This window comes from Quercus lobata, chromosome 7 (assembly GCF_001633185.2).
Source record: "Quercus lobata isolate SW786 chromosome 7, ValleyOak3.0 Primary Assembly, whole genome shotgun sequence".
In the NCBI taxonomy this organism is placed as follows: domain Eukaryota; kingdom Viridiplantae; phylum Streptophyta; class Magnoliopsida; order Fagales; family Fagaceae; genus Quercus; species Quercus lobata.
In genome coordinates, this window is record NC_044910.1 from 9,706,838 (window position 1) to 9,851,016 (window position 144,179).

General features: G+C 34.4%; 6 protein-coding genes across 15 annotated transcripts; 5 read left to right on the forward strand and 1 right to left on the reverse strand.

The window, feature by feature from the left end:
• Window positions 1-26,984: 26,984 nt before the first annotated feature.
• On the forward strand, window positions 26,985-39,811 carry LOC115952293. 7 transcript variants are annotated; one of them, XM_031069397.1, is made up of 4 exons: window positions 27,925-28,053; window positions 28,085-28,090; window positions 30,196-30,320; window positions 30,447-32,056. In XM_031069397.1, exons 1-4 carry the CDS (start codon window positions 28,032-28,034, stop codon window positions 31,899-31,901), a joined length of 1,608 nt encoding a protein of 535 aa, XP_030925257.1. In that variant the 5' UTR covers window positions 27,925-28,031; the 3' UTR covers window positions 31,902-32,056. The 7 variants fall into 7 exon arrangements, 2 of the variants coding, with proteins under 2 accessions (XP_030925257.1, XP_030925258.1); XR_004083333.1 differs by lacking the exons at window positions 27,925-28,053; window positions 28,085-28,090; window positions 30,196-30,320; window positions 30,447-32,056 and adding exons at window positions 26,985-27,057; window positions 36,193-36,317; window positions 36,446-37,405; XR_004083330.1 differs by lacking the exons at window positions 30,196-30,320; window positions 30,447-32,056 and adding exons at window positions 36,193-36,317; window positions 39,663-39,811 and having other exon boundaries at window positions 27,925-28,090.
• Window positions 39,812-64,018: 24,207 nt separating this feature from the next.
• LOC115953116 (N-acylneuraminate-9-phosphatase) lies at window positions 64,019-69,813 on the forward strand. Its single transcript, XM_031070622.1, has 6 exons — window positions 64,019-64,459; window positions 65,321-65,427; window positions 67,569-67,677; window positions 67,772-67,933; window positions 68,242-68,415; window positions 69,611-69,813. The coding sequence occupies exons 1-6, from the start codon at window positions 64,199-64,201 to the stop codon at window positions 69,638-69,640; spliced, it is 843 nt and encodes a 280-aa protein (XP_030926482.1). The 5' UTR covers window positions 64,019-64,198; the 3' UTR covers window positions 69,641-69,813.
• Window positions 69,814-76,003: 6,190 nt separating this feature from the next.
• On the forward strand, window positions 76,004-77,629 carry LOC115951543 (zinc finger BED domain-containing protein RICESLEEPER 2-like). Its single transcript, XM_031068725.1, has 3 exons — window positions 76,004-77,169; window positions 77,241-77,452; window positions 77,556-77,629. Exons 1-3 carry the CDS (start codon window positions 76,004-76,006, stop codon window positions 77,627-77,629), a joined length of 1,452 nt encoding a protein of 483 aa, XP_030924585.1.
• Window positions 77,630-81,295: 3,666 nt separating this feature from the next.
• LOC115952368 (kinesin-like protein KIN-7O) lies at window positions 81,296-108,504 on the forward strand. Of its 2 annotated transcripts, none has more exons than XM_031069524.1 (33): window positions 81,296-81,498; window positions 81,595-81,684; window positions 81,922-82,040; window positions 82,655-82,768; window positions 82,859-82,940; window positions 83,352-83,419; window positions 83,498-83,572; window positions 83,689-83,834; window positions 83,911-84,013; window positions 85,557-85,637; window positions 85,816-85,884; window positions 85,992-86,051; window positions 86,126-86,287; window positions 88,207-88,263; window positions 90,767-91,015; window positions 91,087-91,152; window positions 91,335-91,520; window positions 91,597-91,701; window positions 92,754-92,840; window positions 92,971-93,120; window positions 98,325-98,441; window positions 98,531-98,617; window positions 98,694-98,897; window positions 98,988-99,176; window positions 99,790-99,996; window positions 100,133-100,222; window positions 100,321-100,461; window positions 103,940-104,037; window positions 106,097-106,175; window positions 106,275-106,439; window positions 106,585-106,704; window positions 106,785-106,856; window positions 108,075-108,504. In XM_031069524.1, exons 1-33 carry the CDS (start codon window positions 81,375-81,377, stop codon window positions 108,300-108,302), a joined length of 3,990 nt encoding a protein of 1,329 aa, XP_030925384.1. In that variant the 5' UTR covers window positions 81,296-81,374; the 3' UTR covers window positions 108,303-108,504. The 2 variants fall into 2 exon arrangements, with proteins under 2 accessions (XP_030925384.1, XP_030925385.1); XM_031069525.1 differs by having other exon boundaries at window positions 98,328-98,441.
• A 1,197-nt stretch (window positions 108,505-109,701) lies between these two features.
• On the reverse strand, window positions 109,702-113,652 carry LOC115952369 (ribosomal RNA small subunit methyltransferase NEP1-like). The gene is made up of 7 exons (XM_031069526.1): window positions 113,290-113,652; window positions 112,712-112,804; window positions 112,234-112,378; window positions 111,993-112,103; window positions 111,831-111,913; window positions 111,671-111,728; window positions 109,702-110,006 (listed from the first exon to the last, which is right to left on the reverse strand). The coding sequence occupies exons 1-7, from the start codon at window positions 113,569-113,571 to the stop codon at window positions 109,927-109,929; spliced, it is 852 nt and encodes a 283-aa protein (XP_030925386.1). The 5' UTR covers window positions 113,572-113,652; the 3' UTR covers window positions 109,702-109,926.
• Window positions 113,653-130,361: 16,709 nt separating this feature from the next.
• LOC115954250 (ribosome biogenesis protein ENP2-like) lies at window positions 130,362-132,659 on the forward strand. Of its 3 annotated transcripts, none has more exons than XM_031072165.1 (4): window positions 130,362-130,620; window positions 131,461-131,559; window positions 131,687-131,778; window positions 132,157-132,659. In XM_031072165.1, the coding sequence occupies exons 1-4, from the start codon at window positions 130,497-130,499 to the stop codon at window positions 132,157-132,159; spliced, it is 318 nt and encodes a 105-aa protein (XP_030928025.1). In that variant the 5' UTR covers window positions 130,362-130,496; the 3' UTR covers window positions 132,160-132,659. The 3 variants fall into 3 exon arrangements, with proteins under 3 accessions (XP_030928025.1, XP_030928024.1, XP_030928023.1); XM_031072164.1 differs by having other exon boundaries at window positions 132,208-132,659; XM_031072163.1 differs by having other exon boundaries at window positions 131,687-132,659.
• Window positions 132,660-144,179: the final 11,520 nt, after the last annotated feature.

A 144,179-nucleotide genomic window follows, 5' to 3' on the forward strand; every position in this document is an offset into this window, starting at 1 on the left:
ATTTAGATACCAGAAGATATTTACTATTCTTTTTTTGAGTACTAATGTATGATTGTATATGCTGAAATATAATTGAAGGGCATCATATTACATTAGGTTATCTGTCTCATACACACCTCTTTATGTATCAACCATCCTATTTTATGACCCCTAAAACAAGACAGATTCTTGATGAGAACATAGTATATATGCAAGCACAATTATAACAAAAACAAAGAAGCAGTTGTACTGATTTATTTTTTTTAGTCATTGTTCCCTGCATAAAGACTAGCAATGCTTCAATTCAAGAACGGAAGAAAAACATAATGTACATTGGCAATGCTTGGCATACGTTCTTGCAATTCAGAAGTCAGGAAGTCATCCCAGAAAATGTGCTTCTCAACAAAGGATGACTTGTAGTGATAACATGGAATAGATGTAAAAACTAGAAGCTTTAATCGCATAATTTTAGAACATTTGGAAGCCCATGACTAGAGCCTGATAAAAAATTCAATCATGAGACAGGTTGCATCCCCGATACCATTAATTCAATCGGGAGCATTGTAATCCCTTCTAGTTTACATAAAGAAAGGAGTTATTGACCTATAGAACAACATATTGTGATTTAATTGTGCTTTATATTCTTTAAAAAATGCCATCAAACACTATTGTGGGGCCAGAGAATTTGTGATCCCGGCCCACTTTGCATTAGAGCCTCCAAGGCCCACGCCGAGGAGAGGTGTTGCCAAGGACATGCAACGGAAATCCAAATGGCCTAGAGATATAGCCGAGGACGATTCTGTTCTCGGCATCCCAAAGCACTCCTAGAGGAAAGAGCGAATACGGTATAGGAATGGTTCAAGGAAAAGCTAAACACCTCTGCATTGATGAGGAAATGACCCCTGAACAGTGTGGCGACAAAGGACAAGGGAAAGGTTGCCATTATTGCAATTAAGTACTCTGCGTCTGACAAAGTAATGCTTTTCAGTTTTTACAACCACCCCCAACCACTTTGGGTATGGGCTGATAGGACAAGTATCAGCCCTAGAAAGCTGAACCTACACGTGGACGTTGGAGGGAGGGTAAAGGCTATCATAAAAGGAGAAGGAAGCAAGCCAGAATGAGTGGTGGGGACCATGGCTAAGAACCAGAGCCTCCCAGGCCGTGCCGAGGAGAAAGTCTTCTTGGACAAACTCAGTTCACCTCTGGGCAATCACCACGAACACCATGATTGACTACTGCCCAATAACCAAGGCCTAGCCTTTAGCCCACTCTCTACAAATTTTATTGTTTGGACCTTTAACGTTCGAACCCAATACACCAATTTGGGGTCGTTACAAATTGAGTCCTTACAATTGGCGCCGTTTGTGGGAAGGCTTGTGCGTTTACACAGGCAGCAGTTAGTCATGGTGGGATCAAGCCCTTGTCAACAAGGGTCCCCCAAAAGAAATAGTTTTGGTAGTGGGGCAAGCTATGCGAAAGCCTCTTCATCATTTCCAGCAGCACGCGGTTGTTGACCTAACTCAGCTCCCACTCAGGGCTACCCTTCGAAGTGCCAGTGGCACGGGCAGTTCTAGGGGCTTCCAACATCAAGTCAATGCCCCACACCTTTGTCAAGGCACTAACCCTCGAGTCATTCAGAAAAACTACAAGTTTTGGACAGAACCAAAGTCTTGCATGGTCCTCGAACTCAAACCTATGGGGAAACCAACTACTTTAAGAAAAACTACAAGTTTTGGACAGAACCAAGGTCTTGCATGGTCCTCGGACTCAAACCTATGGGGAAACTAATCACTAGAAAATGGCTTAAGTCCTAGACAGAATGGAAATCCCGTGCGATCCTCGGATCCCCAGCTCTAAGGAAACTAACACAACCGAGGGTTTAGACCTGATACAGTCATACCTCGGTCCTCAGGCCGGATGCCAAAAACAAGTTAAGGCTATGAATGTTGTCAGGAACGTGGCAAAGCACCTAGTGCCCGGCGACCCTCTTGGATAGTTCATTTTAGGTTACCCATCCTCGGATGATCACCCCATATGCAATATAGAGCATTCAACTATTATCTCGGTTAGTCGCATATGGTTAACCTACTTCAAGTCGGCATTATGGTGTCTGTCAGTTTTAATAAGTTCAAAGTGATAGATTTTTGTTAACAAGGGTTTCGGCCCTAAGTATTGTTCAAAAGAAAAGGACACCAGTACATCCATTCACAAAGTAATTATTGTAGAAAAGAAAGAACACGCAAAATGGGATAAAGTCATCTTTTATTAGACAAAGAAGTAGTACAGCGTACAATAAGGGGCTTAAATAAGCCTATACCAGAAGCTAACTACAGAAGCAAAAAGAAAAACAAAAAAAAAAAAAATACAGGGGAACGATAAATCCTTCAATTTTGCTCTAGCAGCGACTAAGCACGTCAGGATGGCACCAGTGATGGAAGAGAAGAAGAAGCAAAGGCACCTGGGTGGCACCAGTGATGGAAGAGAAGAAGAAGTGGAGGCACCTAGGTGGCACCAGTGATGGAAGCACTGGCGGAGCCAGCATGGGGCGAGGGGGGGCAATTGCCCCCCCCCCCCGACTTTGTAAAAAAATTCCCCAAACTACTAGTTTTGTAGGGGGGGCATTACATTGCTTATTTAAGGTGCTTGACACTTTGACCCACCCTTTTGACATGAAAAAGAGAAAAGCTAGTCCACTCCACCCTTAAAGAAGCAAATTGGAAAGTAAGGAAAAAAGTTTCCCCGAAAAGCTAAAGTAAAAAAAAAAAAAAAAATGATAAAAATATAAATAAGTGCTGTATTTAAAATATTTTTATAACAAATTATATATGTAAGATGTAATTGGTTTTAATTTGAACTTACTACTAAAATTAGCTTCTTTTTTTTTTTTGAGAAACCGTTAAAAAAATGTTATATACATAGCATATCCTTTATTTTTTACCTATTACATTATTCATGGCGTTTGTCTTTCTTATTCATATATCATAAATGACTTGTCCCATAAAGAAACAGTGAAATGCCATTTAATATATATATATTTTTTAACAATATGCAACATTTACTTTTTATTAAATTTGTTTACAATTGTTTATTTATTTTGTTACTATAATCGATTAATGTATTTTTTTTTAATACTATCTTTTAATCTTGCCCCCCCTAAACTAAAATTCTGGCTCCGCCACTGGATGGAAGAGAGGAAGAATCAGGGATGCCTAATCCCCGTACCAGCTCTAACTGCAATCGAGCAAGTATCATATTAGCAGCAATCGAGTGAGAGCGGATGGTACCGACGATGAGAAACCTCAGTGCTGTTGCACCAAAAATCTGATGCGACCTCCACCTGCTTCGGATTTTGGCTGAAGGAAGAAGAGGCTCCTTTCTTGCCTTATCAAGGGGAAGAAGTGTCTCGAGTCTTTGTCTCCCTTGCCCTGATCGGGCCATCTTGAGTCTCGGAGAAACCCAATGCTTCTGGAGAGGGTGTGGTCCATTTGCCCTCATCCTGGACTTGACCATATCACTCCCTAGGGCTTAGTCACACTAATAGTGGGGACTTTGAGCACAACTGGAGGGTTAGGGATTTGAAAAGCTTAAAGGGTCTGTACATACAGGAAATGACCTCCCACCATGCCTCTTATATGGAGGGCAAGCCTGGCGGCATTTAATCTATACAAATCTCCAAGAAAAACTACAAACGAGATAAGTCCCGCTTAATTCCCAAAGCAGTCTTCAACTGTTGGATTTGCGTCGCCTCGAAAAGAGACCTTATTAAAGGCGCACCTCGTGTACCGAAACGATAGGAGCACGGCGTGGGTAAACCAAAAGAATGTCTCACAACTAGGGACGTGTCCCAGGCAAACGACGAGGCTCCGGCATTGATGAAAGACAAGTCTTGGCAAACCATGACATAGGCCCGACGTCATCAAAACCCTCTTCTCCGTCCGAGGAGCCGGACAGCAGGATTTTGAGAGGCTATTGTGGGGCCAGAGAATTTGTGATCCCGGCCCACTTTGCATTAGAGCCTCCAAGGCCCACGCCGAGGAGAGGCGTTGCCGAGGACATGCAACGAAAGTCCAAATGGCTTGGAGATATAGCTGAGGACGATTCTGTTCTCGGCATCCCAAAGCGCTCCTAGAGGAAAGGGTGAATACGGTATAGGAGTGGTTCAAGGAAAAGCTAAACACCTCCGCATTGATGGGAAAAGGACCCCTGAACAGTGTGGCGACAAAGGACAAGGGAAAGGTTGTCATTATTGCAATTAAGTACTCTACGCCTGACAAAGCAATGCTTTTCAGTTTTTACAACCACCCCCAACCACTTTAGGTATGGGCTGATAGGACAAGTATTAGCCCTAGAAAGCTGAACCTACACGTGGACGTTGGAGGGAGGGTAAAGGCTATTATAAAAGGAGAAGGAAGCAAGCCAGAATGAGAGGCGGGGACCATGGCCAAGAACCAGAGCCTCCCAGGTCGTGCCGAGGAGAAAGTCTTCTTGGACAAACTCAGTTCACCTCTGGGCAATCACCACGAACACCATAACTAACTACTGTCCAATAACCAAGGCCTAGCCTTTAGCCCACTCTCTACAAATTTTATTGTTTGGGCCTTTAACGTTCGAACCTAATACACAAATTTGGGGTCGTTATAAATTGAGTCCTTACAACTATAATTAATACACTAGAAAGATGGGATGCTTCAGCCTTTCATTTGACTATAGGTGGACTGGTGGAAAAGATTTTATTAGAACTTACTGGAAAGAAATCTGACTTTACTAGATTTCCTATTACTTCTGAATTTTAGGAGCTAGCTCTTTTTAAAAATAACCAGGTGTTACTCTTGTATTTACTGAGCTGCTTACCTTTATTTGTGTTAATTATTTATTATTCATATTTGTAGTTGCAATTAAATTGATAATGTAAATGCACTTTTGGTCCTTACATTGCAATTAAATTGATAACGTAAATGCACTTTTGGTCCTTACATTTTGGGCAATTTCTTGGTTTGGTCCCTAAACTGATTTTGCTCTTAGGTCAGTCCTTGATTTTTTAAAATCATTTTTAAAATAGTCCCTGCCATCAACCTAGTAACAGAAAAATCTGAGGTGGCAAACGAAGTGCATAGATGGCATGTTAGATGCCGATATGACAAATAAAATAATATTAAAAAATATCACGTCAACATCCATGTCAACATTTTAATGACAAGTCAGCATTTTAATTAATAAAAAAATTAAAATAATTTTTAAAAAAATTAAGCTGAAAAAATTCAAAATCAAAAACAAAAAAAGAAAAACTTTTTCAGATCCTCTCTTTCTCTGTGTTTGTGTCTGTATCTTTCTTCTTTTCTTTTCCTTTTCTTTTTTTTTTTTTTTTCTGATCCTCTCTTTCTCTGTCTCTTGGTGCGTATTTGTGTTTGTATCTCTCTTTTTCTTCTTTCTTTGTTCAAGCTTTCAATCCCTCTCTCTCTCTTCATCTTTGACATTTCTCTCGCTTTAAACCCGACTCTCCAATCTCTGGGTTTTTCAAGTTTTCCGTGGGGTGGTCGGTAATGGAGGTGGAGATTGGTGGTCGGGGTGGAAATCAGTAATCCATGGGCCTTGGATTATGGGTTTGGTTGGAGATGGAGATGGAGATGGGTGGGTTTGGTTGGAGAGGCTAGGTTTTTCTGGGTTTCAGTGGGGGTGGGCCGTGGCCGTGGAGATCGGTGTGGCCGTGAAGGTTGGTGTGGGTCTTGGATTTGTGTTTACAGGTTTGGTTGGAGGTGGGGTTTTTCTGGGTTTCTGTAGGGGTGGGTGGTTGGTAATGGAGGTGGAGATTGGTGTGGCCATGGAGATCGTGTGGCCATGTTTGTGTTTCAGAGATGGAGATGTCTCGGTGAGTTTGGTTTCGTGTTTGTGTTTTTTTTTTTTTTTTTTGATGTGGATTTGTATATTTATTTCTTGGATTTATTGGGTTTGATTTACTAGAGGTTTATGGGTTTGATTTCTTGGATTTATTGGGTTTGATTTACTGGATGTTTATGGGTTTGATTTCTCAGATTTATTCGGTGGTTTATGAGTTTGATTTGTTGGATTTATTAGGTTTGATTTGCTGGAAGTTTATGGGTTTGATTTCTTTGGATTTATTGGGTTTGATTTGGGGAAGAACATGAAGCATGATGTTCATGTCCTGGGGAAGAAGACGAACAATGTTCTTCTGAAATATAATGAAAAGCAAAAAAATAAAAATTAAAAAATTAAAAATTAAAAATTAAAAATTAAGGTGTTTTAAAAAAATTTATTTCTTTATTTGTTTTTTAATTTTCTGAGATGGCTTTTTTATTTATTAAAATGTTGACATGGATGCTGATGTGGTATTTATTAATGTTATTTTATTAGCCACATTAGCATTTAACATGCCACCTATGCACTCAATTTGCCATCTCAGAATTTTCTGTTACTGTGTTGACGGCAGGGACCATTTTATAAACGATTTTAAAAAAATCAAGGACTGACCTAAGAGCAAAATCAGTTTAGGGACCAAATCAAGAAATGACCCAAAATGTAGGGACCAAAAGTTCATTTACGCCTACATTGATTTGTTTGATGTGATTTCATGGATTTTCTTTGCTAACGATGGAAGAGATATGTCCATTCAACAAAAAAGTGGACAGCTTTTCAAGATACTTTGGCGAAGGAAATGTTTGAGGAATATCAATCTCGGCATCATTGTGTTATTTGAGACTTTATATTTATATTTATATATGTGTAATTTTCTTATTTTGAACTATTTAATTTGTCTCTCTTGATATATAACTTTTTAGTTACTATGAACTTTAGAATAATTTTTTAGTTTGAGATTTTGAATGTTGTGAAGAAATCCAGTCTAGTTGATATAAAAATTTTAGTTGTCAATAATTGGCAAGATATTTTTTTAGTTGTCTATTACTAATATATTTGGTCATTATGATCAATGACCTCATGTATTTATTAAAAATGTTAGCACTAAAATTAAAATATAGAAGGATTAAGAAAAATAATAATTAAAAAATATATTTTATTGATCTTAAATCCAAATCCAAATCCAAATCCAAATTTAGGTATTCAAAGAATGAAATTTCAAATTCTTCTTTGTTTAAAAAGACCCAAACAAGGAATTTTAAAATTAAGGGATTTCAAATCAAAGCATTTTAAAACAATAGATTTCAAATCCAAATCCAAATGTTGCCATCCAAACACAACCTTGGTGTATGGAAATGATTGTGTATTATAATTTGGATGGAAGTAACATGGATGCAGAATAGACATGGCAATACAGGTCAAAATTTTTTTACCCGACCCGAAAAATACCTGACCCGAACCCGATTTTTTTGACCCAAAGCAAAAACGGGTTGACTCGTGACCCAACCCGTTAAAAAAAATATTTAAACTACGTCATGATACTAAATGCATAAAGCATAAAGTATCAAAACTAATAGTCAACATATTATAGATATAAAGTTATAAACAAGTTAAGACATGACATGAGTGAATGCCTATTTGAGCTTTTTCTTTTTTGCTGAAGACTATTTCATCACAACCAATAAGAGCTCACAAATCACGGACATGAGTGACATGAGAGACAAGACAGCACAAGGCTCAAGGCTGTCAAGACAACCATTAAAAAAAAAAAAAAAAAAATCTCATTCAATAGAATCAATTCTAGTTGTAGACAGTGATAAGTTTTGTCCAAGGTCAAAAAATGGTAATAAATTACAGGAATTAGCTCCTTCCTTTTGAACAGATACTTTAAATGTTTTGTTGACTTGGCTTAAGTGGGTGCATGTTATTCATGCACTATTCCAAGCTTTTATAGTATAGACAATTAGCTAACTTTAGATTTTTTTTTTTTTTTTGTCTAAAATAAAAATAAATAAATAAATAAAAAAGAAAGCTAACATTGGATTTACTTCGGTATAATAATTGCAAACATAATTGTCAAAACGTGAATCATGTCGTGAATCGATTTTTTATTTTTTTGTATCATATATAATAAGAATCACAAACTCTTAATAAAAACTAGCATCATCATACACGCTCTGCATGTGCGATGAGCCTCTTTTTTTTTTTTTTTTGAGTTTAAATTAATTTTTCAATTTGAATTTATCTATTGTTAGTGAATTTACACATGAAGAAATTTTTAAGAAACTAAAATTTAGAATTTGAAATGGAGTAAACTGCTGGTATAGTGTTTGCTAATTTTTAGGAAAAAATGCATCAAACGTATGTGAGATATATTTATAGAGAGTGTGCTAATTTTTAGGAAAAAAAGTTTCTTTGGTAGTTTATTTTGTTTTTGAATTTTGTTGAAAAACTCATTTTAAAGCATATGTTCACATATCGTACGATACATATGATTTTACGATATGATAGGATTTATACGATATGTACATTGTATCATACAAATCATAAGTACTTCAAATACGAAACTTTTTACATATAATACGATATGTATTGCGTATCATACGATATTAACAACTATGATTGCACGTTTAATTACCATTTAGATGTTTTATCCTACGAATCATAAGTACTTCAAATACGAAACTTTTTACATACAATACGATATGTATTGCGTATCGTACGATATTGACAACTATGATTGCACGTTTAATTACCATTTAGATGTTTTATCCAACGGAAAAAAAAATAAAAATAAAAATAAAATAAATAAAAAATAAAAAATAAAAATAAAAATAAAAATTAGAGGATGTAAAAAAAAATGAAAAAGGTTAAAAGTTAAAAAACTAAGGCAAAACTACAATATTAATCCCTAAAGTTTACCTTGTGAGCACAATTAGTCCCTTAAGTTTTAAGTAAGCGTTATTGGTCCCTTAAGTTTAAAAAATGAGCAATGTTAGTATTTTTCTTAACTGTCGTTAGTGTTAATGCCTATGTGGCTAACGGTACATTGATGTGGCATCTTTTTAATTGATGTGGCATTTATTTTTTTTCTTTTTTTTAATATTGGTCTTTTTGTTTAGTGGTAGCGTTAATTCCTTTTTCTCATCACCGATATCACTTCAAGCTCTAATCTTCGGTCACCTGCACTTAGACTAGCACCAGAGAGAAAAAGGAGATGATGACAATAATGAAGAAGTAATGGGTTTCTTAGAAGCCAATGAATAGTGGCCATTACGAATTACAAAGAATTTTTCTGTTCGTCCATAAAAAAATCTGCCTTCACCTGCACACCAGGCTACAAAAAACTTTGTTCCTTTTTTTTAATCTGTGCTCCTCCTTTGCTCACAATCTATCACCCCAAAAGATCTAAATCTTAATAATAAAATAAAAGAGTTTCATGCTTCAAAAAACCATAAAAACATCCAAAAGAAAGAATATTAACAAGTTGTTACTTTGCTATCTTACTTGTTTTGTTTGTTTTAAGATCTATCTTTTTTTGAAGATGTAAACTTGTAATTATATGCATTTTGACAGTGAACTATTAACATTGAAGACTTTTTCCATCTTGAATTTATGACTATAAATAATTTTTGTCATGTTCAAAACGGTCAAAATTGGAAGGATATTAACAAGTGGCATTAAGTGCAATTCATTTGCTTAATTGATTTTATTCATTTGCTTAATTGATTTTATTCATTCTCTCTAAACAGGTTGTCATTGATTTGTTTTTGTAATTATAAAAAAATAATAATAATAATAACTTGTTTGAAAAATACGGGTCGACCCGACCAAACCCACAACCCGATTGACCCGTTTAAAAGTGACCCATTTTGACCTGTTTGACCCGCCAACCTGATTGACCCGACCAACCCATTTTGCCACGTCTAATGTAGAACAATGTTAGTGATTTGGTGGCATGAGCAAGGCCTTTGCACTTGGTGGATCTTGAGCTTTTCAAAATTGTTGATGAAATTAATCAAGTTTCAAATGCTTTTGAAATACATCCAAAGAATGTATGTGCAGAGAATTCTACTAGCCTGCACTTCTCTTCTTAACATCAGCAAGGCACACAGAATGAATTAGTTACATGCATTGATAACTGACCTCAGTCATCCTAAACATATAATCAATATGTGATGAAATGCAATAAATGAAGTGGCAATTGTACACGTACATTTGGTTGGGATTAATACCATTAGCCAAGCACTTGTTTCAATGTGTCTAACTTTGTTATTACACCAACACATGGACATCTAAGGCAACTCATAGAGATTGTCTTAGATGCAGCATCGTCACCATTTTTCTCAATCTTCATACCTAAGTACCGAGGTTATAAGTTATGCCCAATTTATCAACATCACCTCCAGCTGGGAGTAGGTTGAGCTCCAGAATTTTACTCATGACCTTCAACAATGGGTTCTATTAGATATAAATGATCGGACTACCGAGGTTATAAGTTATGCCCAATTTATCAACATCACCTCCAGCTGGGAGTAGGTTGAGCTCCAGAATTTTACTCATGACCTTCAACAATGGGTTCTATTAGATATAAATGATCGGACTACCGAGGTTATAAGTTATGCCCAATTTATCAACATCCCCTCCAGTAGAGGTGTCAATATTCGACCCAACCCGCGAACACGACACTAACCCGACACGGGTTTTTTCGGGTTAGGGTTGGGCCTTAATGGATTTGGGTCATAAACAGATCAACCCGAAAGTGACACGATAAAAAACGTGTCATAAGTAGGTCAACTCGCGTAACCCACAATAGACATGTTTGACACGCCAATTTATTTGTGTCAATTCGAAATGACCCACTTAACTCAACCCATTTAACTTATATAACAAATAAATATTTATTTTATTTTAGATTTTTCAAATACCTTTTATATCCAACATATATTTTAAATTTAAAAAGAAAAGTGAGTAATTACAAAAATTTACAAGGGATATAATTGAAAATTGAAACTTTACAAACCCTAGAACTACTAATACTTTTTTTTTTTTGGCATAATCGTGGTCATAGTCAGGATTAGTTCACTGTTTGCTCAAATTTTTTCAATATTGATACTTAGCATTTGGCGAGTTCCAAGGATATTATATTTTTGTTGAACTATGTTATTTTATTTTTGTTATTTTGAATTTGGGTTGAAGTGTATGCACTTCTTTTGGAGTATAAAAAACTTATTTCTAGATGAATGTTATATTTTTGTTGAACTATATTATTTTGAATGTGGGTTGAAGACTTGATGTGTATGCACTACTTTTTGAGATGTAAAAAAAATAATTACTAGATGGATGTTATATTTAATATTATGCAAGTTGAAATGGGTTGTGTTACATTCGTGTCAACCCAACACGACTCATTTATTAAGCGTGTCAAATGGGCTGGGTCAGGTCAACCCGCCTTATTAACAGGTCGGGTTAGGGTTGAAGGATCATGACACGATTACTAAATGGGTCGGGTTAGAGTTGAGCCATTTAGTCGAATACCCCTACCTCAACACGACACGAACCAGACACGCTAACCTAAATTGACACCCCTACCCTCCAACTGGGAGTAGGTTAAGCTCCAGAATTTTACTCATGACCTTCAACAATGGGTTCTATTAGATATAAATGATCGGACCCTTGTTAAGGGTACTACAACCAATATTAACTGAGAGAATCTTACACATAGCTACAGTAATAATAACTTTAAGAGGCTCTATTATGTGAGCTTCTTCTTATCTTTCAATTCTTGGTTACTTATACCAAAAAAAAAAAAAAAAAAAAAAAAAAAAAAAAAAAGATTTATTCTTGGCTTTTGTAAAGATTATTAATAATTTTTTTAAACTCTATTTTGGAAAATAATTGGTCTTAAAACTCATTTGAAACTGTAGGAACTTAAAACCTTCAGCAGATAAATTTCAAGGACCAAAAATGTATTTTGACCTTTTTTATAATTTTCCTTTTAGATAAAATAATATATTTTGATAGTGTTAAAGTAAAACCCTTGTTAGGGCCAAAAAAGTGTCAAAGTAGTTTATGATAAGCATAACATCATTTCTTATAGCCAAACATTTTTTATTATATCCTTTAAATCTAACCACATGAAGATGTCTACTATAAACTATAGTGCGAATTTTGCCTACACTAAAAATCAACCAATATCTTAACTGATGATAATAAAGAATAATCATCATTAAGAGGGTGTCATGAATTCAAATCTTATTGAATATTTATTATATAGGAAAAAAAGAATTATAAGAAAGTCTTGAAGAGCTTGAAGACTCATCCTAATCTTTAAGGAAGAGATCGACCATCCCAGGTTATTTTACTCTATTAAAAAAGTGTTTTTCTCTGCGCAACCTATTTGTAGCCTAATCACAAAAAAAGGTAAATTATATATTCGAAAAAATATTAATTCATGGGTTTAAACTATGTCATGATAATTTTAACAAATTAATCCGCACAGTGAGGCTTAAAAGTTACATGTGTTTGTTATTGTTAACTTCTTTAGTCGCATACTCCAATATTATCTTAAGGTAGCAAAATCAAATTTATTTAGCTCACTGTGGGTGATAAGATTTTAGGAACTCTAAAAGATGATACTGCCTTTAGAATTTATATTTGAAATGATCCTAATTAATCATGAACACCCTTTAAAAGTTTCAAAATTCTACAATTTTAACAAGATTCTCTGGTGCACCCTACAACTCTTTAAATATAACATTCTGACCAATAAACTGTTTGATTTCATTACCTTGTTATCTCTCTTGGTTTACAAGATATCAAGATGATTAGGTGTAAATAATTATCTCATCATAAAATGTTTAAAATTATATGTAAACCATGAGTTTATGGATCATATAGTAAATCATTTTTTATTAATACAAAATTTGACATGCATATTAAGAACAAAAAGTATAAATTAGCTAACGAAGAGACTCTCAAAATGCTAGTATATTAAAAAAGTTATTGAAGGTTGTAACATCACAAAGTGTTACACCATATATAAGCACAAGCAATATTTGGGTCATTAGATATGAATGTTTCCATAGAGTGAGATTGTCGTTGTAACCAATGCACAAAACTCCCACTTTTGCTGGATCTAGACCGAAAGAGATCATAGTAAGCAACTTTACACCTAAATTTCATATAGTGAGATTGTCTAATTTAATTTTCAACAGCTTATGTTAAATTTAATTTAATTTTCAACAGCTTATGTTAAATTTCATATAGTGAGATTGTCTAATTCAATCTTCAACAGCTTATGTTACTACTGGCATTGTTGACGAAGATGGTTGTGAAAGGTCACACGATCATGATCAAAAGGAGCACATTTGTGGGCATCTATTAGGATTGGACTTCAACACAACAACAGGTGATCTTTATGTTGATAATGCATATATGTGCCTTCTTTTAATGGGCCCAAACGATTGCAAACTTACGCATGACTTTTTCTTTTTAATCCAACTTAACTACCAAATAGACTCACCTAAAAAAAATTTAAAAATAAAATAAATTTAATTAAAAAAAAAAAAAAGCACACACACACACAAAAACACACAAACTTAAACCTTAACCAAAAATAACCCAGGGGATTGACCGAGTTGGTTGGGCACTCAATCTCAAGGTACTTGTACAAGGTTCGACTGGGTGTGCTCCCTACTTCAAGCCCAGCTACCTGCACTTTGAAAAAATTCTTTGGGCCAGCAATTTACCCCACTATAGGTTCACCTGTCGCGACCAATGATTTGTCTTTGGTTGAAAGTTTTGAGGATACACTATGAAAAAAGAAAACAAACAAACAAACAAAACCTTAACCAAACAAATGGTAGAATGCACGGTGCTACGCTGACATTAATTTACGGGGGATGATTGTGCATTTTTGTAGGCGGTAAATAGTTAAAAGGGGCTAAAGTGTCATTTCATTAAATTTTGTAGCTACGCAAGTATCTTAAGAGCATTCGCATAAGCTACTGTATAATGTAAATCTGCTTGATAGTGTGCCTATTTAGGGACTAAATTGACTTTAACAGGAATTAAATTGTTCGACTTTGAAAAGTTTTTGACATAGTTAACATTATCTTGAAATTGTATCTTGGAATATATTTACACGTACGTAAGTGTAAACTTCACTTTTGCCTAGGATAAGGATAACTTTCCCTTTCTTTACATAAGCCTATGGGTGAGTTTGGTTCAGATTTTTAAAACTGGGCTTTTTGAAAAAGTGAAGTTTTCAAAAAGTGCATTATGAAAAAGTTCTTTTTTAAAAAGTTGAGTGTTTGGTAAAAATTGTTAAAAAATGCTTTTTGAAAAAGTTAAGTGTTTAGCTAGCACTTATAAAAGCGGCGGTTTGAGTGATAAATTATCAAAAATGACAATGTATATATAAAGTATTGTGAAAATACTTTTTAAAAAATTATTCTAAAAAGAACTTTCAAAGTTTCTTAAAAAAAAAAAAATTCTCACCAATATTAACTAATAATAACCTACCACTTAAAATTTATTGTGAAAATATTGTGGTAGAATTTCTCAATTTTAATTTCTCATTCTTTATTTTATTTTTCCCTTATTTTTTTACTTTTTTTTTCCATCCATATTTCCTTCTTTTTTCTTTTTTTTTCCCCCTCTTTTTTTCTCCTCCACACACATACCCTTCTCTTTTTTTCTTTTTTCTTTTTTCCTTTTTTTTTTTCCTTCTTTCCCCTTTTTCCCTACCACTTCCTCCAGAACATTCCAATTACCTTTTTTTTGTTCCTTCTTTCCCCTTTTTCCCTACCAGTTCCTCCAAAACATTCCAGTTGCCACAAAGCTCCTTTTTTTTTTCCCCCTTCTTCCTTTCTCTCTTTTCTCTTACCACTTCATTTGCAAGTTTCTTTCCCTCTATCCCATCAAAACACACAAACTTAAAGGTCACACACACCACACCATTTGATTCTCATCAAACGAAGATAGAGGGGGAAATCCAAAAGGGAGGAATGGATCAGATCAGTGCTTGATCTCTGCCTTCACCACCTCCTGTCTTCCTCCCCACCGTTGCTTGATCTCTTCCCCACTGCCAACAACATGCAGTAGAAATGGGTTAGATCATTTTTTTTTTTTTTTTGGTTCTAATTTCATTATTAGGTTCCTTTGTAAAATTGTGTTATAAACAAAGGGATAAGAGGAATGAGGAATCTGGCGTGAGAACATCTTCTGATGCATCAAAGGGTAAATTTAGATTTTTAGTAAAATGTGAAGGGTAATTTGGTAATTGCCCATGCATGTCCAATGGATATAAATCAACACGCACGGGCTTTTTCCAAAATGCACCTCTGAGCTCCTTTATGGCATTGCACATTCTCTTCACAAACCCAAAATGCAACTTTTTCCAAAAAGTTGCGTTTTATACCTAACCAAACAGGCTTTGTGGTTCAGCTTTCTTCAAAACAAGCTTTTTAGGTTGGGAAAGTTGAAACAAACAGGCACTAAATCTGCTTCAGATAGATAGATACCAAATGGAAACACCAACAATGATGGCTGCTATCTTGAGTCGGCTACCTGTGAAACCCTTATTGCAATTCAGATGCGTTTCCAAATGCTATAACTCCATCATCGCCACCTCTGATTTCATTACCAAACACTTCAAACACAACCTAGAAGTCAAATCATTAATATCTGACAACAATAATAATGATCATCTACTATGTAAGGCACGGTCAGTGCCCACTTCACCCAGGGACCAAGACTTTTTATGTACGAAATATTAGCAGCGATCACACATTGACTGAGGTTTCCAAGTTGAGAATCCCAGTTTCTAATGCCAACATTGTTGGCATCATCATAGGCTTATTCTGAATGTTGGCATCATCATAGGCTTATTCTGCCTCACTTTTCAAGGACTTATTATGCATAAACCTAATCCTAATGATGGAAAAAATGGTCTCACTTGGGTTTTCGAAATATATCTGTGGAACCCAAACATCAAAAAGTTTAAGATATTTGAGGCTTTCTGTTGTGGATTTGGGTATTATCATATTCAAAACAATGACTTTGACTTCAAGGTTTTGAGATTTGGTCGTTCTGTTAGACAAAACCCGTCGCTGCTGGGGGATTATAAGGGACTTGACTTCCAAGTTTACACTTTGAGGACCAATTCGTGAAAACAGTTGGTGTCATTTATGGCCTGTTTGGAAGTTTAAAAATGGAGGGAAAGTAAAGTAAAGGGAGGGAGAGTAATTCATTTACCTTGTTTGGAAGTTTTTTAAGGAAGGTGGGGGAGGGGTTTCAATTACCTCTAACCCCTCATTTTTAATTCCACAAATTGGAGAGATTTGGAGGGAGAGTAAAGTAGATAAATTATTGACCAATTGAATTTCCCAATTTATCCTTTCTAAATTAACAAAATTACAAACCTATATAAATAATCTTTGATTATTTAAAAATAAATTCTTCAATATTTGACAGGATATTTTCTCCGAGAAAGTAACACTTTACCTAGAAACAAGCAGTAATTAACGAAGTCGTTGTTAATAGTACAGAAAAACAACCACAACCACATCATTCACATTTGACAATTAAGAGGAAAATGGATCAGAAAAGAGAAAATGAAAACCTAGAGCGGCGGATCGAATCATCTTCTAGAACTCCTCGAAGTTGACATTTCCATCGCCATCAGAATCGATGGATCAAATCATCTAATGGCAATCTTCGACGAAGCATTTCATGCCCAAGCGGTTGAGGATGAGGTGGAGCTCGGAGGTGGAGATGAGGCCATTCTAGTCCTGATCGTAGAGCTTGAATGCGTCGCAGAGCTCAGAGGCTCCGCCATCTTCAGAGCTAGAGCGGCAGAAGGTGGCGAACTCGGTCAGAGAAAATATGTCTCTTTTTTTTCTCGAGAAAATTATGTTTGAAAAAAATTTTCTCGACCCGCACTTTCTTGAAAACAAATGCTTACGAGAGAAAAGTTTATTTGAGTTCATTGGTTAACACACACAACAGTTTGGTAAATTATAAAACTGTCCTATTAGTAGTTGCCACGTAAGCGAGAAGACTTAACACATAGCAAAATAAGTATTGAAGACAACGTGAATCCAAATGTTGCAAATGGAAATCATCGGAAATTGGGAATTAAATTAACCATTTTACTGTTGCAAATGGAATAATTTATGCAAAGTGAATCCAGATGTTGATTAACCAAAAAAAAAATCCAGATGTTGAAAAATGTTGATTCAAAGTTTTATATAATTTTGTCACTAAGAGAATATATTGAATATTTGGATTCCAATTTTTCAAAATTTTAAAAAAGCAGAAAAAATTATCTAATAAAAAATCAGAAAAAATATTTAATCATAGACCAATGTTGATTATTTAATTCACATCAAAAAAAAAAATTATCAAAAAAAATATTGCATGCTATAGTCATAATTATTTAATCTAACAAATTAATCATAGACCAATGTTGCAAGTCCATTTTCAAATAGGGGTAAATTTGTCTATTTAAATCATTTCCTCTTCTTTCCATTTTAATTTTTAAAACATCCAAACAAGAGAAAGGGCTCATTACTCCCTTCTCTCTTACTAATTTTAAAAACATCCAAACAAGGTGGAGGATAACTATTTCCCTCTACTCTCCTCCCCTCTACTCCCTCTCTAAACTTCCAAACAGGCAATTAATGGGTCTAGAGGGCCTGTTGCTAGGATTGATGAATCACCTTGTTTTTTTTTTAATGGAGCTTTGCACTTTATAGCATATTCTCATCACCACAAATTCATTTTGTCCTTTGATCTCCATGATGAGAGTTTCCGGGAGATAATATTGCCACAGAATTACTCAAATGGATTATTTTTTAAGTTTGAATGACTTGCAGTATTAAAGGGACTGGATTTGATTGCTTTTGAAATTTTTGAAAATGATTATATTGAAGTTGGAGGTATATTGATTGAGAAGTGCCACATATGGGTGATGGGGGTTTATGGTGATGTTAACTCTTAGACTCCAAACATTGTAGATTTGAAGGATGTTGAGAACTTCTTTGGCTACACGAGTAGTGGTGAACTTGTGATTGCGAAATCATCTTCTCCTCATGATCTCATTTTATTTGTCGCTAAGGCTTTTTTTGGGATTTCATAAATGAATGGAATGGAATGGAATGATCATAAGGAAATGGGAAGGAATGAAATAGAATGGAATGTATTTAAATAAGGGAAAGAAATTGAAAAGAATGGAACGGAATGGAATTAAGTAACCTTGATTTTATGTTTTAAAATAAAGGAATGGAAATGAATGAAAATGAATGGAATGTAAGTAATCTTGTTTGGGAATAACATGGAGGGAATGGAATGGAATCATTTTATAACAATATTACTATTAGACCCCTATTTTAAAATAAAAAGTTGAATATATAGGGGTATTTTGGGAGTTTTAGTAAAAATTCATTAAATTTAATTTCATTACCTTCCATTCCTGCCAATTTTGGGGGAGAATGAAAATTTGAGATTTTAAGGAAATAGAGAGGAATAAGTGTTCCCTCTTACCTATTCTATTCTCTCCCACTTAAACTCTCAAATAAGGGAATGAACTTTCCATTTCCTCCATTAAAACTCCCAAACAAGGGAAGGGAAAAATATTATAAAATTGTTCTTTTCATTCCTTTCCATTCTTTTCCATTCCTGTAGGGAATTAATTCGAAATTCCAAACCTGTGAGAGACAAAAAAATAGAGAAAACACACGTAAAAAAAAACAATCACACGCATAAAACAGTATTTACACAGTTCGGCAATTTGCCTACGTCCACGGAGTCACAGGGATTTCACTGTTATCAGGGAAAAATAAAGTGTGGCAATATAATGGTTTCAATCTCTCAAGAATGACAACAATACAAAACCCTAATCACCAAAAACGGTTTTTACATCCTGCACGCAAAATTCACAATGGGCTTCAAAACGGGCCAAAAAAATTTCCCGGCTCCAGCTTGGGCCTGTCGGCCCAAGCCTCCTCTCCATGGACTAAACCTCAAAAAATCTCCCGTTAAAAAACCACGCAACATTATTCAGGTCAGGTCATCAACCGGATCAAACATAACTAGGCTCTACAAAGCCCAACAATTCTCTCCTCCCAAACGAGATCTAAGAGTCTAGATGAGAAAAGTATTGGTATTGGAGATCTTGCACCGCAGATTTACACAGCTAATCTCATGGGGAGCTTAGTTTTATTCAATGAGTGTAATTGACAGGTCAGTTGTTCTATTTGGTGAAGCTGTTGGGAAGTTTTTGTATCTATGTTATTGCCGTGTTTTCTTTCCTTTGCTGTAGACATGAACGTATTGCTTTTATGTAGAAGTACAAAATCACTTTAAAGGTTGTCCATTGTGACTTTTTTTTGTTAACTAACTTGCAGTTCTCATTCTAGTAATGGTCATTTCATATTGAGAAACATATCTAGCCATCATACTGTTATGTCTTTGATCATAACATAATGATTATTGGGTTTGGAATCAACTTAACAATTGAAATCTGATCCCTAGGAAACAAAAGAAAGTTAGTGACCCATGCTTGTTATTCTATCTAACCCTCTCCTCCCATTGTCCTGACTTTCTAACACCATATTCTCTCTAACCTGACCTTCTAACAGTATACTCTCTTTTTGTGATAGCTTCCTGTTGTTATTCCCTATGCTTGCTGATCTGAAAGATGATTTAAGTAAAGAGATTTGTTAGCTACCCATATATGATTTGCTAGTTCGTTCTTCTGTAAGAAAACTGTATGTGATTTGGGTCCTCTCATATTTAGCTTCTCTACCCAAGTAGGAAAAATGGTGCAAGGTGATATTTCCTAGCTACCCATGTATGATTTGCTTGTTGGTTCATACAGCTGAATTTTAAGGGGGTACCAAATTGAAAGTGATCCCAAAATGGTACTTTCATATGAATCAATATAGACCATAGAGTACACAACAGTCTAACATGGGGGTAATGCGCTATAGCCTCTTTGTGGGAGCCTTTTAAATTCATTTTGCTACCTAGTGGGAGACTCTGCTAATATTCATACATTCTGTTCTTAGAGTGAGAGGAGAGCTACCATTCTGACAAATGGGCACTGAAGAAATAAGTGATCAATCGTCAAGTCTCCAATTCCCTGTTGCAAAAGGCACAGTTCTTTTGGGGAAGTGTGATAGATCAATTAATGAGTTCTTTCCTGACTGGCATAGAGTTTTTCACAAATTTCCAAATAAAATTGTTACTTTGTAAGGGATTTTATGTTTCCAAAGGCATTGCCAATGGAATTCAGCAGAATTCTGGGTTGCACCCTGCCTCTCTCTCTCTTGTGTTTGTATCAATTTATAAGCTTGTCCCATTGTGTATTCTCCTGTTCAACAATATGGCCAAATCAATTGATCTTCTTCATGTGTGATTGAATGAACATTTTGCAGAATGTCCAAGACTGTGTTTCTATCATAGAGTTGGATTAACCTTCCTTCATTCCATCTGTTTGTTTCCATTTGGTGTTGACCAATGAGCATGATTTAGCAAAATGTTCTACACATTGCCCACTTGCCAAACATCCTCAATGACAGAGTTCCCCTCCTATTGAGGATGATTTTCCATGATTCCATCCCCATGAAGCGGATGACTGCACCTTAGAATTAAACAGTGGGGAATTGCTAGATACTTAGCTTGATAAGTTTGTGCCAGAAGTGAATTTAAGTATAAACCATGTCTTAAATTGGTTTTTCATACTTGTTTGCTTAAGGGTAGCACACTTCTTGGAAATTGCTTCTTGAAATTTAATTGTGTAAGTCACTCATTGGAATCTTCGTTCTCTCTCCAGTTTATGGATTGTTTAGTTTGGTGGAAAAAGGACAATGGAAAATGAAGGAAGGAAAATGGGAGTTTTCCCTTGTTTGGTGTGATGGAAATTGGGGCGGGTGGAGTTTTCAAAAAGAAACACTCTTTTTTTTTTTTTTTGATGGGAAAGAAACACTCTTTAAGTGTAGTATTGATTGGGATTAAAACTTAAGTGCAATTCTTTATTTGTTGTACCTTAGATTCTCCAATTGAATTCAACAATATGGTTGTATTGATCAACAAATCACATGGTCAAATTTAATTGTTTTTAGAAAAATGGTAAATTTTTAGTACATTTTCTTATGTGTAGTACATTAGGTTCCCCGATTAAATTTAATGCAACTATGTGTTTTTGAATTAATTTTTTTTAGAAAAGATAACATTGTTTGGGTTTTATTAATCAAAGCAATCATGTATTTGAATTTAAGTGAGGAAACCTAACATATTGCACCTAAGGAGTTGTACCTAAATTTTGCCCTTAAAAAAGATAGCAATGTTTTTTACTACATTCATCAATATAAGTTTATACAACCATGTGACTTTCAATTGAAGAAATTAAAGTATAACAGTTCAAGAATTATATGGTTGGCTGGGTTTCTTTAGAATTTTTGGTGTTGTTGTGAGCTGAATTAGGTGTATGATAATTGTTCAAAGAAAATTTATGGGTTTGTTCAAAGAAACTTTCTGTGGTTGGCTGGTTTGCTATTGTTGTGAGCCGAATTGGTTGGTTTTTTTTTTTTTTTTTTTTTTTTTTTGCGAAAACACTCTTTGGTTCAAGAATTATATGGTTGGCTGGGTTTCTTTAGAATTTTTGGTGTTGTTGTGAGCTGAATTAGGTGTATGATAATTGTTCAAAGAAAATTTATGGGTTTGTTCAAAGAAACTTTCTGTGGTTGGCTGGTTTGCTATTGTTGTGAACCGAATTGGTTGGGTTTTTCTTTTTCTTTTTTTCTTTTTTTTTTTTTTCGAAAACACTCTTTTGGTCCCTACATTTTAAGGTCACAGTCAATTTGATTTCTATATTTTCATAGCAATCAATTTAGTCTATATTATTTTTAACTTAGAGTCTTTTTGGTCCCTACTTTTGACTCACTAATAAAAAATGTCTATGTGGCTAATGGTGTGCTTTGTTAACATACACGTGGCAAAATATATACATATATATATATATATAAAAATCAAATAATTAACATTTAAAAGATCACATAAGCATTTCAATAACAATAGAAAAAGCCATGTTAGACCAAAAACTAACCTAGAAAAATTAATTTAAAAAAAAATAAAGAAAATGATTTTTTTAATAAAAAATCTTCAATTTCTTTAATTTTCTTGTGCATTCTTGCACTTTCCTAGCTACCAAACATAGTCAATAATACGCCAATCTATAAATCCCTACCAAAATAAAATCCCCATCTTCTAGGAATCACCTCTCTCTCTCTGACCGAACCCCGACCTCCATGGCATTTTCCTTCATTTCTCACCGGGAAGCTCTCTCAACAAACCTCTCTCTCTCTCACTCTAAAGTTCTCTCTATCTCACTTTCTCTTATGCTCTCACTCACACAACCCAAACCTCTAATCGGGCCTCCATAGCCGATCTAGCAAGCTCGCACCACTACCATCTCCAATGATCATTTCGTTCCTTTGCCCTTCCTCACTCTAGCCTTAACTCTCTATCTATTTCAGCTAAACATTCTACTCTCTCTCTCTCTCTCTCTCTCTCTCTCTCTCTCTCTCAAACTGGTGTCTAGAGGAACATCTATGTCACGTGGCTCAAGATATGTGAAATGGAGGTTGTCAAGGTTTCAGATCAAAGAGTGTGAAATGGAGGTTGTCAAGGTTTCTAATTTGTGTAACTAGGCAACAAGTTATTTGTGAATAGAGGAATTTATTTTATGGGTTGCGATTTTGTGATGTCTGTGTTTGATCGCTGAGAACTTGTTCTTGATTGGGGGTTTGATCGGGTTCTTTTTGTGTGTTTGGTTTTGTAAGGGGTTGGTTGGGATTTTGTAAATAATTTATGGTATGAGTTGCTAATCTGTAATGTTTGTAAGGGATTTTATTTTGGTTGGGATTTTCAGATTGGTGTTGTTGGTTGTGTTTGGCAGCTAAGAAAGTGCAAGAATACACAAGAAAATTAAAGAAATTGAGGATTATAAAAAAAAAAATTGTTTTCTTTTTTTTAAATTAATTTTTCCATATTATTTTTTGGTCTGACATGGTTTTTTCTGTTTTTATTGAAATGCTTACGTGGCCTTTTAAATGTAAATTATTTGATTATATATATATATATATATATTTGTCATGTGTATGACAACAAAGTACACCATTAACCATGTAGGTATTTTCCGTTAGTGAGTTAATTATAAGGAGTCAATTGATTTTAAGTTGACAATAACAGGGATCAAATTGACTGCTATAAAAATGTAAGTATCAAATTGACCATGACCCCAAAATGTATGGAACAAAATAGTGTTTTTGCCCCCCCCCCCCTTTTTTATGTGTTTTGTTTCCAAAGAAAATTTATGGGTTCATTGATAATGAGATTTTTGGATTTGCTAATTTTCTAGGTTTGTTGATCATCTGTATTTGTAAAATTTATGGGATTTGCTGAATTTTGGTATGGACCAAAATGGTGTTTTCGCCCTTTTTTTTCTGTATGTGTTTTATTTCCAAAGAAACTTTATGGGTTTGTTGATAATGAGATTTTTGGATTTGCTAATTTTCTAGGTTTGTTAATCTTCTGTATTTGTAAAATTTATGGGATTTGCTGGATTTTGGTATGAATTGGTTTGTTAGAGTGTCAAGAACATTGCAAAGAAAATGTTGTGAATCTGTGATAATTTTTATTTTTATTTATATAAGTTTTTTTATATTTAGATAATTATTTTAATTTTTAAAATTATTTAAGTGATATGTTGCAACTAATTGACATGGCACTTTTTCATTGGATGAAATATACTCAGGTGACAATTTGACTTGGCATTTAACGAACATGTAAGCAAAAATAGATGGAAGGGCTACTAATGCAAATAGAGGAAAACTTTAAGGTGTAAATTCAAATTCTAAAAATTCAGATGTAAAATCTAAAAATTCTCAAACTTTAGAAGTGTATTTTACAATTTACCCAAAATATTTTTAAAAAGTGATGTCGCTATTTTTAAAATTTAGACACGTTAGTATCTCATTTAATATTTTAATATTAAACATGCCAACAATGCAAACTGTTTACCGCCTAAAAAATTTTCTATTAGTGAATTAAGAGTAGGGATCAAATTGACTGTAAGTTGAAAATAACATAAACCAAATTGTTTGCTATCAAAATATAGGGATCAAATTGAATTTGAGTCCAAAATATAAGGACTAAAATGATATTTTTGCCTTAATTTTTTCAAGTTTTTTTTTGGCTGGCATGGATTTTTCTTTTTCACTAAAATGCTTGTGTGGTTTTTTTAATGTTTAATCATTTGATTTTATATTATTATTTTAGCCATGTGTGCACCAATAATGTAAATCATTTGTCACGTAAGTATATTTTGTTAGGAAGGGATCAAATTGATTGCAAGTTAAAAATAACAAGGACCAAATTGAATGCTACTAATATGTAAAGATCGAATTGACTATGACACTAAAATATAGGGACCAAAATGATATTTTTGCCTAAAATAATAACAACTAACTATTACAAAAAAAACGTCTAAATGGTTTTTTAGTGATTAGTAACACATTAGTGGTAAAATTTGTAATATCTTTGTATCACTCAAAATAAAATAATAAAACATAAACAAGGAAATCCAACTTTGTGCAATAAGCACTGCCCTTTTAAAAAACCCAAGGTGGCCATGACTCCCCCCTTAGCATTTCTAGTGATTCAATGCATGTTAAGAACAAAAGGAACAAGTAATTTGATTGTGAAATTTTCAAATTTTTAGTTTTTTTAGAATCAAAATTTTAATTTATTAAGTGATATAATATTGTTGAAAGCTATTATAGGTGTTGAGAAATTATAATATAAGCAACTAATCAATTTTGCTTATTAGAGGCTCTAGATATTATTAATAACATTTGACATGATTAAGTACACTAAATATATTTTCTCAAAAAAAGTTTCACCAAGTATAACATTCAAGTTTGAAGTTTGGAATAATCAGTTTTTTTATAAATTATTGAGTAGAATTTATGCAAAGATAAAGAAGTGATTAAATTACAAAAATTATAATATCCAAGTTTGGAATAATCAAACTTTTAAAAGGATTGAGTAGAATTTAGGCAAAGATAAAGAATTGATTAAGTTGCTCAGACTATATCATTCAAGTTTGGAATAATCTTTGAGTAGAATCAATGCAAACTTGCAAAGATAAAGAAGTCAGTTTCTTTAAAGTATCTTTGCCTTTACATTGTTTTTTAGTTTCTTGGTTATTAAGAAAGAATATATAAAGAGGTGGCAAGAATTACAGACCATAATTTCTTCTTCTTTTTACAACCTTCTTTCCTTTTCTTTTCTACGACAATCTAAAGTTTATATTTTTCAAAAACAGAGAAAATGGAAAGGGGAAACCAAAAATAAAAAACGAAAAACAAGGGCCTGTTTGGTACGTATGTTTAAACATCAGTTTTCAATTTTTTTGGAAATACGTGTAAGTGAAAAAGTGTATAAAAATACTTGTAATGTTGTTTAAAAACTGAAAACATGTGTTTAAACACATGTATCAAACGGGCCCCAAGCTTCTAGTACTAAATTATTACTCCTAACAAAGTCATAACACTTATAAATCAAAAGCATTAAATGTACTAAATGTTCAAGTTACAAATTAATTACAGTTACTAATCTACTTTTCTAAAAGAAATTAGTTAAATTAATTAAACTGCATATTTAGTATCTAACCTTTATGCTATTTGTCAATTTTGTCTCTAACCTTTCAAATGTGTCAATTGGAAAAATCTTATCCAAACAATTTGAACAAACTATTAGACTTTAGAAACTATTGTTAAAAAAATATTCTAATAAATTCAACTTTTAAAGATGTATAAAACCCAAAACTCAATTACTAGCTACACTATCAATCACCAAGAAAATTTTGTGACAAAAAAGTAAAACCTTTTAGACCAAAGTCACAATGTTCATTAAACCCAAATTTATTCTCCATCAGCCTCTTGCAGACCGCAACTTCTCCAATGCTATATGATCCTGCACCAACTCCAAACACTTTTAATACACCTTCAACTCCTTAATCTTTTGTTCCCTCCTCCAACTCCCATAGAATCGCTAGTCTTCACTCACTTAACTCTCGTCCCTCACTGTTCTCTTTGGACAAATTTGAGGTGCCTTGAAACAATTGAAAACTGAGTAATTAGGGATTTTGATCCCAAATCTCCCTTGCTTGCACGTGAGTGAGTTTTTGAGTTATTAAAGTTCTTTGTTTTTTTAATTTAATGCTGACATGCAGAAAATGTTTCAGTCTATGTGGCATCAAATAATATTTTATTTGGATCATTAGTCACATAAGCATTTTTTATCTTTCGCTTAATGGAATGGACCATTTTGACACAATAGTAAACAGTTAAAGAGTAAATGACACATTTAAAAGGTTAGAAATCAAATATGTGATTTATCTATATCTTTATCAACATTTATACATTAATAAATATAAAAGATAATAAAATAAATTGAATTAGTTAAGTCATATAAGTAAAGCTAGGGACATTAAATTTTCACAACACATCCTAATATAGTCACACAAATAATTAATGCAATATGATACAATATATGATGCTTCTTGTAGGTGTTGAATATATGTCATTGGCATTGATGTATGATAACTTTGATTCTCAAAAAAAAAAAAATTACTATCTTATCACCAAGAGCCGTGTAACTCAATTGGCACATCTTGCCATTTTAGTGTTTCTAACGTAAACATTCAATGTTCAATTTCCCCTTCCCTATTATAACTATTGAAGTATAAATAATACTTAAAAATACTATCTTATCACTATTTTTTTTTAAGCAGCCATTTGTGTTCTAGTGAACCCTAGGAACATAAGAGATAGAATTTCATGCATGTGTAACCAAGATAGAGATGTGTAAAGAATAGTAAAAGAAAAAGATAAGACAAAAGAGAAAGATAAGTATATATATCTAAGCAAGTAAGCATCAATTCCTTGTCTAATTGCTTCTATTCTTTCTTTTGTGTTGGAGAATGTTTTATGCCAAAGACATAATAATCCTATATATAGAAGAAGTTATAGATGAGTTCCACATGAACTTATCTTTGAAAAAATTAAAATTAAGACAAACTTGGAAGTTTTCCTAGGTGTGTTTTGAAGTCAAAATTGAATTATTCTTATGGTAAGTAATGATGGTTGCTTTTGCAAATTTGTTTATACTTACGTGTTTTTCTATTACTTTTCATAAATAGTAAGTTGATTTACTTGCTTAAATTTTGTTATATATGTTAAATGCAGTACAATTTTAGGCTTATTTATTACTTGAATTAATAGTATATTTTTGTGAGATATATTATAAATGATGCTATGGATACAATAAAAAGCCACAACACATGAAAATATTTTGGATGCCCCAAGCATTTATGTAGTTTTGTCCAAGGGAGTAATAATGGTGGATTGGTTGGTGGTATTAAAACTATAATGTTGGAACTTTTATCGTGCAAGTATAATGTCTTTTTTTAGTACGTGAATTAATATGTCAGTAACCTATTACTTGGGAGTTCGAGCTCCTGCATTTACCTAGTCAAAAAAAAAAGTATAATGTCTTTTTTTATTATTATATATATAGAATTAATGTCTTACTATCATTTATTCCTAGTTTTTTATGCCCCTTATCTTTAATTCCATAATTTTATATTGGAGTGTGAGACCACCAAAATCAAAATGAGAGGTTATTATGTTGAACTTTTAAATGGAGACCCGAATCAAATTCAAATCCTTAGTTGTCTATCTTTTAATTAAAAAAATACCCTTTGGATTAGAGTATTAATAGCAAATACCAAAAAAAACCTACCGTTTCTATATAAAAAATTTCAAACATGCTCTTATCAAAAAAAAAAAAAAAATTCAAACATGCTAGCAATGTTCCAACTTTAAAATGTTACAGCCAAATGTTATAATATTTAGTATTATTTTATTTTATTTTATACCTCTCTTTTCCATTTTTCTCTCTCATTCGGCTGCTCTCCTTCTACTCTCTCTTCTATTTTCTCTTTTCTCTCTCAGACACCTCTCATCTCTCTCCTCCCTTTCTCAGACATCTCTCCTTTCTCTTGTCCCCCTCTGATGGGGTGGCTGTGATTCCTGAGGAGTCCGATGGTGGTGGGGGATCGTGGTGGTGCTAGTTGTTGTGGCGGTGGATCGCGGTGGCTGGGGTCCGTAAATCCTCCATTTTTTTTTTCCTTTTGAGCTCTCCCTCTCTTCGTTTTTCAGCCAAACACCTCATTTAAATTCATTTTCGCACCGATTAAACCAGAATATCTTCATTTTCGGTTGATATTTGGTGGTAGTTGTTGAACTGCCGGTGGTGGGCAGGGCTATGGGTTTGTTCAGGTTTGATTTATGGGTTGTGGGTGATGGCTATGGTCTGGCTCTGCTGGGCTGATTTTCTATTGATTTGTGTTTGATTTATTTGGCAACTTTGGTTTGATAATGGATTTGGTTTGGCTATTTTGGGTTTGATGTTTGATTTGTGTTTAATGTTGGATTTGTGCTTGATCTGTTGGGTTTTGAGAAGAAAAAATGTTGAATCAGGGAGAGAGTATGTGAAATCTGAAATGAATGAAAAAGGTTTTTTATTTTTTTTTGTTTTGTGTATTATTTTAATGAGGTGTTAATATTATTTTAATTAAAATAGAACATCTATTAAAAAAAAATGAAGTAAATTTTGGTGGGTTTAAAATTTTGGTTTAGCACCGCGGATGATAGTGTAAGAGCATTAGCATTGGAAAATGCTAATGCTATATGTAAGGTATATTTAGCATTTTAAGTTTTAAAACATGCTACATCCCGGAATGCTAAAGACAACTATGCTAAATTTTTTACAATACTTGCTACAGTGCAATTCTATCTTTAGAATTGCACTGTAGCAGTATTCTAAAAATAATAATACTATTTTAATCATATTTTCCCCCGAAATTTTCTCTCTCCCTCATTATTTCTGTTATCTTCTCTCTCTCTCCCTTTCTCTCTTTCTCATCTACTCTCTCCTCTCTTCAGAACCGAACATCTTCCTCCTCCCACCATCAACATAACACATCACAGTGGAGGAAACGTTGATCTGGGTTGATCAACGATGGAGGAAACGTTGATCAACGCGGCGGCAGTGGCGGCGGTTTCTGGGTTTTGATGTCTGGGTTTGGGTTGATCTGGGTTTTTTTTTTTTTTTTTTTTTTTTTTCCTGTTGTGATCGGGGTGATCGGCGGTGTTGGGTTTTTGTTGGTGGGATTTTGGTGTCTGATTTGGGTTGATCAACGCGGCGGTGTTTGGGTTTTGATCGGTTTGATCTGGGTTTTTTTTTTTTTTTTTCCTGTTGTGATCGGGGTTGATCGGCGGTGTTGGGGGTTTGTTCCGGTGGATTTTGGTGTCTGGGTTTGGGTTGATCAACGCGGCGGTGTTTGGGTTTTGATCGGGTTTGATCTGGGTTTTTTTTTTTTTTTTTTGTTGTGATCGGGTTGATCGGCGGTGTTTGGGTTTTGTTCCGGTGGGATTTTGGTGGTTGATTTGGGTTGATCAAGCGGCGGTGTCTGGGTTTTGATTGGGTTGATCTGGTTTTTTTTTTTTTTTTTTTTTTCCTGTGTGATTGAGGTTGATCGGCGGTGTTTGGGTTTTTGTCGGTGGGATTTTGGTGTCTGGGTTGGGTTGATCAACGCGGTGGTGTCTGGGTTTTGATCGATCGATCTGGGTTTTTTTTTTTTTTTTTTTTTTTTTTTTTTTCTTGTTGTGATTGGGGTTGATCGGGGGTGGTGGTGTGGTGATTGATGATGGTGGAGCCGTAGAGGTGGAGGTGTGGTGTGGTGTGGTGGTGGTGGTGTGGTGATTGGTGATGGTGGAGCCGTTGGAATTTGGAAAGAAGTGACGGTTGGAAAGTAGCAGTAGAGAAAGATTAAAAAATAATATTTTAATAAGAATAGAGTTTTGGGATGTGAAGGTATTGTAAAATAAAATGGTATAATGATAAAATGAGTTTTTAGAATGGTAAAATAGGATAGCATTAGCATTTTCCAATGCTAATGCTCTAAGCATTTTATTTTATTTTTTAAATTGGTGTCCTAAACAATCAATTTTCGGTATAAAAGGATGAGCCATACTCCATTATGATTTGATGATTTTTATAGAAACCTAAATGCGTCTGGTGAGACTGAGAGAAGCAAAAAGAATGCAAAACTTGAGATTCAAATTGAGAGAGTGAGAAAGAGTAATAGTGAGTGTGAAGAGAGGGAAATAAGAGATTTGACGGTTGCTATCTCTCCTGCAACAGTGACGAGTTTCTTCGAGGGCTCCCTGTACGGTTTGGAAGCCGGTGGAAGCTGCTCCAGTGGCGACTTAAACCAAGATAAAGATGATTCTAACACTGAGAGTGGGAATGCATCTATTTTGAGTAGTGTAAGCTTATCTCTCTCTCTCTGTATGTTTGTTTTGCTCTGTGATATAGATTTGGATTCAGTATGGGTAGCACCCAGCCCTGTTCTATTAAGTTCTTATTTTTTAACCAAATTGAATGTTGTCTAGAGGATGGCGCTTCAACACTTTTCTCATCCGCAGCATCCGTTGGTCTTTAATGCAAACGAGAGAAGTGGAATTTCTTGTCAGGGGTGTTGGGAACCAGTATGGGGTCCTAGCTATAGTTGTATAACATGCAAAAATTCCTATCATCATAAATCATGTGCAGAACTTCCCCTTGAGTTGCACCATCCCTTGCACCCAAATCATCCTCTTATTCTCCAACCGATTACTCTTGGCGATGAAGAATATAATAAATGCATAGACTGCAATGAATTTCGTTTCCAATACATTTATCATTGTTCCGATTGCAACTTCAGTATTCACAGCGGATGTTCTTCTTTCCCACTCACCACCAAATCTGCAGTCCACAAGGACCACGACCACTCATTGACCCGCATTTGGAAGCTAATGAAGTTTACATGCGACTTTTGTGGCAAAGAAGGCAATCTGCCCTTTCTTTGTGTCCCATGCAATTTTGGTATACATACAAGTTGTGCTGCTTGCCTACCCACAGTCGAAGTTACACGTCACAAGCACCCTCTCCAGCTCACCCATTCTTCAGAAACCCATCAATCTAATTCTCGAATTTGTCTACTCTGTGTTGAAAAAGTAGACACACATTGGGTTTACTATTGCTCAATATGCGATTTTATTGCCCACCTCCGTTGTAGTATGAACCCCAGAAATAAGGCGTACAAAAAACTGGAGGAACTTGTAGAGGAGCAGCTCCATCTATCTGTTGTCTCAACAACTTATGAAGTCAAAAAATTCACTATGGGGGAGGATGGAGCCAAAATTGCCACAGAAATCAAACACTTTAGTCACAAGCATGATTTACAGCTTACTGACGAGGTTCCGAATAACATAAAATGCAACGGGTGCGTACGAGACATTTTCTCTCCATTTTATTGTTGTGCTCAATGTAACTTCTTTCTTCATAAATCTTGTGTAGAATTACCCAAATTAAAACAACACCCACTTCATCGACACCCACTGACCCTCAATTATGAGAGCTATTCTTTTGGTTGTGGTTTTTGTGGCCAACTGTGCAATGGCTTACGCTACAGTTGTCAATTATGCAACTATGATCTCAATGTTCAATGTAGTTTGATCTCAGACACCCTTACTCATGCCTGTCATGAGCATCGTCTTTACCTCTCCAACACAAACACTAAACAGGAGTGTAGTAGTTGTGGTGAGTATCGATACCGAGTATTCCGTTGTGCCACTTGTGAATTTGTTCTAGACTTCCGATGTGCTGCACTACCACAAACCGCATGGTACAACCAACATGAACATCCCTTCACACTCTATTGTAAACCTGAAGATGACTCGGGTGAATACTACTGTGATATTTGTGAAGAAGAACGAGATCCCAAGCAATGGTTCTATTACTGTGCAGATTGCAATTTTCCTGCTCATCTTGAATGTATTCTTGGGGAAGAACCAAATGTCAAGTAACACATATAATGACCACCATTTGGAAGGTACTACACATTAATTTGATTGTCACCCACAAACAATTACTATCATTGAAGAAATAAAGACTCCCGTCAATGCCAAAAATGATCTATCAATTTGCGCACTATAATTTCAACGTTCATTGTAATTGTTTATAAAAGATAAATGTTGTCTTGTTTGTATATTTATCATTTAGGTTGAGCCTTTAGTTCTTTTCCCTTTTTTTTTCTTTTTTCTTTTTTTGATGTTTATTAGTTCTTTATTGTTGAATCAATTTTTTTATAAATTATTGAGTAGAATTTATGCAAAGATAAAGAAGTGATTAAATTCCACAAAATATAATATCCAAGTTTGGAATAATCAAAATTTTATAATGATTGTGTAGAATTCATGCAAAGATAAAGAATTGAGTAAGTTACTCAAACTATAACATTCAATTTTGGAATAATCTATTGTTTTAAAATGGTTGAGCAGAATCAATGCAAACTTGCAAAGATAAAGAAGTCAGTTTCTTTAAAGTATCTTTGCCTTTACATTGTTTTTTATTTTCTTGGTTATTAAGAAAAAATATATGAAGAGATGGTAAGAATTCTTATGGACCATAATTTCTTCTTCTTTTTTCAATCTTCTTTCCTTTTCTTTTCTATGACAATCTAAAGTATATGTTTTTGAAAAACAAAGAAAATGGAAAGGGGAAATCAAAAAATAAAAAGCGTAAAACAAGCTTCTAGTACTATTTTTTTTTTTTTAATATACAATATAAAAATTCTACTCTAGCCTAATCTTAATATACATGTGTGTGAAACTCTTTCCTGAAAACTTGAACCCTAACCCTTATCCCTCACACCCCACAAATACTTATAAAAGAAATTATTACTCCTGACAAAGCCATAACACTTGAATCAAAAGCATTAAAAAAAAAAATCTACTTTTCTAAAATAAATTAGTTAAATTAATTAAACTACATATTTAGTATCTAACCTTTATGCTATTTGTCAATTTTGCCTCTAACCTTTCAAATGTGTCAACTGGAAAAATCTTATCCAAACAATTTGAACAAACTATCAGATTTTAGAAACTATTCTTAAAAAACTATTCTAATAAATTCAAATTTTAAAGAGGTATAAAACCCAAAACTCAATTACTTGCTACACTATCAATCACCAAGAAAATTTTGTGACAAAAAAGTAAAACCTTTTAGACCAAAGTCTACAATGTCCATTAAAACCAAATTTATTCTCCATCAGCCGCTTGCAGACTGCAACTTCTCCAAATTTGAATACACCTTCAACTTCTTAATCTTTTGTTCCTCCACCAACTCCAAACGCTTTGAATACACCTTCAACTCCTTAATCTTTTGTTCCCTCCACCAACTCCAAACGCTTTGAATACACCTTCAACTCCTTAATCTTTTGTTCCCATAGACTCGCTAGTCTTCACTCACTTGACTCTCGTCCCTCACTGTTCTCTTTGGACAAATTTGAGGTGCCCTGAAACAATTGAGAACTGAGTAATTAGGGATTTTTATCCCAAATTTCCCTTGCTTGCACGCGAGTGAGTTTTTGTGTTATTAAGTTCTTTGTTTTTTTAATTTAGTGCTGACATGCAGTACATGTTTCAATCTATGTGGCATAGAAATAATATTTTATTTGGAATATTGTTAGCCACGTCAGCATCTTTCATCTTTCACTTAATGAAAGAACCATTTTGACACAATAGCAAAAGGTTAAAGACTAAATTAACACCTTTAAAAGGTTAGAGATCAAATATGTGGTTTATCTATATCTTCATCAACATTTATACATTTATAAATATAAAAGATAATAAATTCAATTCAATTAGTTAAGTCATATAAGTAAAGCTAGGGACATTAAATTTTCACAACACATCCTAATATAGTCACACATATAATTAATGTAAAATAATACAATATATGATGCTTCTTGTAAGTGTTGAATATATGACATAATTAGCATCGATGTATGATAACTTTGATTCTCAAAAAAAAAAAATTTACTATCTTATCACCAAGAGCCGTGTAACTCAATTGGCACATCTGGCCCTTTTAGTGTTTCTAATGTAAACATTCAATGTTCAATTTCTTCTTTCCTATTATAACTATTGAATTATAAATAATACTTAAAAATACTATCTTATCACTATTTTTTTTAAGCGGCCATTAGTGTTCTAGTGAACCCTAGGAAAATAAGAGATAGAATTTCATGCATGTATAACCAAGATAGAGATGTGTAATAAATGAATGATAAAATAAATTGTTAGTATGTACATGTATAGGAAAAAAAGAAAGAGGAAATGTTAGTATAGAGTCTAGATATGGATTAAAAAAAAAATGAAGAAGATAATAATAGTAAAAGAAAATGATAAAACAAAAGAGAAAGATAAGTATATATATATCTAAGCAAGTAAGCATCAATTCCTTGTCTAATTGCTTCTATTCTTTCTTTTGTGTTAGAGAATGTTTTATGCCAAAGACATAATAATTCTATATATAGAAGAAGTTATAGATGAGTTTCACATGAATTTATCTTTGAAAAAATTAAAATTAATGCTAACTTGAAAGTTTTCCTCAGTGTATTTTGAAGTCAAAATTGAATTATTCTTATGGTAAGTAATGATGGTTGCTTTTACAAATTTGTTTATACTTATGTGTTTTTCTATTCCTTTTCATAAATAGTAAGTTGATTTACTTGCTTAAATTTTGTTATAGATGTTAAATGCAGTACAATTTTAGGCTTATTTAGTACTTGTACTTGAATTAATAGTATATTTTTGTGAGATATATTATAAATGATGCTATGGATACAATAAAAAGCCACAACATATGAAAATATTTTGTATGCCACAAGCATTTATGTAGTTTTGTTCAAGGGAGTAATAATGGTGGATTGGTTGGTGGTATTAAAATTATAATGTTGGAACTTTTATTGTGCAAGTATAATGTCTTTTTTTATTATTTCATATATAGAATTAATGTCTTACTATTATTTATTCCTAGCTTTTTATGCTCCTTTTTCTTTAATTCCATAATTTTATATTGGAGTGTGAGACCATCATTCAAAATGAGAGGTTATTAGGTTGAACTTTTAAATGGAGACCCGAATCAAATTCAAATCCTTAGTTTTCTATCTTTTAATTAAAAAATACCCTTTGGATTAGAGTATTAATGGCAAATACCAAAAAAACCTACCTTTTATATATAAAAAAATTTGACACATGCTATAGAAATGTTCCAAGTTTAAAAAGGTACAGCCAAATGTTATACTAATATTTAGTATTATTTTATTTTATTTTATACCTCTCTTTTCCATTTTTCTCTCTCATACGTCTGCTCTCCCTCTACTCTCTTTTCTATTTTCTCCTTTCTCTTGTCCCTCTGTCTGATGGGGTGGCTGTGATTCCTGAGGAGTCCGATGGTGGTGATCATGGTGGCGCTAGCTGTTGTGGCGGTGGATCGCGGTGGCTAGGGTCCGTAAATCCTCCATTTTTTTTTTTCCTTTTGAGCTCTCCCTCTCTTCGTTTTTCAGCCAAACACCTCACTTAAATTCATTTTCGCACCGATTAAACCAGAATATCTTCATTTTCGGTTGATATTTGGTGCTAGTTGTTGAACTGCCGGTGGTGGGCAGGGCTATGGGTTTGTTCAGGTTTGATTTATGGGTTGTGGGTGGTGGCTATGATCTGGCTCTGCTGGGCTGATTTTCTATTGATTTGTGTTTGATTTATTTGGCAACTTTGGTTTGATACTGGATTTGGTTTGGCTATTTTGGGTTTGATGTTTGATTTGTGTTTAATGTTGGATTTGTGCTTGATCTGTTGGGTTTTGAGAAGAAAAAAATGTTGAATCAGGGAGAGAGTATGTGAAATCTGAAATGAATGAAAAAAGTTTTTTTTTTTTTGTTTTTTTTTGTTTTGTGTATTATTTTAATGAGGTGTTAATATTATTTTAATTAAAATAGAACATCTATTAAAAAAAATGAAGTAAATTTTGGTGGGTTTAAAATTTCGGTTTAGCACCGCGGATGATAGTGTAAGCATTTTATTTTATTTTTTAAATTGGTGTCCTAAACAATCAATTTTCGGTATAAAAGGATGAGCCATACTCCATTATGATTTGATGATTTTTATAGAAACCTAAATGCGTCTGGTGAGACTGAGAGAAGCAAAAAGAATGCAAAACTTGAGATTCAAATTGAGAGAGTGAGAAAGAGTAATAGTGAGTGTGAAGAGAGGGAAATAAGAGATTTGACGGTTGCTATCTCTCCTGCAACAGTGATGAGTTTCTTCGAGGGCTCCCTGTACGGTTTGGAAGCCGGTGGAAGCTGCTCCAGTGGCGACTTAAACCAAGATAAAGATGATTCTAACACTGAGAGTGGGAATGCATCTATTTTGAATAGTGTAAGCTTATCTCTCTCTCTCTCTGTATGTTTGTTTTGCTCTGTGATATAGATTTGGATTCAGTATGGGTAGCACCCAGCCCTGTTCTATTAAGTTCTTATTTTTTAACCAAATTGAATGTTGCCTAGAGGATGGCGCTTCAACACTTTTCTCATCCGCTGCATCCGTTGGTCTTTAATGCAAACGAGAGAAGTGGAATTTCTTGTCAGGGGTGTTGGGAACCAGTATGGGGTCCTAGCTATAGTTGTATAACATGCAAAGATTTCTATCGTCATAAATCATGTGCAGAACTTCCCCTTGAGTTGCACCATCCCTTGCACCCAAATCATCCTCTTATTCTCCAACCGATTACTCTTAGCGATGAAGAATATAATAAATGCATAGACTGCAATGAATTTCGTTTCCAATACATTTATCATTGTTCCGATTGCAACTTCAGTATTCACAGTGGATGTTCTTCTTTCCCACTCACCACCAAATCTGCAGTCCACAAGGACCACGACCACTCATTGACCCGCATTTGGAAGCTAATGAAGTTCACATGCGACTTTTGTGGCAAAGAAGGAAATCTGCCCTTTCTTTGTGTCCCATGCAATTTTGGTATACATACAAGTTGTGCTGCTTGCCTACCCACAGTCAAACACTAAACAGGAGTGTAGTAGTTGTGGTGAGTATCAATATCGAGTATTCTGTTGTGCCACTTGTGAATTTGTTCTAGACTTCCGATGCGCTACACTACCACAAACCGCATGGTACAACCAACATGAACATCCCTTCACACTCTATTGTAAACCTGAAGATGACTCGGGTGAATACTACTGTGATATTTGTGAAGAATAACGAGATCCCAAGCAATGGTTCTATTACTGTGCAGATTGCAATTTTCCTGCTCATCTTGAATGTATTCTTGGGGAAGAACCAAATGTCAAGTAACACATATAATGACCACCAGTTGGAAGGTCCTACACATTAATTTGATTGTCACCCACAAACAATTACTATCATTGAAGAAATAAAGACTCCCGTCAATGCCAAAAATGATCTATCAATTTGCACACTATAATTTCAACGTTCATTGTAATTGTTTATAAAAGATAAATGTTGTCTTGTTTGTATATTTATCATTTAGGTTGAGCCTTTAGTTCTTTTCCCTTTTTTTTTTCTTTTTTCTTTTTTTGATGTTTATTAGTTCTTTGTTGTTGAATCTAGTGTGTTATTATGGCTGTCTATTGGTATTAGGATTGCTATGTTTTACCCCACAAAACAATTAACGTGTTGTCATATTTATTAAAGTGGGGTTTTAATTGTATAATCAGCCTTATTAAATCTTTCTTCTCAAAAAAATAAGCTTACTAAATCTTCATTTTACCTACCACTACTAATCCATGCAATGCACCAAATTTATACAAAAACAATAGTACAATCATCTATTATTACACATAATTAAAATTTCCTTCAATGTTAACCAACCAAACAATACAATTAAATGTAGCTTGTGCCAAATTCAAAATTATAAAAACAGAAATAAGGGATGGAGAAATCTATGTTGTAGCTTCGTGAAAATACATACATGAACAAAAAGATTACTACAACTACCATTGGTCCATTAGCATTGAAATTATTTTCATGATCACACGTTAAATCTCACCCATGTATGTATACTGCTAATAAACAAATTGTAATAAAGATTTAATCATCTAAACCTTGATTAAGTAGAGAAGAAAATACGACACATTTGCACTGTAAATAAGAATACATCATATCTATTCAACATAAAACATAGAGTGATGTAACAAAACTACGCAATATGCTGTCCTACCGCCCAAAACTACGCAATGTGTGGATAAGTTGTGCAGAGACTTTCTATGGAAATCAACAGACAGCAAGAAAAAAATGCGCTTAGTTAGTTGGAAGAAAATCACCAAGACTAAGAATGAAAGAGGTCTGGGCCTTCAAGCAGCTAAGAAAAAAAATACTGCTCTTCTAGCCAAGCTTTGTTGGAGATTCCATCAAGAGAGAGATTTTTTATGGGTTCATGTCCTTTCCCATAAACACTTGAATCGTAGAAGGAAGCTCCAGTCCAAGTCTAGAATCTACTCCACGACTTGGTCCGCTCTCTTAGGTGAAGAAGTTATCAAGAATGGTATTAAGTGGATAGCAAGTAAAAATAGTTGCTTATCTCTCTGGTTTGATAAATGGATGAGTAAAAGGCCTTTAAGAAGTCTCATTGTAGGGCCTCGCAATAGAGGGGAGAAAGCCCTTCTTCTCAAAGATTTTATCCAACACAACCATTGGGATTGGGAGAGTATTTCCTCTGTGATCCCTCCTAATTTGCTGCTGAAAATAAAAGCAACACCGACTCCCTTATTTGCAGATGGTAAGGATCGTATCTTTTGGGCTTTCTCTCCAAGTGGAGAGTTTGAGCTTAAGGAGGCCTATAGATTAGCTTGTTCGCAGGCGAAGATACTCCCCAAGTTGGCACCTTTATGGGAAGTCGGGTTTGGAAAGCTGCCACTCTATCCAAAATCAAGTGCTTTCTTTGGCAATGTGTTCATCGAAGCAGTGTTAGAGCCACATTGGGACCAAGGGGGCCTTTGCCCTCCCAAATTTTTTTTTAAAAGTCAGTAGATACTAGATATATATATATATATATATATATATATATAAATAAAAGAGTTATCTCTCCTAAAAAGAAAAAGAAAAAAAAGTATAATAGTTATCCATTATTATAGCCCCCTTCCGGTTAATTTTTTTAAAATATATTTATGAATACATTTTGGAAAGAAGAAGACTTGTGTAAAAATTAAGGTATAACAGTTCAAGAACTATACCTAAGTTTTGCCAATTACTACTTCCTTTTATGGCTTAAGTGAACAAGGGATGGGAAGAGATTGTGGAAAAACACTTGTTTCGTTGTTTGGTGGGTGGGAGGAAAAATGAAGAAGGGGAAAAAGAGATTTTTTTTCCTTGTTTGATTGGTGAAAGTGAAGGAAAGGGAAGGGAAAATTAATGATACGATTTTCTTTTCCTCCAAATCTATTACTCCCTTTCTTTCCAATTTGAAAGGGAAGAGAGAGAGATTAAAAGTGAATGTTTAGTTTTTATTTTTTTTATTTTTTAATTAAAAACTGATTCATAATATAAATCATTTCTTTTCACTTTTACCTACTAACCAAACAACATGAGAATAGAAACTTTTTCCTTCTCTTCCCATCCCTCTTCTTCCCCATACTCATTTTCTTTTTCTTTATCTCTGTCTCCATTTTGCCAAACATGATGTAATCCCAAATCTTGTCAAACAAAAGCATAAGGCCTAATTGGGGTTTCTTGAATGTCAATGTGCAGATTCTGATATTGATGTGAATCCAAGTTAAGCTTCCAAATGAAGTGTTGGCTAGTTTGGCGTGTACCCAAGTTGGCTACTTTGTCATTGTCTCAAGATCCCCTTCTATGTTGTAAAGCTTTATGACTTATGATGCTTTTCAATACTTTAGTTTTCCAGATGTAACTATAACTGGTTTTATAGTTTTTTTTGGTTAATCTTATCAATTATTGGAATATTTAATCTTGTTTACTTATAATTTGGATTAAATCCGTGTATCACATTGGTATAGTACTATGATACTATCTCTAAATAATAATAATCATGTCCAACATGCTCTGATTGTGTTAAATGGATGCCCTTTCCCTTTCTTTTTCTTTTTTTCCTCATGAACTCATACATAAAATTTAAAATAAAATAAATAAAATAAAAACCACATACAATCAACCCAACTTGACACCCTAAGGGTTCTTTTTTTTTTACAATATACCCAAGCCCAAATAGAAATAAGGATCCTGGACCCTATACTTGTTGTTTAGTGGACTAAACTTGGTTCACCGCAGCTATATTAGGCTAATTACGAACCAAGTTGTGCATAAAGACGTGGGTCTTACAACACATACACATCCATACATACAAAATATATATGTATTGTACAGTAAAGAACAGTAAAGGAATAGTAAAAGGTAAATAAAACATTAGGGATCCTTAGAAAATAAAATGATATTTCATGGTATTAAGCTTTAGTACATCAGGTTTTTCTCCACTAAGATATGTCATGAGATCCAAATAAGTTCAAAAGTCACAGACTTAAATAGCTCTTTCTAGGCTTCTAAGACTTGTGAGGTTTGAATCCCCTTGAATCCAAGTGTAACCTCTAGTGCCTGTCTCAAGATCCCTCATGGTGTTTTCCCTTTTTTCTCCTTTTTTGAATTATAAAGGAGTTTTTTAAAGTATCTTTTTGCTCTAATTCACTATTGTTGATGGCTTTTACGGTTGGCTCCATCCTTTTTTATAATGCCTTCCTAGGGTTTTTGGTATATCACTGATTCCCTCCATTTGTTGTCCTGGGTACTAGAACCAATGTTGTGTCAACAACATTAGTGGTTAGTCCTTTCCTTATTTTGTCATTATTTTCCCCTTTTGAGGTTCCCCCCTAAAAGTCCCTAGTTGACCTTCCTCTCTTGGGAGGTCTTAAGAGCTAACTTTCAATTCTCCTTTTTCCAAAGCTTCTAGATGCTACTTTTCAGACCCACCTTTTGACTGCTTCACCTTTTGTCATTTTCTCTAAATGGACAGATTCCTCTTTATCAGACTGAAAGATCCTCAGCCACCTTCCATCATGGTCCATCTTCCTGCGTTACCTGAAGTACTAAACTTCTTTTCATGAAGTGCTGATTTCTAAGTCATCAGCCCTTTTTCTGAATTATGGGCGGCTGATGGGACATATCCATCCTCACTCTCTGTGTTCATGGGCATGCTCCCTTGAGCTGTCCCCATCCCAACTGATCTCCTTCTACATACCCCGAGGATCCCAGGTTTTTCGGAATCCCCAGGTGTCCTGTTTCAACTCCCTTTCTAAGATCCTCTGCAAATTTCTCCCACAAGGGCTAGGCTGAGCTTCCTTTTTTCCTTTTTCTTTACTTCCTAAGGTACACATTCATGGGTTTGGTGCTGCGACTTAAATAATGCTCCCAAGTGCAGGATTGTCGCGAAGTAATAACTCGATAAGTCTGAGGTTGTATCCACAAGGAAAAGGGAATTGATTAGCAAATCACAAGAGAATAAAACTAAAATAATAAAGTTTAATTGAAGAGATTTTTGATGGTTTAGTGAAGGTAATTTAAATTGAGAGAAAATAACAATATATTAAGGCGCTAAGGTTTAGGGATCCACACATAACACATCTATTAATGGTCTTAACAATATTTATTTTATAACTCAACTGAATTCATACGAAGGATGATCTTAGTTGGATGATTTAACAATAAAAACTCAAGAATTAATTGTCTAAGGTAGTTTCATGCAATTGATTGATTTTAGGCACAAAAAAAAACTAGTGAATTAGTTCACAGGGAATACTAAGCATTTAACGTGCCTGGAGTCTAAGATAAATCAAAGGATTATACAAAACTAAACACTTTTCTAGATGAGTAAAATAATCAAAAACATAAAAACATAAGCATTAAAACCAATAAATAATTGTTAAGAACATACCAATAAACGGTTGGGTTTCACCCCTTGCCTTAGCAAGGCTTCTAGCAAGCCATAACACAAGTAGAACTCTAAAAACTATAAAGAAACTTTAAGAAAACCTAAATTATGTTCTACAGCAGCTCCCTTCTAAATTTTGCCCTAAAAAGCCTTTAAATAGATTAAAGAATCCTATTACAAGTTAAATTCCCGTTTAGAGAAAATCTCAGCTTTTTAGGCTTCATTTAACTGACGTTTTTGACCCATTTAACTTCATAATTAGGACTTTTGGTAAACTAAAAAGTTGTAGCCCTTTAAGTTAGCTTTCCAGCCCAACTTGAATCATCTATATTGGATATCTGAGCCGAAAGTTATGCTCCAAATACTAACTGGTGTGCAAGCTAGAATATTAATCCGAATTGGACTTGGATTAGGTGCAAATTTCCTTCAATTCCTTACTCCAATTAGACTTGAATTTAATTGGGTTAGCCTTCTTTGAATTCATCATGGCCCTTGTAAAATTAAAATCCATTAGCTTTCTTCTTTGCGCAAATCCACTTATTTAATTTCATTATCCTACAAAAAACAAATTCACACATTAAAATTCAATTAAACACAAAATTGATTATTTAGCATTATTCCAAAATCAATTATAAAATTCATGAATTAATTCAAAATAAGTATGATGATGCTTTTCTAATAATAATATAAATATGCAAAATTAAGCTACTATCATTTGGACCTCTTCCTACTTATTTTAAGTAGTTCTTAACTGGCGGGTTTGGGCCTTGCCCCTTCTTTAAAAGCCCAAATGGTTCTTAAATTTTCCAATTTTGTATTGGTTTGGGCCTTGATACAATACTTGTGATATTTTGGACCTCAACACACCCAAAAAAAAAAGTCTCCAAATCTCAAGTTAGGACTTAGAGAAAATTATACCACCTCAACATTAAATTGATATGGATAGCGGACCATATCAAATTATCTATTATTTAGATTCAACGATTTAGTCTTGGGCTCTTTAGAGCCTATTTGGATTGAGCATCATCCATAACTGATAACTCATAACTCAAACTCAAAATTTTGAACAAAATGGTGAGACCCATTTACTGTACTGCGTCAAAACAGTCCAATGCCTACCGCGTACCCCTTCTCTCTCTTCCTTCTCTTTCATTTTTTTCATTTCACGCCAATAACATAAGCACCCATAATCTACCGATTACAACGAACACCATAAAGCAAAGCCACCCAACTGAAAAACCAAACCCAATAATCCAACCAAAACTTAGGAAAAATAAAGCCCAAATCACACACAAATCAGCCATTAATTCCACAAATGATCAAACAAAACCATGAAAATTTCAAGCATCCATTAACCGCATCAATGCCATATAAGCATCCCAAAGACTTTCTTGAAGGAATAATGGTAGGGTTATTACAAATTTTACTATATGAAACTTACAAACCGATGTGTAACCAATTATCAAAACACATTTCAAAGATTTATTATTTAGTAATTGAAGTCCATCAATTGTATACATAGCTACTTCAGTTTATACAGTAAAACTTTTAGTACTTAATAGTATTTTCCTTTTTTGAAAATTTTTCATAACAATAGAGCTGCAAGAATCAACATAAATATCCTCAGAATTGCGAGAGCTCAAATGAGTTATATTATTATTAAGCTAAACAAGCTCACCCTTCCTAAGTTCGAAGTAGTTTTACCACTAAAGTTGCTTGAATAAAAGTATTACCATGGCATTTACTTCGCAATAATGCATCTCATTCTTCATGAATCAAGCAAACCAGGCTATTTAAAAGAATCTACTGGCTAGTAAGATATCTCACTTGCATTATCTTTCATAAGCGAACTGCAAACTTTTATTAATCTCAACGAAACTATGTGGGATAAAGCATCAGGAAAGGAAAGCAATTGAAATGTGATCCAGAAAACAAACAAGGCTTCGAAAATTAAAAATATATTTTGAAATCGGCTCTTTTGTAAGTTTGAATAACAAACAATTGCTCTCCTTAATTTTTTTCCCCCTTCTAGTTATTGAATACAACCCAATATCACATCCTTCAACTTGCAATTTATTACAAGTGTGATTTTTTTTTCTCTTCTTTTTTTTTTTCTCTTTTGATAAATACGATAAAATTTCAACCTATGATGTCTACTCCATAATAATTGCTCTTTATTATCAGATCAAGACACCAATTGATTATTAGTGTAAGTAAAACTCGAACTCCCAAATCTCTTATTTGACGGCAAAAAAACTTTATCAATTAAGCTAACTAGAATTCACATGAATTTTAATACCATAAAAAATTATCATTATTTGTAAAAGTTTAAATTGATTGATAAGAATAATAAATTTAATCGTTTTACTATTATTCTAACTTTAATTTCATTTGTACTTCACTCACTTCCAGTAAAGAGTGTTCACATATTTTATAGTGAGCGTGGATTGCAAGCAATATAGATTGAAGAAGGCGACATGATGGATTTATGTGAGGACAAAAAAGTGGATATAGATGCCAATCAATTACGTAAAGTCGAGAACTGTGGAACATCCTGCAATAATTCACAACTATGCCTGTTTTGGCTTATTTTCTAGTTTATTTTGTTTATTTAACTAAGTACTTCATTTTTAAAATTAACTAACTAATTAATTAATTAAAATTAGTCCTGTAATTTTGGGAAATAGAAATAATTATTACGATAATTATTTTGCACAGTTATGCTTTTGTGCAAGCAATGGGTATTTAACTATTTATCTTAATAGTTCTAAACTTCTATTTTACAAGAAAAAAATAGTTAAATACGGAGATTTTTTTTAACTGTATTTAATAGGAAAATAGGGAAATGAAAAATCATTGTGGTTTGGAGAAGGATTTTTTTTTTTTTTTCTTTGGTTCCAGATTGGAGAAAGAAGTTAAGGATAAGGGAGAAAGTTAAATTTATTGTCTTTTTATTATTATTTATGTTTATCTATTTATTTATTATGTTATTTAAGGAGAACTTCATTAAAATGTGAAAAACTGAAATGTCACCTTCAGCCCCAATTAGTGATACTATGCCAAGACTCAAAGGTCCCAAAAAAATATTTTGCACGAGAGGAAAAAATAAAATAAATAAATAAAAATTTGTGGATGAAAATTGAAAGGTTCCCAACTCCAATGGTTGATTGAAAAGAATCAAGAAAATATGAGGTTAAGATTTTCCTTCTGCGCCTGTGTGGAATCAAAAGATTGGACCATTTTACTTGTTCGCATCAGATTTTCCACATAATTCCCAAATAGACAAAGATTGTGATGACCACTCATTTCTTGCATTCTCAACCACATTGTTGTCATTATTTTCCTTGTTTTGTCCAGATATACTCTATGATTGAGGTTGAGGTCTATTTTTGCTTGCTGCTGGATCTCATTCAATCCTTGTCCCCAACTCTATCCACTAATATTACCCCCAATAACAATTTTAGGACCACTAATTAATAATATGGTGAACTCTTGTCGGTAAGGCCAGTGATGGAGGGAAAAAAAAATGGAAAATTTTTGACTAATTAATTGATTGTCTAAGATACTAGTTCTATGTTGAACTTTTTGGCATTGGGTAGAAATCTAACCAAGAAACTCAAATTCAAATGATAAGTCCAAGTTTTTAAAAGTTACAGTATTAGGTTTCAAAAATTAATACAAATTCAAATTCTTCTAAAATATGCACCTTACTATTTTTTAGAGATATGCTAGATATATTAGCTCATAATATAAGCACAAACCCTAGACTTTTAGTACAAGTAAGAAATTTGTCTTGCATATAAAGTAGGCGGACTTCATCTTATATTATTAGCTAATATGTCTAATATATTTCTAACATATTTCAAGACTTTTGATAATTCCATTACATGGATAACCCTTCTTACACTCAAATTTATGTTCAGTTTGCTCCCCGTAATATATATGGTATACAAAACCAAGGACAGACCCAAGGGTCCCCCCCACCCTACCCCAGGCCCAATTTTTTTTTACTTGTTATATTTTTAATTTTTTGTAGTTAGGCCCCCCTTCCAAAACCTTAGGTCTCTCTCTTCTTCAATCAGCCTAATCCAACTAGCAACTATACAACCCAAAAATTTAATAAAAACAATAAAAGCATTCACAATTGTAATTTATTTTAGCAAAAAAGTTATTTTAACACCAAAGAATCAAAAAACTATGTGTTATTGGAAAAGCTAAAACTAATTTGTTTACAATTACAACCCCCTCTTCCATTAATTAAAAAACTCAAATTTTCTCTCTTACTTTATTATTTTAATGAGTTGTTTATATTATTTTAAATGAAGTGATAAAAAAATAGAACATTTAATGTTTGGCGTATTGTAAAGTAAGGTGATAAAATAGATATTGTAATTTTTTGAAATGCTAAAAGCTAAATTTTTTAGCACTACTTTGAATGCTCTAATTTCATCCAAAATATATATATATATATATATATATTGACCAACATAATATTAAAAAACAATATTATTTTGTTTTTTTTTTCTTAATTGATAGATGATTGCATCTTAATGTATTAAGAAACAATGATTTTGTGTATTTATAATTTGTTAATACTATATGGATGCCTATTAGAGTTTTTTTTTTTTTTTTGCTCATACTGCAGCCTCCTCTAACTTAAAATCTTGGATCCATCTCTGTACAAAACTCTCTATTGTAAATAATTTGCACATAAAATAAGTTCTTCTAGCTTGAACTTTGTTTTGTTGAAAAAGGAAAATCTGCAAGAAGTTCACCAATTTTATCTCCTTCCAAACAATTTTCCATTAGAACCCTATAATAAATGAGAAAATTTTGGTAATTATAATTTTTTTTTTCCCCAAATTGAAGAAAAGAAGGAAAATGTTAAGGATTATAGTTGTGAGAAGACACATTATGAGTTATTGAAACATGGATAAACAAATCACAGAGATAAAATCAAACTATTTATTTTAATTGTGGCCTAACACAATGTATTGCAAAAGAATCAAAATCTTCTTAATTAATTGATATTATATATGTAATTTTCATTCAAAATAGTCCATGGATGATATGAGAATCAGAATTTGAGACTTATTCTCCCGTTGATTAATGTCTGAACAAAAATTTGACTATTACTGGTTAGAAGAAAAAAATGAACTCATAAAATGATGATTTGGCATTATCTTGTCTATCTTCTTGCATGCTTAATATAAATATCTTTTAAAATATAAAGCAAGCTCATCATAATCTATACCAATACACCATGTTGCTCTTTGTCAAAGAACATAAAAAATTGAATTTGCCAACGAGTGATGGTTCAGTTGATTGGCTTAGCCACTTTGTTTAACTCACCTAAATTTGAATCTAGGTTCCAGCAATCCTTTGTTGATGGACATCTATAAGGATTGACCAGTAAATCTTAACCTGAACACCTTGCACAAAAATTGGCATAGTTTAGCTGATCCCATTTGTTGTTTACCAAAAAAGTAAAAAATAAAACATTAATAAACAGTTGAATTCTTTGTCAAAGAAAAGGAAGACCGGTTTCTGAGGAATACGTTGGAAATGCGATTCAAAATGGACCTGGTCTACCTGATTTTGTGGCCAACCAAAACCTGTCCCAGCAAAATTAATTGTTTCGTAAGACTTTTTTTGTGGCAGAGAATGAGGTCTATAAAAGATAACAGTTATACAAAGCTCTCAAAGTTGACAATGTGGGGTCCACTAATCAGGGCCAGAAAAAGTGGGGCCCACTTATCTCCATAACAACATCAGTTTTAAGAAAACAAACCCTGACCAACCCCGATGGCAAGGGCTGATCCCATTCCATTCCTTGTGACTTTTGGCTTTGCCCATTCCCAAATTCAAGCTTAATTTTCTGATATTTCAGCATTCATTTTACTATGTTGATGTTGAGATTAGATGCAATACTTGGGGTGCCATAGCAATAAATAATTGAAATTAAAAGTTAGAAAAAGAAACTTTTAATCTCAATTATTAAATAAAAAAAAGTAAAAAGTTAAAATTAAAAATATTTTTAAAAAATTGTGAAGGAAATGAGATAATTGCCCGGATTCCAATCCCACTTCACTAGCATATGGGTGATCTCATACATACAGCCATACTGAGGTGAAGTGGGAAGGTGTTAAAATAGTACAATATTAATTTTTGTGTTATTCTCTTACTTGAAAACTGATAGTTTACTCTTGCCCAAAAAGAAAAAAAAAATGATTTACACCAACATGCCTTTAAGTTTATTGAAAGGAAAATTATAAAAAATTTATAAATTTTATTTTAAAAAATTACAAATTGACATAATAATGAATGTAATTTATATCATTTTCAACAATATTATAAATGAATGTTTAAATTATTTATGTGATTGGTAACACATCAATTTGCAAGGCTTACGTAATAAAATTTATAACATTCTTAGTATCACTCTTATACTACTTCAAATGTTTGCATAAATGATACCTCTTTCTTGATTTCTATAAATGTAACATATAAATCATGTATGACTTTCACAATAAAATATTAGTATATTTTTTATAGAAAAAAAATATATTCTCATTCAATCTATGGATGAAATGACACTTTTTCTTAGAGGTTTATATAAACGACACCTCTTTTTTACTTACCTTATTCTCAAAAAAATAAAGGGCACGCCTTCTCAAGGTTTGTATAAATAAGTTTTAATATATATATATATATATATATACACACACATATACATATACATACTATTAGAAAAGTAATGATATGATAGGATATGATTAATCATTGTACTTAGAAAAATCTCCAGAAGATGAGTATTATTTATACAAATGTTTGAGGGAGTTTCATTTTTATAAATATGAAGGAAGGTTGGTTTGATTTACTCAAAATAAAAAATTTACCATCACTGTTACGAGTGAAGTTTAAAAAAAATGTATTTATATACTTTGTCTTTGACCCACATATTTTTTTTTTTTTTGATAATTCAATAGTTATAATAGAAATGGTAGATTTTTGTTGACATAAAAAATGAGAGATTTGACATTAGGATGTCTTGGAAACATGAGCATAAAAATACCATGCTGGATGCAACCTTTAAACTTTTGGGAAAATTTTTAGTTGGCTTTCTTTTTGGAAGAAAAATTGAGTTGACTTTTGTTTTAGAGGGATATATTTGATAGTTATGATGTAATTTTGATTTTTTTTTTTTTTTTGTAATTTATTGGAAAGTTGAATACCTTTTTTTTTTTTTTTTCTTTTTTAAGAGATAAGAATAAATACCTATTCAATTAGTCTTCATTCAACTACCACCCCTCGTAAATATCTTATTTTTAGAAGGGGAGAAAGATTATTTGAACCAAGAGAATACTAAAGTAATTAGTAATTTTATCACCCAAACCAATAGTATGATAATAAGTTAATTAGCATTAATATAGATTTGGATAACTTGGTAGATTTGAATTATATATATATATATATATATTATCTCTTTTTCTTTTTCTATTTAGGAAAAGTAGGATCGAATTTATCACTTATATACCTCTTGGCTACTACCATCGTTTTTATCAATTTGGACACATTGACAAATCTAGAATGTATTTTGTAAATTTTACTTGTTCATGGAACAACAAAAATTCACACTGGACCACAGATTATATCTCAATTCTCAAGTTCTCAACCTTGACCTATCATGCTAATAAGCTAAAGCCTATAGGGTACTGTAATTTATATAAATGTTTGGGTTACTAATTTACTATATATTTTAGTATATTATAAAAGAGTTATAAACCAATATGGGTGTTGAGTTGTCAAATTACATATTATATCCATTAATCCTATGTAAACTTGGAGAACAAATTGTGCAATTTGACAAATATCACATATTATACTTTACGTCATAGATAATTCCGTCACTTTGTAAGTTGTAACTACAGTATAATAAAATTTATCATATCCTTTATATCATTTTTAATTTAATATTAAGTTATTTTTTGAAACTTGAATTATTAAAAAAAATAATCTATTTAATTATTACTTTTTTTTAAATCAGTAGAAATTACAAGTATAAAATGAAACACCACAAATAATTGTAATCATATGCTTTTGTTTTGTTCAATACTTATGTACGATAAGCGCTATGTATGATGCATCTAAATTCTAATAATAAATAAATAAATTGCAAATTTCTAAAACTTTCAAGCTTCCATCAAAGCTTCGAATTTATTAAATTTATGGTGCTTTTTTCTGTTGTTGTCACTTGTCCCTCTCACAAAGTGCCAAAAATGTTAAATCTGGTTACATACACATTTTTGCACATATTTTGAATATAATTTTTTGAAATTGTGTTTTTAGCTCACATTGTATTATTATTACTTGTCCCGTACATATAGTTTGTTAAAAATAAAAAAATAAAACCCAAAATAATACAAAGAGAAAAAATGGAAAATAATAAAGATTATAGGCTTTATAGCTATGAGAAGGTTTTTTTATTATTATTATTATTCGATAGGTACAAAAATGGGGGGAGAAAAGATTTAAATTCTAAAATCTAAACGTTTTTGTAAGAAATACTCAAAGATAGCAATTGAGCTATAAAGCTTTTAGATGAAAAATCATATTCTGAGTTATTGAAACATCAATAAATAAGTCGTATAGATAAAATCAAACTATTTACTTTAACTGGCCTAACATGATCTATTGTAAAATAAGCACAATATTTTAAATTAATTGATATCATAAGTTGTAATTTCATTCAAAGAACATGGATGATATGAGGATCAAAAAAATTTGTAACCTGTCCTCGCATTAATTTATGTCTGAACAAAAATTTGACAATTACTAGTTGAAACAAAATAAATTTGAACTCATAGAATGATAATTTGGCATGTCTATCATCACGCATGTTGAATATCATTCAAAATATAGAGCAAGCTCATCATAATCTACATGGTGCTCTTATCATGGACCGAAATAGTGAAATACAGCATAAACTTGAATTCTTTGTCAAGAAAAGGCTGATAACAGATAACTATCATGTAATATGGCTTAATTATAAGAGTTTTTGTATTGCTTCACTTAATGAGCTGTTTGAGTAATAGTTTTATCACGATTCCAAAAGTATATGTGAAATGATTCATTGTTGTGATATGTCGTGAAATTAATAAGTCCTCGTTAAATACTTTTTTAATTTAAAAAATAAATAATAAGAGGTGAAGGGTAAGTGTCTGAGGGCTACCTGACCAAAACCTAAGTTTGCGTGACCTGGTAAAATGTTCAGGAGAATATTTATGGCAATAAATAAAGTCTAGAAATGTCACAAAGCTTTCGAGGTTGACAATGGAGGTCCAGTAATCTGGGCCACAAAAAATGGGGCCCACTGACTCCATTTCTTTATTATCTTAACAACATCATTTTCAAGAAAACGGACCCGACCAACCCACTTTCGGCTTTGCCCATTTCCAAATTCAAGTTTTTTGTTTTTTTGGGTAAAATCTCCTAATTCGAGCTTAATTTTTTAGAAATAATACTATATTATTTTTTGTGTTATTCTCGTCCTAAAACTTATACTTTACTCTTGCTCAAAAAGAAGAAAATTAAAATAAATAAAAAATTTACTCTTGCCCAAAAAGAAGAAAAAATATATATATTATATCAACATGCCTTTAAGTTTATCAAAAGGAAATGTTAAAACTATTAACTACTACAAATTTTATTTTTTAAAAATTATAAATTGATGTGGCAATGAATATAATTTATGTTATTTCAATAAGATTATAAATAAATGTTTAAATTACTTGTTATGATTAGTGACACATTTGCTTATAAGGCTCCCCTAATAAAATTTATAATAATATCTCTAGTATCAATACTCTTATTAAAAATAACACTACTTCAAATGTTTATATAAATGATACCTCTTTCTTAAGGTTTCTAATTTCTATATATGCGACATACAAATTCATATATGACTTTCACAACAAAATATTAGACTGTTAAAAAAAAAATTATTATTCAAACTATGGACAAAATGAAACCCCTTCTTTACTTAACTATATTCTCAATTTTTTTAAAAAAATAACACCCTTCTTAAAAATTTTATAAATAAATTAGAATCTTTTTAAAAATAAAATAAAATATTTTATTAGAAATGTAACAACATGAAAGGGTATGACTTTAATCATCGCATTTATAAAATTTTCAAAAAGAGGAGTATTATTTATACAAATTTTTGAAAGGGTGACATTTTTATAAACTTGAATTGGAAGTTGTTTTATTTACACCAAATAAAAATTGACTGCAAACTTATCATTGTTACGAGTGAAGTTTTAAAAAAAGTACTTATTTATTTGGTCTTTGACCCACTTTATAAGATGAATGATGCAAGAGGTTACATAGGTGCTAGCCTGCTAGATCTATGTGGAAGTGTGTTACTGCTTTGTGACTATCGCATAAACTGAGGTTGCAGCCTAGGTTATTTTGATACTTAAATATAAAAAGACCTATTTAAAATATTCGCCTTGATTTGAGTTTTTTTTTTTTTTTAAAAAAAACAAAAATTGATTGATAAGTTGAATGCATATTTTTTTTCTTTTATTTTTTTTCAAAAAGGGAATAAGTTGAATACATATTCAGTTAGTCTTTATCTTTATTAAAAAATACAACTACTAATAAGTCCACGATAATTTTGATATAAGTTGAATACAACCCCCACTTAGTACTCCATCGTATTTTTAGAACGAATGAAAGATGTTATTTGAACTAAGAAAATGTTAAAAGTTATGTTATTAATTTTCACTAAATTTTTTACAAATTAATATGATAATAAACATGATTAGTGGACTACGATAAATAGATGTCATAATTGCTTTTTCAAACTTATTTTTGTCTATAAAAAAAATCCCCCCCCCCCCCCCCCCCCCCCCCCCCATCCCGTTACTTATATAGAAGATTTGGATAACTTTTTAAGAAAAATTTTATGGAAAGATTTAGATAACTTGATAGATTTGCATTATATATTATCTCATTTTCTTTTTCTATTAAAAAGAAGTGAGATGGGATGGTAGCACAACCTGTAAAACAAAATTCAGAGTGCAGCGAAAACAAAACAACATAAACATATCTTCAGTCATAATTGTTTAAGTGTTTAGAGAAAAAGATGACTTACTATACGATAATAGTATTTATAAAGGTGTCTTCTAGTCTATGACCTTTACTTTACATATTTCCTTTTGATGGAGACAGGTTATATATAGAGAGGCTAGACTAGGGACCCTTTTAAATTAAGATTTGTTTCATAACTCTCCTTTAATCAAGGAGTTTAAAATTAATAACTTCAATGTGTTTATTAACCAAAGGAGTTATACCAAACGAGAGTTACTTAGAAATTGTTATTCACCGTAACGTCTTTCACAAATAAAATCTTTAAGACATGAATTTTCATTTATCACTTAAATATGGGCCACATAATGTTTTCTTGAAATCTTACACAACCTACTACCAAGGATTTTATCAATTTGGACAAACTGACAAATTTTGAATTGCGTTTTGTCAATTTTACTCATTCTGTAAAAAGTAACAACACAAATTTGCACTTGACCACAGATGCTAGTATTACTATTTACGATTTCTTTCAATGAGTGCATCTCAAACTTGACCTATCATGCTAAGCTGTAGCCTATAGGGTACTGTAATTTTAGGATAAATGATTGGTTTACTATATATTTTAGTGTATATATATTATATAAAAGAGTTGTAAACCAATATGGTTATGGAGTTGTCAAATTATATATCATATTAATTCATTAATCCTATTTAAACTTGGTGCACAAATTGTGCAATTTGACAAATATCACATATTATACTTTACTTCATTGATAATCCCGTCATTTTGTAACTACAATATTATAAATATTTAGTATATCCTTTTCATCATTCTTAATCTAATATTAAGTTATTTGTCGAGTGATAATTTATCAATTGTCTCAAAAATTTACATTGACTAAAAAGTTAAATTGTTAAAAAATAATTTATTTAACAACTACTCTTTTTTGAGATATGAAGGAATTACATACACGATTCACCACAAACGATATCATTAACATAAACCTAATTTTTAACCATTATTCTAATTGAGAAAGTATTAAAAACATTAAATATATACGCCCACAGAAATAATCTACCTTTTGGTTTTGGTCAGCTAATCTTATAATAATTTCCTTTTCTATAAAGCCAAATAATTGTAATCATATGCTTTTATTTTGTTCAATTCTTATGTACGATAAGTGCTATACATGATGCATCTTTTTTATTATTAGATGTCTAATGATAAGAAAATTACAAATATCTAAGCTTCCATCAAAGCTTTGAATTTATGTATGGTGCTTCTTTTTTCTTTTTTTTCGTTGTCCCTCCCACAAGACGCCAAAAATGCATACACCTTCGTTATTGCACATATTTTTTATATACTTTTTTGAAATCGTATTTTCAATTATTATAATTATGAAATAATAAAAACACGACATTATGTGTCGTATTATAATATGTTATCAGTGCTGCACCAAAAAACATAATAATAATAATAAAAAAACCCAACCGTGGCGAGAAGTTGATGACTTTGATGTCAAAAAGGGTGACGTGTAAATTGAAATGGTGATGATTGAGAAGGAAAAGTAGGGTCCCACTTAGCGATATGGTTTATGGTTTAGGGTGAAATTTTGCTGACTCGGATTTAACATTGCCACGACATCATTTTCGTACATTTCAATCCTTTGCGAGTTATTCTCGTCGTTTCATCCTTTGGAGTGGATTGCTGAATTGAATCAGCCGTCTAAGAAAATGCACACAATTTTCACTTTATTTCCGAAATTACCTTGGCTTATATAGTATCAAATCAATCAATCGCCAAGAATCCTTTTTTCATACCTCTACCATTGTTAGAAGGAAAAGAAATAGGATAGACAAAATCATTGATAGCTCAGGTAATTGGGTGCATGAGGCAAATGAGGTTGCCGATGTTGTTAGAAGAGGACTTATGAGGCTATTCTGTACTGAGAAGCATAGTGCTCCTAGAAATTTTTGGGTGCTACCCAGTTGGTCTAATGTCTTGTCTGAGGAAGCCTTGTTGTCCCTCAACCACCCCATCTCTTCGGAGGAAATTAGGGATGCCCTGTGGTCCATTAAGCCTTTCAAAGCCCCTGGACCGGATGGTCTCCATGCAAGCTTTTATCAAAACTCTTAGGCTATTGTCCATGAATCTGTTGAAAAGGTGGTTTTTGAGGCTTTTCAGACTAGCTCCATCCCTGAATACCTTAATCAAACCTTGCTGGTCCTAATTCCCAAATGCCAAGGTCCTGAATCCATTAATCACTTTCGTCCTATAAGCCTTTGCAACACAGTTTACAAAATCATATCCAAACTCATTGTCCAAAGACTTAGACCCTTTCTAGACCAAATTATCTCTCCCCTCCAATCTGCCTTTGTTCCTGGGAGACGAGGTATGGACAACATGATCATTGTTCAAGAACTTATCCACACCCTCAGTTTAAAGAAAGGAAAATCTGGTTTCATGGCAATCAAGATTGACTTAGAAAAAGCCTACGATAGGCTAGATTGGAACTTCATAAGAGATATGCTAAATTTGTTTAAATTTCCTCCTCACTTGATAAAGCTTATCCTAAGTTGTGTTTCGACTACATCCATCTCCGTTCTTTTCAATGGAGGTAAACTGGACCCGTTTCTACCCTCGAGAGGTATTAGACAGGGGGATCCCCTTTTCCCATATATTTTCATCCTGTGTATGGAAATGCTAAGTCTCTTCATTCATGACAAATGTTCTAACAATCTGTGGGACCCCTTGAAGGTAGCTTGTGGCGGACCTGCCTTCTCCCATCTGTGTTATGCTGATGATATTGTTCTCTTTGCCAAAGCTGACCTCAAAAATAGCCAAAGCATCAAAGATGTGTTAGAGTCGTTCTGCGAGCTATCTGGCCTCAAAGTTAATTTGTTAAAATCCAAAATATTCTTCTCTCCCAATGTTTCCAAGATTTCCTGGGATTCTATCTGTGAAACCATCGGTTTTGTAGCAACCTCAAACTTAGGGAAGTATTTGGGGTTTCCCCTAAAGCAGCCAGGTTCCACTGGGCATGACTTTGACTTCATCATTGATAGGGTGAAAAGTAAGTTGGCTGGATGGAAATCTAACCTTCTATCAATAGCTGGGAGATGTGTCCTCGCTAATTCTGTTACCTCAGCCATTCCGGCCTATATTATGCAAGGCACAATCCTTCCTGCCAGAATTCATAATGCTCTTGATAAAATTAACAGAAACTTTATTTAGAGATCCACTGAGGTTAAAAGGAAAATTCACCTTGTTGGTTGGGATAAAGTGACTAGCCATTAAAAGGAGGGAGGCTTAGGAATTAAAGCTGCGAAACAGAAAAATCTGTCTCTTACAACCAAGTTATGTTGGAGATTCAAAAATTGTAAAGGAGAGCTGTGGGCTGAAACTCTCAAAAGGAAATACTTGAATAGAAATCACCCTCGCAAACATGGGTTCTCTAGAACTTGGTCGGCCATCACCAAGAGTGAGGAACTATGCACCAAAGGATCTCACTGGATTATTGGCAACAACAGTAACTTGTCCTTTTGGTATGATAAGTGGACCACTTTTGGCTCTCTCAGGCAGTTGATACAGGGTCCACTCACCCTTGTTGAAGAAAACCTTATGGTAAAGAACACCATGGCTGATGGTCAATGGGATTGCTCCTAAATATCCTTTGTAATTCCTGATAGTTGGTTGCTGATTTTGAAAGCCATTCCCCTTAGAAAAACCTCTGTTAGCAAGGATATTCTCTGCTGGGATGGGAAAGCCAAAGGCCTTTTTGACTCTAAACATGCCTATAATCTGTCTTTTGGGGAGGTAGGTCCTACTTTCTCCTTTGATGGTAGATGGATTTGGAAACTCAATTGTTACCCCAAGATGCATTTATTCATTTGGAAATGTATTCATAATAGTCTCCCAGTTAAAAATACTCTTCATCACAGAGACCTCACTGAAAATCCCTCATGCATTCACTGCTCTCAAGTGGAAGACATTTCTCATGTCCTTAGGGATTGTCATGTAGCCAAAAGGTTCTGGAATGAGGCAGGGATTCCTACTAATGACCCTGAATTCTTCTCTTCTCCTTGTAATAGATGGCTTAAATCTAATGCCCTCACTAGTAGCACTATTCCTAATAAATCCTTTACCTGGGACATCTTCTTCCTTTTTGGCATTTGGAACCTTTGGCTTCAAAGAAATAGATGCAACTTTCAACATTCTAATCTCAAACCTTCTCTGTTGAGTGATGTTGAAACTCTTGCATCTGAGTTCTCTTGTATTGTCATTCCCCAAAGGTCTGTCTATGAAAAACACTTAATTCAGGTTAGATGGAAACTCCCAAGCCCAGGATGGTTTAAATTAAATACAGATGGGTCAGCCCTGGGCTGCCCAGGCCCGGCAGGTGGGGGTGGACTCATCTGGGATGATCATGGCAGATGGGTGAAGGGATTCCTTAGAAGAATCGGTAAGGTCAGTAGCCTTGAAGCTGAGTTATGGGCTATCCAGGATGGCCTCATTCTCTGCAACCAGCTTCTAATCCAGGAGTTAATTATAGAACTTGATGCTAAAGCTGTTATTAGCCTTCTAACCTGCAATACAGAGTCCTTTGCTCAATATGCTCCTCTTATTAATGACTGCAGGAACATGCTACACCGGCAACCTTTGTGGAAGATCCAGCACTGCTATAGGGAATCTAATGCTTGCGCCGATGCTTTGGCCAAGAAGGCAGTCTCTAGTCATCTAGATTTTTGTATATTAGACACTCCGCCTGTGGAGTTGTCCCAACTGCTAATGCAAGACCTTTCTGGTCTTTTTTGTAATCGGATTTGTAACTACACAGCCCCTGTGGTTGTTGTTTAGCTTTTCAATATATTCCAGGTTTACCAAAAAAAAAAAAAAAATCAATCAATGAGCAAAATATTTAAACTTTTGGAATTTTGTGAAAATTTAAATGTTGGTTTGACAAAGTTTTAAAGAATTGTTATTTATATCAACATTTCAGTTGCTAAACCTTGTGAGTAAGAAATATAAATTTGTGCATATAATGTGTTCTCAAAAAAAAAAAAAAATTATTAGCCTCATCGCATGTGCGGAACACATATGATAAGACTAATAATTCTTTATTTTTTTGTTTTTTTTATTTAAATACTAGTCTCATCACATGCATTCCACACATGCAATGAGGCTCTTTTTTTATTTTGAGTTTAATGTAATTTTTCAAATTGAATTTATCTATTGTAGAAGAAATTTTTAAGAAACTAAAATTTATGATTTGAAATAGAGTAAACTACTAGATTTAATGTGTGTTAGTTGTTAGAAAAAAAAAAGTATCAAACGTGTGTGAGATATATTTAAATAAAGAGTACTAATTTTTAGGAAAAAAATTTCTCTAATAGTTTTTTTGTTTTTGAATTTTTTTGAATTACAATTTTAACTATATTTTTTTAAAAAAAAAATAATGATTATCTAATTAAATTAGGGGTATTTTGACATTTTTAAAACCATAACTAACTTTCTAAAGCCTCTTAATATATAGAAATTAATGTGATACTTAAATTTGACTTTCACTTATTTCTCCATTAAACTAATTATATAGAATTAATTTTACAAATGAAAAAGTTTAATTTTTATTCAATAAGTTGTTTTATTAATTTTTATAGGCATTTAGCTTTTGCAGATTTTATCCATATTTATTGGTTATTAATTCCTTAGTAATTATTTGAGTATTTATGTGTTTGAAGAATAACCTTGTGTTTTTGCTGTTTAGCATCTCTTATATCTGGGCACTTGGGTTCGTATTTATGTGTTTGAGGAATAACCTTGCGTTCTAGCATCTTCTTTTGTATCGAGGCACCAGAATTCGAATCTTGCAGCCATCTCTCCCTATTTACCTAACAAAGAAATTTTATTTTATAGAATTAATTTAAAATATATATTTTATTAAAATTAAATATTGTGTAAAATGAAATACAAATAATATAAAAGCTAAATTTTTGAAAACTATAATTATTTTAATTTTTAATAGTCCAAATTGTTGGTTCCATTTAGTTCAATTGGTAAAAAATTTTATTATCAAATAAGGGACTTGGGTTCATATTCCAGCTTACCAAAACCAATTGATTTTTGACATGATACTAAAGAATAATTATTATGCAATGGTTATAAATTCAAATCCTATCATATATATCAAAATAAAATCTTCTAATCTAAAATTCTTAACAACCTGTAATTGAGAAGTTTGTTCTTACTTCCCATCAAAAAAAAAAAAAAGAAGAGAAGTTTGTTCTTACTTTCTTTCTTGCCCAAACATTGGTACTTCGTTCGCTCTCTCCAATTCACTCATGCACTAATGCACCCATGGCCCATTGTAAACTTATTAGGTACTTCTGGATGCAATGAGTGTTATTCACTCCTTTCATATAATCGGTGAATTGCACCATAAATTTAATTAATAGGGTTCGTTTCAAGGAAAAAGTTCGTAAGACCCATTATTATGCGAGATGAATAAATGAAAAAAAAATAGTACCACAAACTATTACACAACTTTTTTATTACAAATGTGATATGATAGAGTGTGACTGATGAAAAAAAAAATAGTAAGTTCATGTATAAATAACAGACAACTAGTTATAATATGTTATGTTAGAGTTGTAGCAAAAAAATGTAGAATAATTTGTAGTTCTAAAACTACTTAGAAAGAAATATCAAGTCATCGACTTCTGACATATTGAATAATTACTCTAACCCAACATGCAACATACATGAAATTTGAATAATTTTTAAATGGACGGAAATATCTAAGCTATTTTAAGTCATATCTTGATCACACAAGGGGGAGTTGTAGTAGTTTCTTCAAAATTTAATAATCGTTGTGACTTAAGCTGCATTTGGATTACGCTGATTTCCAGTGCGTTTGCGTTTTTCTCCTTTTTTTTTCATGCGTTTTTTAAACTTGCAGTTACTGTTTATGTACTGTTCAATGAACAGTAACCGTAAATTTTGACTTTTCAAACTTTTTTCAGCCAATCAGTGCACATCGTGTACTGTTTACGGACCCACAAATTTCACTTTTCAGCAACTTTTTCATTAAAAATGGGTCTCACGGTACTATTCACACATTTAAAAATTATTTTGCTACAGTATTTTTCAGTTTCAGTTTTCAGTTTTCAGCTATATCCAAACGGACCCTTAGAGTCTATTTGGGAATAACTTACTTAGCTAAAACTGAAAACTTTTTGCTAAAAATATTGTAGATAAAGATAGAAGATAGTTGAAATAGTACAATAGGACCCATAAATACTAATAGTATCAAAAATAAGTTAAATAGTAGTAAAATATAAGTTGAATAGTAAAAAAAAAAAAAAAAAAAAAGCCAATAGTAAACACAATCTAAACGTGTTTGATGATAAAATTGTTTTGGAGTACGTGTCATAGATATACATGTATCTCATTCATCAAAAAAAGATATGCATGTATCTCGAAATCTTTGACATGCACAATTTACCACACCCGTTGGAGCATAGTGATTTTGCCGCAAAAGTCAAAGAAAGAGAAATGAGTTGATCATAACAATTATTGCCTTAATTGTCATGGATAGATTTTTTTGAGGTGGAATTGTCATGGATAGTTGTCAATTCAAAATTGTTTCACGCTTTATCGTCTTCATTTTTTTGCATAATGTCAAAAATCAACTTGAACGGTTGAACCTTCTTGCTTCAACTGATGCAATGCCTTTTTCTTTTTCCTTTTTGATAATATATAGGTTAGAAAGGTTCAATGTCTTTACTGCACTTTTAACAATGTTTGCAGTAAAGACATTGTTTACTGCACTTTTTTTTTTTTTTTAACAATGTTTACTGCACTTTTAACAATGTCTGCAAAAATTATCTAAAAATAAAAAAACAATGTTTGCAAAATAAATGGTTACTTTGTCAACAAACTTTCATTAATTACCAATGGGAACGTACGTGCCATGCATGAAAGCATAAATGACATGAATGTGATTATTAATAAATCGGATTCTAATAATCTCGCAAAATAGTGAAATGATGACTGTATTCTTCATAGCTAGGTTAAATTTCAGGACAAGATTGTTGGTTTTTATGTTGTAAAACTATAAGAATTTCATATCCATTTTCACAACTATTCAATTTGACTGACTGTGAGTGAGAAAAAAAGAAGAAAGAAAGATAAATCTACGTAAAAGTGCTAAATAGCCAGTTACAGCCCACCACATAAAATAGTTGTGAAAATGAATGTGTAATTAGTTGTAATCCTAGAATAACTCGAATGACAAATATGATAAAAATGGCAAAATAACAATCTTTTAAGTTTCATTTTTGTCATTTTTGGAGATAATAAAATAATATATGGACATGAAAAAGATGTTAATGATGAAATTGAGTTTGCAAGATGCCAAAAATAATGATAACAGTGACTTGAATTATGAGGATGAAATTGATTAGGCAAGATTATGAATATGATGAGAAATAAAATATCATCTTAGTTATATATAATGTATCATCATTTTTTAATTTGACCCAATTTGGTTGTGGAAGTTATAAGTCATAATTATACTTTAATTTGATACTTAGTTAGCTTTATTATATATTATAGTATACATGATTATTACATTAGTTATTAATTAAATATGTTTTAAGTTTATAACAAAAATTATGTATACTTACAATTTTTTTTTTTTTAATTTTTATAAAGTGTTTATGTCTTTTACCCTATATAATACGATATAATACATAATATAACAAAATGTAAAATCGATACACAATGCAAAATTACAAATCACGTTTTGACAAGTATGCTCAACGGTATTAACTAATTCTCCAAACAGTTATTCGTTGAAAGGAAAAAAATATATATTAAATTAATTTTTTTTTGTCCCCTTAGTATTCCCATCCAACACCCAAAATATCTAATTCTCATGTCCAATAGACGCATACTAATACTATTAAGTATCAGCAACTTGTGGGTTTCAGTTAGCTCAATTAATAAAGTTTCTGATGGTTGTATAAGAGATTTAGAGTTCAATTCCCACCTACACTAAAAATTAATTGGTGTCTTAGTTTAATGATAAAGAGTTATCATAAAAAACGGACAACATAGGTTGAAACTCTCTTAAAAAAAAAAAAAAAAAAAAGTATCAGCAACTTGCTTCTTCCCTATATTTAAATTTGAAACTTGATACAAAGCTAATATCTCTTAAAAAAAAAAAAAGTATCAGCAACTTGCTTCTTCCCTAAATTTAAATTTGAAACTTGATACAAAGTTAATATCTCTTAAAAAAAAAGTATCAGCAACTTGCTTCTTCCCTAAATTTAAATTTGAAACTTGATACAAAGTTAATATCTCTTAAAAAAAAAGTATCAGCAACTTGCTTCTTCCCTAAATTTAAATTTGAAGCTTGATACAAAGTTAAAATCTTAAAATATTAGCAAAGCAAAGTTAAAAATCTTAAAATATTAGCAAAAGCAATTTCCACATCATTCCTCGTCAATCTTTTGTAAATTGCTATGCAAGGAGAGAGTGAGAATTGATTGCCTGACTTTTTCGCCCGTTCCCTATTTCTTGATATCTTTGTTTTTATAATGACTTTCTGAGTTTACCTAGCACTTTCGTTTTTAAGGAGTATTTTTTTTTTTTTTTTTTGAGGAAGTTTTTAAGGAGTATTTATGGTTTACCTAGTTTCAAGCGATTTATTTGGAAGAACTAGGTGGAGAGAGTCATTTTCATTTTTCACTATTTATCTAAAAGTAAAACTTAAAATTATTATAAATTTTTACTATAAAATTATAAAAATTGATATATTAATAAATCTGATTTTTACTATAATTTTTTTCTTTCAAATTGATAAATTAATAAATATGGATAGTTTCATCTCAATAATGTAATGAATAAATAACTGAATTACTTTTCAACAATTGGTGATATATTTGTAAGACTTATATAATAAAAATTGTATTATCCCTAATTTTTTTAGAAGAATATTATCTCTAAAATGATCCTATTTAAAATTTGAAATGACGCGACATTAAAAACTTTTCTAAAATGGATTGTTAACTAATACTTTAAGAGTACTTGTTAGCATTTTCCTTTTAAACTTATTTAATACTCTTATAAATTAGTATGAAACTAGAATAAATAGTTGGATATATTTTTTAATTTGTAATATTTAACTCAAAACTGAATTAAATGTCTTCCAATCAGGATTCTATTAAAATTTTAAAATATGATAGTGAGTTTAATTTTTTTTTTTTTTTTTTTGTGTTCTAGTTAGCTTAACTGATAAAGTCTCTAATGGTTAAACAAGAGATCTGAAGTTCAATCCCTACCTACACCAAAAACTGATTGGTGTCTTGGTCTGATTTATTAGGAACGAACACCATAAGTTGAAACTCTCTCAATTTTTTTTTTTTTTTTTAGAAGGGAGGTAAGTGAGTTTTTTTTTTTTTTTTTTTTGGAGAACGGAGGTAAGTGAGTTTAATTAGTAAATTTAAAGATACATCCAATTTTATATTGATGCATAATAAGAAAAGCATCAATAAAAGTAATGTTACTCTACCATAAGTTGACAAAACATGAAACATGTCTTGAAATTGGACTAAAGAGTCTGTTTGAGAACAACTTATTTAGTTAAAACTAAAAAAATTTTGCTGAAAATACTATAGATAAAGCTAAAAGATAGATAAAATAGCACAGTGACACTCATAAATAATACCAAAAAATATAATAAGACTCATAAATAATAACAAAAATAAACTAAATAATAATAAAAAAACTGATTTTTTAAGTTAATATCAAACACAACAACCTAAGTAACAAGTACCATGCTACTTTTTCAAGAGTGGCTATGTACTATAAAGTTAGTCTTTTTTTTTCTTTTATTTATTATTATTTTTTTAAGCGAGCCAAGCCAGGTCACTTTTATCCATTTATTTATCCAAGAGGCAAAAAAAGAAAAAAGAAAAAAAATAGTGGGGCTATAAATTGTAATAATACTGAAACACAGGGGCGTTACCACATCCCCAGATTAAGAATCTCTATATAATGCATATCAGACTGAGCCACTCTTGTTGTGGATCCTCACACACGGCACACCTTTGCCAAAGTGATGAAATTCTTAACAAACAACAGCTAATTACCAAAGCAGCAACCAAAGTAACAATCATTATTAATGACTGACTGAGAGAGAGAAAGAAAGAAAGAAAGGGCAACCTCAAATGAGACACACAGAAAATGGCTCTAATGGCGACTAGAACGAAGGTACCGCTGCTGCTGCTGCATAGAGTTGTTAAAAATGGAGGGGCGTTTGGGAAAGTGGGTGCAATGCGTTCATCTTCAACGGCGGTGGTGGAGTCTAGGCCTGTTGGGTTGGGTGTGTTGGGACTGAAAGACTATGAGGATTATAGAAGGTCTTTGTATGGTGAGATCACTCACAAGGCCTTGCTGGTTGACGCTGCTGGCACTCTTCTTGTTCCTTCTCAGCCCATGGCTCAGGTCCCTCCCTCTCTCTCTCTCTTTCTCTCTTAGACATGTTTCTATGTATGTTTTTTGTTGTGTCTGTATGTGATTTTTGGCTTAGTGGGTCTGATTGCATGAGTTGGAATTCTGGGTACTGTGTTTTTTGCATTATTGGATTTCTGGGTTCTCACTTCTCAGTGGTTGTATTTGTACTTTTATTGTACTGTTGGAATTCAGAAATCTTTGCATGTGTGTTGTTGTTGTGTTCATTTAAGTGATTTTTTCATGTTTGGCTTAGAGGGTCTGACTGCATGTGTTGGAATTCTGGTTATCTGGGTAGTTTTTTTTTGGCATTAATGGATTTCTGGGTGAAAGTATGTATGAATTGGAAATTTGGGTTTTGAGGGAATGTATTGAATGAATTGAATTAATGGCTTTTTGGGTTTTTTTTTTTAGTTTCACTTTTTTCTTCTTTCTCTTTCTTATCTCTATTGGTGCTATCTTTTAGTAGAACTTATGGTTTTTGGAGTTGAAATTCATGAATTTTGTCTTGTTCATTTTGACAACTCTCTCTGTTTGTTCACTTTTTTCTTCTTTCTCTTTCTTATCTCTATTGGTGCCATCTTTTAGTTGAACTTATGGTTTTTGGAGTTGAAATTCATGAATTTTGTCTTGTTCATTTTGACAACTCTCTATGTTTGTTCACTTTTTTCTTCTTTCTCTTTCTTATCTCTATTGGTGCCATCTTTTAGTAGAACTTATGGTTTTTGGAGTTGAAATTCATGAATTTTGTCTTGTTCATTTTGACAACTCTCTATGTTTGTTCACTTTTTTCTTCTTTCTCTTTCTTATATCTATGTTCATTTTGACAACTCTCTATGTTTGTGTTCGTTATAGATATATAGGACGATTGGGGAGAAATATGGGGTGAAGTACTCAGAGGATGAGATATTGAACAGATACAGAAGGGCATATGGGCAGCCTTGGGGTGGATCCCGTCTCAGGTCCGTTCCAGTTCTTTTCTCCATTTCCAATTTTTTTGGATTATATGGTAGTAATCAATTATGTTGTTATCACTTCCTATATTCTTAATCTTTTCCCTTTGTTTTTTTTTTTTTTTTTGGGGTAGTTTATCATATATATTTTCTCTCATATTTCAAAATTTTCCAAATGAGGTGCAAATATGCTGGAAAGTAATTTGGAATCAAGTAATGCAAAGAAGTAAGAGCACAACATCTTTCACAACGGCTGTTGTAATGCCAAGTAATTTGGAGCACCTTATTTTCACCTTGAGTCCATTACTAACACCACGTTTATTATGCCCCCAATCACGACAGGTCATGTCAACGGTTGTGAAAAAAAGTTACGAAAAATATCTTGTGCATTTGTTGTTTGGAATCGGTTTTCTTTATTCCGCTTTCTTTTTCTTACAACAGTACTGAATGACTTTGTTTCTTTAAGAGAGTTGATACTTTTTGCCAACATATGTTGCTAAAGTCACCCAGTGCCATGCTAAAGTTTTCCTTATTAACCCATTTGTAATTAATGGGTTGGTGTTACGTCTTTCAGTTCTGACTTGAGAGGGGCAGTGTTCTGGAGTACTAAACATTTTTCCGATTTGTATTATATGTTTTTGAAATTACAGTTGCCATGAGGGAACAGGACCAGTTTGTCTAGCACATAAGCAAGATATTTTTAAATTTTGGTCTAGGGTGTGGGACCAATTTAGTAATTTCATTGCTGATTGATGTTTTACTTCAGGAGTAAGTTACTAATGACATATGGGTTAAAATTGTGTTGTCCTCCTTTCAAAGCATGCTGATTTATCTGTGTCAGCTCTTTCAGTGATATGAGTTGGATCTATAAGCATACCAGCCACTGATTCAAGAAATCCAAGATCATTGAAGCCGTATTGTGGCCAAAATATTGTTATTGCAACAATGATCTGATCTGGACACTTAATGCTGAGATAAATTATGTTTTTGAGACAATCAAGAATTGGATATCTCGCTTTTAAAAGGTTGAGTCCAAATAATTTAATTTTTGGTCATGGATTTTGCAAAACAAACTTAGGATATGTTGGGAACAAAGATATATGAGGGGAGAGGAGAGGTGAAGGGTAGCCAGAAAAGTATATTTCAGCCACCCATCCAGCCCCTCTCCTCCCATCCCCTTTCTAAACCTAGAATTAGAGATTCTATTACTTAGGTAGATCAGTTGAGCTGTCTCCAATTCAAAATCAAATTTATTGTTTCTGACCTCATCTCTCTCTCACGGAGACGGTTTTTTTTTTTTTTTTTTTTTTGGGGGGGGGGGGTTGATTTTGAAAAAAAAAGAAGAAGATAACATGAAAAAGGAAAAGTGGCTCATTGCTTGCTTTCCTACACATTAGAAAAGAAAGTTTACGAAACTTATTCAAGTGGAGTAATATTTATGCACGATCGTCTTTCATCTTTTTGTATATTTTCTCAGTGGTTAAGATGAAACTAAATCAACTTAAAAAAATTTAATAAAAAATCACTGGAATTAAAAAGATGATCATGTACTACATCCAAAAATGGTAGAGTGATTAATGCGCTGGTGACAAAGACACATTAATTGGATAGAATAGAATGACGAAGAAAATTTTAAAAAACAGTGTATATCTTTTGATTTTAAACTTATCTTTTTCTCATGTTTGGTTTGAATAGACTCTTTTTAAATGCAGTAATTTAGTAGGTCAGCCTAATTTTCATATGGTTTTGTTTACAAAATTTTATCATCTTGGTAATTCACTTATGTGTATGAACACTTCAAAATATCACCTCTAAAATATCACCAGAGGATTTGTCCATGACTGTATCTAGATTTTGTGACCTTGTTAAGGTCACCCTATTTTCTTGCTTATTATCTTTAAAGGGTCCAATGTAAAGTCTGTTTCCTACGTGCCATGTTTTCAGGTTCTTAAACAGTGGCAATGGACACACTTCTACCTGTTTTCATTTCTTAAGCCCTTAGCTTTTAAATAATTAAAATTGAACATTATTAAGAATGATATTCTTCACATTCCCATTACCAAAACTGCAAAAGGTAGCAATTTTTCTGTCATGTTTGTTGAGGATCTCTTATCTTAATCAATAATGTTTTTGTTTTTCTTCAATTGCAGATATGTCAATGATGCAAGGCCTTTCTGGCAATATATAGTCAGTTACTCCACTGGCTGTTCAGATTCCCAGTACTTTGAAGAACTTTACAACTACTATAGCACTAACAAGGTTGGGTCATTTCTAAATTAGCTTTTATAAATTGCATGCTTTGAGTTTTAAACTTATGTAGTTATAATTCTTTCTCCAATTTTTCTTTCCATAGGCTTGGCACCTCTGTGATCCTGATGCTGAGAATGTATTTAAAGCTCTTAGGAAAGCAGGTGTGAAGTTGGGTGTTGTGTCAAATTTTGACACTCGGTTAAGACCTTTAATGCGATCTCTAAACTGTGACCATTGGTTTGATGCTGTGGCAGTTTCAGCTGAAGTATGTCCATTGATTTCTTCATTATATATAGTTTTTTTTTTTGTTTTTTTAATTTTTTTTATTACCCCCTTTCATACACACAATGGGATGGCTAGCGGCATGTGTATGAGGTTTATCTTTCTGATATGTATACACATGCATATGTACACTGATCCGTATTGCATTCAATGAAGTCATTTAAACTTCAAGAAATAATGTCATACATATATCATAATTGTATTAGCAATCTAATGGTGAACTTTTCTTATGAGCAATTTGTTTTCCTCTACTATCTATGGTCTTGACTATGATTCTCTCTCCCTAAACAGGTTGAAGCAGAGAAGCCAAATCCAACAATATTTCTAAAAGCTTGTGATTTATTGGGAGTAAAGCCCGAGGATGCTGTACATGTAGGGGATGACCGTAGGAATGATATATGGGGTGCTAGAGATGCAGGCTGTGATGCTTGGCTTTGGGGAAGTGAAGTTCACTCTTTTAAGGAGGTAGGTTGTCATCTGCATCTCTTATTTTCCTGGGAATTACTTGGATGAGTGTTTTTTTCCATGTAATTTTTTATGTTATAATATATTTCAGGAAGAGAACATAGTGGTTATATCTCTGGTTTATATTCTTCTAGCTACTTCTTTTAATGATTCTTGCAACTGTCTTTTGAAGTAAAGAGCTGTGTGTCAGTGTGTGTGTGTGTGTGAGGATGTTAAAAGACCTTTGTCTGTTGATTATGGAAGTTTCCTCAAATACACCCTATGAAAATATCTAATTTTAGAAATTCTCAATTATTAGCTTCCTTCGTTATCTTTCAAAGCTTATCTTCATTTTAGAGGTAAATAAGAAAGAAGAATAGGGTGTGAATGACTATTAAATTGTAAAGAAGAAATTTTTTTTTTATGTTTTTAATAAGAAAAGGTAAATATTTAACATGCCTTTTCATGGCTTTTGAGGAAATGCCCTTTCCTTCAATTGGAAAATGGTTGGTAAATGCGGTAACCAAGCAGATTTGCCTGGAGTATAGGCATTGTAGCATCAAAATCAGTTTTCACAATGCATATTTTTAGGTATCAATCACATCTTCTTCTTTTTTCACAAACACCCCCTCCCCAACACCCCCCAGCCCCCCCCCCCCAACAAAGGGAATCAGTTACATATTTAGTTTAATTAAAGTTACGTTTTTCAAATTTAAAGAGCAAAATTTTAAAACTTTTATGCAAGTGATTTGGCCACTTTACAAGTTATGCATTAACATTGATACTGTGATAAGCAATACTTATCATAGAAATATATCATATCTGCAGTTCAATCCGTTAATGTTAGATGTATGGTGCCATGCCAACTCAAAATTTCTAAAAATCAAGGCCTCTTTTGTTTCAGGTGAGGTCAGAAAAGTTTTAGAACATCTTAGGACCAGAATAACTGCGTGTGTTCTGTCTGTTTCTGGGATTTGTGTGCTTGTTGTTATTGCTTTAAGGCTTAATGTATAATGTTTTGTTGCATCTGTCCTTGTAAATAAACTATCCATATCAATTCCATCACCGTTTATTGTTAATCACATTGTTTGTCATTGCTGTTTCCCTATATGGATTTTAGTTAAACCACACTTCAGATTTCTCTAAACAGTAACCTGATCAAGTTATTGCATTTTTAAAGTGAGTTTATGTTCTTATTTTATATTTTCTGATGCAGGTTGCTCAGAGAATAGGGGTCCAGGTTTAAAGAAAAGCAACCCTTTGAAGGAAGCTCTATCTGTACAGTTTTTTTTTTTTGGTTTAGTTTTGGTAGTTGTATTTTCTGTGCTGTGTTGTAGTCTGAATAAGAGAGTTGTGAGGTAGTAACTGATGTTACAATATTATAAATAAAATAATAGTGAGATGATTTTGTTCTCTTCATGCCAAATAGCACACTTTTTTTTTCCTTCTGAATATCATCCGCCATTTGCTGTTTGATGTTTCATATGCACAGTATCATTCGCTGTTTGATGTTTCATATGCACAATATCAACCGCGCGATGCAATGACATTCTACCTATGATTGATACAATCTCTACCTGATGTGTGACAGAATACTGAAAACCAGCGTGTATGAGCTTGGTAGCATAGCATGCAGGCCCTCATTTTTGGGTTTATCTGGGGTTATTTCTTTTCACAAAACTCCCATGTCCTCTACTTTTGGGTTTATCTGGGGTTGTCTCTTTCCACAAAACTCCTATGTCCTCGGTTTTTCTGCACCGGGAACGGCTAGAAGAAAAGAAAGAATTTCTTGGCAAAATAAAAGAAAGATGGAATGGATTGCTTACTTGTTTTTTGGGTTGACCAAGAATAGGTGGTCCACCTGAGGTGGAGGGTTCAAAATATGATCCAGTTGAATGGTAAAGAATTTCTTGGCAAAATAAAAGAAAGATGGAATGGATTGATTACTTGTTTTTGAGTTGACCAAGAACAGGTGGAGGGTTCAAAATATGATCCAGTTGAATGGTAAAGAATTTCTTGGCAAAATAAAAAGAAAGATGGAATGGACTGCTAACTTGTTTTTGAGTTGACCAAGTACAGGTGGAGGGTTCAAAATATGATCCAGTTGAATGGTAGACTGGGGGGTTTTGAACTTATGACCTTTCACTATACTCTTACAAGGATTTGAGCCAGTAAGTTAAACTTGTTGCCATTTTAAGTTTTTAACTTCAGTAAAGCATTCCTTGAACATTAAAAGAAACTGTAGTCTTAATCATCTTCAAAGACTCAATCCATTAATTAATCCTTTATTTATTTAATTTTGAACTGGTTTGAAATATTACTATATTCCGTTTGCCTTTTTTCCGGTCGATGGTCATTTACTTTAGATTCACGGAAGTGAGGCCTTATTATGCCCTATAGATAGCCATAACTTTAGATTCACAGAAATGAGGAGGTAGTAGTCTACTCTTTACTTGAGATTGACGGAAATGAGGAGATATCAGATACGTTTTGGTAACAATTATCCACATGCAATAATACACATCACCCACCTTAAAATATGCTTAGCTTTGATTTTTCAATTTTGATCCTTTTGTTTTTTTTGGGTTTAGAGAGGCATCAAAATATCTAACTTTGTATACATCTCTATTTGATTCGCAGACATTCTATAAACAAAATCAAATCTAATTTAATTAAAAAAATGTGAAATTTTTCTTCATTATTGCTCTAATAAGATTATTCCAATGTCTTTCTCAAATGCTAGTGTACAAACTCCACATGGGCTTTGATTATATATATATTATTGTTCCATGACTAACTTCAAGACCAGTATTATTTTCTCTTGTTTACTTGGCCCAAAAAACTATCCACGTTTAAATTCCCTTGATCCAAGCAATAGTCAAATAAATTGATAATGACAATGAGCTTCATAGACCTAGGATTCCCATTTATACAAATCTCAATCTCCCTATTATGATGTGTGGAACGCCTAATTTTTTAGAAATTGTGGGTGTTATAGGTTGCGAGTTGGTGAGTGGCCTATAAACTTTGGGATTTGGCATGTGACGCGGACACGATTGGGCTCGAGCTTGATTATTATTATTTTTTTGGGAGGGGAATGTGGTTAAACTCAACGGTCAAGAGGGCTATTGTGGTTGTGGTGGCAATGAGGTGGTGAATTAAAGGAGTCTTAGGACATGTTTCCTACGTGAGTTGAAACAACAATTTTTAAATACTAAAAATTGTGGGGTCTAGAAAAAAAATGTGTTTGGTAAGAGTGTTTAGTTAAAAGTGTTTGAGTCATAATTTTCAATTTAGGTAAACATTGTATTTTGAAAATACATCTAGAATAGTTTTTACTTTTCGGATAACAATGCTGAGTGTCATTGTTGTAAAGATTTGAAAAACATTATTGCCATGGTGGAACTCAAAAGGATGAGGTAGGCTAGTTCATCAAGACACAAAGGTGGCATATTGAAAAAGGTGATTTGTTTTGGGTATCTCTATTGTGTGCTTGACTTTGTTGGTGGAGGGATGAAAATTTTGATGATGTAACTGACAATATGATTTTGTGTTTTTGTTTTTAATTATTTTCTTCATATTCATTATGTTTTTTGTTTTGTATTTTTGGCTTGATCTTTCAAGTCATCACGATGATAGATGGAGATCAATTGATGTGATCGTATGTTGGTGTAAATAGGGGGTGGGGGAGGGGAAAGGGAAAGAGGAAATGAAAAGACAAGAAAACAAATAAGTGATAAAACTTTTATATTTATGATAATGACAAAACACCGTAGTTTTAGCACATTAAAATGATATCATTTTGAACCAAGCTAACATTTGTTGATGCTCACTTTTGACAAAAGGTCCAATAGTAGAAGAAGCCCAACAATATGAAGAAAATGGGAAGAGAAAGTAGTAAAGTAAGCTCAATAGGCCGGAATGGCAAGAATAATGGTCAGCAGGCCCATAAGAATGATAAGAAGTAAAGAAGAAGCAAATGGGCCAAGGAAGCCCAAGAAATGAAATAGTAAACCCATGGGAACAATAAGAGGTAAATAGGAGGTAAATGGGCCAGGGAAGCCCAAGGAATGAATTAATAAATTCATTGGGTTGGCTTAAAAACTAATAAGCCTGAATAGTAATAAGAGGTAAAGATGTGGTAATTGGGTCAGGGAAGCTCAAAGAATTTAGCAAAAGCCCATGGGAGTAAAAGAGGTAAAGAAGAAGCAAATGGACCGAGGAAGCCTAAGGAATGAAATGGGTTGGCACAGCAGGAATGTTAGCCAATAAAGCCCAAAAGAGGTAAGGATGTGGGAAATGGGCTGGGCACAGCAGGAATATTGGCCAATAAAGCCCAAAAGAGGTAAGGGTGTGGGAAGTGGACTGGCAAAAGCATCAGCCTAAAAGCCCATGGGTAACAAAGGAATAAAAGAGAGGTAATGATATAGCAGGAACAATGCAGTGTCATAACAGGACCCTCGGCCAAGAGGCCTACCAACGCAGGAAGGAAGATGGGCTAGGCAGGAAGGAGAGGGCCTGCACCTAAGCAATACCCAGTCTAAAGAAGAGATGGAAGTAGGGTGTCCAGTGAGTAAAAGACCCGACCAACCCGAGGCCCAACGGGTGGACCCGAAGTCCATGGTGGGTCGGATTCGGGTCCCTCTCTAATAAAACCTGAATAATCAGTTCGGGTGGCGGGTTACTAGGTTAAAAACCCGTAGAGCCCGACCCGACTAATGCTTTAAGATAAATAAATATATATATATATATATATATGTTGGTAATTTGCAGAACACGTGAAGTCTGAATGGAGAAGTGTACTAATTGGACTAAAAGCTGAGTTTGTTTAGTGCTACATGCAAGACTACAAGAGTGATGGGACTAAAAGGCTAAAACCACTGAGTATCCATGCCTAAAACCACTCATATTACACAGTTTCCATGCAAAGAAAATCTTCTACTAAAGATATGGAACGGCTAGTCGGCTACACTTCAAATCAAATGGCAATTTTTCATCACGTCCCCATGCCCATGGTCATGAATCATGGTTTAGGGTTTCAAGACTCTACTCGGCTACACTTCAAATCAAAATCAAAATCAGATTTTCCTTACTCCTTTCTCTACTCGGCTACACTTCAAGACTCTCAAGTTTCAACCCTCATCTCTCTCTCTCTTATAAATGGGTCTTCTCTGAGTTCTCACCTTTCTCTCTGCTCTCTAGTGATTTCAAAATCTCTCCTTTTTTATTTTTAAACAAACCAAGTCCTTTACTCCTTTACATCAAAGATTCAAAATCTTTCTCGTTTCTTCACTCCACCGAGTTGCTAGTTGCTATTACTGCTGCCTCATAGCCCACCTGACGCTTCCGTCTTCACTCCATGGGGCTTCTTAGCCTCTCAGTCTCGACTTCCTAGTCTCAGATCAGGTAAAAAAATTTCCCTTTTCATCCCTCTTTTTCTGTATTTTGTGTTTATGATATGGGTTTATCATTTTGTTCAAATTATTTATTTTTTGATATGTAATAAGAATCATATGAAAACCAACTTAAGGGATCTTGTTCAAATGATTTAAAACTTAAAAATTAGGGACCAAATTGAACAATAGATTTGATTCAAAGATGAAACCCTAATTTTTTTTATTTGATTTGTTGTTCAAAGACTTGATTTATCACTTTTCAAAGATGGAACCCCTAATTTGAGTGTGTTTGTTTGTGTTATCATTTTTCGAAAACTTGAGTTATCACTTTTCTGAGTATGCTTTGTGTTTATTTTCATGTTTACTCTTTACAGACAAACATTATAGTTAGTTTGATTCATTATTTTAGTATGCTTTGAGTGTGATTTGTATCTACCCTGTCTTATTCCTTGTTGGTTTTTTTATTTTTTATTATGTATTTATTTTTTTATGATCAATATACTTGTATCTTCACTGTAAAAGAAGAATATGAAACCCTGTTTAAAAAAAAAAAAATCCAAACCCATTTTTATTTTCTTATCTGCCTGTTTTATTCCTTCTATTGGTTTTGTTTTTTTTTTTTTTCCTATGATCAATATACTTGTATCTTCACTGTTAAAAAAAAAAAAAAAAAAAAAAAAGATGAACCCCTATTTTAAAAAGATGAAATCCAAACACATTCTTATTTTCTTATGTAATTGTATTTTATTGCTCATTTGTTTAATTGCTTTCCTAACTTAAAAATTTGAAATCCTAATTTTATACAGGAGTTGAAAGTTGTTCAAGTAAGCTTTCTGCTTCCTTTGCAAGGTTGAATCCCTAACAACTAAGAGTTCTCTGAGATATCATTTCTCTTATGTTGTTTCTCTTTTAACTTTTTGTTATTGTTTGTGTTACTTTTGAGTTTTGTCGTTGTTTGAGGAATATCTGACTGTAATAATTGTGTTCGCAAATTGACGATGATATGTCTTTGTAATTTCTTTTTGTGGCTTTTATTTTCTCTTTCTCATCAAAGCTGTTAGGCCACCCAATCTATGTAGTGTTTATTTACGTGTAAAATGTTATATCAATCCATTGCTTCATGTCTTGATCAGAGTTATCATACTAAATAGGATTGGGTTATCTTCTCATCAACCTAGAGTTTAGAAGTCCTACTTTTTTCCTTTTAAATTATAGAAAAGGTCATTCTTAATTGTAAGTTTGATACTCATATGAATCCTTTGACAATTAGATAGAGATTCAGATATGATGCACCCTTTCACTAGACTTGATAATTTGATATATTCTTGCACATTGTCTTTTAAATTTTTTGGTCAATCTTGTTAGTTGATTCAGAATACATCCCAATCAGTACTTGTGAAGTCAATTCTTATGCATAATGATATTTCTTATTCTACAAAGCCTCAGTGCATGTGACTTTGCCCTTTAAGAGGTCAACTACAATGATCTTTCTTAGGATTAGTTTTTTTATGGTTGTTTGCTAATGCATAAATTTGATGTCTTTAGGTTATGAAACCCTCTAGTGATGCACCCCCTTCACAAACAATACCAACTGCCCAAGCTGAACCTGTTGCCTAAGCTGTACTTATTGCCACTCTAACTAATGCTGAGGTTCCCCCACTTCCACCTAAAGGTAAAGGCAATGTGTGTAATAATAGGAAAAAATCTATTGCTTGGGACCATTTTGAAAAAGTAGATATTGGTGAGAATCATTTTAAGATTGTTTGCAATTACTGTCAAAAAACTTATCTAGCTGATAGTAAGGGGTATGGTACTGCTAATTTATTGAATCATACGTCAGTTTGTGTTAAGAACCCTAATAGAGATACACTTAAAGGGCAACAAACCTTAGCGTTTGAACCCAAAATGGATGGGGAGGAAGGGTTTCAGCTTTTACCAATAGTCTTTACTGTTGAGGCTTCTAAAAAGGCACTCGCTGAAATGGTTATAATAGATGAGTTGCCTTTTAGGTTTGTTGAAGGGTATGAGTTTCAAAGATATTCGACAACCTTACAACCTAAGTTGTGAATTAGGGATATCCCATCTCGTCAAACTGTGGTTAGGGATGTGATTGGCATTTATGGTGTTGAGAGAGAGAAACTAAAGGGGCCTTGAAAGGTCATAGGGTGTGTCTTATTACGGACACATGGACTAGTATTCAAAATTTGAATTATATGTCCCTCACAGGTCATTTTATTGATGATGATTGGAAGTTGCATAAGAAAATTTTGAATTTATGTCAAGTTAAAGACCATAAGGGGGAGACTATAGGTAGAAAGATTGAGATGTGTTTGCGTGAGTGGGGTATTAATTGCATATTTACTTTAACAGTGGACAATGCTGGCTCAAATGGTGCCACCATTAAGTTTTTGCAAATTGTAACTAAAGATTGGGAGGAGACTATTTTAGAACATGAGTTCTTACACATGAGGTGTTGTGCACATATCCTAAATTTGATTGTGGGTGATGGTATGAGAGAAATTGAGGCATCCATTGCTAAGGTGCGTGAAGCTGTGAGGTATGTGAAGTCCTCACCAAATAGGAATCAAACTTTTATAAGTTTTGTGGAGAGATTAGGTATTGAGTCTAAGTCTTTTCTTTGTCTAGATGTACCAACTAGGTGGAACTCTACCTACCTCATGTTAGAAACCGCACAAAAATTTGAGAAAGTGTTCATACAAATGAACTTTGAGGATGATAGTTATTCTTCATACTTTATGAACAAGGAGAATAGTGGTGGTATAGAATCTCCTAGTGGTATTGATTTCCAAAATTGTAGGAGATTTGTGGGTTTTTTGAAGCTTTTTTACAATGCAATGAAAAAGTTTTCAGGTTCTTTGTATGTTACTGCAAACACCTTTTTTGATGAGATGTTTGTCATTCAAGAGAATATTTTCCATTTAAGTAAATCTCAAAACCACTTTTTGAAAAACATGGCAACTAAAATGGAATCTAAGTTTGATAAGTATTGGGGGAAAATGGATAAAATGAATCATTTCTTGCATATGACTGTGGTTCTTGATCCAAGAAAGAAGTTGAGGTTTTTGAAGTTTTGTTTTTCTAAAATTTATTGGAATGAAGTGGCTATTGTGATGGTTGAATTGGTGAGGGGTTCCTTGGTTAAGTTGTACGATTATTACTCTTGTGTTGATTCACCAAAAGTACAAGTACCAAGTGGGAGTGAAAGGACTCATATAGAAGGTGAGTCAATTGGTTGTAGTGATCCATATGCGATGGTTAATTCTAGGTTTAACCGTTTCTTGGAGGCTGAGCAGTCCATAGGTTGTAGTAATGAGATTGACAAATATTTGGTTGAAAATTGTGAAAGTAGAAGGGGGATGTGAAATTTGAGATATTAGGGTGGTGGAAGGCCAATTCAAATAGGTATTAAGTGCTGTCCAAATTGGCTAGGGATGTGTTGGCTGTACCTATTTTTACTATTGCTTCTGAGTCAACAATTAGTATCGGAGGACGCATACTTGATCCATTTCAGAGTTCACTTTCTCCACTTATGGTTCAAAATCTTGTTTGTGCACAAGATTGGCTTCAAGCCTTGGTTCCAATTTCTTCTTGCAAATCAAAGGATGAGTTAGAGGCCTTGGAAGATGAATTTCATGATTTAGGTAATATGTTAACTTCCAAACTTTTTGTCTATTAAATGCTATTAAATGTGTTTTATGCAAATGAAATTTAATTTAATAGCCTTCATTTCTTTCTCTTTTTTAGTTATACGTCAAGCAGCAATAGGTGGTGGAAGTTCAAGCTCAAGCAAAGGTATCTCAATTAAAGTTGATGACTAATCACTAACTGGGTAAGTTTATGCCTTTACTATTATTTCTATTGACTTTGGTTTTGCCCTCTCTATTGTTTTTGGTTATTACTATTCTGTATTTTTTGATCTTGTCCTTATATTTCTATTGATAAATATCTTTTTGCCCATTTTCTTGTAGGAGGAAGGACACATTTTGTATAGAAGACAGATTTTTGGATACATATTGGAAGTTCTTTTGGACATAGTGCTTTTGTAACTTATAATTTATAAATCAACTCTTGCTTATAGGAAAGAAAACTTATTAAGTTTATAGGTTTTCTTTTCTATAAGTCATGGACTAAACTATAGAGTAGTTGCTCTTTAATGCTTTAGAAAAGCTATTTTTTGGAAATACTTAGATATTTCATAATTGTAATCAATTATAACTAGCTACTGCCTTAACACTTGCAGTAACTACCTTTCTGCCTTCTCTGACTCTATGGAAATATTGCAAGATGCTCTTGTTATCTTTTGTTGCCATACTTGTGGTGTGGTTGTGATTGAATTATTTGTTAGAATTTGTTTGCTGGCTTGTGTAAGTTGTGTTACATGTATGGAATGGTTGGCATAACTTGGCAGGTTTAATAGGTTGAGGTGTGCTTTTGTACTTATTAGACTTTCTTGATTTGTTTTTGGATTTTTAAGGTACTGCTCAGGTCTTAATGCTAAGGCATTTTGAAAAAAATTTTCTTTCTTGTATTGTGTTGTTTTAAGAGGTGGTTAGAAAGTGATATTATGTGTGTTTTTATGTGCTTGCTAATTGCCCAGGTTTTTACGTGTTATTTACTATATTTACTGTGTTTGTTGTCATTAGATGTGAGCTAGAAACATTAAATTTGTACTGATAAGGCCTAGAGGCCCAAAAGATTCAAAGTTTTGTAATGGCATACAAGCTAAGCTTGAAAGCCCAATTTGAAATAAAGGACGTAAAAAGAGGCCCATATGATATATATACATAGTTTAAAAATATATAAATCTTTGTTAAAAGTAAGCCCATTAATTTGGGCCCAAAAGGCCTGTCAAAAATTGAGTTAAAAAAAAAATTATGCAAATTTACAAATTTAGCCTAAATCGAAGCCCAAACCCGCCTAACCAATAAATCCAACCTGTTTAACTGATGACCCGAACTGCCAGGTCTGACCCATATATTGGGTCAGTTGCGGGTCACATTTTTGGTAACCCGATCCAGTTGGGTCGAGTCCGGGTCAAGCCTAAACCCGAGTCGACTTGACCCGTGGATAGCCCTAGATGGAAGGCGGAGAACATGAGCCTAAAGGCCCATATGCCTTTCACGTTGCAAGAGTTAGACACCTACCAGAACGTACAACAAAATCAGACAAACACGGAGGCAATAGCAAAGACGTGAAGGCCAAAAAAGTAATGGATTCAGACGGAAGTGGAGTATACACACAGGGCCCAAGCACCACCTACTTGTACTCAACCAATATATAAGAGGTGAGCCACAGGTCAAGGGTATGAAAGGGTGTGATCTGGCGATAGGGAGAAAGAGGGAGTCTATTTTAGGGTTCTTGCTCAAACTTCTTTGGGGAGAAATGTCTTGCTGGGATGACATTTCACCTAAAAGAAGTAAGTATGAGCTGGAACCATTAGATGCATGCCATAGAGGTAGGTAAGGGAGGGGTTTAACCCTTATTCAGATGAGAGTAATGAAAACAAAGAGAGGTAAGAGACAAGACAAGCCATTTTTGTTTGGGAATGAGGCGTGGTGCAGCTAGCATAGTGTAATGGTGGTGGCTGGGCAGTCGGCAGGCTAGTGGACAGTCTTGGAAGGATGCCCACAATGAGCCAAAAGCAGCTGAGGGGTAAAAACAGTAAATCCTACCATGACAGGTGGTATAAGAGGTCATAGTTGTGAACAATGAAAGGGGGGAACAACCATGGCAAGAAATAGAGATAAAGTAAGGAAGAAAAAGAGAGAAAAGAAAAATACAAAAATCAGGGAAAAACATGAGTGATGATAATAGAGGCATGCATTAATAGGCTACCCATTTTTTGCTCTCTTAACAGACCTACTCTCTAAGATGTTAAGAATTAGGGTTTAAGCCATCTAGGTCTTTTTTCTAAAGTGTGTAATCTCTATTGCAGAAGTCTTCTCTAAGGTTACCCACATTGGAGATTGGCTCATTTTCTGGACTTGTGTTTGCTGAAAAGCTAAAGCCCACTTTCTTTGGCAGACGAGTTTTACTTTTTGGTTGATAAATGATTAGCTTATTTCTTATTATCGAATTTTTTGTTGTAATCTCATTATTCATGATTGTATTATTCTGCCATGATCTTGTTATATTCCTTTGTTGTGTTATTTAGGTGTTAGTGTTACTTGTAAAACGTTTTAGTTATCTTGCCATATTGTGTTTCTTGCTGTAATATTTGTAACAGTAATATCTGCCGTGAGCACGTTGTACATTCAAGACTCTTGCCAAGGCGTGTCTATACTGGGATGGCCCAACTTGCACACAAGTTGGCTTAAGGTGTGTTTCACTTAGGCCAGTCCTAACTTTCCTACCTCATAATCACGGGCCATGGTGTAGTAGGAGAGATCAAAGCCCAACAACACGAAAGACCCACCACAACATTTAATCGCCACTTTTTTTTTAGAAGAACATTTAATTGCCACTTAATCAATGAGCTTTGGGCAAGGTGACTTGAATTAAAAAGAAGTGTTACATTTATAATATTTTCATAACAAATTATAAGTAGTAAGTTGTTATTGGTTCTAATTTGAATCTAAAATTTAAATTATTATTTTCTCATTCATAACAACCAAATAACAACCTGTCACTTAAGATTTGCTATAAAAGTGTTATGAAAATATTTTAAACATAGCATTTCTACGAATTAAGACGAGATGGAATTTTAATTTTGATAAAAAGTTAGAAATGAAATTCCAAGTTTTAAACATAAATAAAAGGGAGACAAAATCAAAATAAACTTAAACATAAAGAGTGCAATTTGCGATTTACAACTAAGGGTACATTTGGTATACTGAATGCGGATTACAACAGGAATGGTAATATTTATTACCAGGAATAAAAGGTGCTGTAATGAAATAACTAAACCTATTTATTAGTTTGGTTGTGAGTTGTAACATTAGAATAAAACTTATGATCTATTTTAGGAAATATCTCATTCATACAAATATATTTCCTAGAAAATAATATATTTTAAATTTTAGAGAGATGAGTTATTTTTTGATGATTTTTTATTTCCATAATTGTTAGGTGGATATGGAAAGTTTACTTATTTGAAAATATATTAATGTTTGAAATTATTGCATCTACTAAGGAGTAGCTATTACAACCCCTTTTAGAGAGGAATAATTATTCCTTATTTTAAAGAATAGTTATTCATAAGGAATAACTATTCCCTGTAATAAAAATATAACCAAACTATTGAATAGCTAAACCATAGGAATAACTATTACATTACAGTGCCTATTACAATGTACTAAACGTGTCCTAAGACCAATGAAAAATTAAAATAAAGAGTGCAAGTTTTTCACCTTTCTTATTCCTAGCATTTTTATTATTTTAATTTTGAAACTTTAGGGTGTAGTTTGCTTTATATATATATAAACTAAAAAATCAAAATGATACCACAGGTTATTTCCGTAATTTAAAACTGCGAAACTCAAAACTCGTCCTCAAGGCGGGAACAACAATTTTCAAGAGTGCCTTTTCATTGTTTTGAACCTGTCACACAAACACACAGCGGAAATGGAGAGAATAAACGTGGCTGTGCGTGCAAGGCCGCTCTCTCAAGAGGACGCCAAAACCAGTCCATGGCGAATCTCCGGCAACTCCATTTCCACCACCAACAACTCCTCCAAATTCGATTTCGGTACTAACTACTAACCTCAAATTTCCTTTTTCTCTTTCTCTTTAGGGTTTCGGAACTTGAAAAATTCACTTTTCTTTCAATTTTTTCGTTTCGTAGATCGGATTTTCGGTGAAGACTGCACCACCTTCCAGGTCTATGAGGCTCGCACTCAAGAAATTGTCTCCGCAGCCGTTCGTGGGTTCAACGGTCCGTGCAATTTCCACTGCAATTTTTATTTGAAAATTTTCATAATTGTATGCCGTGGCTGTGAAATTTGTACGATCGACATTATTTTATAATTTATAAACATTTGTGAATTTCTTAAATTTTGTGATTTTTAGGCTGAATCTCTATCTTTTTTAAAACTCGGCTTGTTATTTGCTTCTGTAACTATATGTTGTGGCTGTGAGACTGCTTAGAATAATCTTATTTTCTTTGCTGTAGGCACTGTGTTTGCTTATGGGCAAACAAACAGTGGGAAAACCTATACAATGCGAGGCTCGGAAGCAGAACCGGGGGTTATTCCACTTTCAGTGCGTGATTTGTTCAGAACAATTCAGCAGGTACTTCAACCAAGATCCTCTTGTGCTTCATGAAAGTTAATGTGCAATTTCATGTTTTTAAAATTTATTCAATAAGATTCATATTTGACCTTCCCTTGGTAACATTTATGAGATTGGGTGTTTCCTTTGCTTCAAGTGGTTATACAATTCCGTTTAATTTCCAGAGCTTATTTATTGGTATGATGCATATACCATGTAATTGATTGATCATGGCCTCATGAAGTAGAGATCGCTAGTTTAAAACACTCATTCCCCCTCCCTTTGGAGCCAAAACTTATTCATGAAAAAGGTGATTGATCTTGTGTTGTTGGGGCATATAAACATGAGCCATGGGGCCGGACTCTTCTGATTATAATGGAAAATTTTAACTCTCGAGTTGCTAGGTCTTGCATGGGGAAACTAAAGAAATTGTTACTTATAGTCTCACCTTCACAGCTTACTCATCTATCTGAGTCTTCTATGTGATTCTTCCTAATAATGTTGATTTCTAGCACTTGGGTTTATAATTTTGTTCAACTCTTTTAGTGCATTGACTTTTGTAACAGCTTTTTTATTTATAAAATTTGTTGAAATTTTGGAGTATATAAATGTTATAATTCATTGTTCTATTTTAGGATGTGGATCGAGAGTTTCTTTTGCGAATGTCCTATATGGAGATCTATAATGAGGAAATAAATGATTTATTGGCTCCTGAGCACCGAAAACTGCAGATTCACGAAAGTATTGAGGTATTGTGCTATTTACTGTGATGATATTGTAATATCTTGTTGGTTTCACACTTTCACTGTCTGTTTACTCTATTTCCCTCATATTTGCAGAGGGGAATATATGTTGCTGGCTTGCGAGAAGAAATTGTTGCCTCTCCTGAGCAAGTCCTTCATTTCATGGAGTTTGGAGAATGTATAGTTTTCTTTGTACATTCTTAATTTTGTTTTTTGTTTAATTAGTGCTCAAAAGCGCCATTTTTATCTTCTTTAAATGTTGCCTATGTGGCTTACATTGTTGCTCTTGTATATTTTGAATAACATGTTACCTAGGTCAGGGTGCTATGGGTGCTCAAGTTCGATTATTGACTTTTAGTACTCCTCATTTCTGAGGCTTTTCTTTTTTGAAACTTCACATTTCTAAACATTTATTACCTTAAATCTTTAAAAGTTAAAATATTTTTCATCTTTCCTTCCCAGTTTTAAATCTCGTCATACTCACCCTTGTGTTGGGCACTTTTGGTCACTCCTTCTTTCGATGTCTCCTTGCTGTTATATATACTGGACAATGTTAGTCTAATCTTATGTTTTTTGCCTTTAATTTCAGCTCATCGGCATATTGGAGAGACAAACATGAATTTGTACAGTAGTCGGTCTCACACTATCTTTCGCATGGTATAGTTATTCATCTTTCCAATCTTTATTAGTTATCTGGTTATATATGTTCATCTACCATATCACTCTATCGAATAGATAATAGAGAGTCGGGATAAAAATGAAGATGAAGATATCAACAATTCTTGTGATGCTGTTCGCGTATCAGTTTTGGTATGTGATTGATAAACCTACTATTCAGTTTTGGGGTCATCTTCCTCATTGTGTTTGCATTTGGAATTATGGATGCTATATTCATATGCATTCTGAATGTGTATATTTGTTTCTAGAATTTGGTAGATCTTGCTGGTTCAGAACGTGCTGCAAAAACTGGAGCAGAAGGTGTTCGCCTTAGGGAGGGTTCCCACATCAATAAAAGCTTGATGACCCTAGGAACTGTCATTAAAAAATTGAGTGAAGGTGTTGAAAGTCAAGGGTAAGTTCTATGATTGCTAAAGAATGTTACCTCTTTCTATTTTTTTGTAATTGACTATAGCTAATATTTATTGCAGGGGTCATGTTCCCTATCGAGATAGCAAGCTTACACGCATTCTACAACCTGCATTAGGTGGAAATTCAAATACAGCTATCATATGCAATATCACGCTTGCACAGGTCTATTTGTGTAGCCAATTTATTAAGCTTTGCTACTCCTTTTAGAAGTAATTTACTATGTTGCTCTGATATAAATTTCAAGTGATATAACATTTCTTTAGGTTCCAACATCATTTTAAAGAATCAGCATGTAGGTTTCAACTTTTCAAAAAAATTATCATGCATTTAGGCTTGCACATGTGTGTATTGTCAATTGTGTTAAATGTGCTTGTTGTTGAGAACCACCTTTCTTTAGGACTAATCAGTCTCTTAAATTTTTTGTTACCCATCAAAAAAAGAAAAAAAAACTTGTTGCTATTAAATCTTGCCATTTCTGTTTACAATCTAGTTGTTGGGGTTTATATATTGTAACTTTTCGTGGAGTTGTTAATGAAAAATAAAATTAATTGTAAGCTAATGATTTTTGTATGTGGATAGACATAGGTATATTCTTGGTGTTAGTTATTATAAAGCCATTGATTATAGAAACAACTTTATTAAATTAATGTTAATATGAAAGTATTTTGAGGATATCAAATTTGTTGATACTCGCTATAACACATCATATTTGGAAAAATCTGTTGTTCATCCTAGGTATTGTGATATATCAAAAGTTGATAGACAATCAAAAACACTAGCGTTGTGTTTTCATATGCAACTAGTGAGTTCTGTGTCTGTTTTTTATTTTCCAACTGATTTAGTTTTGTCTTTTCTGGTTTAGCCTATGCAGTTATGACAGCATTTCTAATATTGATTTAGATATTTTTTTTTTTTAACAATTCATAGTTACAATGGGGGAGGGGGGATTTGAACCTTGGTCATATTTGTTGGAAACATAAGGAGGTGCCAATTAAGTTACAAGGCTTTTGGCTTTTTAGAAAAAATAATAGTAAAGTGTGTTGTAGGAAATCTTGATATTATTTGTCATTGTTTGTTCCCTGTGTTGTACATAAATAAAAAACTCTGTACTTCCATTTGACCTTGGTGGGCTTGCATGGTCAAAGTTAATATGAAAATAAATAATTCTGTGTTGTCTAATGAGACTTGATAAAACCTGGGTTATTGCTGTGGCAAAAGCACGTGTAAAATTTTTTTGAACAGGTATTCTGGTCATGAGCTGTTTGTACCAATTCGTTTATGTTGTATTGTAGAAATTTGGTGTAAGAGAGACATACACGGAAGGGTGAAAAATTTGGGAATCCATCATGAAAGTAATGTACTGTAGTGGACTATATTTGTTTTGGATTCAAGTAATACTTTTGTGGAATGTTCATCCACTTGCTAGACAAACTTCCCAAGTTTTTCTTGAAAATTTTTCCACTTATTTGAACAAGTTCATGTACAATTCATTTGCACAAAGTTCTCAGAGAAGGAATTTAATTTATGACAACGTCAAATTCTTCAATTAGTGACGAGGGGGGAGATCGAGGCCGTTTCAGCACTGCACCATATGGACATAGGAAAATTACCACTATTCAAATGTTTTATTTACTTCTATTTTTGTGCATGTGTTTTTGGATGTCCTACCTGTCTAGATTGCTTAATACTATTTGTTTCATGGCAGATTCATGCAGATGAGACTAAAAGCACTCTCCAATTTGCAAGCAGAGCTTTACGTGTTACAAACTGTGCTCGTGTGAATGAGGTTTTGCTCTAATTTAGCTTGCATATCCAGCAAGATCTCTTTCATTTGCATTCTTTCTTGCAGTATTTTAGATTTCATAATATTGACTTTTGTCATTGTCATTGTGTCTGGTTCTTTGCATGTCAAATCTTGTATTCTGTTATCCTGTATTTCAACACAGTTTGCTATTTCATTCCAGATTTTAACTGATGCTGCTTTGTTAAAACGTCAAAAGAAAGAGATTGAGGAACTTCGAGCCAAACTACAGGTTTGTCTAATTGTTATAATAGGTTTTGTTATTTTATGGAATCAATTGAGACATGTTTCAAGAAATGTTGGCCCGTTTTGACATTTCCTCCCTCCACGCATTTTCAGGATTCTCATTCAGAGCATTGGGAAGAGGAGATCCTCAATCTACGAAACACACTGCTACAGGTTTGAAGATGTCTATTTGATGATTTATTTTAGCAGATGAGTTTGTATCTATTCTAAAAGATGTGAATTGACAGACTGAACTGGAAAGGGAACGTATAGCTTTGGAACTGGAGGAGGAAAAGAAGGCCCAGGCGGAATGGGAGAAGAGAGTGCAAGAGCAAGCTAAGAAAATTGAAAACTTAAGCTCAATGGTTTTGTATTCAACTAGGGATGAGAATCGTGACCATAATAAAAAGGTTTGTACTATGCTTGTGTATCATGTTTTTACTAGTAGTAGTATGTGTGTTAGCATCTCAGGTGCCAGTGAATGCCCCCTTTGGTTTACCTTTATTCAAATCATCTTTGTCAATCGATTACTTTCTTGCAGCCGAATGAACATGTGTTGCTTGCTGGCCCTTTGGCAACTATTCATGCTTTAAATCTGTGATGTTATATATTTTGCTAAGTTTTAATCTTCCCATGTGGCCATGGGCCTGTGGCAACTATTCATGCTTTAAACTAGTGACTTTATATGTTTTTTAAAATATTTCCAAGTCTTCCATTCGCTTTAACAAAAGAAAACTAGACCCATGTGTCGATTTTTCTTTTCTCCTGTTGTATTATTAACTCCGCCCGTGTATGTTCTTAATGTCATGTATTTTGTTTTATAGCCAGTCCCAAGTGAAAAATGAGGAGGGTTGTGATGGGTTGATGGTTAGCATAATATTTAGTCACTCTATTATTAATGGATCCACTATGAAAATACATGAGGCTTTGGAGCTTGATTTTAGCCGAGCTTTGAGAAATTTGAATGTGCCTCAATTTGTCCCATAATACTGAGGGTCTCTATCTATAGGAGTCTTGAGGAGGTTTGAAACACGTGATTGACTCTCATTGGTGACACGTGTCATAATTTAAATGGAGGGACTTCATGTCTTGTTCTCCAAGGAACACATGACATTTTTTGATTGGCCAAAGTGTCTTAATTTAAATCAACACATGGTAGTATTTAATTAGACTACTTACGTCATTTAAATACAAATATTAGCATGTGTCGATATGTGATTGACTTTTGAACATTATTTGTGATTTTTATTTAGAAAAACTTGAAATATTTCCATTAGTCTTTGATTAATGATAGTGGAATCTACTAAGTAGTACTTGACACTTTGTAATTGGCCGTTTTGAACATACTGCATGAATTTAATGGCATGACATGGCAATTTGTAATTGGTCAGAAAATTTTCCTCTCTACAGTAGGCTCACGTGTCACGTCTAATAGCCATCATCCACATATTCTGCATTATCAAAAATTAAGATTTTTGTTATAGAAAGCTCAATCCCATTTAGATTTTCTCTACAAATGGTTCCATGTGTCATTTTTCTCAAGAACTTTCATTTTTTCCCCTCTATTTTAAGTTGGATTGAGAAAGATACTTTGTGCATTATGATGCTAAGAATCTAATAGTAGAATTAAAATGCTCTGTTCTCCCAGCATGTAAGAACAACAATATTAGATGGTCTCTGAGTATTTGTTTACTCAATGAACACGTATTATTGGTTAAAGATGACCTTGTTCAAGAATTTAAAGCTTGGGCTTCACTGAAATGTCTTCATTGCTCAATTTTATTATCTACTTAAGAGATGTTTAGACATTATCTATATATAAGATCTAAGATTCTGGCTTGGCTCACTGCATATACTCTAGGCAATACAAATTTGGAAGAATTGATTGTATGATTTCACTTGTAGTGACCCAAAGAAGATTATATGAATAAGTATTCATCACTGCTCCATTTGTGTATTGAAATGTCCTACCGCAAATATCCATCACACCAACTGCTTGTGGAAAATTAAACATATTTGGATGATTGTATTAATGCTATTTTTCACATGGTTATGGATCATCTAGTTGCAGTATATCAATGAACTTCATGGGGCTATTTTGAACACATGTTTCTGTGGAATTAAAACCATGATGACCTTTAAAGAAGAGGGGTTGAATGTTCATTGATTTATTGACTACCGTTGTTGACAGAATTGTAACAATAGCCATCTCTTGTCAATGCTCAACTGCATTTTGTGCTCTCTTTGAGCTATGATGTTTCACCGTGTTAATTTCCTTCCCTTCTTCAATCTCTCTGATTCTTGATAAACTTTCCTGTTGCTTCTGCAGGGGAAGAGGCGGGACACATGGTGCCCTGGCAAGCTTCCACAAGAGGTTTTTAGAGAGGTGCTTTTTTTGTCTTGATATAATTGTATCTGATTGGGCAACATGATTCATGAATTGTAAATTTTTTTTCTTTTTCTTTTCTAAATTAATCAGCATTATAGACAAAGTACACACATACACACGCACATATATATAACAGCAAAAATGAGTTTTGTGGTATCTCTCATCTCTATTATTTTTAATGCAACCTTACTGGGCACTAAGGAGATTTTTTTTTTGGAATAATTGTTTGTAAGTATTTAGTATGTTGGGCAATGTGGGGAGTGCTTTGAAAGGTTATAATATGAAGTTCTTTCGGTGGTTTGAGACTGTATAACAATCCTATGATAAATTGGTAATTCTTTTCTCTAAATTTTAGAAATTTTGTGTGTGGAACAAGTAGAAAGTTGATATGACATTAGAAGAGTTACTTTGGGCTATATATGAAGTGCCTAGATAGGTGAAATTCTTGGGGTGATTCAGTGTGTACAGGATTTAATGATGGAAGATTTATTTATTTATTTTTCTCTTCTCTTTTCTCTATATTTCTCTGTTTCTGTTCACAAGAAAAAATTGATATGACACAAAAGGACTATGTTGGATTATGTGAGAGTGCCTTCATTGGTCATAATATGAAATTCTTAAGGCAATATGAATTGTTTTTCTTTGTTGAGTAAATGATTATGGTGAATTGCTATGGAGAAAGATGCCCTTTGGAGAATGTTTTGAAGTGTAAGTATGGTGTGACTTTGGGGGAGGGGGGTGGAGTTTGAAAGAAAGGAGAGGAGGGTTCAGCGTTTGTCTGTGGAAGTATATTCACTTGGGGTGGAACCGTTTTGCCAGCTATGACTTTTTCAGTTGGTCATGGTACTAATGTTTGCTCTTGGTTGGATTTGTGGTGTGGGGGATATTCTAAAGGATGCCTTTCTTGACCTGTATGGTATTTCTTGAGACAAAGGGGCTACTCTGGCAGACCATTTGTGTTGGAGGGATGGTTCCATGCTATGGGATGTTATTTTCATGTGACCTATACATGATTGGGAGATGGATGCATTGACCACATTCTTGGATCTCATCTATTCAACAAAAATTAGGAGGAATGTTGTGGATAAGATTTTTTGGCAACATACAAAGAGTGGATTATTTGAGTTAAAGCCTTTTTATAGAAATCTCTATACAGGGGAAGGAGTGTTTTTCCCTAGAAGAGTATTTGGAAGGTTAAAGTCCCACTTAAGGTAGCATTCTTTTTATGGACTGTTGCATTGGGGTAGATTCTCACAATTGATAATCTTTGCTGATGAAAGGTAGTTTTGGTATAGTGGTGCTACATGTGGAAGAAGGTTAGGGAGATGCCTGATCATTTGTTACTCCATTGCAAGTATGCTAGTGAATTGTGGTCTCTTGTGTTTTGTTTATTCAGGGTGCAATGAGTTATGCCTCAAAGAGTCCTTAATGTGTTGGCATGCTGAGGTTTGCTAAACAGGGTAATGGTGTTGTTTGGAATCAATACCTTTGTCTTATGTGGAGTGTTTGGAGGGAGCACAACTCTAGAGCTTTTAAAGGTTTTGAGAGGACTACAATGGAGTTGAAAATGATCCTAGTTGTTCATTTTCTTGATGCTGGTATTTTCTAATTACATGTCTTCTGTGATGGAAGGCATTCCCCCCCCCCCCCCCCCCCCCCCCCCCAACCCCCCCTTTTTTTCTTCTTTTAATAAAGTTTTATTACTTACAAAAAAGAAAGGTTAAAAATCTGCAATTTTATCCTTGAGAAATATAATGAGGCAACAATTTCATCCTTCCATCTATTTTCCATTAAATTTATTCTAGGTCATCTCTGCTTTTTAATGCGCCACATCGGCACCCCATTAGTCATGTATGCAATTCCTTCAAACAGTAGATTGGAATGGTAGGATGAAATTACAACTTTTTATATTGAAGGCATGAAGGTCAAACTCAGGCCAAATTTCAGGGACAAAAAGTATGTTTTGGCCTTAACAAAAAGGAGCATTTTGAGTGTTGATTCAAGCTGATGGCAGTAAGCATAGGGTTGGAAATGATGCTAGTTGGTAAAGAAAGAATGCAGAAGTTTAAACTTCAATTCTGATGCAGGAGAACCTAGGTTCTAATTGCCCCCTTGCCACTTGTAAGCAAAAAAAGAAAAAGAAAAGGTTACATAGACTTCTGTTTGGGTGTTAGGTGTGGGTATGTATCCAAGTGTTCAATCAAATCCCACCCTTTTAGAGCATCTGACAGCGATAATTTTGCCTTGTCATGCTGGGTTAGATTAACATTAGCATGGCATTGTGAAGGGTTTGGGTAAACAGATGCTACTTATCTTACATAACTCAGGATGCATGTAAAAATTTTTATAGACTGCTCTGAAAATATCTTATTGATGTTTTCCTTGACATTTGTACTGTTATAAGATATTTATCAAAAAAAAATTTGTACTGTTATAAGAACTTTGGATTTTTAACTCAATATGTCAAAAATGAAGCTGATACTTTTTTGCTGCACTCTAGGAATCTTTCACTGTCCAATCAAATGCTTCTGGAGTAAAACCTATGAAACCTAAGCGTGATATGGGACCACTTCTTCCTTTTGAGGAACTGGTGAAGGAAATTGATGTTGCTTTGGATGACTCTTGCAAACAAGATGAAGATGTTAGAAGTAATGATTTGGAAGACTGCTTTCTCCCTGCTCCTTCAGTTCTATTACATGTAACAAGTAGGAGAAAAGTTCCACTCCCCAAGAAGAAAAGCTTACCCTTGGTTTGTAACATACCTTTTCCTTTCCATTTTCTTGTACTGGATAGGAAACCTAATCTCTGTACTTCTTGCAGGTGGAAAATGAATTAGTTGAAATGCAGGCAGATTATGAGGATCTGCTTTTAAAATTTGAAACTCAGGTTATTGTGTTTTATGTTGATTCTTTTTTCTTTTTAGTGATAATAATTTAATTAAAAAAAAAACCAATTAAAAGGGTCTGCAACCCATTTATACATGGATCGTGATGCATCTGTTCTTTTAGATATTACATACTGTGATTCTTCTATTTATATTTATAATACTTTTTTTTTTTGGGTTGCAGAGAACTATGAGTGAGATACAAATAGATTGCTTAACTAGAAAGCTTGCTGAGGCTGATTTGTTTTGGGGTGAGAAATCCAATGATTATTCCCTGTATTATGCCAATAAAGGTACCATTAATGGGGACAAAAATGATAGTCTAAGGGAGTCAGAGGCTATTCTTGTGATCAAGCGGCTCCAAGAGCAGGTTTATTCTATTTTTTTGATTACATTCTGTATTCCTGTTCCAGTTAATATTCTTTTCTAAATTGTCTCTCTCACAGATTAAAATGTTGGAAATGGAGAGGTCTTCAAGCCAGCAAAATCTAGATAGTATTGTTGAACTGGCAACAGAACAAAACATATCTGCCAGGAATAAGTTTGAAGAGGTATTTGTTGATTTAATCATGCACAACCTTGGAGTGTGATCTAAGCCTGTAGTATATGCTTTAATTAATTTTTACTAAACTCTTCTAGGCAGTAGGAAATCCAATCTGTTACATTGGTAAACTGCACTGGAAAAGAAAAAAGAAACCAAACTCCATATGAATTTTAATTTAATACATTCAGCTACATATAACTTCAGGATTTGTCAAAAATATTTAAAAATAATAATAATAATAATAATTACTGTCTGATGTGTTAATTTTCCAATTTGTTTGTTACAAATGTGAAGTCAACATTCAAGGCTAGCTTTTATGGTAATATTACTATTATTCACTTGGGGGAGGGGATATGGGTTTAGGAAGCTGAAAGGATGGATTGGATATGTTGCTGACTTCAATTGGAATGGATATTAGAGTTTTCTTGAAATAATTTTCACTCTTTTTATTGTATTAAAAATCTAGGTTTTTGGTGCAGTATTAAGTAGAAGATTTTGTTAAAAATCACATAAAAGGGGGCTTGATCCTAGTGAGAAGGAAGAATACAAGAGAAACACAAAATCTTAAAACAAGAAGAAAAAGGAAAAAAAAAAAGTAACTCTTTAAGTTTTAAGGGCTTCAAGAAATCAAGCAAAGTTGAGAAAGAGATGCCTCTAGTCTCAACCATTCAATAGTAGAGCCATCTTGGATAGGAGTTTCACATTCATCACTGAAATTTCATAACCATTAAAGGTCAGAGCATTCTTCTATACCTAGAAGCCAGGCACAAAGGAATTGCATATGCATGCAATTAATTATTAGTGGTATATATGTGTCAACTCTGGAGTTAAATTTAAGAAGTAAGACTAAGGCTTGGTTGTTGTAGTAGTTGTAGTATATGTGTATCCTCTGGAGTTGCATGTTGTTAAGTAATCTTTGTGTGTGTGTATGCATGCACGTGTGCATGCATATGCATGAATCTGTTTCTTTTCAGGTTGTTGTTTTAGTCTTTTTCATTTTTTCTTTCTTTCTGTCACATATGGCTTTTTAACTGGTAAATATTATATAATTTTTCTTAGCTCTATGAAGAGCTTCTATATGCACAAGAGGAAGCTAGGATGGCTCAAGAGCAACTTACTTCCAATGAATCTGAGAGAATAACTGATGTATGTATTTCTGTTTCTCACTTAGCTCTTACAAATTTCTTGTTTTTGTAAATTCTGTATCTTGTATCTGTCATATACAAAATTTCTTTTGCCTAAGCCTATGAAACTGATTTGTAGCATCTTCATTTAGGGTGGGAATTCTGACTTTGTTATCAAGCTTTCAGTGGAAGTCCAAGAATTAATGTCAGAAGTCCAAAACTCAAAAAAAGTAGTTGAGAGCGTCTCTTCACTTGTGGATGAGGTTTCTAAGAGTTTTTCTTCTCTATTTGATGTGTTCCATGTGAGTACTCTTAACATCCCATGAGGACTTTATCTAAATTCAATTACTATTGCATAAATTATTTCAGTTGTTGTTTACTGTGAAAGTGTTTTAGGGTTTGATAAGTCAACCCTAACACATAAAATATTATTTATATATAAAGTACATGATATTACTGTTTTGCCCCTATTACTCATAACACTCCCCCTAAAGCTTGAGAGTATATATCATACAATCCTAGCTTGTTACATAATAAACCCAAACGAGTCTTACATAAAGCTTTAGTAAACATATCAGCAATTTGGACTCTTGTAGAAACATATGGAGTAGCAATTACACCATCTTCTACTTTCTCCTGAGTAATATGACAATCTACTTCAATATGCTTGATTTGCTCATGGAACACAGGATTGGAGGCAATGTAAATTGCTGCTTGATTATCACAATGCATAGTCATAGGCAGCTTTACAACAAATCTTAATTCCTCAAGTAAGTGCTTAATCCACATAAGCTCACATGATGTGTGTGCCATGGCTCTATACTCAGCCTCTGCACTAGACCTGGCAACAACAGTTTGTTTCTTACTTTTCCAAGTAATTAGATTTCCTCCTAGAAAAGTGCAATACCCAGTAGTGGATTTTCTATCTGACGGTGATCCAGCCCAATCAGCATCAGTGTAGGCTTCTACCCGTAGGTGACCATTAGCTTTATACAAAAGACCACGGCCTGGATGTGCTTTAAGATACCTCACAATTCGAATAATTGCCTCCCAATGTGGAAGGCGAGGATCTTTCATAAACTGGCTCAAAACACTAACTGTAAATGATATATCTGGGCGAGTAATTGTGAGATAATTTAGTTTACCAACCAAACGACGATATTTCTCAGGATTAGATAACAGCTCCCCTTGATCTTCATACAATTTGACATTAGGATCCATAGGAGTCTCCACTGGTTTAGACCCTAACAAGCCAGTTTCTTCCAAAATATCCAACACATACTTCCTTTGTGATAAACTGATGCCTTCTTTAGATCGTGCTACCTCATTACCCAAGAAATAACGAAGTTTACGCGGATCCTTAGTTCAAAAGGAGTTTTGAAGGTATCTTTTCAAATCATCAATACCCTGCTTGTCATCTCTAGTTATTATAATATCATCAACATATACTATCAACAAAATCTTTCCTCTATCAGAGGTATGAGAAAACATAGAGTGATCAGAATGGCAACGTCGCAATCCAAACTTTAACACTACTTCACTGAATTTACCAAACCAAGTTCTGGGAGATTGTTTAAGACCATAGATGGCCTTATGCAACCTACACACTTTTCTAGACTCACCCTGAGCAACAAACCCAGGTGGTTGCTCCATATACACCTCTTCCTTCAAATCGCCATTCAAGAATGCATTTTTAACATCTAACTGAAATAATGGCCAACCCAAATTAGCAGCCAAGGAGATCAAAATCCGAACAGAAGAAATTTTAGCAACAGGTGAGAAAGTCTCGGCATAGTCAACACTGTATGTTTGGGTATAACCTTTGGCAACCAAGCGAGCCTTCAAACACTCAATAGAACCATCAGGCAAATACTTCACAGTATACACCCAATGACAACCAACAATAATTTTCCCTGGAGGACGAGTAACTAAAGACCAAGTAGCATTTTCAGACAGGGCAGACATTTCTGCCTCCATAGCAGATTTCCAACCCGAGATGGACATAGCCTCCTGGACAGACTTAGGGACAATAGTAGAATTCAAGGATGTGGTAAAGGCATAAAGAGATGGAGACAAGTGACCATAAGAGACAAACTGAGAGATAGGGTGAGAGGTACAAGAACGCTTACCTTTGCGCAAAGCAATTGGAAGAGAGGCAGGATCAGGAGTTAGATCACTAGGCGGGGTAGAGGTCTCTGTTGGAGGTTTCTACCGGCGACAATATACCTGGAGTGGTTTCTGAGGAGATTCAATAGGAGACACAGGTGGTAGGAGAGGAAGACAAGGAGGAGAACTGTCACTAGCAATCGAAGGAGAGAAATAGGACTGAGATTCATCAAATGTGACATCAGCAATAATGAAACGACGCCGAAGAGTAGGTGAGTAACATCGGTATCCTTTCTGAATATGAGAATACCCAAGAAAAACACATTTAATAGATCTAGGATCAAGTTTGTCACTCCCTGGACCTAAGATATGAACATAGCACACACAACCAAAGATCTTAGGAGGTAGATGAAACAAAGGTGCATTAGGAGAGAGCATGGAGTCTTAGATCAGTTGTAGTTTTGTTTTCTTACCAACTGCTAAACTTATTTGGGAACAAGCCAAGGAACTTTACTCTGGTGTTAACAATTTGAAGCGGATTTATGGAGAGAGCACAATATAAGGGATCTGACCACCTAGAACAGTGGAAGGCATACCATTAATTAGGTGACAGGCAGTGAGAACAGCATCACTCCAATATGATTTGGGAACATGCATATGAAACTTTAAGGCACGAGTGACCTCTAACAAATGACGCATTTTGCGTTCAGCAACACCATTTTGTTGTGGAGTATGGGGGCATGAAGATTGGTGAATTATACCATGATCATCAAAAAATTGAGACAAAGATGTATGAAAATATTCATGAGCATTGTCAGACCGAAAAATACGAAGCGAAGCATTAAATTGAGTCTTTATTTCCATATAAAATGATTTGAAATTTGAGTACAATTCAGGCCGTTCTTTCAGAAGATAAAGATAGGTGACTCTAGAATAATCATTAACAAAAATGACAAAATATCTAAATCCCAACAATGAGGGAGTGTTTATTGGACCCCAAATATCAGAATGAATTAAATGAAAAGAACTACTAACACGACTCTCACGCCTAGGGGCAAAAGGCACCCTATGGTGTTTACCCAATTGATATGCTTCACATTGTAAAGACTCAATTTGACGACACGATGGAACTAATGACTTCAAATTCTTGAGAGATGGATGACCAATGCGACAATGATGTTGAAGAGGCGAGATAGACAAATGAGAAGCCACTAAACGGGAAGAACCACATCGATCCAAGTAATAAAGTCCACCGGCTTCATGCCCTCCACCAATAATCTTCCTCGTCTTGAGATCCTGAAAGATACAATGAGTGGATAAAAAAATGGCAGTACAATTAAAAATTTTAGTAAGCTTACTAATTGACAAAAGATTAAAAGGAAGATCAGGAATATACAAGACAGAAGAGAGAGAAAGATTAGGACTAAGATTGGCAGTGCCCAAACCAGAAACTGTAGTGGCTGAGCCATTTGCCAATGTAACATTGGGAAGACTACTGGATTGCTCAAGGTCAGAGAGTAAACTTGAGGTACCTGTCATATGATCAGTAGCACTTGAGTCAATGACCCAAGGGTCCTGAGTGGTAAGACAAGCAGCGGAAGTACCTTGTTGAGCCAAAGTAGCAGTAGAATTAGACCCAACAAAGTTGGAATGCAGAGACAAGAGGCGATTGTACTCTTCCTCAGGAATAGAGACTACTCTAGATGTCGGTGGAAGTGGCTGTGAAGGTGGTTCTTGAACTTGAAAACTAGCTTGGTTAGTTGAGGGTTTACCATACAACTCCCAGCAAAAGTCTACTGTATGATTCTCACCATGACAATAAGTGCACTTACGAAGACCACGTCCTTTACCACGACCCCCTTGGTCACGACCCCCACGACCTCGGCCCTCACGACCTCGACCTCCACGACCACCTCTATTACTCCTCATATAAGTGGTAAAGGCAGATTTATCACCAGAAGGTAATGCATTAGTATTGGAGGAAGAGAAAGGGTCAATACTCGAATCAGATAATGTGGCCTGTCGAAGTCTACCAAAAACTTCACGCAATGAAGGGAGGTTTGGACTAGCTAAGATTTGTGATTTTATTGGATTCAAACTTTTAGTCAATCCAGAGAGGAAGCGAGCAACATGCATAGAATCTCGTTGTTTCTTCATAATTTTAACATCAGAGGAGATAGGCTGATAAATATTGAGTTCTTCACATACACCCTTAAACTTGTTATAATAGTCTTCTAAAGACATATCACCCAAACTCAAGGAGAAATAATTTTGATGAAGATCATAAATCCGCTTCAAATTGTTAACACCAGAGTAAAGTTCCTTGGCTTGTTCCCAAACAAGTTTAGCAGTTGGTAAGAAAACCAAACTACAACTGATCTTAGATTTCATGCTATTCCACAAACAACTCCTAATTTGTGCATCTTTAGCTCTCCAATCAGCAAATTTAGGGTCTGTAGGTACATGAGGTTTCTTAATCACGTAATCAAACTTCTTTCTATTAAGAAGAAATACTTTAACTGCCTGTGCCCACTGTGCATAATTACTACCATTTAGACGAATGGAAGTAATTGATAACATATCAGGAGATAAGAAATAATTAGGGGGTTGAGCACTGTCTTTGGACTCCATAATAGTAATCTGAAGAACAAACTAACACTAAAGAAATAAGCTAGACTGAATTAAAACAAACTCCAACTAGCAACCAATGTACTTCAACAAATCAGCCACGTCAACAGTAACTCATCTATCAACGAATCAACACCAAACTATTCCAAAAAAAAAACAAGGCAGCAACAAATCCATACCAACACCAAAAAAAAAAAATTGCCCAATCCACCACTAAACATCAACCTAAGGCTGCTTGAACAGATATGCAGAGAACGTATTGAAGAAGAGAACAAAATCAGACCATGGTTGAAACCCTTAACTGAAAAAGCTCCGGCGGCGGTGCTAGGGTGCAGGAGCGGCGGCGCAAGGACCGGCGAGTAAGCTAGGATGGTTGCCGGAGGAGGGCGAGTAAAACCTTACCTCTCTCGCGATTAGGTGACGTTGATTTGGTGTCGCGAGACCGGAGAGAGGGTCACTGGCGCTGGACAACTCCTTCAGCCACTAAATCGAGATCGTCGAAGTCTCTATTAGGGTTGTCGGAGCTAGCGAGTTGGGATATGGTTGCCGGCGACAACAATATCGGTGGGTGGTGGTTGGAGGGTTAATGGCAGCAGTGGCTTGGTGGCTCTGATACCATGTTGTTTACTGTGGAAGTGTTTTAGGGTTTGATAAGTCAACCCTAACACATAAAATATTATTTATATATAAAGTACGTGATATTACTGTTTTGCCCCTATTACTCATAACATCAGTATTTTGTTAGTTGCAATCAGTCATTTTCCTTTTTAAGCAGGATTTCAGGACTCTGATTACCCAGAGTTCTCAGCAACAAAATTTGATTGTCAGTAACTATGAGAAGTTAACTTGTCGCATGAGGGAGAGAGTTACTGAACTTGAGAATGAGAAGGTACTGTTATTTGTATAATTTGGTACATGAGATTATGAAATTTCTTACATTATCCTGATAGTTTCCTGTGCATTAATATTTGGGTTCAGATTCTTTTGTACAATCAATCTGTTGATATCCAGAACCAGATACAAGAACTAAGAGTAGATACTCAACATTCAGAAAATTCCTTAAAAGTAAGTTTTGTTGGATTTATTGTATGTTTTGTTTCAACGTGCAATATACTTATTGCTAAGTGACATTTTTGTGCAGGAACTTTTGGAACAACAGGATTTGGAAAAGTTGGAATACCTTTCACTAATTCAAACTCTTGAAAAAGAGATATCGAGTTTATCATCTTGTTCCTTGGCTAAGGAAAAGGACAATCTGAGAAAAGATCTTGAGAAAACAAAGGCAAAGCTGAAAGAGACTGATTTCAAGCTTAAGAATGCCATCCAGGAGAAAACCAAACTTGAGGTCTCATACTATATTCCTTGATTTCTTTATGTGACAATTAAACTTTAATTTAGATCATCATCTTTTACTAACTTATCTGCACATTTGTAGGGTGAGAAAGCATCTGCCGAACGAGAGTTAAAACGGTTGCTTGGTCAGAACTCTCGACTAGAGCGTGATATAAGCAAGCGTGAGTCACTTGCATGTAGAAGGCGTGATTCAATTGTTGATAGGAACTCAAAGGTGTTTGACTCAAAAAGGGCAAAGGGTCTGGCTGTTCCTTCTGAACAGACATTGCAGGTGATGAAGTTGGACTTAATAATGCATTGTACATATGAAATAATAGTTGTATTCAGCTTGAGTTTAATTGCTGTAGAAGATTATCTAACTTTCTTCTCATTTAGTTTGTGCTAGAATGAAGGGGTTCTTTTGTGTTAGTTAATCAGAGCTTCATGATGTGACTTGAAGCAAATCAATATTTTTGTCCTCCAATGTGAACATTCAACTTAAAATGGGTTTTCATACTTTAGGCACCAGGACAGATCCACTGTTAACTATATACATCTTCAAATATACTTTTTTTTTTTTTTTTTTTTTTAAAAAGGAAAAATATCTATTGACTATTTGTAGAAATATTATCCATAAAAATTATACAGAAGCTTCATTGTGCACTTTGCACACATGACATATAGGTTTTTCCTTTATTTGGACATAACTCACATGAGTCTCCAAATTGGTTCTCCCAAAAATTTTGTATGACTGTTTGAGTTATTCCCATTCTTTAAAAGTGATCCTAATCTACTCAAATGGTTGTTTTTATGTTCACACCCCTTTTTTTTCATTTTCAGGTCTGTGCTCTTGCTATGTCATGCTGCACATTGTAATAATTAATTTTTCTTTTTCTGGTGTTCAGGAAGAAAACAAAAAACTGGAAGTCCTCTTATTTGAATATGAGACAGCTATTGCTTCTTTGGGAGAGGAATTGGATGCCGCAAACAGGGAAAAAGATGTGGTTATATTTAGAAATGAAGGTATAACTTCAAAATTAGAAGCCCTGTCAGAAGAGTTGAATACATCGAACAAGGAACTGCAAGTGTTTCAGGAAGAGGTCTCAGCTCTTGTAAGCTTCTGCATCTCTCCTTACATCTCCCAGGTTTTAGGAATTTATTTCAGCGATGTTGATTGTGACTAACAGTGATTTTCTTCTTTCCCTCGCTCTCTCTCTCAAATTTGGCATCTTACTCTTCTCTCTTCAGAGACAATGTTTGGAAGAATCTAAATCCAACGAGCAAAAGATGGAAACCTCTGTCAAAAAGTTGGTACAAGAAAAGGAAGAGCTGGCAATGGTAGCTTAAATTTGGTTTAAGAGTATTATCTATATGATATGTAATTTTGTTTTTGTTAGTACAAAATTGGTCAGTGGATTGTATCTTGGAATTTGCAGCAACTATCTGATTCCCTTTTGGAAATGGAGGAGGAAAGGGCAATATGGTCTGCTAAGGAGAAAGCTTCCATTGAAGCCATAGGAGAGAAAGCAAAGTCGTACAATGTGGAGATTATGATGTTATCAAAAGAAATGGCACAGGTACGATTCATATTCCACCTGTTAACAGCTTGCCTTCGTGTCTTTGCAAGGTTATGATTTTGTTGTTGTTATTATTATAGTTCATGAGTTTATGGCACACTTTGTAGCCTTCAAATTTTTCCTGAGTGCATTATCTTTGCTGCAAGTCATCATTGCTAATTTCCAGCTTTGCATGCAACTTGTTAGACACTATGATACTTGCCAAAAAAGTGTTATACCCTTAAGTTCAAAAGCTTTTGCTGTTAGAAAGCGGCCGAACAATATATAAAAGATCACACACAAAATTTGATACCCTTCTTGGGCAGGCTTGCCAATAACATTGAACCAAATGCAGGCCTCGCACATATAGAAAGAAAAGTGGAAAAAGCACTAGAAACGAAACTGAAACAACATAATGGTGGGGGTCACGAAGACGTGAACCAAGGACCTCATAGACAACCATACTTTGACACCATGTTAGATGCATGGGTCCCAAAAGCTTGAGCTATTAGGAACTCTTAACACCTACCCTCACAGGTAAGCCCACTCAATATCTCTGGCCATGTGTGGGCCCTCTACATGTATAACTGAAATTGAAACAAACACCAAAACAGAAACTGAAACACATGGGGTTCCTAGGATTCCAACCCTAGACCTATCAGTCAAACCAGCCTTATTACCATGTTAGTCACAATTAGTTTCAAAAGCTTAACTTACTACGAAGTGACCCTACAATGTAAATGAAGTTCAAAATATGAAAACTTTAATGGTGTGTTTTTGGAGATAATTTTTTTTTTTTTTTTTTTAAGTAATAGAATTTATTGAAGACAAAAAGGACTGCTCTATGTTCACGATGATGAACATAAAGCACCTTGTAAAAAATACAAGCAAATCAAGAAGAAGATCTACGAGAGAGTTGGAAATAAAAAAAGAAGTTCAGTTGGAAAAACCCCATGCCTGAGACCAATCAAACAAAGTATGGAGCTGCAAAGACTTCAATTGATCAATAAGTCTCATAACCTCCTCAAATGTACAACTTTTTCGCTCCTTCCACACTAACCACATCACCCATGCCGGCACCAAGTTCCAAACATTCGAGGAATGTTTACCAAACTAATTGTCAACCAAAAAGAAGGGGTGCTACTTTGTCTGGCAACACCCTTTGAATGCCAAAAATTATAAACACTTCACACCATAAATCATAAGCAATCTCACAATGGATCAAAATATGATTTACCGTTTCTCCACTATAGCACACACACACCAACTAACTAGCAGTAAGTCCCTCTTGATGAGGTCATCAATTGTGAGAATCTTTCCCCACACAGCTGACCACAAAAAAAAAAAAAAAAAGACACCCTCTTGGTGACCTATGTGCCAAATACTCTTCCACGGGAATGAATGAGAATTGGTTCCACGGATGGCATTATAAAGATAGCGAATATCAAAATTGTCACTCCTATTCAACCTCCAAGACAACTTATCACCCCCCACCCCACTTGGCAATTTTGGGTAAATATAATAAAAAACTGAGTACGCTGCCTCCATCTTACAATAATGTCTATTAGAATAATAGTTAAATGATTAAATTCATGTGTTGGGCCACACTTATTAAGGGGGAGTATGGGCTCACTGACGCAGGACAACCAGAACAAAATTGAATGAACGGAAAAATAAAGGATATGACCTAGGAGTCAGCACCTAGGCCTTACTTGGAGTCAGCACCAAGTGGGAAAACCACTAACACCTAGGGTAGACCTGGAGTCAGCACCAGACCAAAGAAAGACCAAACGGCCATTGTTTTCATTCATCAAAATATCAACTATCTTCTCAAGGAGTACAATAGGTTGCTTACAAAGGATTACTAAACCCTAATTCTAATTGGCTAGGAAACTCTAATTGCCTTATTACAAAAATACCATTGCTGGCCAGGAAACTCTAATTGCCTTATTACAAAAATAACCTTACTTCTAAATTAAAATACTAAAAGCTCAATAAACTACTAGGACCTAAAACATAAAAATACAATTGACTTGCCAACATAAATAATATTAAATAATAATTCTCTTTCATCTCCCGCATCACTCACATGTGAGGGGGGTTGTTAGAGTAATGGTTAAATGATTAAATTTACCATTTCATAACAGTTGAAGCTTTTGGGACAAGTGGTAATGTATAAGTTTCAATACAAAAAACAAAATTACAATAATAGTTCTCTATTTAAGATAGAAGGATATACCAAAAGGGAGACGTCATTTTTTTAGTTTTTCTCATGTCATATGGAATATGTCCAGTGTGAGCTCACCATGCTGATCCATTTTATGATGTTGAATTGTTCTGATGTTTTTTTTTTTTTTTTTTTGGGTGACCAAAGAATATCCTCTTTTGGAAGAGGTGATAGCACTGTTTGTTGATATTTATTAAAATCATGTTGTTTAATTTAAAATACCTACCACAAATTTTATGGCATGAGAATTTAAAAGCCTTTCCAGCATGTAAGTGGTGGTTTCTCAAATCTTTGGAAACCCAAAGCAATGAGAGGTCTTGTTCCATCTTTACATCCAGTATTTAAGCTATTTATTAAGGTATCTCTTTTTAAGTTTCTCTTATGGTTGGCGCTCGTATAAGGTCCTTGGCTTCTACTTGCATTGCCAATTATTTTTATTCAGTGTCGTATTTATCATCCTAGCATCCTTGAATAAGCATGAATTTAGATAGCTGAACAATGCTTTTTCAGAACAATAAGTGGTATAACAACATGTTCATGGGGATAAGGAGATCTAGCAACACAAAATGTCCAAGCTTAGAATTAAGTGATCTTGTTATTTCAGATTTAAGTTATTCTACAATTTTAGTATAGATGTATTTTAACTTGTAATGCTGGACAGGGTTAGGCAAAATAGAGATGAAGGGAAAAGAAGGTAAAACAAGATAAATCCTAAGCTTCACCACCTAGAATTTGCCTAAAAACCTTAGGCGTCACCAACTAAGGGTGCTTGGAATCACCTCCAAACAAAGAGAGGCATTCTCCATATAAAATATCTTATTCAAATTGTGCTGCCTTCATGACTACAAGAGCTACTATTTTATTTGTGGAAAGTTAATCATGCCACAATTAAATTCGACAAAATCTTTAAAATGTTAAATACTAAATTCAAAAAGAAATGAAAACTATTTTTGAATTCAAAATAAAATTTAAAATAATTTTGGTGCCCCTTGCATCAACTTGTTTCTTCTTTTTATCTAAATGCATCATTCTCCCTCCTCCCCCCCTCTTTTGTTCTATCATGAAAGGCCTTTCTTCACCATGCCTATATATATGTTTTAACTAATTCTATACATTCTAAATAAAGTATATACAATGAAATTGTTATTTATAATTTTTAAAATGCGGCAGTGTGTTGTGTTATTATTCATCTAAAATGTTTGAATTGCACAAATCTTGTGGACTTCTTCGCATTGTGGTACTTATAAGGATTGTGCATCTGTTAATTGTAAGGTGAGGGATGAATTGGAGTCCTGTAGAGAAGAATGCAGGATTCTTAGGGAAAGATTGATTTCTTCTGAGGAAAATGCAGAATGGGAGAAGAAATGCAGGTTTGTTTCTGTGTTTTTCTTTTGTTTAGCCTTGTTATTTTTGTTATAGATAATTTGGTCTTTGTTATATTTGCTCTGCTGGCTGTAATATAGTTTCCTTGATTGGAGCGTAGAAATAACCGGGCTGTTTCTGAGGAGTATAATAATCCTTTGTAAGTAAAAGATGGCAGGGTGTGGCAAAAATCAAACTCGTTCCTATCTGGCTCAAACCTGCAGAGAGTGGCCCTATTTTTCACTTGGTTTAAAACCTCAGCCGCATACAGTGAAGTACTTGTGCCATTACTGGCTAACATTATGACATCTGTTGAGAGAAGCCTTTCTTTGATGCTTGAGGATCTTTAATTCCTTAACTGCCCAACTTAAGAATAAAAATGTTGACAGTATGTTGTTATCTTTACATTGTTAGAATGGTGTCACTTTGAGGCAGAAATTTATTTTTTGCAATGAAATAATATTAATTTATTTAGTGTCTCAATACAAAACATTCAATCTTTATATAGATTTTTAAAACAGAAAGTGGAAAGTAAACTGATGTAGACAAAGAAAGCAAATGCAAGAGAATTAATGTGGTTCGACTAAACGTCCTACGTCCACTATAGAAAGCCCCAAATAACTACATCTTTACTAATACGAATTGTATGTTACAATGAACCTAATATATGGTATGGTATGGTATATATAAGAATAAATTAAGCTTAGTATGGTAGCCCTAAAATGAAGGTAGCTCATGGTATTACAAAACCAAGATAGCCCAGGGTATTCTATAAAGTCATGGTCTATGTATTTATGGTATTCTATAGCACACTATAAAGTTCCAATACTAGTTAAGGCTTAAGATTTGTTAGGCTGGTGTTGTAAGAACCATCCCTTCTCAACCCGATACCCTCACTATCCCCAAGTGTGCTATACATTCACAAATAAAGGCGACAGAGCAGGATAAATTGAGATGATTTTTGAGCTTGATGCTCTCCCCCCCTCCTTTCTCTGAAAAATATACTTTTGTTGATATTTATGAAAACGGTGGAACATAGTCACATGGGCTGATGGTGTAGCTGGTGTTCCACCTTTGCACCGCATGATTTTCAGATCTGGGGTAGATATTCAACTAATAATATATGCATATAATGGGTTGAAATGGACCATTATATTCAATCCATTATATATGAAGGTTATAAGGATAGTGTTTTCCATATTTCTGTCCCTCAATTATCTCAACTTGTCCACAAAATAAAAGATGCTTAATAGCAGTGCGGTGATAGTCAACATGATCTATTGTCCTCGCTTTTAGTTGCCTAGAGGCCTTTCTATGTTATGCAAATGATTTACTTTTAACTGAGTTGTTTGTCATCCCATATTAAAATGCTATCTAGAGGGATAGAGAATTGGATGGATAGTGGTGAATGTTGAGTATGATAGGAGAATTTTCTTTTGTTAAATTACTGATTGTCCCAAAAGTTTAAGCTATTAGGATATGGTAAGTTTAATTACATATTTTTAACATTCTCCCTCACGTGTGGGCTCAAACTCTCTCTAATAGGTGAGGTTCAATACATGGGATTTTAAATGGGAGGTAGAGTGGAGGAGCCAAGGATTGCACTCAGGACCTCTTGCTCTGATACCATGTTAAATTACCAATTGTCCCAAAAACTTAAGCTATTGGGGATTTAATCATTTAATCACATATATCAACATTTTTTTATTCCTTAAACATTTCCAAAAGCTAGGGTTTTCTTTCCTTGGAGATGGTTTGATACTGTTTGCCTAGATCTTTTCTTCATTTGGGAATATGAATATGAATCTGAATTTGTTATTAATTATTTTGTGATACCTGAGGCTGAGAAAGGTTATGTTATGGTTATCAATTTTCATTTTGAGGGATAGCCATGGTCCTTTGCCTGCAACCTCCTTGAACTCTTTGTTGAGGAGTTTCGTCAATGCTTCTGTTTTCGGACAAAGACATAATGCATCTTTTCTTTTCTTTTTTCATTTGGGTTTTGACATCAGTGTTATCACTGTCTCAATAAACAAACCATTATCTTTCTGTTTGATGTTGTTGCAGCATGGAGAAGTCTTTGGAGATTGATCAGCTGAAAAATGGCCTTAAATTAGCTAAAATCGAGAGCATACAATCTCAAGAAGTCAGTTCTTTTGCTTTATCCTCTGTTTTATATATATGGTTGTAATGCTGCTTCACTTTAACTGGCTGGTACTCAGCTAATTTGCTTTTTGTGCTTCAGATGTTGAAGTCAGATTCAGAGATTCTCTCTTTGGAGTATAATTGTGTTCAAGAGGATGTGCAAATGCTTAAGAACAAACTTAGTTGTGTCAATAAAGAACGAGAATATTTATTGATTCGAATTAAAGAGTTGGAAGCAATATCAGAACTTTCAAATGACTTCCAGGTTTCATCCAAATGCATTATTTTCTTAAAAAAATTATGTTTAAAAGGAACAGAAAACAATTATCCCTTGCAACTGAAAAACTAGTATCAGTTTTTGAAAACCTGTAGCATATTTATTTGATTGATAAATGTATTTTCCTTGGCAGAATCTTAAAGACCAACTTCATATTATGACAGAGGAAAGGGATAGATTGATGACTCAGATTGAAGAGCAGCAGAGCCATGTTGTTGAAATGGAATGTCCGAAAAAGAATTGCAATGACATGGTAGGTTGTTCAAAAGTTCTCTTCTTATTTGTTGTCCAACTTGTCTGAGAATGATCTTATATTATTATGGGTATAACCAGTTATCTGACGCAAATGTTCAAGTGGAGGAACTGACTGGGAGAATTTCCAGCATGGAAGTCAAGATGCACAATGTAAGTGTCTGCATGCCTGAGATTCTTAGGTACAATTATGACCTTTTATGTCCTTAAGAATGAGGTAGTCCATTTTCAATATCTTCCTTGTACGTACCCTGAAGGATAAGAAAGGACTTTTGGCCCAGTGGTAACTACAATCACTAATGAGCAGAAAAGATTTTACTTGTGTATCCAATCTAATACACAATATGCTGAACCAATTTGCTTGGCTGCTAGCGTTTCATCAGAAATATAAACAAAGATGGCCATAAGCCAGTGAATTAGTTCCAACAAAGCAGGGTTGTGGGAGGGCTAATCTGGATAAGATTCTGATCTTTAGCTTTTTTTTTTTTTAGATCACTCTAAAAAATTGAACTTGAGCGCCTGCAATTTATACCATTTCACCAAACAGTGGCCTGTAGCTTTTCATGATATATAATAATGGAGTTCTAAAAAAATATTAAGGATCATGCACACTGGAAAATTGTTATGTATGAGATCTAGTAAAGAAATTGGTAGATCTCTTATTTGTTGTCGTGCTTATGCTCTTGCATTGAAGGACCAACTAAAATGGCATCGTTTTCCTGTAAAATTTTCTTCAATATGATTTGAATCTTATATTCTTATCTAAAAGTGTTAATCATGTTGAGAGCTGTCATTTTATCAATTTATCCACTGACAGCAGGCCTAGCATGTTAGGTTTAAGATGACCACGGAGCATTGTGTCTCCACAATTTCAGAATTCAAATACATTTTACATTTTAAAGCTTATTGCCAAATGGGGCTTTCACAAATTTTAGGAAGCTCATTTGGAACAAAAGCACTCTTGGAAGTCACATTTTACCCCAGCACCCCTATATATGTTTGTTTAAGGATTAAAGTGTAAAATTGTCAGGAATTATCTTTGTTTATAAAGCACAATCCTGGAGCTGTACCAAGTTCTCTTTTCTTCTCATATAAAAAAATTTCCTATGGAAAGGTCCTACATTCTAGCCTAGACATGTTTCGTGATTTTAACTAGTGGAACATACAGTTGCCGCTCTTACAATGGTAAAGTGGTCATTATGCGTTTTCCGCATCATGTCATCACACATCTTAAATGTCTAGTCATTATTCATTAAGGACTTAGGATTCAGTTCAATGTTTGTATCCTTTTATTTTCCATTTAGTTTAACATGCTCTTTTCATTGAAAGAGAATTATCCGCATGCACCTTATACAATATGTACTTGAACAGGATGAAGTCGACAACAGCAAGGAAAAGGCAAAGCTTCGGATGAGACTTCGAGGGACGCAAGCAAAGCTGGATGCATTTCGTAATAGATACATGGAAGCAATGAAAGAGTCAGACCTCATGAACAAGAATTTTGAGGAGGCAGCTGGAAAGCTGAAGGACCAGTTAGCTTCAAAAGGAATTGAGGTCCTTAACCTCAAGAAGAAGCTTGCTTCCACTATAGGGCAATGAATGGAAATCATTGAACTTAATGATTTCCAAAATTGTTATATGCAAGAATACTACTGGTAGAGATTATGATTATAGTTCATGTATATATTAGAATCCTTTGTAAATATATGTTTTGGTGTTGAGAAATAGATAAGTAATCTGGGGGAAATAAATGTAAGTTTAGTTGTAATTGATTATGCTACATTCCATTCTCATGCAAAAACAAAAAAAAAAGTATTGTGTTTTTACATTGTAGAAAGAAGTCATCACTCATCTAGCTTATTTTTTTTGGATAATTCAATAGTTACAATGGGGTTGTGGGGTTGAAGGATTTGAATTATGAATATCTTTGGTGGAAACATAAAAGATAACAGGGTAAGTATGCATGTATGTAGGGGTTCAGTATTCCCAATCAGCTAGCTCTTGACTTGAGAGAACTCAAAACAGTTCTACGTATCTATATCAAAAAAGGCGAGCTAATTTTGCTTGAAATGGTAACCTAAAAGATGAAACGGGTTCATATTGGATGCCTGACTATATTTGAGCTCATCCCGCATTTCTTATATATTAGTTATTTATTTATTACCTTAAATGCCTTTCAAAATGTTAGACATAAATCAAAAAACTCCACCCTATATATAAATACAAGGCAAAAATATTATTATAGTTCCTACATTTTGGAGTCACTATCAATTTGATCCAAGTTATGTTATTTTCAAATTGAAGTCATTTTGAGTTTGAATTTGGGTTTGTTTTAGTTGCTAAGTTGATATGTGTGTCTACCAGAGTTGGAGATTGGTTTTGATTTTTGGTTTTTGAACTTGGTTGTCAAGAAAATACAAGAAAAATTGTGATTCCTTTTACAATAGAGACTAAATTGACCATAACTTTAAAATAACATCGATTAAATTGATAGCTAGTCAGTTGCCAAAACATAAGGACCAAATTGACAATGACTCAAGATGGTATTTTCATCTAACTATAAATATATCATCCTCAAAACTCTGAATCCACTTTCTATATGCTTTCCCATGCTCATATCCTCCGTATGCATAAACCTGTTTATATAGCGGTGAAGAAGAGGGTGGGTATAATTGCAAATTGAAAAGCCATTGAAACTAGTGTCTTCCATTATGTTTGTAATTTTATTGCTGACATGTCTGTAGAACACTTAATCTCAGTTTAGATGAGATTATTTTTCTATTTTTTTTCTTATATTTTTTCTAGATGAAGATATAGTTACTCGTCCATGTTACAATTTTTCTTTATATATTTTTTTTCACCGAGAAGCAGCTGATTCTTTTAGTTTATGTTCTATTGTAAATTAAAAAATGAAGTTAAATTGCGTTATTATATGGGATTCTGACCTTTCTCAATTCTCAATATACTACCAGATCCACAACCATAATAAATAAATAAATAAAAGAAGACAAGAAAAGAAATTTTCTATCAGAACCACAATGTATATGAAAATGCCAACCTGAATCCTTCGAATAGCTGACAACAATTATATAATTCCTAAAACAAAATTGCTGAAGTTCCTCAAAGCACTGCAATCTAGATTACATGTACTACTTGAAAATCAATGAATTTAAGACTTTCCAAATAATACATATTGTTGTCAAATAACAGAATTGAGTGTGGCTCACAATATATTATACTTCGTCTCCAAAGCATTGGTAATCATTGTAATACAGTATGCGGCACTCAGAGGGTAACCAGAAACTGCCAAAAAACAGAGGTAAGTTAGTTACAAATAGAACATAATTTTTCTTGATACACAAGACAGTCCAATGATTTTTAATTGGACACTGTTGGCGAAAGCAAAATAAAATGATTAGAGAATGCTAATAGACCCACAGGTTTCTATCCTAATGTTTTCTTTCTGCAAAAAAAAAAAGCCTCAGTACAACAATAACCAAATATGAAACACAAAGTTGAAGTATAAATATTTCAATGATGATAATCAGATGAACTATATCATCTGACTGTCTTAATTTGTTTCAGTATAAATATTTCATGTTGACTTGCTTGCAAGCAGCTTTGGACCTTATTTGACTATAAAGAAAGTGGAGGAGAGGAGTATATTCTTTGAAGTGATTAAAACTTCAAAACACATTTTGATTGGAAATATCATAAACAATTTTTTTTTGATAAGTAATATATTTTATTGATATGGAAATATCATAAACAATGTAAAATGTAGTTTTACTAAGCTGTAAACAATGTGTCTCAGAAGTACACAAGTAGTATGACAATTTGTTTTTGCAGTTCATACTAACTAAGCAATTAATAAGTTGTCAAATAACCTTAAAATCCTCCTTGTAAGTGCCCTTGATATTCAAGATTGCATTAGAGCCATTACAATTCAGTATAATATCGGGTATCAACCAGTGAAGACTAAAATCAACTCCCTAGTTCTGTGTTATAAGATATTGAATATATTTTTTTTAAAGCACAAAGGCAGTCACCTGCACACCTTTGAACATGTACATGGATACACATGCTTGTGGGCACATTCACACTGCCCAAATTTTCTAACATGGTAGGTCTGGGTTATTACTTACTGCTGTTGAAGCAAAAATGAAATATGCAAGGCGACCCAACAAGGGTTCAGAGCAGAGTTGGCATAGTGCCATCCTTGTGCTATTTCCCTGATACTGTTCATAATTCTATGCGACTCGTAATTAAGAATATTATAAACATGATTTATGATAGAGTTTGAGGAGGCAGTTTTATTAAGACACAGAAAACCTGCTGAATGCTTACTGAGGGGAAAATGAGATAACTAAACTTTACAGAACAGTGCAATTTTCCTTTACCCAACAAATGGTGTGGCTGATAATCCTGAATTGGGTTGAAAGAAAAGGTGGGAACTGCCCCACCTGATACAGGTAGCAAATGGCTATTACTACAGTATGTCTAGTAAGAGGATTAAGGACAAATCAGCCACATTTTTATCAATACGCTACTTTTTTTTTTTGGTGGGGGGAGGGGTAGGGACACACTTATTGACATGCTTAATAGGCATACTTGTATCTTCTTAATCAGATATGAATACTGGAACTTAAGAGAAAGCAATACATTTCTGAAAATCTAGAAACAACTTAATTGACAAAGTCAGAATTTTCTTGAGAAGCATTCCAAACCCTAATAAAATAGCCATATAATCTTTGGTAGTCAGCTGGGACAAAAGCCACCTAAATCCTCCATTTCTAAAATTAATTGGGGAAAAAAGAAGAACAGAAGAAAAGAGGCTATGTCAAGTTCATTGAAAGTGATGCTGGCAAACATGAAGGATACTATCAAGCACACAAAGAGGAATGTGACCATATGGAATTTCTAAAAAAACAGTCACAAAACAAGAAAGCAAGGTTGGATAGACTTACTTGATATAAAATCATCTGCGTACTCCTTATCAATTTTCCCATGGGCCATCGCACCAACCTAAAAACAGAGTATTAAATGAGATTTAGGAGTTTTGGTCAGATAACGTGTGTATGTGTGTGTGTGTGTGTGTGTGTTAAGTTAATGTTATTCTAAGCTTACCACAAAAACAAGGTCAGTATCGCTGCTAGCAGATGCGACATATTTGTTTATATCAACCAATTTTTCTGAACTAAATGAGAATCCTGATATCAAAGAAAATATTAACCTCATTTTCAGAAAATGAGTAAATAACACAGGAAAACTCATAGAACATAACCTCACCTATTTTGCGAGAGTTGACAGGTAGATACCGGCTTACAGGATTCTTAATCACACGCAAAAGTTTCTCACGCTTACCAACAGCACTAGTACTCAGTTTTTGTAGCACCTGCACTGCAAGGTAGCCAAAAAAAGTAAACAAACAGCAAAGGAAGCTCCCAAACCAAACACAAACACACACACACACACACACACACAATATCAGCAAGCTTTTTGAGGTTTAGGTGAGACCAACTGAACTTACACATGAGACCAGAGAACCGCTTAAATGTCCTTGGAAGGCGAGCATGTGGTTTAACTTCAATAAGGACACCTTTCTCGGTTCTCACATAGACAGCTCGCAACCCCCCACTCTTATTAAGTCGGCTATCCAACATCATTAGGAGAGCCTGAATGCAACAAGGCTTTAAGATCATGTATGGTTCACCACAACAGAAAATACAAAATTAAATGGAAGAAAGCTAATGTATAACATATGATGATATAGGCCATCTCGATTTTGAAACAATTGCCTTATCTGGGGGACATAGCACTGTTAACAGTTTTTAGCAGTATGTCAGTAACCATAGCTATCCTGAAGCGAGGACAGCAGCCACCAAGATAGATTTTTCAGATTATATGCATAGAGAGTGTGGCATGTAGTACATAGCTGGAAATATTGTATCACATCGAGAGCAATGATTGAAGCATAATGTCAACATATAATTGCAAAGTCCACTGACCTGATGAACAATGTCAGGCCTGTATTCAGCAGGATTTCTGTTATTTTTCAGCAAGAAATGGGCATGGTCATCCGAGTTCAACAGCTGGTAAGTCTGTAGGATAAAACTAGTTACAAACAGAGGTGGGAAAAAAGTTAAAAGAAACAATGAATCACTAACTATGAAAAAATCCCAATAATAAAACCCATATAGCAAAGCTTAAACCCAAAACCTTGAGAACCTAAAACTAATAATAAAACTCTTCCATGTAACCAAAATCAAATTTTGGGTATTTTGAGACAACAAATTATTACAGAAAGCAACGCAACCAAGCCAGAAGAAACCCCATAAAACATTCAAATTAAAAAACCCCTCATGTGAGCAAAACAATTTTTTTTAACAGATACATGAACTTAAACCCCCCAAAAAATAAAAAATAAAAAACCCACAAAGCAAAACCTCAAATCCCAACAACTGAGAGCTTAAAATCCATAATACAAAATTCCTCCACACAACCCAGAATCAAAAAGTTCCATCATTTACAACATATATACGAAAATCCCAAAAAGAAAAAACAATCCAATCTATAAATTAAATACCTTTCCAACTTTTGCAACTTCCAAAGAAGCCCTTTCAAGAATGAAGATGACTTTAGGCTTGTTGGCAACTTTGAGGTCACTCGGGTCAATTGGGATGCCCTCAAGTTCATTCACTTCCTCTTTTTTTTCTTCCTCTTCACCATCACTTGTTCTCTCTGTCATAGCTTTCTTTGCAATTGCTTCATCTTCCACTGGTTGCTCTGCTACTTCTTCTTCTCTGTCATACCTCTCTTCTCTCTGCTTCCTCTTCTTCCCTGCTTTCATCGCATAACGCCGCACCATTTTCTTTTTCCTCCGACAAATTATCCTATGAGCCAAATAGATAGAGAGTGTGCGAGCAGAAATTATGGAATTAAGTTAAGGACAACGTTTTCATATGTTTTATTTTGGGCTTAAGGTCTATGGGGGTTTTAAATAGGCTTTACAGGCCCAAATACAAGGGACTTGTCCCACCCAAATGGGTCAGGACTTTCTGACCGACCCGACCCGAAAAAACTTGACCCAAATACTTTTTTTTTACCTGAAACAAAAACGGGTTGACTTGTGACCCGACCCGCATTTTTGCAGGTCAACTCGACTTGACCTGCGACCCGACTCGAATAATTTTTCAAAACTTTTTTTTTGGGTAAAAAAATAAAATAAAGACAATATTAGTTTAATTGTTTGTTGTGAGTTTTAAGGAAACAATTGAGACATTTGTATAACTGTATGCAAATTAATTGAAAGATGAATGATTGAGCATTTTGTAATAAGTAAAGATTTTTAGATATCAAATAGAAAAGTACATGTCAAGATAATCTGGTTACAATACAGTTAAAAACATAGATTTAAAATTGTAAACATATGTGAGAAACATTTACAAGTGTGAAAATAATGAAGTCAAAGTATCAAATTAACATAAATTATGAATACTTAGACATATTTTTTAACAATTTATGTCCAAAATAAACGGCTTTTCAAAATAAATTATGATATTTCCTAAAGAGTGTGTTGCTTAACAATGATATAATATTCATAAAAGAGACCATGTGTAAATAAGTAAACAATCAAACTTTAATATATATTTTAAATTGAAATAGAGTGCCAACCACAATTGACAATAGATTATAAAATTAATTTTCAAGATTTTAAATTTTTTATATGTTTTTATTCTTTGTCAAATGAATTATCCAATAAGTCATTTGTAATTTTGTTTTATATTTTGAGAAATGATATATTTACAACATTTTTACAACAAATTTTAAGTGGTAAGTTGTTACTAGTTGTTATTGTTGGGGCAAAAAAGTAATCTTAGCGTTAGTTTGAAATTTGAACCAATAACAACTAACCACCTGTAATTTGTTGTAAAAATGTTGTAAAAATATTGTAAACGTAGCATCTCTCTTATATTTTGGGATGTTGATATTGTGTAGAAATAAAACTTGTGTATTTGTTTTACTTATCTTTGTGTTATTTTGTTTTAGATAGCAATGTTAGGATTTGTATAATTTTAAAATTATTGAACAAGTATTAATAAGTGTAATTCATTCTTGATATAAGTGGTGAATTCAAAGTAATGCATTTTAGATCAAGTAATTTGTTGCATGACTTTCTAAATGGCAAATACATGTTGTTTTCTTAAAAAAAAAAAAAAATTCATGTGAAAAATACGAGTCAACCTAACCCAACCCGCAACTCGATTGACCCAAACCCTTTTTAACCTGCTTAAAATGACCCGTTTTGATCCACAACCCAATTAACCTGACCCGACCCGCCCGTTCTGCCATGTCTACCCATGACCCATCTATGTTGGTTTATATAATTGAAACTTTTTTTTTTAGACATAATTATTCTTTATTAGTGATTTTTTCTTTCTCGAGAGAAAAAAAAAAATCAGTGATTTTTTATTAACTTGAATATAAATCATGTCTGAGGTTTCAAGTAATAGTTCAACACTGATTGAAAACTTTATAGCGTCCAAAGTTTATAATTCGAATTTCACATCCTTCTTTTCCTACCATCTACCTATCCAAAGAAAAAAAAAATCATATCTCAAAAAATATTGATCGAACTAATTAATGGATTAATACTTATTGTCAAAATCATCAACTTTACAATTAATAAAAGTATACAACTATGTAATAATTACCACAATTTAAGGGAAAAATTATGTTGAATTTCAGATATTAAGTAAGAAGCTTTTGAAGAACTCTTTAAAAGAAAAACTAATATAGGGATAACTAATTCTTATAATCACAAAACTTTTGTAGAAGTAAAATGTGAATCCATTCTAATACCATTTGTAATGAGTTGTAGAGTTAGGAAAAGTGCTAGCTATATTTGCACTTGCACCACAAAAAAATTAGTCAAGTTATAATTGAGGTTTTATTTAATCACTTACAAACGAAAAATTCACCTAGTAAATACTTGATGTGAGACTCAACACATCTCTCTCTCTCTCTCTCTCTCTCTCTCTCTCTCTCTCTCTCTCTCTCTATATATATATATATATATATATATATGGGGTCCAAATTAAGTTTAGTTCGTCCATACTAGTTGTTCATGACTAGACCACGTCCAGAAGGTTTTGCAAGGAAAGAAACCCAACAAAAGTATCACGAGTATGAATAGGATCCGTCCATGGGTAACAAGATCATCCAATTTCAAGATAGTCATGACCCATGGGCATGGATAACCAGACAACACTTAGTGAATTTTAAAAGAATTTTTCAAAGGTTCAATATAATTAGACCACGATTCACCATTCCTAAAATGTGGAGAGGATTCCCTGTAATTCGCTCCACATTCTCAATTTCCTCCATTAACTCCACACATCCCCCATGATGATATTGGATTCGAACAAGTAGACCCACTCCTAACTCTCTATAAAAGGATCAAGTCACATTCAACCAAGGTAAGTTCTACTATTCATAGTTTTCCATCCTGATGTTTAGAGAGAAAATTGACTTAATCGTCAGAGGATCTTTGGTCGGTTCGCACCGATCACCCTTGACAATCCTTTCTTTCCTTTCAGGTCATCAAGCTATCACCATGGCTCGAAGCATTCAGTCTACCGATTTTCGAGCATCATCAATATATATATATTAATAGCCAAAACTTAGAGAAAATCCAATTGGATTCTACAATTGAAGTCCAATTGCCATGTGTCCTAAATTATTTATTTTTTAAAGAGTTATATTTCTTACTTTTGGAGTCAAATGTGGGACCACATCATAAATATTCATTAAAGTGAGTTATTGAGTACAAAAACCAAAAACTCTAGAATTAATGAACCATAAAAAAAGAAGAAAAAACAATATCGAAAATTAAGAATTAATTTTTTTTTAAAAATGGACAATTTACATTTTCTACCTAATAATATTCTTACAAGATTTTTTAAAGAGTTAACAAAATATAAGAATGACTATATATCAATAGTATTTAAATTATGGGTCATGCTAATGAGTGCCTTTATAGTATTGGTTAACAATTCAGTTAAAACAAATTTTTATGGGAAAAGAAAAAAAAAAGAAATTAATATTTAGATAGTTTTTTTCATTTTTCATAAAAGTGATGTTAAAACTTTCTTAAAATGAATTGTTAACCAATGCCCTAAGTGCCCTCGTTAGTATTTCCCTTAAATTATACGTAAAAATTATACTATGCATTCTAATGTATATCTTTTTAGTATATCCATGCATATGCATGAGGTTACAAGCTAGTGCATATATAATACACTTAAACAATTTAATCCAATAAAATCCACATAACACACTTCTTCATTAGTAGCTTTTGAATCATATTCAATTTTTTTTTTAAAAATTTAGAAACAGTATTCAAATTTATTAAATGGTGAAAATTTTGTAGATAAATTAATTTTGAATTTTACTATATACTTATTTAGGTTTAACTTTTTAAAACCTCATTTTAAAACCTATTCAAATTGCATCTCAGTTTTAAAAACTAAAATTTACAAAACAAGTTTCCTAAATAGATACTAAAAATAGTTAAGAGATAATAGAAGAATAACCAACTACTCACCTCATGTCAACAAATACAATTTACCTAATGAACAAAAATCTTATTATATGTGTGAGTGTGAATGACAATTGTGTGTCACTTTGCATGATTCGAGCAATTAGACTAGGAGTATTATGCAAATAAGTAATTGGTATTGTATACAAGATTTATACATAATGTATTTCTCAATTGACAATAGAAAAACATTTTGATATACTATGTATTGTTAGTTCATTACTCAAAATATTGGAGGAAACCAAAGATATGTGATGTTGTCAATTTTTTGGAATAAGAAGAATAGATCGAGTTCTACATGTTTATGCAGTTAAGGTGTTGGAATGACAGAGTGAAGTACCAGCGATAACAATAACTTTTGATGGGTCCTTAAAAAGTACATATATTGTCCATAGGAGTTGTCCAAAATACCCACATCCAATACTATCGTCCAGAAAGGAATGAGGAAAAGTAACACCATAAAGAAGTAACAATGTCCAGGATCAAAGAATGAGTCGTCTACTGACGAAAGAACATGGACGACCAACACTTAGTAAGTTCGAAGATAACTTCCACAAACCAAGAACGATTGCACCATAATCCACTATTTTGAGATGTGGGGTGAATTTCTCGAAATTTGCTCCACTTTCCCCACTAAGTCCATACATCTCCCACGGTGTTAGTGACAAGTAGACCCACCCCAAACTCTCTATAAAAAGGACCAAGACTCACCAAGCTAAGGAATGCACTATTATTCATCCACTCATCATTCTTGAGCCCTAGAGAGACTAATTTAATCATCGAAGGGTACTTGATTGGTTCACCTCGGTCACCTTCAATAATCTTTCTTTCTATTTCAGGTTGTTGATACACCATTAAAGTTCGGAGCATATGGCCTATTGATTTTCTCGCATCATCAACTTTATTATTCATGAGTGTTAATTAGTGTTGCTAAGTCAACTGACATATATGCCTTGAACTTGTTATAATTGAGCATTAATATTTGTCACTTCCTCAACTATATAATGTATATGTTCTAATTTACTTGGGCTTGGTGCCATGGGCAGTAAAGCAATAAAAACAAGGTTAAAGAGGAAGGAAGGGAAGGGATTTTTGCCGTTGCTATTATGGACTAGGACTAATTAATATAAACAATATACCTGGTCTAAATAATATAAACAATATACTTAGTTTAGTAATTTAAAGAGGTTGTTATGTAATTTACACTTTTTTCCTTTAAATTCATATGAAAATTGTCTAATTTCAGTGTTAACAATTTGCATAAATCTTCTGTTTACAATTTTTTTTTTCTTGCTGTATCCTAATTGAATGACAAATTTATAATACCGTAGTTTATAGTTCTAACTTCTAATATTGTGTTAACAATGCTTCTAAAGAAGAATGTAGTGCACACCCATGCAAAATATATAACGTGGGGTATGATTCTTATGAATCAACTACTAGCATTTAGCTCATAGCTTGAAACTTTATTCATACAAAAATGGAGCTATATTAACGAGAGTTTCATATTAGTGTAAGAAATATAGGAATTTAAATGTTGTGGGAGATCATTATTCAGCCTCTCACACATCAGTGATGCCTTTAATTCACCAACATCAATTATGCGATATGATCTATTTAAGTTGTCTCAAGCTATACCCACTTTTGCGATGAGTTGTTTCAAACTCCCATCCGGATTATTAAATGAAATTGAGATGATGATAAGGAAATTTTGGTGGGGGCAAAGGGGAGATCAACAAAGGATCCATTGGAAGAATTGGGAAACATTGTGCAAACCTAAGGCCTTGGGGGGTATGGGTTTTAAAGATTTGGAAAAATTTAATGAGGCTATGCTTGCAAAGCAAGTGTGGAAACTACTTGTGGATCGGTCTTCTCTCTCTTATCGGGTTTTTAGTGCGAAATACTTTCCAAGCGGATCAATTTTTGACGCAAAGGTTGCCTACGGATCATATGCTTGGCAAAGCATTGCTAAGGCTAGAAATCTTGTCCAAACTAGTTTGCTTTGGAGTGTGGGAAACGGAAGGAAGATTAACATCTACGAAGATAGGTGGCTGCCTGGAGGAGACTCGGCCTGTATTCTTTCTCCAAAGAATGGGGTTGCCTCTAATGGGATAGGGATAGTGAAAATTACATCTCATGTTCATCCGTATGGCTCGTCCATGAGCCTTGAGCCAAATGTTCAAATAGACCGTCTGAGCAAAGGAGTCATCCACGGGCAAAGCACATGGGCGATTCACATAACACTCCGTGTGTGAACAAAAGAGTCGTCCATGCACAAAGTGCATGGACGACCACATGACACTTAGAAATCCTCAGGTATAGATTCACTCACGTGTGTGGAAGATTCGAGCCACAAAATCTTGGAGCGGTTACCAAAGCCATATTCATCACCACATATTCCTTTTAAGTACGTAACTTCCATAAGCGGTTGTAATTCCTATAGCCGTTGAGGAAGTTATGTATGGACTCACTAATTTCCACGAATCTTGGGGAAGTTACTAAGCCAATAACCGCCCCAAGATTTTCTATATAAGGACCGGTCTGAATCAAATCAAGTAAGTGTGCTTTCTGAGATTTTACATCCGATAAAGTTGGAATTCCATTTCTTGTGAGAAACTAACTTAGCCATCGGAGGGTGTTTGGCTGGTCCACTCTGGTCCCCTTTTGATTGTGTGTTCATCATTGTAGGCCTTCCACAACCACTAGTAGCCCACCGAAGTCGGAGCATTCAGCCTACTGATCCTGTGCAGCATCAGTTGGCGCCGTTTATGGGAAGACGATTTGTATTTTTGCAATTTGTCTTTCTACGACAAAAGGTTGAATGGTTCGAACTAGATTAAGGGCTACCAGCCTGGACCATCAGGAGAGTAGGGATGCTTCAAGCAATCCCCATCGCGATCATCAATTAGCCCTAGTGATGCAACAATCCTTTGTTCAACACATGCAATCTATGGCAGTCGCCATGGCGGAGTTAACCCGTCAGAACCAAGAACTGACCAGGGAGATTAATTTGAGGAAGCAACGTTATGAGACGTACACTGAAGGTCAAGCCCAAAATCAGGAAGATAAGGGAAATGTTGAGCTTGAAAGCTAATCAAGGGGTACCACGTCAAGAAGGGTGCCACATTTGGAGAAGGAAATGGACCAGATGAGGAAGGTTATGGCAGAGATGAGGGAGAACATAAGGATGGCAAATCCAGTAGAGGATCTAGTCCACCGAATGGATTCCCCTTTCACAGTTTCCATTAACGGACACCTCTTGCCTCCAAAGTCCAAGATGCCTTCATTGGATTCATATGATGGAGCACGTGACCCATTTGGTCATATTGCTACTTTCAAGACTACCATGCACCTTCAAGGAGTTCCAAATGAGATTATGTGTAGAGCCTTCCCTACCACTCTCAAAGGACCGGCACGAGTGTGGTTCAGCAAAATACCCCTGAACACAGTGAGTTCTTTTGAAGAATTAAGTAAGTTAGTTGTCAATAATTTCATTGGAGGGAAAAGGCACAAACGTTCTTTGTCTAGCCTGTTAACCATAGAACAAGAGGAGAATGAAAGCCTGCACTTCTTCATCACTCGTTTTAACAGGGAAGTCTTGACCGTGGACAAGGTAGATGACAAGCTACTTTTGGCGGCCTTCCGTAATGGGGTTAATTTTGATTTATTCATCCACAAGCTTTATAAGAAGGAGCCTCAATCCATGGCTGAACTCGTTTATTCGGCCCAAAACTTTATGAATGCCGAAGACGCAATCATAGCTAAGAAGAGAAAGAGAGCTGAGAGGATGGAAGCAAACCCCGTGTGACACTCTGAGCAAGGTCCTCGTCTAAAGAAGGGACGAACAAAAGATAAGAAAGACCGTGATAATAGGAAGACAGGCCCCCCAACAAGGAATCATAATTATACACCCTTAAATGCCCCACTTGATCAAGTGCTCATGCAGATCAATGATGATCCTTCCTTGAAGTGGCTAGAGAAGATGAAAGGAGATCCTCACAAGCGTAATAAGAATAAATATTGTTGCTTCCATAGAGATCATGGGCAAGACACGGACGAGTGTTATGACTTGAAGTAGCAAATTGAGAATCTCATTAGACAATGAAAGTTAAGGCATTTCGTTGGAAGGGATCATAAAGATGAGAAGTTGAAGGGAAAGATGGAAGAATCATCACGGCCCCCACTTGGAGAGATAAGGATTATCATAGGAGGGATTTCAGCAAGACAGTCTTCCAAGTCAAAGAAGACATATCTCAAAGTGGTGCAAAACGTCCAACTCTTTGGACGATCACCAAGGACGAGAGGGATTGACGAGTCAACTATCTCATTCACCGATGAAGAAGTTGAAAGGATCCATCATCCACATGATGATGCCATTGTCATCACTTTCCTCATTGCAGATTATACAACTAGGAGAGTGTTGGTGGATAACAAAAGCTCAGCAGACATATTGTACTACCCTACCTTCCAAAAAATAAGGCTTGGGCGAGATCAACTTCGTCCAGTGTGTTCACCATGGATAGGGTTTGGAGGAACGAAGGTGCAGCCTATGGGCACCATTACGTTATCTGTAATGGTGGGATCATACCCATAGTAGATAACTAAGGAAGTTAATTTCCTCGTGGTGGATTGTTCGTCCTCATACAATGCTATTATTGGAAGACCAACTTTGAATAGTTGGAAGGTAGTAACATCTACCTACCATCTATCAGTCAAATTGCCTAAGGAGTACGGGATATGACAAGTACAAGGAGATTAGTTGGCAGCTAGAGAATGTTATTTAGCCATGATGGCTTTAGACGAGCGGGTGCAGACAATGAGTATTGAGGAGAGAAGGGTTGTTGCAGAGCCCACTGAAGTACTGGAAGATGTTTTTTTGCAAGAAGATGATCTTGAAAAGTTCACCAGAATTGGAACAAGTATGAAGGAGAAGGCGTAAAAAGACCTCATCCAGTTCCTGAGGAAGAGTATCGATGTTTTTGCGTGGAGTCATGACGACATGCCAGGAATTGATCCAAGTGTAATTACTCATCGATTGAATGTGTACCCCTCTTTTAAGCCTGTTCGTTAGAAGAAGAGGGTGTTTGCTCCCGAACGAGATAAGGCAATCAAGGAAGAGGTTCAGAAACTGACCAAAGCACAGTTTATCCGGGAATTCTATTACCTGGATTGGTTAGTCAATGTGGTGATAGTGAAAAAGGCAAATAGCAAGTGGAGGATGTGCGTAGACTTCACTGACTTGAACAAGGCTTGCCCTAAGGATAGTTATCCTTTGCCACACATTGATCAATTGATGGATTCTACGGCTGGCCATTAGTTGTTGAGCTTCATGGACACATTCTTAGGATATAATCCGATAAAGATGGACGAGGTTGACCTGGAAAAGACCTCCTTTATTACTAGTCAAGGTTTGTTTTGTTATAAGGTGACGCCCTTCGGTCTAAAGAACGCAGAAGCAACTTATCAAAGGTTGGTGAATCACATGTTCCGTCTACAGATAGGATGAAATGTGGAGGTGTATGTTGACGACATGCTTGTGAAGAGCTTAGACGAAGGAAGCCATTTGGACAATCTACAGGAAACCTTTGATACCCTTAGGCGATATAAGATGAAACTGAACCCAAGTAAATGTGTATTCGGAGTATCATCAGGAAAGTTTCTAGGATTCATGGTTTCGCAAAGAGGAATTGAAGCAAATCCAGACAAGATCCAAGCCATATTGAACATGGAACCACCGAAGAACACCAAGGAAGTCCAGTCCCTCACTGGGCGAGTTGCTACTTTGAACAAGTTTGTTTCGAAAGCCACAGATAAGTGTTTACCCTTCTTCAAAGTCCTCAAGAAGGCATTCGAATGGACGGACGAGTGTCAAAAAGCCTTCCAAGATCTAAAGGAATATTTTACCACGACTCCATTATTAAGTCCGTCCATACAAGGAGAGGAACTGTATCTGTATTTAGCAGTGTCCCCACATGCCGTGAGTTCAACGCTGATCAGGGAGGAAGGAAAGGTGCAAAAGCCTGTGTATTACACTAGCCGAGCACTCAGAGGAGCAGAAGGAAGGTACCTACTGATAGAAAAGTTAGCTTTTGCACTAATAACAGCTTTTAGGAAGTTAAGACATTACTTCCAAGTTTATGTCATCAATGTCATGACAGACCATCCGCTCAAGAAGGCAATGAACAAGGTGGAAGCTGCAGGTCGACTGATTCAATAGGTAGTCGAGCTTAGTGAATTTGACATTTGGTACCAACTGAAAAATGCAATAAAGGCCCAAGCCCTGGCAGATTTCATTGCAAAGTTTACTCCAAGTTATGAGGACTTAGGCAGAAGAGAAGACAATAAAAAATGGGTTGTCCATGTAGATGAATCGTCTACACAGCATGCTGGAGGTATAGGAGTTATTTTGCAGTCACCAGAAGGAGACAAATTAAAGCACAAGGTTCGTTTGCAATACCAAACAACTAACAATGAAGTGGAGTATGAAACCCTTCTTAAAGGGTTGGAGTTGGCTAAATCTGTAGAAGCAGAATCAATACTCGTCTTGGGAGACTCTCAGTTGGTCATAGGCCAAGTAAATGGGACATGTGAAGCCAAGGAAGACGGAATGAAGAGATATTTAAAGAAGGTGGTACGCGTTGTGAAGAAATTCAAAGAAGCTGATTTCGTTCAAATCCCAAGGGAAGAAAATGTAGAAGCAGCTACTCTAGCAAAGGAAGCCTCCACGAATGAAGCAATGGATGAGTTTGAAGAAATACAATACATGCCAAGCATAGACCTCCCAGAAATGTTGCAGATAGAAGATGAGGAAAATTGGATGACCCCAATAATATCATACCTGAAGGACGGAAGGGTTCCAAAAGGGAAGGACAAAGTCAGAAAGCTCAGGGTTAAATCAGCCAGGTACATCTTTATGGACGAAGTGTTATACAAAAGAGGGTTTTCCCAGCCTTTCCTAAGGTGTTTAGCTTCGGACGAGGTGAACTACGTATTAAGGGAGGTTCATGAAGGAGCATATGGTAACCACTCAGGAGCAAGATCACTCGTCCACAAGGTCGTCCGTGCAGGATATTATTGGCCAACCATCGAAATTGATGCTAAGGCATATGTTAAGATATGTGATCAATGTCAACGTTTCAGTAATATTTCTAGACAGCCATCAGAGTATCTTATCCCAATGATGGCCCCTTGGCCTTACGCATAATGGGGATTGGATATTTTGGGCCTCCTTCCAATTGGAACTAGGCAAATGAAGTTTTTGGTGGTGGGAATAGATTAATTCACTAAGTGGGTGGAAGCCGAACCCTTAGCAAAAATTACGTAACAGAATGTCAAGAATTTTGTTTGGAAGAACAGTGTATGTAGGTTTGGGGTACCTAGGGTACTAGTGTCTGACAATGGATGACAGTTCGACAATACACCTTTTAGGGATTTTTATGAATAATTGGGAATCAAGAATCATTACTCCTCACCCTTCCATCCACAGGCCAACGGGCGGGCAGAAGTAGCAAACCGATCCTTGTTGAAAATCATCAAGACTCGGCTTGAAGGGGCAAAAGGAGTATGGCCAGATGAATTACCAAGTGTTTTATGGGTTATAGAACAACAGTGAGGACCCCCACAGGGGAAACTCCTTTTAAGCTAGCCTATGGAAGTGAGACAATTATATCTGCAGAAGTGCACATGGCCAGCCACAGGGTGATGAAGTATCAAGATGAAGAAAACAAAGAACAACTTCGTCTAAACCTCGATCTTATAGACGAGGTGAGGATGGACGCGGAGCAGAGAACAGCAAGGTATAAAAATCTTATGGCAAAGCAGTATGATGCCATGGTGAAACCTAGGCACTTCAACATTGGGGATCTCGTCCTTAAAAGGATTTCTTTGGCCACCAAAAACCCCGCCCATGAGAAGCTAGGACCAAATTGGGAAGGACCTTACAGGGTTATCAACTGCAAGAGGCAAGGATCCTACTACTTGGAAGCCCTGGATGGACAAAAGCTAGAGCACCCTTGGAATGTTGAACACCTAAGAAGATACTATCAACAAAGGGTGACCATGGACGAACATTGCCATGGACGAGATCCTTGGATGTTTGAAGTGATGTGTTAAGTGTTATTTTCTCGTGTTTGCTTATTACTACTGTGTGTTTTAGATGTATAAGTATTTTGTGCTACTCATGGACGAAGTTGTGTTGTATAAGTATTTTTAATTTCCTAAAGGCACTAGCTCTCAAGCATGCACCATGACTGTGGATGAATGTTTACATAGTTTGGATTTCCAAATATATATATGATGTATTTCCAAGTATATACATGATTATATGGGAATCCTTCATCTTTGCAAATTCATTCAAAATAATCCACAGAAGGCAAACAACCAAAGACGAATAAAATCCTTGGACGCAAGGATGTGCCGTCTATGAGCTTTCCTCAAAATAAGGATAAAGCAAAGAAAATAAACCTAAGGTATATCCGTCTAGTCTAAAGTTTAAGACGAGATTAAACCTAAGGAATAATTGTCTAAGCCATGGACGAATAACGTGTGTAAAAACACAAGTCCACGAATGAGTCTGGATAAATCACTGGGGGCATTGCCCCTAGACTTGGGATCACCCTGGGTCACTTCATTATTAGCATTGTCCATTATGTTGATGTCCTCAGAACTCGTCTGCAACAAGGAGCTTTCAATAGCAAGGGGAAGCTTGAAAGAATCAAAGTCCAAGTCAGGAAATGTTTCCTTAGCATCAGCACAAAAGTCCTTATAACCAGCTGTATAGTGACTGTCTAGATGATTCTTGTACTCATTAGACTTCTTGAAGGCTGCTATGGCTTCCTCACGTGCTTTCTCTAAGGACGAGACAAATCTAGAAACTTGTCCCTCCAGATAAACAATGCAAGTATCTTTTTCGATGTTATTGGCCTTAAGCTCTTCCACCTCATTTTTCAGCTTTGTCTCACTTCCTTGCAGAAGATTGAAGTCTTCAGTCAACCTAAGGACCTCCCCCTTTTTTAGTAGAATTTTGACATAGCCTATGTATGGACGAAGGGAAGAAGCGAGCTCCTTAGCCTGGCAAGTCGCTGTGTAAAATTTTGACATAGCTTGTGTATGGACGAAGGAAAGTTAGACATTTTATTTTGAAAACTTACTGAAAACACACGAGGACGAATGAAACTCATACCTTAAAGAGGCCATGGATACCAAAGCATTCAAACTCCTTCACTGACATATTGTAGCATTCATTGACTTCATTATCAGTGACTATTCCTTTGAACGTCCTCCATGCGTAGCACTTGTCCAGCACCAGGTTAGAAGGACGCTCAGATGGCTCTGACGGATGAGGCTTACGAGGAGTATTGGCTGGAGTGGGAGTAGGATCAGTCTGGACGGGATGAATTGTTTGGACGGGCTCCACATCGACTGGAGGTTCGTCCAGCTCTACCGTTGGGGGTGTAAACTTGGGAAGAAAAGTCTTGCCAAATTTTTGCTTCTTAGGACCTTGACGACTGGGAAGGTCGTCCAGATCCACAGCACTGGATATAGACTTAGATTTTCTCTTCCCTATCTGGACGGAAGTTTTTTGGACGACTGGTGGTGCGGTGGCATCCTCGTCCCCACTAGTTATGGTTTTTTCCTTGTTCTCCCTCATTGTAGTTATTCCTGCGACGAGGAAAATCAAGTTAAAAAAAAAAGAAAAGAAGAAGAGAAAGAAGAACGGATGATGCTTACTTCGACGAGTGGTTTCCTCGTGACCAAGATTCTCAGCAGTAGGTACTGGGCCAAGTCCCCACGTAGCTAGATGACTGAGAGTCACTAGATCATGAAAAGTTCTCCCAGGGAAGGCACGTACTTGGTCAATTCGATCCAAGTAAAATTTGTCCAAGCGTGGAAGAACAACAGCTGCATCAATAAAGAAAAAAGGTTAGACCTGAAAGTTTGAAAATATGTAAAGAGAAATGAAATAAAATGGAAAGGAAACATACCCTCAGGACGAAGGCGACCTAAAGGGCTGGTAAAAGGTGGGAAGGGGGCATTACCCACATATATTGGGTCCCCAGCCTAATCTCCGGAAATAATAAAATATTCTGTTTTCCAGAGCCTGTCAAATGAGCTACGACCCTTTATTAAACTATAGTAAGAGCCCTTGGTCGAGAATTGGTAAAAATCAGCAGACTTCTTTATCTTAAAGGGCTTATAACAGTAAAGGAACTTGTCCACTGTGATAGGACAGCCCCCTTCTAATGCCTCACGCCACAGCACTTGCATTACAACTACCGTCCTCCATCCATTGGGGTTGAGCTGGTTAGGTCCAATACCCAACCTATGAAGAAGATCTTGACAAAAAGGATTTAGGGGAAACCTAAGGCCAGCTAAGAGATAAGAGGTGTATACTCCTAAACCAGAAGAAGGAGAACAACACCATTCTCCTTCCACGGGTAGACGAGGCTTAATCTCTTTAGGGATCTGATACTAAAATGGATGCTACTTCAGGGACACAACTATAAATAATATTTTCTTCCTCCTCCTTGTCTTGAGGAGGGCTAGGTGGCTGTTTGGATGAGCTAGCCCCAGATCCAGAAGCCACCCTACGTTGTAATTCTTGGAATTCCTCCAAGGGAATACCAGGAACCCCAGACGAATAGTGCTCATTTGAAGAATTACCACTGGCTGTACTACTTTCACTACTTTCATAACTACCTTCACTCCTAGAAGAAACGTCCTGGTACTCATCTATCTCCTTCTCTAAACTACTACTAGATGAAGACATGACTGAAATGAAGAAAGATTAAGATGAAAACCTAAGAAAGAAGAGGAAATACTTGACAGAACTAGGAAGAGGGCTAGATGAGGCTCTTGGACGAGATGGCAGAGAATTTTGAGAGTTGTGAGGGGCAAGAGAGGGAATGCACCTATTTATAGGGCCCAGAAATGGGGTCAACGAAGCGACGCCAACCATTCAAAAGAAGACACATGGCGATCCTTTTGAAAAACGCAATTGACTCGACAGGTCAACCAACAAAGTCGCGACACGTGGCCTAGACTAAAAAAAAAAAATTTGGTTAGAACCACGAAGCTATGCATTAAATCCTAATAATGTCTTTGGACGACCATTGAACGAGGGGGCAACTGATGGGATAGGGATAGTAAAAATTACATCTCATGTTCGTCTGTATGGCTCGTCCATCAGCCTTGAGCCAAATGTTCAAATAGACCGTTTGAGCAAAGGAGTCGTCCACGGGTAAAGCACATGGGCGATTCACATAACACTCTGTGTGTGAACAAAAGAGTCGTCCATGCACAAAGCGCATGGATGACCACATGATACTTAGAAATCCTCAGGTATAGATTCACTCACGTGTGTGGAAGATTCAAGCCACAAAATCTTGGAGCGGTTACCAAAGCCATATTCATCGCCACAGATTCCTCCTAAGTACGTAACTTCCATAAGCAAGTTGTAATTCCTATAGCCGTTGAGGAAGTTATGTCTGGACTCACTAATTTCCACGAATCTTGGGGAAGTTACTAAGCCAATAACCACCCCAAGATTCTCTATATAAGGACCGGTCTGAATCAAATCAAGGTAAGTGTGCTTTCTGAGATTTTACATTCTATAAAGTTGGAATTCCATTTCTTGTGAGAAACTAACTTAGCCATCGGAGTGTGTTTGGTCGGTCCACTCCGGTCCTCTTTTGATTGTGTGTTCATCATTGTAGGCCTTCCACAACCACTAGTAGCCCATCGAAGTCGGAGCATTCAGCCTACTGATCCTGTGCAGCATCAGCCTCAAATTGGGAAGTCGCAAAACTGTTGGCAGCTAGGGGTAAGGGTTGGAATGACCAACTAGTGGAAGCCCTTTTTTTGCCATTTGAAGCACAAAGAATCAAGAGCATTCTAGTACCTGTCATGGACCAGGAGAACAGTGTTACTTGGCCGAGGTGCAAGTCAGGCGCTTACTCAGTAAAAATGGTTATCAAATGTTGTGTGAGACTGAAATGAAGGCCGTACCATCAAGCTCCAATGCTGATGAGGTGAAGTGGTTTTGGAAGTGCATTTGGTGGCTAAAAGTCCCAAACAAGGTCAAGGTGTTCCTTTGGCGAGCTTGCTTAAATGCACTCCCAACAAAGGTGAACTTACAGAGACGAAAAGTGCTGGATAATCGTTTGTGTGAATAGTGCAAGTGCAGGGGAGAAGACGTGCTACACGCAATATGGAATTGTGAAAATCTCCGAGAGGGGTGGGTGCAATCTTTTGCAGAGGTTAGGAGTAAATTCTTGTGCATCGAATCACTGTGCGATCTAGTTAGCATCATAAATGAGGAAGGAAAAAGCTTGGAGGAGTTTGCCATGACTGCGTGGCTGATCTGGATTAGAAGAAATAAACAGAGACTCAGCGAACCAGCCCAATCACTCTCGAAGCTTGCCCAATCCGCCACGGCCCTGTTAGATAAGTTCCAATAGGGGAAGCAACGGAAAGAACCTCAGACAAGGGCTAGACTGGTGCAGTGGCAGCCTCTACCTGTGGGATCAGTGAAAGCAAATTTCAACGGGGCGGTGTTTGGGGAGGAGCAGGAGGGCGGCATTGGGGTGGTTATTTGTAGCAATGAGGGGTAGGTGTTAGCCGCTCTGTTCAAGAAAGTTCCCATGCCAACATTAGTAGAGATCTTGGAAATGTTGGTGGCCCGTAGAGCTGCTTTCTTTGCTTAGGAACTCGGCTTTCGCAAGGTGTGCTTTGAAGGAGATGCAGACCTTGTGGTGAAGAGTTTGCAAGCAGGGAAGGCTTCAAATGTGCTGGTTGGACACTTGGTAAAAGACTTCACATCTATAGTGGGTTATTTTCAATCCTACTCTATCATCCATGTGAGGTGGCAGGGTAATTATGTTGCTCATGCATTAGCTAGGGATGCTAGGTTCACTTTTCCGTTAAGAGTTTGGGGGGAGGTTGTTCCTCCAAACATCTTGAATTATGTTGTAAAAGACTTGGTTTAGTTATATATTTTCAGCCTGTGTTGGGTTGTTCCTAAAAAAAAAAAAAACTACCGCCATTCATTTATCCTTCTCTAAAACCCTCACACTATTTCTCTCTCTCTCTCTCTCTCTCCCTCTCTAACGTATTTTCTCTCTCTAAATCCTCTCTCTGTGAAAGTTCTCAGTTTGTTCACTCTCTGTTTATTGGTTAAGCAAAGCAAAGCAAAAATGGCGTCCGAAGGAGGTAACCTGAAGTCGACCTCCATAAACGTTATGAAGGTGTATAGTTTGGCATCACAGAACCACTTTTGGCTTGACCCTAAGAAGCTTCGAGCTCTTCACAAGGGCAAAAGTAATCTCCTTCCCTTCTTCTCTCTCTTTTTTGGCTTCCCTTTAATTATTTTGGGTTAATTTGATTTGGTGAGTATCTGAATTTTTGTTTATATTTAAGAAAATTTGTGAAATTGGACTCTGCCTTTTTGGGTTTTGAGAATTACTGCGTAATTTTCATTTTAAGTAATTTTTTTTCTTAAACCCTGAACCCTGGTGTCAATTTGTGAAATATAGACTCTTTGCCTTTGTGGGTTTTGAGAATTTATTTTATTTTATTTTATTTTTTTTGAGAATACTGAGTATTTTTAACACAGAGAGAGAGGGGAGAATTGTGGGTTTTGAGAATTGCTATGTAATTTGCATTTATTTTTGGGTTTTTTTTTTTTTTTTTTTTTGTTTAAGTTGCCATGATAAAAAATGCATGCTTGCAAAAGCAATATTATTGGGACAAGTTTGTTTGTGAAACATTAGGAAAAGTTCGAAAATATTTGGACTCAGTGACATGCCTAATGCCTAAAGTTGCTTTATACTCTTTGAACTTGTAATGGGTATTATTTTTTATTTAATTTTTAAAAAATATTAAAGTAGTGAAAGTTTTATTGTAAAGGAAAGAGGGGTGTAGGTTTTAAATTTTTGAGGACGATGATATTTAAAAAGGAACCAAATATGACTTCACATTGTGAATAACTGATCACATATGGGGCAACATAGTGTTCATTTATATCATTTTTGTGAGCATTTATTTATTTATGATTTACTTTGTATCTTGATCATGGAAAGTTATTACCCCATTATTTAGTACAATCAAAATGATTATTGATGGTGTTGATGTTTTCTTTCTTTATCATTTATTTGTTAGATTACTCGCAAAGGGTGGACTTGATTCAGGATCTGAGGTTTGAAACTGCAACCACCAAGATTAAGGCAACTCCTGATGGGGAGTTTCTTATAGTGTCAGGTGCTTCACTTATAATCTTTTATGAAGAGAAAACATTCTTTTAAAAAACAAATAAGAAGGAATGGGTCCAAAAAAGCAACAATTTTGCGGTATGCACCAATCATTCTGATTCAGCATTGAAATGTAGGTATATATCCACCACAGGTCAAAGTGTACGAGCTAAGCCAATTATCACTAAAGTTTGAGAGGCACTTGGATTCAGAGATAATTGATTTTCAGGTAATTTACATGCTTGCTAAAGACTATAATTTACCTAGAGATTCTGTTTTGTGAGGCATTTCCAAATATACTCATTCCAAAAAATGCGATGATATTCGGAATCTTTAATGATGGTTCGTTTCTAGTGGTGTAGATGAGGCAAGATCTTGTGCCCATTTGCATGGTCATTGATATGTAGAGTGCAATCTTTTTTCCAATGTTATTATATTTCCCTTTTGAAATTCCTAAATAGTTTCAGTTCATGCTTTTTATACATTGTGATGGTGTTGACTTCAAGCAGGCCAGCCTAAGTGCTGACTCCTAGGGTAGCTATCCTTTATTTTCTTGCTCTTTAATTTTTGTCTTGCATCGTTCTGGTTTGTCTTCCGGTATCCCAAGTGATATCAAGGTTGGGTCTGGTGGATCACGAGAGATTTCCTTCGTTTCCAGAAGTTCAGTTAAGTACAAGGAAGATGATGAGGACAGAGAACAGCATTGTGGGAAGAAAAGGGGGGGTCCAATCATTGGGGCTTAAGCTGGATAGACCAAGATTTGGAGGCCGAGGAAGGGGGAGGAAGAGGAAGAGTAGGAGGAGGAGGAGGGAATTGTGGCAGAGGTAGAAGAGGAAGAGGCAGAGGCAGTTGATAAATGTGTCTTGAATTTGTCTGTGAATGGTCTCTCAATTCACCTTATAGCATGACCTCGCTGGGTCAATCTGATTATGGTGATCAGACAACGCAAGTTCATGACGTTACGAGCTGCTTAGGTTTCCTATTTAAATTATGAAAGTGTTTTTAATGTTATAACAAAAATTTTCGTAATTCCCCTCTTTTTCCCTCTAGGGGTGAGTATACGGTACTGCGATTTTGATTTTCCATATATATACATTATTATTCTCAGGTCTCAAGTGAAAAAGAAAAATGAGCCTTCTTACTATGGTGGCATAAATTTTTGAGTTTGTTTGTTGTTGTTTTTAGTTTGTTAATATATATCTTTTCTTCCTCATGACCACGATGGGGTGGCAGGATATGCATTTTTGTTTTTTGTTTGTTTGTTTGTTTTGTCTTGTTTTGTTTTGGCTGAGATGTACATGAGTTTGCTTAAGCATGAAGTCTTAAACCCAGAATTGGTATCATTTCAGTTTAGACTAGGCTTAATAATTATTTGGGATAATTATACTCCCTTACCTTGAGATTTGAGAAAACAACAGTGCCATGCTAAGAAAATTAGTTGCTAACTTATGTAATGTGCAGAAAAGTTTTATATAAAGGTGATACAAATATACATATTGTAATCAATTAAAGAATTTTTCTATTATCAAATGAAAAGCAAAACAAATTTAATCAAGATCTTAAAATGTGAAGCATAAAAATATCCATTCGCATATAATATTGTACATAAGTTATGTTAGAAATTTGATAAATTTTCTAAAATTCAAATTCTCTCCCTAATATCAAATGTATAGAAAACGTATCTAAAAAATTTACAAGTCAAAGAAAAAAAAAGAGAGGCTAAAATGCAATTGGACATTCTAAGTTTTATGCTTTAATTTATTTTTGCTCAATTGAGTTATTTAGGTTTTAAATTTATTTAATAAAGGTTTTTTTGTCTAATTCCGTTAGATTTTTTTTTGTTAAAAGAAATAAGGAATTACAATTTATTTTTATTAATTTTATAAACTGTTTTCAAGTGAGATTTTTTTTTTCAAATTTTTTATTAGTTAATTGCATATTTAATGATATTTTTTTAATGGAATTGGGTGGAAGACATGAATTAAATAAATTTGAAAATTCTAGGACTAAATTAAGTGAAAGTAAAGTTAGAGGCCAGAAATGAATTCTAGCCATATTTAGAGGGTTCAATTTGCATGTTAGCCAAAAAATTAAACTAATACTTTTAAGACCTAAAATACAACAAGTCCATGATTCACCTAAAATACAACAAATCCATGATTCAAGAAAAAAAAAAAAATTATCTATAATACCTAAGATATAGAATATGTATCTCAAAATTTTATAAATAAAATAACACAAAAAGGTGAACAAATTTTAAAACCAACATCTTACAAAACTATGATTGAAAACATATATATATATATATATATATTGTAGGGTCACGTTTTTCAGCCCAGACCCAAGATGCATGAGACCTTAGACCAGTGAGCCCGGTACAATGAATTTGTAGAGAGTGGGTCAAAGAGTTAGGCTTTAGTGTATGGACAACAGTTAACACGGTGTTCTTCACGATCAAGCTGAGATGGACCGAGTTTACTAGAGAGGATTGGTCCTCAGAACGGTCCGAGGAGCTTTTTCTAGTGCCTCTGGTGTGTTGGGAGGGTTTCAGCCCCCCCTTTTTGTCTCCCTCTCTTCCCTTTTTATAGTAGTTTTCTTCCTCCTGAATGGGGTTCCTAGGGTAGGTACTTGTCCTATCAGCCATTCCCTCCAGTTGTTGGGAGTGGTTGTAAAGGCAGAAAAACATGGCTATGTCAGGCACAAGGCATTGAATGCAATAATGACAGCCTTTCCCCCAGACATTTCCATTTTCTTCGTTGTCATTTTCTGCTTTAGTACTTGTCCTGTTCCGTGGAATGATCTGGAGAGTCACTACCAGTAGCAGGTTGCCCCCTTTGTCCTTGGCTACATCCATGCCGAGGAGGATTCTTCCCATGGCCAAGGAGGGGTTTTTCCTTGGACTGGGCCCTTGGCCCAACGTAGACATTGACATGAACCTCCTGGTCTTTTACCCCCCCCCCCCCCCCCACACACACACATATATATATTCCAGATTTTCTCACCCTTTGTATCAAATAAGAAAAAAAAAAGTATAAAACAGTTTTAGATCGAAACCCAAAGCCCAACAAAACCATGATTCAAAAGTAGTTAAAAAAAAAAAAAAACATAAAAATCCAAGTTTTCGCTGCTAATATCCAAAACACAAAAATTGTATTTCAAAATTTTATAAATCGAAGAGGAAAAAAAAAAATGAAAGAAATACTTTTAGGACTCAAAATCCAACAAACTCTTGATGAAAAAAAAAAAATTTTAACTTTCTCTTTGTAATATCCAGAAAAAATGCATCTAATTTAAAAAAAAAAAAAAAATTCAAGACAGACCTCTTGCAACGTGGAAGTTTTGGATTATGATTGATTTTGTTTATTCCTAAATATTAGGACATGGTCCTATTTAATTTTCCAACTATAAAACAAAGGTGTTACTGATTATTCAAGTAAAGCACTCAAAAAGAAAAAATTCCACCCCCCAACCCACCCCAAAACCAAGACCAAAACAAGAAAAGAAAAAAAAGGAGGTATTCTAAAATTTAAAATGATTCTCTTTACCAAACTTCAATCATGTTTAGTGAAAATATAACTGATAAAAGTTAGAATGAAAAAAAAAAAAAAAATTTCGAACACCAAAAGACTTGCAATGACTTTTGCACAAGCAAAGACAAATAGGTATTAGTTTTCCAAATTTCAGTTTTCAGTTCTAAGTTTTCAAAGCTTTATTTGGAAAGTTGTAGTTAAGTAACCGGAAAATTAAAAAAGTTATAATGAAAGATGTATTTACAAACATGTTGGAAACTTTTTTATTTATTTATAAAAGTTATAAGATGGACCTTATTCAAAGGGCTTGTTAGTTCACAAATTGTGCTTGATCAAACGATTATTATTGGGGTTGATTGTTTTTTTTCCCTTCAAATTTGGGTAAAATATCATTCTTTTAAACTTTAAGGAAGGAGATTGTAATTATTCTAATTATTTTATGTCAAAAGCTGAGTTTGTTTTGGGTCTAATTATTTTGCGTCTAATTATTAAGGAGATCGTAATTGCTTGGATATGTGTCTAATTATTTAATATGTTAATTTTTGTCAATATTTTGCTTGGATATGCATACGTCTAGATTTCTCAACATATTATTATTGAGTTTGTTCCAGGTCTCAACTTTAGATATGCGTACGTCTAGATTTCTCAACTTTAATATGTACACATGTCACGTCAACATACCCATCTCCACATTTGGATCTTTTCAAAATCTCATCTAAAAACCCCAACTATTAACTAAGCTCTTTTTGCAGTTAGGTTAATCATATTTGAAAAATCTGGATTTAGACCCCCTAATAACTAAAAATTAGAATAATTGAACAATTATCAAGTTATGCCATTTTTTTTATGACCATCAAATTATGACTTATTCCAAACATATTAGCGCAAACAATTTTCTCAACCACAGTTTTATTACCAAATCAACGGACAATAATATTGAAAGTAGTAAAAGACAAACAAATATGGCAATGAAGTGAAAAACTAATGAAGAATCTCTTTAGAGGAAAATCGTTCTTTGGGATCCAGCCTTGTATGATGCGGGGTGGAAGCGACAATAAGCAAAATATGTCTATTTTTAAGAAATTAACCTCAGATTAATGAAGAGTTTCTCGAATTAACTAGGGTTTCCTTGAATCAACAAGGAGAGATAGTTTGGAATCTACCAAAAAAGAGAGACAAAATGTCTGTATTTTTATTAAATTGAATCTGAATTAAAAAAAAAAAGAAATGTTTATAGACTTAGAGGTCTATTTAAAGGCTCTATAAAACTTGACTAACAAGAAAATATATTCTTAAACTAATCCTAATTAATAACCTGCCATACTAAGACCATGATTTAACTTAAAAAGTTAAAAGCACCTAAAAAAAAATAAGGAAATAATAACCCAAAACCTAAAAATATAAAAATTACATCAAAAATAAAAAATTAATAAATAAAAAAAGTTTAATAGTAGATTTTGTTTAAGGTAGTAAATTCTGTGAAGCTTGATCTCAAGAAAATGTCAAACCCTAATTCCATCTAGAGCCATGAAGTAATGACCATGAAAGAACATGGAAAGCTTGACCCATTGTGATTTTGGAATTTTGATAAACACTTGGTGTACATTGCCAAAAGTAGGAATGAATGTATGTAATGAATCATGAAATACAACCCAAATATATCACCTAACCTCAAATTTGAACTCAAACCATGAATGAAAAATAAAAAATGAAACCTAAAAATGTATAATTTGGAAAAATCCCAAAAATTTGCTAACCGTAGAATCTGAAATGTAAGAAGGAAAATAATAAGGGATTACGTAAGGAGATCAAATGGGGAATACATATCCTCAATAAATTTATAAATTTGCATGGAGGGTACATAAAGGAGATTAAGAAGTATGTCGTGAGAGAGTGAGAGGGCTTGAAATGATCAAAAAGGTCCATATAATGAGTTTAAAACTATTCAATTTTGAAAATTTATTGACTTCGCTCGAGCAAAACTCAAGTGAAGGTCATGTGAACTCTCAGTGAGAGGTTTGATTAGGTAACACTTAAGTGAGTGTAGCAAACTTTTTGTGTGATATTTGTTGGGAATACATGTGTATGTGAAGTTCCATATTGAATAATAATGAGAAAAATGAATAGTTAATATAACATAATTAAACTTTGTGAGAGACTGCAACCCAACCTAAACTTTTTAGATGGTTTTGCATAACCCACATAAATGGGTGGAGTCATGTTTGTGTCTCTCAAGAGTGGAAATTCTATTGATGTTATCATCACTACTAGGTCAAGGATTTTACAATGGCATCGCCACTTATTGTGAGAGATTGCGCCCCTCAGCCCAAACCTTTCAGATTCAAAGTTTTGGCATAACCCACACAAATGGGAGGAGTTGTGTTGGTGCTTCTCAAGATTGGAGGTTCTACTGATTTTATCTAACCTCTTTTACAATAGAATGCCAATAATTTTAATAGAGAAAATAGGAAACTAGAATTGAAAAAATACATCACTTTTATCGATGAATTGAAAATGTACACCTCTTGATAATAACCAGAAAATTACATGGCTTTGGTCCTAGATACAATCTAAAACAAAAGTACATAGCTTTGTTTCCTAGTTACAATCTAGAAATTGAAAAGTACAAGGAAAACATAATCTACTAATAGTTGATCTAAGTTTGGAGGCTAGCTTACAAGATTAAGAATGTGGCCAATGATCATATCACATCATTCGAATAGTTTATATCATTCAAGAACATGTGATTGTAAAGATTGAAATAAGCATTCAAGAGCATGATGAAACCATATTCTAGGCATGCAAGGAATTGATATTGGATATCATGGTGAATATGTATGTGATAAACTCTAATCTAAGAGCATATGAACTTGTTATTTTAATTGAAAAACCTATAATATGCAAAACTAAGAATAACCTAGATCTAACATGCTAACAATCAATAACATGTGAAGAACTTGAAAATAAAACATTCTTAAATCTAAATAAAATAGGGCATAATAAAAAGAAAAGGTGCAGAAACCTAATTGCATGCACCAATACTCCTAAGCAATCTTGAGAACTCCAAGCAAGAATGCTTCTTTAGAGGGGGATTTGTGAATAGGAAATTGGTAGCTTAAAGCTAGGAGGAGCAAGTTATCCCTTCTAGTGAATTAAGACCAGGAGATCCAAGACACCGAAGACACTTTCCTGCTACTAACTCTAGAGAATAAGGACAAAGTGAGAGAGAGAAATTTCAGGGTTTTATCTGAAATTTGGGGTTTCTAGGGTGCCTTCAACTTATACTAGAGATGGGTATTTATAATGAGTGTTTAACACTATGTTTGTTTAGAAGTAAAATATTTTCAATTGTAAAATATTTTACATGTAAAAATTTTTACTGTGAAACATTTTCCAATGAAAACATTTTCAAGTATTTGGTATGACTTACACATTTGAAAATGCAAGCCACCACTAGCCAACCCCAAATGCAAGCACAAATCACCACCAACCACCCAAAAACTAGATGAGAAAGTGGGAAAAAAGACAACCACCACCAAGACCAATCACAAGCTACTAGCCACCACCCAAAAATCTGAGCATTAAACCACCAGTAACCTGCAAATATGACATTAAATTGCCAAATTGGCACAAATACAACCAAACCATCCAAAAGAAAACCAAAAAAAAAAATTTCAAGCCCAGATTGAAAACTCACAAACCAAAAAACACATATTAGAACTTGAGAACCTTTGCTGGTGGTGAGATTGAAAAAGGTTGGGATGAGAGGAGCCTATCGCCTCTAGTTATGGTGGCAAGTGGCGACGTTTGGGGTTTGGAGGAGCTTTGCCACGGAAACTTTTGAGAGAGAGAGAGAGAGAGAGAGAGAGAGAGTTGTGTAGGTGAAGAAAGCCACCACCACGGTGGTGGTGATGAGACGCCACGAGCGGCAACATAAGGGCAACCAGGGTGGTCGACGTGGTTGATTAGAAGTTAGGGAGGGGGAGAACCAACTGAAAGTGTGTGAGTGTGAGAGACGTAAAATGTTTTACACTTATTTTAAGTGTGACAAATTTTACTTCTACTTGCTTGAATTTTAATGTTTGATTGTAAAATATTTTACAGTTGACCAGGTTTTTCAACAAAACAAATATGGTAAAATGCGTAAAATATTTTACTTCGAAAAAAACAGAGTGTAAATTAAAAACGTATGGAGCCAAGTCGAACTGAGTGGGGAAGAATTTGGAGCAAAAAAGTAAGGAGATCTGGGAAATTTGGTCCTAGTGCCGATTGAAACTTCGCCCGTGATCCTCTTGGATCTTTTTCTTTTCAGTTTGATCTTTTCAGTTTAAGTTTTGACTTGATTTCCATACAAATTTCAACCATTTTTTTTTCAAACTTTCTTGGTCCTCAAGTTCAAAAAAATTAATTCCAAATATGTTCAATTAATTAATTAACCAATTTTTTTTTTTTACCAATTTTGCAAGGAATCAATAAATGCTTTGTCTTCGGATTAAATCGGGTGCATGCAACCATACCATAAAATGTATCCTCAACCTACAGTATTATGACACATCATTTAATTTAAATTAGACTAAAAATAGACCCATTAAAATTAAGAGATCATTATAACGTATGGCCAGGACCTAATTCATGCAAGTGTACTTTACTGTTAAAACTTGTTTATTTGATATCTTTCAATCAGGTTGTTCGATTAAGGCTCATAAACTATTGTTTTGATCGTCAAAATTACAGTTTTTTCCTATCATATGATATGCCTTGAGATGCATGATGCAATGCAAGTGAGGTTAAATGAGAGTTGTAAAATGGGGTGTCTACACTTATCTGATTGGAAAAATAACAAAACCAAATTGAAAAGTGTATCTTTATTGATAAATTGAAATTGCATATCTTTTGAAGATAACAAGAAAATTACATGGCTTTGGTTCTAAATACAATCTAAGAAAAGTACATGACATTGATTCCTAGTTACAATCTAGAAATTGAAAATTACAAGGATAACACATAATCTAGTAACCACTGATCTAAGTTTGGAGGTTAGGTTACAAGATGAGAAGGTGTTAGGCATCCATCCTGCCTAATGAAACTAGTCTTCTAGATTTTTGTGGCCAATGATCATATCATATTGTCCAAAAAGTTTATATCATCCTAGAACATGTTATTGATAAGTGAAACGAGCATTCAAGAGCAAGATGAAACCCTATTCTAGGTATGCAAATATCGATATTGAAAGACATGGTGAATATGTGGGTGATATGATAAACCTTAATCTAAGAGCATATGAACATGTATTTGAATTGAAAAACTCTAGAACATGCAAAGACTAAGAACAACCTAGATCTAACATGTTGTTGAGGTCCAAAATATTACAAGCATTGAAATCCAAAACTAATGGGCCCTTAAGGATAGGAAAGGCCCAATCCGTGAGCCAATGCCCATTTAAAAATAGGTAAAAGGAAGCCCAAGCTTAAGAATGGGCAAGCCCCAGGCCTTAGAAAAAAGAAGAAAAGTTAGAGGAAGCTTGGCTCAGCTTTTGTGAGAAGAGCTCCCAAGGAGCCTAGAAAGAGATTGGACCAGGATACCTTGAAACTGCTAGAACTAGGGGGGATCCTTGGGAATGCAGGAAAGAATCAATTGGGATTTGGACAGCTCAAGGAAGTATGCTCATGGACACGAGGAACAAAGATAGACATGTCCCATCAGTCGCCTATGACCTAGAAAAGGCTGGTGACTTAGGAATCAAGACTTGGTAAAAAGAAGCTTGGTACCTCGGGAAAAGCAAGAAGGTGGACCATGAAGGAAGGTGGTTGGGGATCTTTTAGCTTGACAGGAGGGAATTGCCTATTTAGAGAAAAAAACAAAGGATGAGGTAGCCAAAAGGGGGGTTCTGAAAAGTTTCTTTAAAAGCCTTGGAAAAAGAGATTAAAAGTTAGCCCCTAGAACCCTCCTAAAAGAGGAAGGTCAGCTGGGGACTTTTTTTTGGGGGGGGGGGGACCTCAAAAGAAAAATATAGTGAGAAGATGAGGAAATGACTAGCCACCAATATTGCTGACAGAACATTGGTTCTGGTACCCAAGGTAGCAAATGGAGGGAATTAATGGCACGCCAAAAACCCTAGGAAGGTACTATAAAAAAGAGATCAAGCCGTCAACAAAAACCATTTAGCAACAATTAATCAGAGCAAAAGAAGCATTAGAAAGAGTGATTAAACCTCAGAAAAATAGAGAAAAGAGAGAAACACTGTGAGGGATCCTGAGATATGTACTAGAGGATACATTTGGATTCAATGGGATTCAAACCTCACAAGTTTTGAAAGCCTGCAAAGAGCTATCCAAGTCTGTGACTTTTGAACTTATTTGAACCTCGTGGCATATCCCAGTAGAAATAGGGTCCAATGTACTAAGAACTTAAAATAATAACATATCACTTTATTTTCTGAGGATCCTTGACGTCCTTACTTGCTTCTTCTTTATTTCTTTATTGTTCCTCAACCATTTATTTTACAATATGTATATATTTGCATGTATGAATATGTATGTGTTGTAGGACCCATGTTTTGTGCATAACTTGGTTTGTAATCAGCCCAATATAGTTGCGGTGAACCAAACCCAGTCCACCTAACAACAAGTATAAAACTCTTTGGGGGCCTAGGATCCTTGTTCCCACCTTGGGCCTGGGTACTGTCCAAAATAAGAACCCACACATGCAAAATATCAAGAACATGTAAAGAACTTAAAATATAAGCATGATTGAATTAAAAAGAACTAGGGCATACATAAAAGAAATTTTTAGAAACCTTACCTACATGCACTAGAACTTCCAAGCATTCCAAGCAAGAAAGTTTCTCTAGAGGAAAATTTGATAATAGGATGTTGATAGCTTGAGACCAAAAGGACCTAACTACCCCTTCTAGTGAGTTGAGACCAAAAGGACCAAAACACCAAAGACATCTTCCTACTACTAACTCTAAATAAAAGGGGCAATGGAAGGCAGAGAAATTTCAGGTTTTCTCTAAAACTTAGGGTGTCTTGAACTAATACTGGATATGGATATTTATACTGAATGTTAGGGGGTTAAGGATGAGTCTCTAGATAATGTGGGACTTAGGAAAATTAGGTTTTCTGAGTGAAAAATGTAGGGTTCTAGGTTAAATTGAGTGGGGAGCAACTGGAGCAAAAAAAGGAAGGAGATCTAAGGATTTTGGTCCAAGTGCTGATCAGCACTTGGTCTAGATCTTCCCCGGATCTTTTCCTTTTTGGTTTATCAATTTTTGTTTTAGTTGTGATTTGATTCCTCTATGAATTTTGACTTCTTTTTTCAAAATTCCCTGGTCCTGAAGCTCAGAAAATTAATTCCAAATATGTCTAATTGATTAATTTTTTAATTAACTAGTTTTTTCTAGACTCAATTAATGCTTTGTATTCGGATTGAATCAGGTGCATGCAGCCTTACCATATATCACTGTTTTAAAACCGAGGCATACGAAGCGTACTAGCCGATTCAACTGGACCTAGAACTGGTTAAGAACCGGGAAAAACCATGCCATATACTATATCCTCAACCAATTGCATTATAACACATCATTTAATTTAATTTGACTAAAAATAGGCCAATTAGAAGTAAGAGTTCATAATCATGCATGGTTATAACCTAATTCATGCAAATGCATTTTACTGTTAAAACTTGTTTTTTTGATATCTTTCAATACCATTGTCCACTTAAGGCTCATGAGTTGTTGTTTTAATCATTTTAACTTTAAGATTTATATCATGCAATGCAATTAGAAATCATACGGTCAAATTATAACACATCCTAGTGATGCGATATGCAACAAGATGCAAGGTGCAATGAAAGTGAGATTAAATGAAAGTTACAAAATGGGGTGTTTACAAGCTTATATCCATTGGGCTTAGGCCTTTTGGGTTAAATATGTCTCCCCAAGGTGTTCAATTAGAGTCTCCCTAAGGTGTTATCTCCATAACAAGTAGTATTAGAGTCCATAGTGGTGTGGGTAGTGGCAGCTCTAGGAATTTTTTTTAGGGTGGTCATTAAGAAACTTAAATTATACAAAATTTAATAAAGAGACAATTTGAATATATCAGCGTCACAAAAAAAAAAAACACGCAAATACATGAAATATTATATTTTTTTGTACTAACAAAGAGAATAAGAAAAAAAAAAAAAGACTAATAAAAGATAAAATGCAAATTGAAAATGCTGATATGAGAATAATAAAGTGACCACAACAATTTCATAACAAATCTGACGCAACAAGTTGTTAGCTTGTTATTGGTCGGTAAAACATGTCAATATTGAACCCATTAGAATTAGTGACAGCTTACCACATAAGATTTATTGTGAAATTATTGTGAAAATATTATGGATGTAGCATTACTCTTATATTTATTGAACTCAAATTCTTATGATTCTCAAGTAAATGTGTTCAACATTTTTATTAGGGTGGTCAAAATAGGTTAATTTAGTATATAATATATATGTATATTTTAAAGTATATATATACATTTTTTTCAAGTCAGGGTGGTTGCTGAACATATTAGTTTAAAATAATTATTTATATAATTTTTTTTGCATGTATAAATTTTTTTTTTTGACAAGTGAGGGAGGTCCTAGGACCACCCTCACATACAAGTAGAGCTGCCAGTGGGTGTGGGGTAAGGTGACAAGGTTGTTAAGGTTATTTTCTCAATTGGAGCGGAGATGAGGTGTGTGTACTTGAAGCTGTCACAAGTATGGATTGCACAAGTCAAGCACATAAAACCCACACAAATGATCTTGAAAAAAAAAAGACCTAACAAAGGAATATTGTCAATGGTGCTAGATAATGGTGTGGTGTGGTTATCTCATTTTGTATCCCTTGCAACTGAGCCCTCGTTCCCCAATGACGATTACACTAAAGGGCCCATAATTGGTCAAGGGTCTAGCTAAGGGAAATCTTAGAGTTGAAGGACATTTTGGTGCTTTAAAAACCTTGCAATACCCTAACTGTGCATATGCTGGAATCTAACCTGTGTACCTCACGAGGTTGCGTACATAGCAAAGATGCCAAAGTTATGTAAGGAAATTTTTTGGACATAAATGC

Coding starts and splice junctions, on each gene's coding strand:
- LOC115951543 (XM_031068725.1), top strand. CDS start 76,004: ATGTCCCTCACAGGTCATTTTATTGATGATGATTGGAAGTTGCATAAG. Junction 77,170..77,240: donor TGTGAAAGTAGAAGGGGGAT/GTGAAATTTGAG, acceptor CAAATTGGCTAG/GGATGTGTTGGCTGTACCTA. Junction 77,453..77,555: donor AGATGAATTTCATGATTTAG/GTAATATGTTAA, acceptor TCTCTTTTTTAG/TTATACGTCAAGCAGCAATA.
- LOC115952369 (XM_031069526.1), bottom strand. CDS start 113,571: ATGGTGCGGCGTTATGCGATGAAAGCAGGGAAGAAGAGGAAGCAGAGA. Junction 112,104..112,233: donor GCGGTTCTCTGGTCTCATGT/GTAAGTTCAGTT, acceptor GCTACCTTGCAG/TGCAGGTGCTACAAAAACTG. Junction 111,914..111,992: donor TGTCAACTCTCGCAAAATAG/GTGAGGTTATGT, acceptor CTTTGATATCAG/GATTCTCATTTAGTTCAGAA.
- LOC115952368 (XM_031069524.1), top strand. CDS start 81,375: ATGGAGAGAATAAACGTGGCTGTGCGTGCAAGGCCGCTCTCTCAAGAG. Junction 82,941..83,351: donor TTTCATGGAGTTTGGAGAAT/GTATAGTTTTCT, acceptor CTTTAATTTCAG/CTCATCGGCATATTGGAGAG. Junction 98,442..98,530: donor CTGAACTTGAGAATGAGAAG/GTACTGTTATTT, acceptor ATTTGGGTTCAG/ATTCTTTTGTACAATCAATC.
- LOC115953116 (XM_031070622.1), top strand. CDS start 64,199: ATGGCTCTAATGGCGACTAGAACGAAGGTACCGCTGCTGCTGCTGCAT. Junction 65,428..67,568: donor TGGGGTGGATCCCGTCTCAG/GTCCGTTCCAGT, acceptor CTTCAATTGCAG/ATATGTCAATGATGCAAGGC. Junction 68,416..69,610: donor AAGTTCACTCTTTTAAGGAG/GTAGGTTGTCAT, acceptor TTTCTGATGCAG/GTTGCTCAGAGAATAGGGGT.
- LOC115952293 (XM_031069397.1), top strand. CDS start 28,032: ATGGTGGTGGGGGATCGTGGTG. Junction 30,321..30,446: donor ATGCATCTATTTTGAGTAGT/GTAAGCTTATCT, acceptor AATGTTGTCTAG/AGGATGGCGCTTCAACACTT.
- LOC115954250 (XM_031072163.1), top strand. CDS start 130,497: ATGGCGTCCGAAGGAGGTAACCTGAAGTCGACCTCCATAAACGTTATG. Junction 130,621..131,460: donor AGCTCTTCACAAGGGCAAAA/GTAATCTCCTTC, acceptor TTTATTTGTTAG/ATTACTCGCAAAGGGTGGAC. Junction 131,560..131,686: donor GGAGTTTCTTATAGTGTCAG/GTGCTTCACTTA, acceptor ATTGAAATGTAG/GTATATATCCACCACAGGTC.